This window comes from Cimex lectularius, unplaced genomic scaffold (genome assembly GCF_000648675.2).
Source record: "Cimex lectularius strain Harlan isolate CLEC.00 unplaced genomic scaffold, Clec_2.1 scaffold225, whole genome shotgun sequence".
NCBI lineage: Eukaryota > Metazoa > Arthropoda > Insecta > Hemiptera > Cimicidae > Cimex > Cimex lectularius.
Genome location: NW_019392913.1, coordinates 120397 through 264575, shown reverse-complemented (window position 1 = coordinate 264575; position 144179 = coordinate 120397). Strand labels below are relative to the sequence as shown.

General features: G+C 34.7%; 1 protein-coding gene across 2 annotated transcripts; it reads right to left on the bottom strand.

Moving 5' to 3' along the window:
* Positions 1-25210: 25210 nt before the first annotated feature.
* LOC106665084 (MDS1 and EVI1 complex locus protein EVI1-A) lies at positions 25211-93689 on the bottom strand. Of its 2 annotated transcripts, none has more exons than XM_014391277.2 (8): positions 93390-93689; positions 92900-93060; positions 63764-63889; positions 63078-63177; positions 30834-30921; positions 27954-28148; positions 27015-27147; positions 25211-26929 (listed from the first exon to the last, which is right to left on the bottom strand). In XM_014391277.2, exons 1-8 carry the CDS (start codon positions 93394-93396, stop codon positions 25415-25417), a joined length of 2325 nt encoding a protein of 774 aa, XP_014246763.1. In that variant the 5' UTR covers positions 93397-93689; the 3' UTR covers positions 25211-25414. The 2 variants fall into 2 exon arrangements, with proteins under 2 accessions (XP_014246763.1, XP_024085053.1); XM_024229285.1 differs by having other exon boundaries at positions 25211-26917; positions 93390-93688.
* Between the last annotated feature and the right edge of the window lie 50490 nt (positions 93690-144179).

Genomic DNA, 144179 nt, shown 5'->3' with positions numbered 1-144179 from the left:
TCAATAGATTTGGCTGTGTTTTTTATACTAAATTGCTCATATTGACTAAAAATATCGTCAAGCATCTTGAAGAGTTCAAGAATGCAATTAAACCTCGTAATAATAGAGGAAGTAAAAAAAATGAAACATTTGCCTAAAAGGTGTTCTAAATTAAGATAAGGGACAGAAGGTGAATGAACAAAAATGAGTGCCTATGTCAAACAGAAATCTCTCTCGCTCACTCACTCTGTCTTTCTATTTTTTTCTCTATCTACTTATCTCTCTTGCTCTCTCTCCCTCTCGCTCTCTCTCTCTCTCCCTCCCTCCCTCTCTCGCTCTCTCTCTCTCTCTCTCTCTCAGTCTCTCTCTCTCTTTCTATCTTTCTATCTATCTATCGCTAGTCTCTCGTTTGTACTTCAGGTTGTCAAATTCACAATAGAAACAAAACATACAATATATATATATATACATATACATCACCACAAACATAGAGGTCTGGTCACATTCACTCCCCCAGAGTACTCGATATTCTTCGGCGGGGTTATAAGTAACCCCTTCCTTTCACGCTAATAAATTACATTCATTATAATAAATTAATACAAACACAACACTCGATAGAAACATAGAGGTCTGGTCACATTCACTCCCCCAGAGTACTCGATACTCTCCGGGCGGGGTTATAAGCAACTCCTTCCTTTCACGCTAATAAATCACTTTTACTCTCCACACGTCATACACTCATTCCAGAGTACTTGATATTCTTCGGGGCGGGGTTATAAGCAACCCCTTCTTTTCACGCTAATAAATTACATTCATCATAATAAATTAACACAAACACAACACTCGATAGAAACATAGAGGTCTGGTTACATTCACTCCCCCAGAGTACTCGATATTCCTCGGAGCGGGTTGAACCCTCTCCACTCTCGCTAATAACTGGCTTGGTAAAAAATCCTAAAAAATATAAATAAAAACTGGCAACATTATATTAGAATTTCAAACTCAGATAAAAATACTAGGAGTACTCATTGATAATAAACTATCATGGAAAAAATAAACACTGTTTGTTACCAATAAAGTGTACTCGTTATTATGCGCGTTTAACAAAACAATAAAACATAGTAATAAAAATCTAAGATTAAAACTTGTACAAACTCTAATAGACTCCCAAATCTTAGATACTGTGCTCCTCTTATTTGTGATATACCTGAAGAAAATAAAGATAAGAATCAAATATTTTTAAATTCATGTATAAGATATATATTAAGACTACGTTATGATAGTTCGATTTACGACAAATATAATGTTAAATTTACTAAAGTATGACCAACTAGAAAAAGTATCCATTGAGAATATTGTTTCCAATTCAATTTAAAACACCTAAATCTATCACTATTACTTTTCAGCATCATGTTAAATATGTTACAACCAGCATAATAAGTATAAAACCATTCTCAATACAGTATAAACAATATAAAAATATATTTTCTGATAACAAGTAGATATCTACATAATGATAGACCAGATATAGAAGATAATATAGAAGAAATAACAAAACCTTTTGTAAAACTACTAATAATGAATGATTAATAATTGTACTTATATCTGTCGAGTATTTAAACTATTTATGTTATTTTTCACAAATTTGTAAGTTCTTTTCAGAATTTGATTCTTAATAGATTTATTACAGTTTTTAATAAGGTGATGAAAATTTAATTGTATATATATGTAATCAATAACAATGTTAAAAAGTAAGTTTTGTAATTATATGTTTTTTTTTCTTTATTCAATAGAAATTCTTTTTTTTATTATTGTGGTATTTAATGAAGGAAAAGTGTATACGAAATTAAAAATTAAATTCTTGGTCAAAATGGTTATCTATACTTCCAGGCGTGGCGAGCAAATCTTATGAGAGCTTAATTTTATTCAATTTTAAATGTTAAAAAATTAATTTTAATTGAAAATCCACCCTTTTGTCATGAAGAAAAAATAAGTTTAAGTACATCCAGCGGATATATCATTTCATCATTCAAAAAAGAAAAAAACCATTAATGTAATTTTTTTATTTAGTTATTATTACTGTTCCACATTCAGTTTAACTTTTCTATTTTTATTGTTTTGTTTTATATTATACTTGAAGCGCATGTATGTAAGTTCAAATTGTAAAATGCTTGTTTCTTGTTGAGTCGTTGAGTAAGAAAGGTCAAATTGCCCTAACCTTGCGAGATTTTTAAAAATAGATGGTTTATCAAATCCAATCAAATCCACTCACTTCTGTCTTACTATTTTTTCTCTATTTATCACTCTTCCTCACTCACTCTTTAGTTGGCTTTCTTTCTTTATATTTTATGGTTTCTTTTTCTCTCTCTTTTCTCTCTTTTACGCATTACACGAGATATTTTCATGTATATTGAACAGAAAAAGTAATAAATATGTTTAATAAATATACCGAAGGAAGGATGAATCGACCGTCAGGATATCACCAATAAGTGAGCGATCAGGGATGCGGTCATCAAAACAATTAAGTTTTGTAACTTGTATCATTGTAATTTTATCGATCGTATATGTTGTATACAGTTGTATTACATTTTCTAGTCGTTTCTTGTTAACAATAATGTGATATAATTTCTGAACTCTAATCTTTAATAAATTATCACATTTTCTGGAACAGTTTTGATTCTCTGCCTAATGATAAAAGTTGGAAGGAGGAAAAGGGTGTGTCAAGTCAATTGCCGTCCGAAGAAGGCCTATCCTAAGTGGAGGAAACTACCTTCACAAATCCACAAAATTACCTAGGTCTACCTTACTAGGTAATGACCGTCCTAGGTTTGATTCGTGACCCTGTTGGCCCGAAACCCTTCGAACCTGTCCGATTCGTCTTGGGAAGGCGGGCTCCCGTCCGAAATAGAAAATCCTAACACCTCTAATTTTCTACCACTGATTGCATATTAATTTCTGAATTCAATCAAAGAGTCGTTATTCCAAAATTGTTTTGGCAATAACGACAACAACGTGTTTTCAACCTATACTGAAGGAAACCACTGGAATTTTATGTCAATTAAAAATATAATTTCATTGGCAAGTTTTTAAACGAAGAAAGAATGAAAAATTGCAGGAAACAAATTATAAGTAACGAAGTATACGGCATCTGGGACATGAAGATACAAGCAATTTGGCCATTACTCATTACTGTTCATCCTGCTTTTCCTATCCTCACTGTGTGACACAGACCCAACAATGAAGTCTGAAATACGTTGGACAGTTCAGCACAGCATGAATAGGCAGATCAGGAAAAAGGGTGTCCACAAAAATTGCAGGTTTCACGTCAGACTACATAGAGAAATATCACAATTGAAGTTATATTTTCGGTTATTTATTTATTACTACAGAGTGAATCTATAAGAGGAGCAGTCAAAAAAAGCACATAATAACAAAAGAAACACTTGAGTCATAAAACAATAATAATTCGGTTTTAAAATATTACAGAAGTAAATTGGTGTTTTTCTGTAATGTTAGATGCCAATTGACAGAAACAACTTTCCTGATTGAAGTTAATTAGTTGTCTCTGAATTCTTGAGTGTGGTCAGTCTGTTCTGTAGGTGTAAGTGCCAAGTATCCGGCTTAAATGGAAGTTGCTAGCCCTTTGTTTTTGTTGTGCCTTGGAGGGCAAGGTTTTTTTTATGTTAATCGACATTGAATACGTTTTTCCTCATTTAGTATTGTCCTACTCTTTATACCAATGTTGACATGCTCAATGTATTCTTGAATTTGTTGGATTCGGATAAGAAGACAGAATTGCGATGACATCCTGTGGTAACCATGGTGATGTATAGGAAAGTCAGCAGTAAAAATAGCATACAGGATGAAAGGTATTTGGGCAAGTTTTCTTGGGCCATATGAATAAGGTATAATATAATTAAGGTTTTTAGTTGATATAAAAAAGTCAGTGTCACGAGCGGGATTCGAACCCACGACTTTCGGCTTGATACGCCGCTACTCTACCACTTGAGCTATTGTGACTTCGATCCATTCGGGGACCAACTTCCCATCTCACTGGTCAAGCGGACCACGAAAAACAGTGAATTTAATTCATTAAAATGAAGTATACTGCACTAAAGCTCTCCGTGGCCATTTCATTTGTCGCCGATAATGAAATAGATTACATGACATTTGAAAAATGGCAAAAAGGAGGGAAAAATCAAAAGGTGCGGTTGAGATGGGAAGTTAGTGCCCGAGGGGATCGAAGTCACGATAGCTCAAGTGGTAGAGTAGCCGCGTATTTAGCCGAAGGTCGTGGGTTCGAATCCCGCTCGTGACACTGACTTTTTTATCTCAACTAAACACCTTAATTAATTGAATTGTTCATATTTTTATTGGTGTATTTTTTATGAACTTGCACTGTTTCTACATATTGATTAGCAATTTTTCTTCAAACCAATAGTTCTTTCATTTTCTAAATTTAATTATAAATTCTTTTCAATTAATTAATCTTTAATTAAGGTTTTGGTTGAGATAAAAAGTCAGTAGCACAAGCGGGATTCGAACCCTCGACCTTCGGCTTGATACGCCGCTGCTTTTTTATCCCAACCAAAACCTTAATTAAAGTTTAATTAATTGAAAAGAATTGATTTGGTCAAGCGGATCACGAAACCTAATAAAGTAATTATAACTGTTTATTGGTAAGAATATAATTATTAAATATTTTAAAACGCTTGGTAGTTTTTGTAATTTTGGTATTGAGTGGTTTTCTGTGTGGAACAGATGCAATTAGGTCGAGCAATTTTAAATTATATGCACGGTATAACAATTGCAACCAAATTGGTGTGGTCTTTTTTTTTACTATTAGTTACAGCTGTAATTTGCCAAACTTTCGATTTCCGTTTCACAAAACCCTTCCTGGCTCTTATAATAATTGTTAGAAACAGAGTATTTTTACTTATGGTATTTATTTTAAAATTATTCGGAAATCGTGATAGGCGGGCTGGTGTGACGTAGGTTTCAGAAAAACATTTTCTTTATCGTGCCAATGTTCCGATCTTTACTGAGATCATCTTCAGGGCCTGGGATTTACAAACATTGTTTAAATTTAACAAATACACGTAGAATGTGGAAAAAAGTGAATTTATACAATGCAAAAAAAATATTTTTTATATTCAATCAAAGAATTTCTACTCACTCAAAGTGTTTGTTTTCTGCGTAATTGTGCCAGTGAGCTATAGCTGTTTTATGTTTATATGAATTTAAACAATGTTTGTAAATCCCAGGCACTGAAGATGATCTCAATAAAGATTGAAACGTTGGCACGATAAAGAAAATGTTTCTCTGAAACCTACGTCACACTAGACCGCATCTCACAATTTCCGAATAATCATAGACTAACGTTCATTATTTTACAATTTTGAGCACATCAGGAAATATATAATTAAAAGTATATTCAGCATCGAATTAAATCCGTCGTCGGAGAATGTTGTAAATTGAAAAATTGAACATAAAACGCTGGATATACACGCATTAATTGTAGAGCATAAAAAGACTAGAAATAAATACATAGAAAAGTAATGACTTTTTCGTCCAGATCATTAACTTTTTTATTATTGTGGTATTTAATGAAGGAAAGGTGTATACGAAATTAAAAGTTAAATTCCTGGTCAAAATGGTTATCTATACTTCCAGGCGTGGCGAGAAAATCTTATGAGAGCTTAATTTTATTCAATTTTAAATGTTAAAAAATTAATTTTAATTGACAATCCTCCCTTTTGTCATGAAGAAAAAATAAAATTAAGTTCATGCAGCGGATATATCATTTCATCATTCGAAAAAGAAAAACCATAAGGACATCTATCCTTATTAACAAGTTATAATTTGTGTACTCGGATGGTAATAAATAATCCACAAATTTGATGTTTTAGGCTTGAATTCAATTTCAACTCTTTCATTTAAAATTGTTCCACACTCCTAAGTGATAATAAGTAGGTTGGAGGATCTACGAAGTACTTAGCCTTAAGTACACCCGGACGGATCTGGGCGGCTGGATAAAAAGAAGAAAAGAGCGCACGGCCAATCACATGAAGAATTGAAGGTACTTTCTAAAACGGTGAGAAAGGAATAATATGAAGACATTTAAATAATAAGCAACCGGCATGGATAGCAGCACCGTGGTTATTAGGGGACACGCACGGTCAAGGCAGGGCGTGATCACTCAATCAAGACGATTTTTACTAGGGTGATTTCCTTTTTTTCCCCCCTTCCAGAATGCATTATCCAATTTGGACCCCGACACCTGAGGACTCCGATAACACCCTGGGGTCAGCGGAGTAAAGCGGGAAGCCTACGACTGTATAATTACAATTTCTCTGTACCCTTAGCACATCTATTCTTAAGAAAAAATTTCCAAAGCATTCAACTTAATATTATTAAAAATCTGAAAACATCTTTAGCCATTTATTGGTGTAACGTTAATAAGAAATAAATAAATAACATTTTGAGCAAATAATTTGTCGAATATATATTTTCGTATCCCTATCCTAGCTGTTTTGGTCTATCCGACGAATTTCATATTCTCATCATCTTCATTTACAGGGTATATTTTTTCTTTCACTTTTCCCCTCACGCTTTAAATATTTTTCCTCCGCCGTTCCTAAAAAAAGAAATTTTACTTTTCCATCCTCTAAATTTATTTCAACGGGGCACAATTTGTGGTTTTTGACTAAGCTTCCCTCTTATTTCCTAGGCGATTCCAAAAAAATTGGAGAAGGAAGGGGCTTAATAAAAGAAACATTTTAATTGGAAGGCAAATGTATACTTTACTGATGTTTTCTCCATTCTCTAAAACAAGCAGCAATCTTTCGACAACCACCGGCAATACAAATTTCCTTACACATTTAGCTCATCAGGAGGTCTTCTCTGATGATACAAATGTTACAGAAAAACAAATAAATCTGGCCAAGTAGATATTATTAATCAAGTAAGTTCTAAGGATAGCGACAAGTCGACAGAACGACCTATCTGCATATAAACATTTAACAGCCAAATCATTGAGGTAAAAAGATAAAAGATGTTCATAAATAAATCTTTCAGTTGTTCGCTGTGCTTGAAAAAGATTCTACAATATTTTAAATAATAGTTCACTTTTTTCTATATATTATAAAATAAACAGGGTGTCACGTGAACAGTCGTCAGTACTTCAAGAGGAGATCTAACATGTCAAATTTGGCTAAAAAAACCTCTATTGTAAAAAATCTGATTCTCAATTGTATTCTAGATATTTCATTTTTCTGGTTCTTACAACCATTTACAACATTATACCATAAAGTCTAAAGTATTTCAAATACGTTAAACCTACTGAAAATTTGATCAGACCAAGAAAATAGGATCGAAAACCCAATGATTATTTTATAGTAAAGACAACAAAACACAAAATATTGAAAAATAGTAAAATACCTTAAAAACTATCTCAAACTTACATTTTTTAAATATGTGGCAATATTGCAATTTAACTTAATTTTTAGAAGTGTTTTTTTTCTTATTTGTACCATTTGTTTTTAATTTATATCACTTCATTTCATTATTTTAATGAAAGTTGCAAAATCCTCATATTTTAAACCGGTTTTTAACAGAAAAATGTTCAGCAATTAAACGTTATTAAAATTGGACATCCATACGACATTTAATATCCTTCAAAATTGAAAAAAGTTAACAGATCTTTGCGTCCGGTAAATTTTTTGAACGCATCCCTTCCTCTGATATTATGCTTCCAGCTCGTTCATTGTACAGCATAGACATTTAAGGAAAAACTTTTCTGGCAATGATCCCACCTCCTCAGCATACCATTGTTTGTAAACCCGAAGACGAGGAGTCAGAACCACTTACAATACGTTTTCCAAATTTCAAATAAAAATCTCAAGCCGGGATTCGAACCCATAACCGCCAGTGTGGAAAATCTGGCCCGGACTCCCTCCACTCTGCCACCGCGGTCCTCAAAATCGTTCCCTAAACAAGACATGTAATTTTAAAAAAAAATTGTATTTTGGGCAAACGAATATGACAGATGCCAAAAATATGAGACGTTTTTATTCCAATTATTTTGACCATTGTTTAACAACAAACCCTTGAGCAATTTCGATTTTAAAAAATCATGTTTCATAAATAATAATGTACTTTCAAAACATATTTTAAAAAACGTATAGTCGATTTGAAAATTAAAAAAATGATTGTAATACTAATACTTAAAATATGATTTTTTATTTTAAATAAAAATAGATACCTTACCTTAATAGGCTTTATAATGATTTTTTTTTATATCTTACTTTGTTTACAATAAACGAAGCCATCATTTTGAATATATACGTCATTTTGAACCAGTTATAAGAATTTAAGGAAATTAAATTTTTAAAAATTCAAAATCGAAAAAAACCAGAAAAATATTGAAATACCTCAACTTTCATTAAGCCATGTTTTTCAAAATTCAATTATTCGAAATGATCATTAAACACTAAAACTCAAGCACACAGAAATTCATTAAATTTGGCCAAGGGGTTCTGAAGATAATGGCACCGAAAGGAGGCCAATTTTTCAATTAAGAAAGGTCGAGGTAGTGACCCCCTTAATGTCAAACAGTATACAAATTCAGGGCAGATATATAATCTAAAATCAGCTAACTCGAACATTTCACAGCAATTAGATCCTTTATTTATTATACAAAATGCCTATGTTCAATTCACTTAAAACGCTCTACAACCATTATTGCGCCTATTTAATCTTTTTAAAATTATACGTGAAATCCATTTGTGTTGCAACATTACATTTTCATCCTACAGAAATAAACACTACCGCAATTTTACTAAACACAAAGAACAAGAATGAATTATAAAGAGATAATTAATATTTATTTGCCAAATCCCCTTCACTCGACACATACACACTGAAAGTGAAAATAATAATGAGCAACACATAGAGAGACAGATAGGAATAAAGACTGATATTTTGTTGTGCACAAGTTATCTGTTTGTACATTTTTATTCAGGCAATAGCCTTTAGTTTAGTTTTTACTGTCTATAAAATGCTGATATACAAAATTATTATCCTGGTTCCTGGGTCTAGTGTGACATGGAAAAGATCATACTCGTCGCCATTCACCTCTCAAAGAGTCGAATATACATACGAAACCCACAGCATCAGAAACTAGCGACCTGGATATTGTTCTTACTCCCACACGCCCTCCTAAACCATTCCAAACTATTTTAAACAAACAAACTGCAACTACGCTAAGGAAAATGTCCTGGATATGACTTAATAACTAGAAACATCTTTGTTCGACTCTCCAGAAAAATAGTTTTCCAGACAACCTTTTACAATGCACTCATCAGAACAACGCATTCTTTTGATATACTGATAGATTCCATCCAAATCATTTTTAAAAAAACTATATCCTTATTTCTGCCACCATTTTGGCATCCTCAATACCAATCCACATAAAGCAAGCCCATCGCATTGTAGACATCATCACCACAACCCTTGAGGAGAAGCAGTACGACTCGGATGTCATCCTGGATTTCACCACATTTGACCGGGCATACTTGTTGAGCCTGGTGTGGAAATTTAAAAAAATAAATTTTTCCGCTTATTACCTCATTCGCAAATTTTACCTATCCGATCGACTCTTTATGTACCTCAAGTAGTCTTGACATCTTATATTTTTTCTATGAACACTTGTGTTTCTTAATGAAGTATACTGGCACTCCTCTTTACTTTTTACACTGCTAACCTGGCCAATATTTGTCACGTCCGTATAGCCTAAGATTCCTCTTCCGTAAATCCAATTCACTGGTGTTCTTCAAGGATGTTGTTCTGGAACCACTTGTCTATACCATTCACCCTGCTGATCTTAAGATTTTTTCGACAAATTCTACTTATCTCATGTCACTTTTATACAGTACTGGGTTCTTTCTCTTTCTTTTTCCCAATCCACTTTTGTTTTCCTCCTGGAAGTATATTAGCAGGACTTATCTATACCCTTAACAACCAATATTCTCCTCAAATCCTACTTATCCAACGACACTTATATGTAGTCCAAGGCTCCTCATACTCTTTCGTTAATCCAATCTATTTTGGTGTTTTTCAAAGTCTGCTTCTCTATACCCTCCACACTGCTGGCCTTAACAATATTTTCCTCCAATCCTTCTCATCCGATCGTACTTTCATACAGTCCAAGGTTCTTATATATTTCAAGGTTTCTCTTCCGTTTCCTTTAATCCGATCCAATCTGTTGTTCTTCAAGAAATTTTACTGGCACCATTCTTCCTCACCTTTTGTTAGCTGGTCTTTCCCTTTAATACAATACAAAAACGTTTGCATTCACCGATGACACGACTATTGCCTAGTCTCCCGAAGATTCAAATAAAATCAGCAAAATCTCAAACCATGCTTTATGATTGGAAAAATAAGGTTTACTTTAAACTGTACATAGACAAATAATTAAAATGAAACCTCACACCTCTTCTAAAACAATCATAATGCGTACACAGTACAAAGTGATCATCTGCTGGAGAGTCGTTTGAACTAACGCTACAAAAAAAAATTTATACTACACTTTTTGCACCTACATGACCCTGCGGTCTACTCTATAATTACACTAAATAAAAATCGTATTAAGCCCTTCCAATCAATGATCTCGGTATACTATTGAAATCCCGTTCTATCCATACCCCTCACACCGACCTAGATATCTCTTAGACTTGGCCAAATTCCGGTACCTTAAATTTCATTCCAAATTATCTCTTCACGCTAATATATTAACACATAATCTATCCTTACTCTTCCTACCAACCCCCAAAGACGATTGATATGTTGTGGGTCCGGTAAAGATTGACAAATAAGTGTGGTGATTAGTGACCGTTAATCGATATTTATTTAGAAATCGTGAGATGCGGTCTGGTATGAATTTTCTATATTGTGCCAACGTTTCGATCTTTATTGAGATCATCTTCAGGGCCTGGGATTTACAAACATTGTTTACATATAACATTTACATTTTGGATGTGGAAAAGTGAATTTATACAAAATATATTTTTTATATATTCAATCAAAGTATTTCTACTCACTCAAAGTGTTTGTCTTCTGTGTAATTGTGCCATTCTTGCGTGTCGTGTCGAGATTGCCAGTGAGATTTTGCTATTTTGTGTTTATATACGTTGGATTTTGAAGGGGTCGGGAAGGATGTCGGTATAGAAAAGACATTTTTGTATACGGCGTCGGCTTCTTTGAGGTGAAAAGAGCCGATGAAGGGAAAAAATGTGTTAGTAATGGTTTGGCCAGATTATCCTTTCAGGATTATATAGAAAGGGATAAATAGGAAAAGGAATGCTAAATTGTTGGGAAATTAGAGTACGTGAAAAGTATTTGATGTGTGGAATGTAATGTGATGATATAGGTATGTTATCTGTATTGAAATTGATTAATGATGTTGGTGTAGCTGCGACTGAGTTTACATGTATCTGTTCTGTAATTGATGCTGCGTTTATCTCTGTTGATATAAACCATTTCTAAGAAATACGTTTATGTTTGTTTTGTTCTGTGTGTAATACGTTTGGATTTTTGAAGTCCAAATTGTGTTGGTGTTCAAGATGGTGGGAAGCGAGTGCTGTAGGATTTTGCTTAGGTTTTTTGCAATCATAGATATGTTGCTTTACTCTCTTGTCCAGATATTTGGNGAAGATGATCTCAATAAAGATCGAAACGTTGGCACGATAAAGAAAATGTTTTTCTGAAACCTACATCACACCAGACCGCATCTCACGATTTCTAAATATTGACAAATATTTATCCGACACAGTAAATATCAACGAGTGGCACCTCCTTCTCTTCTGAACGTAAAAGATTGTTCTGTTCTGTATTTAATTTTCTTCTTTCAATGCTTATTTGTTTTGGAACATTCTGTATTATGTACGAAAATTAAAACGTTCTAGTTGTGAAGACTGGTGAGGAAGGATCAATTACCAAGACTCCTCCCCAAACCCTCCCAACCTTGATGATTTATATTTCATTTCGTAGTGTTGTTTTTTTCCATCCTCAGGAATTTTTTATATAATATTTGATATGTGGTTTTTATTAGAACTTTTTAAAAGTATATCAATTAATGCGACATGGAAGATAACTGTACGCAGTGGCACTTTAGGACATTTGCTTCTATCAATATAAAAAAGAGAACCAATGACCCAGAAGGTGTAATAATTTCTCTTTGGTAATAGACAGCGAGTGATAAGAAAAGCTTTGCTTTTTGATAAGTGTCTTCACGTCCTGGGACCACCCGCGGCTTAATGCTCTCATTATCTTAAGAGTCATTTAGTTTGAAAAATTTGATCCGGATTAATGAAACGCCTCCGGCTTTGCTCTGATATTACCAAAACCGTCTTTAGCCTTCATTAGCTAAGCCGTTTTCTCCTTTATGAGCACGCGCCACCTTTTTGGCCGTTATCTTGGCCAAAAAAATTACATAATTTTAATAAATAGAAAATAATACAATTAGGGAATTTTTTTGTTAATCTTTTGCCGTAGGCGAAATTGCCGCAAACGCAAATCCGTCAGACAATGAGTTAAGAATAAGTGCTCGGTCTAATGGGAATGTATTCCTTGGACAGTGGTATGTATGGAAAAATGTTTAGGTGCCATCCCAAATACTAAGGGTAGCATAATTAATCTAGGACGTAGATACTAGGACGACTGACTGAACATTGCATACTCTGGAAGCATATGAATAGACTCGGAGAAGCATAGCAAGCCTGTGCAGATATTGCCAGGAAAAATAATAAACATCAGGTACGAAGGTGTATGCAGGCTGAGATTCCTACTGCAGGAGAAGACTAGCCAAATCCTGAGGATATACACGAGAGCTCTTTCGTAACAAAGCTTTGGCATCTGGCAAAAAAACCTTAAATTTATAGAAGAGTTCTAATCAATGTTGGATATTGCATAACTTGGTATTACGCAGAGTGCAACAAAACCTACAGCGAATAAGAAAACCTAACCTAAGTAAACTCGAAAATAAATCAGTCAAGTTCGTTAATATTTGGTAGAGCAGGAAAGGAAATAAAATTTTGCATGTTTCTTAGGCCTGGAACCGTTTCACCGCTTTAATCCACTAAATGCTTTGACTAATAAATCAATAGAAATTATGAAGGTGGGGTCAGTATATAGAATAACTTTTTGTAAATGATGGTTCAGCCTTAGATAGGTTTAGCTTTATCCTTCAGAATTGCAGGGTTCTCGAATTTGCTTACCCCGGGAAGTACGTTCTGCTTTCTCGATGTTGTTTAAGGTCCATGTTTGAGTTTTTAAAACCGATCTCCTTTTCTTCCCTCTTACTTTTCTTTTTCCCGTTTCCTTTTTTCTCTTTCTGCTTTTCTTTCACAATGTGGTTTCATCATTCGATTATAAATAAAACATAGCTTAAAACATAGTAAACATAATTATTTAGAAATCGTGAGTTGCGGTCTGGTGTGATGTAGGTTTCAGAAAAACATTTTCTTTATCGTGCCAACGTTTCGATCTTTATTGAGATCATCTTCAGGGTCTGGGATTTACAAACATTGTTTACATTTAATAAATACAACCTACATCACACCAGACCGCAACTCACGATTTCTAAATAATTATCGATTAACTGTCACTAATCACCACACATAGTAAACATAGTTAGCTCTGTTAACAGCTCTCTCTCTCACTCTCTCTCTCTCTCTCTCTCTCTCTCTCTCTCTCTCTCTCTCTCTCTTTCTCATTTCTCCTTTTTCACACACTCTCACTCTTTTATGTGAGTCTTCTTGAGATGTGGTCTGGTGTGGCGTAGGTTTTAGAAAAATTCATTTTCTTGTTCTACATCGTGCCAACGTTTCGATCTTTATTGAGATCATCTTCAGAGCTCAAACTGTTTGTTTTCTGCGTAATTGTGCCATTCTTGTCTTGGATGTGCCCCTAATCTCCACACGTGGTAAATCAAATCTATAACAAAATTAAAACCGACGTATTTCCAAACTTATTCTGGGAGGGTTGGCATAAAACATAGAGAATCGTATAAGTTGTGAATATGAGTATATTCGCTAACTAACTTTGTTATTTCCCACCCAGAAAACACAACGAAAAGATAAATTTCAAACATAATAGAACTGCTAATTTTTATTTTCACTTTGTAGTTGTACATTTTAGATAATATCGCGTAGAACTTTTAAACTTGACATTATAACAATAAGTAATGTATAAATTTAGTTATCCGTTTAACGGCTTCTTTCTCGCCTGCCGGGTGGATGTTTGTAAAGATCTTAGATAAATTCAACTTTACGTGAGTGAGATCGCTCCGAATATCGCAGGATAATAACAAAGGAGATAGGCCACGTGCTAATTATACCGAATGCAAACCTGAGGGTATTCGAGCCGTGAAAGTCCTCGGGGGCGAGATTGGAGTTGTTAATTAGACGAATTCGTGTGCTACGGAGTAGATCTCATCTATTATTAATTGTAAAACGGGGTGCCTTACGCAAACAGGAACAATAACAGCTCCAGATCCTGCTCTCCTGACGCTCCGGGGCCATCGTGGCCGAAACGAAACCGGTCGCAATGGCAAACATATTTCAGTTCGGGAAATAAAATAAAAAGTCAGCCAAGCATTAAAAGATAACCGGAGATTGGGTTTGCTATTCAAAATAAAAAATCTTATATTAAAAATATTTGTATATATAAGACATATCTATAAACGTAAAGAATTTCATGATATTTATATAAAAAGAAACATATACCGATAATTTGATGTTTTTGGTTATTGTATGAATAATACAATAATACACTTTTTGGCACAAGCCCCAAATTCAAATGAGCGTGCAACTCCTACCGTCCCAATGACCTCCTTCCCATCCTAAACACATTTCTTTATCCAACTGCAAAACATATTTTCACCCCCGGACTACCTCGATGAATATCAGTTCATCCTCCGCCATACACCAAGCCCATCCATTGCACTGTGAACAACATGCCTACCAGCGAAGGAAATGATACAGTCTGGCCAGGTCCTAGATCTTTTTCAAATATTTCACCGTATATAACACCTCAACCTTCCGAAGAAAAGGTAAGTGGGGTGTACATACAAATGTTCAGTAGAAATGATGAAGGTGGAGTTAGTATGCAAACTGCTAAATACAGAATACGAATATTTTTAATTTATTCTTATTCTATCAATTTTAATTAAATTAACCGATATATTCTTGTTTGTTGAATAAAACAAAATAAAAAATAGAAAATCAAAACCAACAAATCTTAATCCTAATTATGAATAACGGATTTATTTAAGAATAGTAAACCGTGGCCGCAACGGTTTAGGCGTTGACACGGCGCTTATCACTGTAAGGTAAAGGTCCGGGGTTCGAATCTAGCGGCCCTGCATTCGAACCCGACATAAAGGAGGGAAAATTCACAAGGTGGGGTTGAGATTGGAAGTTGATATTCGAGTGGATCGAGGTCACTATAGCTCAAGTGGTAGAGCAGCGGCGTATATAGCCGAAGATCGTTGGTTCGAATCCCGTTCGTGCCATTGACTTTTTTATCTCAACTAAAAACCTTAATTAATTGTAAATAAATAAAATATAAAAGAAATAGTAAACCTGGGGGGGGGGCTTCGGTGGCCTCAACGGTTTAGGCGTTGACACGGCGCTTATCATTGTGAGGTAAAGGTCCTGGGTTCGAATCCAGAGGCCCTGCATTCGATGATCTCTGTTGTTGCGAACTCTCGTTAAAAAAACATGAAGATTACTCCTTTTGTAAACATACATCTTTTCTCCATTTTAATACAGTTTTTAGGTGTATTCTTTTTAACCATGGAATGACATCATCTTGAACCAGAAGTTCGCAATATTATTGTGAGAATACCCAACGACCATCGAGGTCACCCCGTCAAGTGTATATCGCCGAGGCAATTGGCGATTCTCAGAGCTTCGACTCCCGGGTCTTTAGCCCGATTCCGAGACACTGTAATTGCCCATAGGAGGCCTGGTAGTGGATCTCAGCACATAATGACTTTAAGGGAGGAAAGAAATATTGTCATTGCTGGAAGACGGAATCCTTTCCAAAGTGCCCGCAAAAAATTTCTAAATGGAGTACAAGATGTTCTGGCAAGGTCGGTACCAGCACAGACTATTCGTAATCGTTTGTGGGAAGACTTCACATCGTGAGACGACTTTCAGCAACAGCCCGCCTACAGCCACTCAAGAGAATATGGTTCAGCGAGCACCTAGAAGAGAGCACCAATCGGAATGCTGTTTTGTTGACAGATGAGACGCGTTTCTGTCTGTATACTTATAGCAGGCGCCAAAGTCTACCGAGAACAGGGTATGCGTACAATGCCGCCAATTCGTGCTCCCTTTAGTGCAGTTTGGATGAGGCGGTGAAATGATTTGAGCTGGGATTTACACTGGAGGACGAACTGGACTCCATATTGCTAAAGGGAACCTCATCGCAGCCCGTTATGTCCGAGAAATTATCAAGTAATTCGTCCCTCAAACCAAAGATCTCATTGGAAGGGATTTTCGATTTTTGGATGACAATGCCAGAACTCATAGAGGCAGAGTTCATCAATTTTTAAAAACCTGGTAATTTTGCTCTTTCTCCCGTTGTCTCCAAATTTCGAGCCCATAGCTCATCATCAGGTTGAAGGAATTCTACAACCTGATGATGAGCTAAGGGCTCGAAATCCGGATCGTTGCAAAACAACTTATTATGAGTAGGAACTATCTTTTTAAAAAGGAATGAAAGCCAATCCTAGTATATAACGATTACACGATTACCTTAAAAGAAAACACCTTATTCCATCTACCTTCTTCCACCTCTTCCATTAATCCAATCCACTTTCGTGTTCCTCAAAGATTTATCCTGTCACTATTCCTCTTCTCCTTTCTTTGTGAGTCTAACCTTAATAGATAAATCACTGGTATACAAATAATTGATATATCATAATAAATATTAATAGAATCAAATTGAAATAAATTATAATTCGCAAAAATAGTGAATATTACTGGCACTCTCAACACGACACGCAAGAATGGCACACTTACACAGGAAACAAACACTTTGAGTGAGTAGAAATACTTTGATTGAACATAAAAAATATATTTTGCATAGTATAAATTTACTTTTTTCCACATCCTATATATTTGTTAAATTTAAACAATGATTGTAAATCCCAGGCCCTGAAGATGATCTCAATAAAGATCGAAACGTTGGCACGAAAAAGAAAATGTTTTTCTGAAACCTACATCTCATCAGACTGTATCTCACAATTCCTGAATAATCAGTGAATATTACGTTAGATTCTTCAACTTGAACCGCAAAACTTTTTTTATCCCGTGGTAGATTAACCTGCAATTAAAAAATTTTATTATAAAAAATTGTAAATTATTACAAAATATCAATTTAAATGGTAAAATTGCTTCTTTACAAAGATTTCTGCTTCTAAACAAACAGGTTCGTAGGTAATTAATAAAAGAGTAAATATGAACAGATATCCGAATAAATATGACAGTTTGGACAAGAAAATTACTTTTTATAAATCTATTAGTTTAAAAAAATAGTCAAATTGGTAGGGTATTATATCAAATGGGTATTAAAATGCATTACAAAATGTTACGCTTCATGGTGACTTATTTCCCCAATTGGACAACATGCTGGTTAAAACTTAATTCCAGCGTATCCTTCAGTGGATTAACGAAAGCTTGGGCTTCAGGTGCTTTCCGTCAGAATGCGCACGAATCCACTATTGAGCTTTGCGCTTACCTCATATTAAGTTCTTTATTTTATAATAGTATTTTTAATTTAAGATGTTAATATATTCTCAATTTAAAATAAGTAAATTTTTGGTTATTTTCTATATTTATTGAGCAAATTGATACACAAATATACTTAAACCATTCATCCCCCTCATCATCATTCTTGTCGAAAGTTATGGGTCTTTATACTTTTATTTTAATATTAATTTTAATATAAATGTTATTGCTGAAAAATTTGGCATGCAAATTTAAAAAATACTGGATACAGTGAATCTTGTATGGAGATTTCCTTCAGTAATAACCATAATACGCTTAAACCGTTGCATATAAGTTATAATGAGGACTTTTACACATTTTATTAGCTAATAAACGAGAAATATTTTACTTAGTGAAGTTATGATCTTGTAGTTTGGTGATTTACATTGTAAAACTCTTGTTACAGTTATTGTTTGAATTGAATTTAGGAACTGATATTATTTTATAGGCAAAACCTTCTCAATTATTCACAGATTTTTCCAGTGGGGCGGAATTATTAATAATAATCACCAGACGTGACAAGGGGTGAGTTCGTAAACGGTGAATCATTAAAAGCCAACATGCAAACACTGTACCATCATGGAAGAGTGATAAGAATCGGTCATAATGACAGCTCGAAATCGTCACATGCTAACCCGATTGACTTTGCATCTGTCGCGCCCGTGTTTTTATTATAAATACTTGCCAACTAAGAAAAATCAGTATTTTTTCTGATTTCTGAGATATTTGATACAAACGGCAGAAAACTTTCCTCATGAGCAAGTATTATAAAAAATCGGGTTATCCCTCAGTCGTGTGGGTGGCTCGTCGGCAGATTGTTGCTAGTTTACGACCATCAGACATGTAAGGTGTTGAAAAGAAGGGAAAGAGATAGTATCAATGGAACTGACGTACTTCCTGCAAAACCTCTCCTGATAGTTGTCATTATGTCGTTGAAACAATGCGATCCGAATCATTTTTCCTTTTTATCTTTTCACCAAGCTGGTTAGAAATTTTCGAGTAAATCACAAACCAATTCATCAGGTTTCACTGACGTTGTAAAGTGAAAAGTAATTTTGAAAATTGGAATGATAAAAACTAGAGATATCTCCTCTCCTTTCCTTCAGATTAATTTGTTGAAATAATGAAAAGCAGTCAGGTATAAAGTATTTTAGAAAAAAAGCTTTTTCATTTTTTGGCAACGTTTAGACCTTTATTCGGGTCATCTTCAGTGCCTGGGTGAATTACAAAACTTACTTCATTGGAAAAAATAATGTGTGGTGTTAACCGTTAGTTAATGATTATTTGGAGATCGTGACATGCGGTCTGGTGTGACGTAGGTTTTATAAAAACATTTTCTTTATCGTGCCAACGTTTCGAACTTTATTAAGATCAACTTCAGGGCGTGTTTGTTTGTTTTCCGTGTAGATATGTCATTCTTGTGTGTTATCACTAAACTAATTGTAGGACTTACAATTCATAAAATCAAATATAAACAATTATTATTAAACATATATTTAATAATCTTTAAATATTAACCATATTTATATTATCAGAGGCATAATAATTTGGTCAAATGGACCACTATACATAATGCATATTTATATTGTTCTGCAGAATGATGACAGGCCTTAGAAAGCCGGGCATCACGTGGTCATCGGCGTCTAAGTCGACGGGAGGGATTATCTGGGACGTGTGACGTGTGTGGTGAGTAGTGACCGTTAATAGATGATTATTCAGAAATCGTGAGATGCGGTCTAGTGTGATGTAGGTTTCTGAAAAACATTTTCTTTATCCTGCCAACGTTTCGATTTTTATTGAGATCATCTTCAGGGCCTGGGATTTACAAACATTGTTTAAATTTAACAAATACATGTAGGAAAAAAGTGAATTTATACAATGCAAAAAAATATTTTTTATATGCAATCAAATTATTTCTACTTACTCAACGTGTTTGTTTTCTGCAAAAAACCGTAAAACGCAAGTTCTTTTTACGCAGAAAACAAACACTTTGAGTGAGTAGAAATACTTTGATTGCATATAAAAAAATATTTTTTTTTGCGTTGTATAAATTCACTTTTTTCCACATCCTACATATATTTTTAAATGAGGATGATGTCAATAAAGATCGAAACGTTGGCACGATAAAGAAAATCTTCTCTGAAACCTACATCAAACCTGACCGCACCTCACGATTTCTGAATAATAATATAAACTCACTAATTTCGTGGTCCTCTTGACCAATTAATATATTACAATTAATTAAGGTTGTTAGTTGAGATAAAAAAGTCAATGGCACGAGCGGGATTCGAACCCACGATCTTCGGCTAGATACGCCGCTGCTCTACCACTTGAGCTATCGTGACCTCGATCCACTCGGACACCACCTTCCCATCTCAACCCCACCTTTTGAATTTTCCCTCCTTTTTGCCATTTTTTTGCCATAATAATATAAACTTTGAACCAATTATTTCAAACTCATATAAAGTGTGGTGTCCTGTTTGTTTCATGTGAAATTTTGCGAAACATCATTTGAATTTATGTTCTGCTGTGTTTATATTATTGTAACAGGGTGGGGGACGCGGTAAAACTGGGAAATTTTCTTTGATCATAGGCGGTTTTATTTAACTCAAAGGGGAGAAAATCGAGAATGGGGATTTTCTGGATTAGATTCGCGATTCGGAGTTTCTTCAAAGGGCACAGGTACTAACTAATATTGGAAAGTAAGTTAATTATTCTGCACGGTAAGAAAAGAAAGAGAAATATAATTAGTATAATATTATTATATAATTACAATATAATATTACATTAACAGAGACACAACTTTTTCACACGAAAGAAACATGACACCAAACAAAAAGAATAGCATCATATTTTATGTGATATATATATTTGTTTCAAAATGTAAATTATTTACATCTGTAACCTATAATTATGTTTTAACCCGAGTAAAGGTCGAAACGTTGTCAAAAATCTGGCACACATTTCCTTCAGATATTGTTCAATTTAAAAAACTGCAAAAAATTGTTTTACAAATATATTTAAGCGATATTAAACTTATGGAAAAGTGACCGTGAAAAATGCTTCATTGTTAATATTAATATCAATAATTGATTATTAACATTAATGTCCAGGTAATGGATATCGTCTATACTATACGATAAATTTAACAAGACTGGAAAATTTTGAACAAACTTACAGTTTTTGCCTTGTTTTACTCCCAGTTGTATCACAGAAGGTGGGACACTAATTTTGAAAAGTTGAAACGTAAAACATGAGATAACTCTCATTCTGATAATTTCTTATATTTAAACGTTGCAGTGTTAAAATCACATACGAAGTGCATGTACATAAATTTATCAAGGTCGAACTTTACTTGGTTGAAATCGAGGTCCGCTATACCTCGTTATCTTTTGATATTAATTGCGTTTAGGTATTTTACCGGCCAAGGCTTTTCTTTATTTTAAATTGAGGTAAGAAAAAAAGACAAAAGAATTCTAAAAATGTTTCCATTTTTAAACATGCCCCTACTTTACACTATTAATTTGAAAATAAAAATTAAAGATAGATTAGTCAATCATTTCTTACATTTGTGTGGTGATTAGTGACCGTTAATCGATAATTATTCAGAAATCGTGAGATGCGGTCTGGTGTGATGTAGGTTTCAGAAAAACATTGTCCTTATCGTGCCAACGTTTCGATCTTTATTGAGATCTTCTTCAGGGCTCACAGTGTTTGTCTTCTGTGTAATTGTGCCATTCTTGCGTGTCGTGTTGAGAGGGCAAGATGATCTCAATAAAGATCGAAACGTTGGCACGATACGGGAAATGTTTTTCTGAAACCTACATCACACCAAACCGCATCTCACGATTTCTGAATAATTAATTAATTCCTTACATTCTTACATACTCACACTATTGTGTCTACAAATTGACGTATGCTGATCAAAATAATGGAAGTAATAATAAATAACAAAGGTTTCTTACGTGCGTGGTTTCCCAATTTCATTTTTTTTTTTTTTTTTTCTTTTTTTTTGGCAACTACTGAACAAATATACTTAAAACGGAGTACTCGTATTTTGTTGTTTATTGTAAACCTATATGTAATTTTATCGTTACATATCATAGACCATACTTATTTTAAGTTGAACCGAATTGAACAAGATCAGAAATTTATAAGTTTTTAAGTTTAATTCCGATTTTCCTGTGTTTTGGTGAATTTTATTTCAAACCATCATAATTATTGTTGAAAATCATGCATTTCTAATCTTGTTTAATTTGGTTTCATTAAAATAAGTACGTTGTATTTAATGTGTGGTGATTAGTTACCGTTAATCGATAATTATTCGGAAATCGTGAGATGCGTTCTGGTGAGATGTAGGTTTCAGAAAAACATTTTCTTTATCGTGCCAACGTTTCGATCTTTATTGAGCCCTGAAGATGATCTCAATAAAGATCGAAGAGCCCTGAAGATGATCTCAATAAAGATCGAAACGTTGGCACGATAAAGAAAATGTTTTTCTGATATCTACATCACACCAGACCGCACCTCACGATTTCTGAATAATTAGTTGTATTTAATATATATTACATTGTATTTAATATATATTTCCTTATATTTAATATAACGAAAAATACATATAGTTTGAAATAAGCAATAAAATACAAGTACGATTTTTGGATCTGAGTGCATTTATTAGCCTGGGGCAATGTTGCGTGCTAGTCCAGAAAAATATTTTTTCAACGCTTTTTAAATACAGTTGTTTGCATTTGTTGTGCATTTTATAATCAGTCGATTTCTTTTTTTACACAGTATATGCATATGCATAATATGCACGATGGTATAAATACGATAAAGTAGGCCAAAAAATGTTTCTGACCAACAACTATTTCGATTCGTTCCTCTTTCAATGAAGGTTTTTATAGCAAAAAAGAATGGTTTGGGCAAGATCAATTTTTGTCTTTATCCGATGTTCATTGTTTAACTGATAAATTACTAAATCCTTTGGTTTTTATCCAACATCGACGGTATTAAAACCATAGGAATTTTTCTTCTTAGACCCTATTCCAACAACTTTGGCTTTGTGTGTTATTATAACTGAAAAAATTAAGAATGAAATCAACAAAAATTCCCTAAATGTTTTATTTTATGCACGTAGTTTCGATGTTTTTGTACCCTATGAAGTTTTCCGTGGATCTGTAAGTCTTGAAAATTGTTATCACTGTTGTGATTTTCGAGAAAAAAAATCGACGGTATTGTAAGGCGTTAAATTTGATAGAATATATTTTATTTCATTTTTTATCAACTAATTTGTATTTAGGGTTATTTTGGAGTGCAAAAAACGACTACCTTAATACTTGTTAACAAAATATTTGAACTTAATTTGCCATGTCGCAAAGTACACAGAAAATAATTATATAAATTCAAATTTTCTCGCACGCAGAATGATTCTTTTTCTGACTTTGCAAGATAAGTTAAACTTTTTTTCAGCGAATTTTTCACATCCCAAAATACTCCTGAATACAACTTTTTGAGATGTCCAAAAAAATAATTAAATACAGAAAGTTTGTTTCGTCCTGAATGAAATATTTTAAACGTAACGTAATTGTATAACTTTGGCAGACTTATCACTGTGTGGTATGGGGTCGCGGTTCGAATCCAGCGGCCCTGAATTTAAACTCGACATACAAATGGGCTTTTTTTTCAAAAACTCAAAAACAAATGAAATGTTTGGAAAGTTTTTGTTGACTTTATCCTTATTTTTATCAGTTGTAATAGCATAAAATCAAAAGCTTGTTGACAGAAATAATATGATGACATCCAGAGAAGATATGAATTTTTTTGTAAAAGACCGGACATCGTTTATTTTTCTATTGTAAAAATCGTATTTGAGCGTTTTAAATCGTGTTTAGGTACCATCCGAATTGCTTTTTTTAACAAAAACAAAAAATGATTTTTGGAATAATTTACTGATTAGTCTTTTGCTTTTTGAACCTATCTAATTTCATTTAATACAATCATTTATACTATTTTCTTGTCATACTTCGATTGATATATGCACAAAAAAGATAGCAACCCATATTTTAAAAACTTTTATTATTTTTTATCGGCCTATTGGCAAATGCTCGGACACGACTCTGATATTTTTCGACTTAGTATCACCAAGTTTCATTATAATCGGTGATCCCGCGACCATAGCCTACCTTCAGCTAAAGAATTTTCCGTAAATAATTCGAACCTGACTTTTATTTTCACTTTCACGATTAATCTGAACTATTATTATTCAGAAATCGTGAGATGCGGTCTGGTGTGATGTAGGTTTCAGAAAAATATTTTCTTTTCCTGCCAACGATTCGATTTTTATTGAGATCATCTTCAGGGCCTGGAATTTACAAACATTGTTTAAATTTAATAAAAACATGTAGGATGTACAAAAAAGTGAATTTGTACAATGCAAATAAATTTTTTTTATATATTCAATCAAAGTATTTCTACAGTCCTGAAGATGATCTCAATAAAGTTCGAAACGTTGGCACAATAAAGAAAATGTTTTTCTGAAACCTACATCACACCAGACCGCATCTCACAATTTCTGAATTATCGTTGACAAACGGTCCCTAATCACCACACAAATAATTTGAACCTTGGATGAAGAAACAAATACAATTGTTACTGCCAAGTTTTACCTAGTTTAACTAAAATATGTCAACATATTGACATAATTAAGTTTTTTATAGATGGCTTCAAATCTGTTTGGAGACCAACTAAGACCCAACATTATCACGTCTACACTACTTTATAAATGAAGATTTTACCAATTATTTGGGAATTATTGAACGAAATGTTATATATCTCTTTCTGTTAGTTTGCGTTGTCAAAGTTTAGAACACAAGACTATCAGTAATCATGAATCTTTTCTTACAATAATACAATCTTTTCTTGTATCCCAGATAAAAACATATTCCATATCAACTTTGATTTTAATTTTAACAAAGTTTTAAATGTATTGTTAATTTATTTTGTTTTTAATAATAATGTACAATTAGAAAATCTTAATAATAGTAGTTGCAGTTGGAAATACCTGACGGTTAAGTCTTAAAAGTGTTGATTGTGTTAATAAAAATATTTCATTAAAGAGTTACATTATGTAGGATTTCGGTAGAGCAATTACATATCGAATCGATAAAAAATGTGTAAGTGTGATGCGGTCACGCTTTACAAGTGAAACACAAAATAGGTGGGCAAATGAAATAAAATATTTATTTAAAAAATGTTTTTGAATGATAATCAAATACTTTATTTATCGAACCACAATGTAAACATATTAACAATTAATGTACATAAATTGAACGATCCGCCATAATTTACAATATATAATAGAATTTTATTTATTAAATTTTTATATGATTCGTAATAATTTATATAAATAATGTAGCACTAGACATATAATTTACTTTAAATAGTAATGCGATTAATGCGAAAAAAGATGGTAATTAATATAATATATATTTATACATAGGTGATGTGATAGACATGGCAAAATTTATTTACATGTATAAATAAGATATAAAATAAATTATTACTTTGGTATGTTTTGCCAGGGCCGCGGTATCACAAAATGACTAAGATGTGACTTGCACGGGTACGGATTCCGTGTTGTTATTGAGCGGTTGTTCGTCTTTCAAATATGGAGAAATGACCATCGGGATTGGAGATTCTTGATAGGGCGAAAGGCTTGGAGAGCCTTCTTCCGAACTAGTCTCTGTCTCTTCCTTTACTGAAGGTTGAGGATATGGACCGTTGTAGGTCACCTTCCCCATAAAAGATCTGATCTCGTCGAAATAGGTTTCCTCTCTCTCGTTCTCCGCGCTGCTCGGTGAATCGGCGACAGCGACCGTCCCGTCCTCGCCTTCGTGTTTTTTCAGATGACGGTCCAAATTGGTCTGCTGGCCGAAACACCGGTCGCACATGGAGCACTTGAACGGCTTCTCCTTGTTGTGGATGTTCCTCACGTGCCGTTGGAGATTGGAAGAAATGCTGAACGACCTCTCGCAGTATTTACACTTGTACGGCTGCTCGCCGGTATGGGTTCTGAGATGCCTGGTCAAATTTGCCGATCTGGGAAAAACTTTTCCACAAAACTTGCAAGCGTATCTGTCTTTGTTTCTTCCGGTAGGCGGTGTACTGGACAAAACATCTTGGTACGGCTTATTTCCAGGGAATGGCGCTCTGATGTCGTAACGGTTCACCGTGTTCATAAAAGGGAACGGCCTGGCCGGGAACGCCGGGAATCTTTCAGGAAACTGCGGCCGGTAGAGCGCTTCCAGGAAGACCGGGTGGATCGGTCTAGGATAGGCCATCGCCGGTTTCTCCCCCTCGGGAGATTCGGGCCGTAATCTTTTTGGTTTGGGCGATGGCGTGTTGCGAAATGGAGACGGACTGCCCTCCCTCTTCCCGCCTATCCTCAAATCTAAGGGTTGTTCTGGCAAATTGTCTACCTTTGAAGAAAGAGGCGAAGCCGTTCCGTCGGGTGCTGACATTTCTCGAGATTCGTCTGGTTTTGGATAGGATGCTGATGTAGGGGGTCTTGCAGGGCTCGGCCTCTCGTTGGTCACGGCTTCTTCCGCAGTAGGCGGTGAAACCTTGCTCAAGGAGAGGATCGAATTCATGGACGGCGTCACCGGCTCAGACGGTGAAATGGTCGTCCTTGAAGGGGAGGGTGAGTGAGACGAATCTCTCTGTCTAAAACTGTTGTAAGCTTCAGCCGTCAGCCGGAAGTTAAATATGTTCATGTCTTCTTCGGGTTTCGGAGGGAAGAGAAGTGGGTTCGATAACAACCCCGGTGCTGGGGCCGAGGGGTGGAATAATGACGGATAAGGCGGAATCAAAGTAGGCGGATAGAACGGCAAGCCTCCATGCGTCCTCGGGTAAAGCAAGAACGGGTTCGCTCCAGGCTGAGGGATGTGGTTCATCGTCGATGGTGTCGATACTGGTGACGTCGAATCGCAAAATCTCTTGTGCTTCGCCAACGACGTTCCCGTATTGAATGTCTGCCTGCACTTTTCGCACTTAATCTGCAAGCGGCAGTCCGAGTGCATACGCTTGTGGCGGCAGAGGTTGCTGAACTGCGTATACGCCTGTAAAAAAACAGGCTCCGATTAAAACGTCGATCTTTTAATGTGGCTGTAACTGAATTAGAAATATTATCGATAAGAGGCGCACCTTCAAGCAGACTTCACACCGAAAAGGTTTTATGCTCGAATGAATATGCGTGTGTTGTTTCAGGCCCGAACTTGTAGCAAAGGTCTTGCCACACTCCTGACAAGCGTGTGATCTCGCACCGACGTGATGAGACCTAAAAAACGAAAAGTATAAACTGACATTGACTAAAAATAAAAATAAAATTTAAACTTAACAAACAATAACTTAACTTTTTAAATAACATAAGAAATAAACGAATTGTTTCATTTTTTGATAACATGATTATTTGGAGATCGTGAGATGCGTCTGAAGTGACGCAGGTTTTAGAAAAATATAATTTTTTTATCGTGCCAACGTTTCGATCCTCATTGAGATTATCTTCAGCGTCTGGGATTTATGAGCATTGTTTAAATTTTACAAATACATGTAGCATGTGAAAAACATGAAATTATACAATGTTAGAAATTGTGAAAAAAGTTATTACGGATACTTTGATTGAATTTAAAATTTCTAGCATTGTATAACATCATTTTTCTCACATCCTACATGTATTTGTAAAATTTAAACAATATTTATAAATTGCAGTCCCTGAAGATGATCTCAATAAAGATCAAAACGTAGCACGATAAAGAAAATGTTTTTTAAAACCTACGTCACACCAGACGTCATCTCACGATCACCAAATAATCATTGGCTAATGGTCACTAAACAACATATCACCTGAAGTTAGATCAATTTCAAAAATAAATTTTTAGCGAGTGTACCAACAGAACTTAGTATGATTTAAATGACTCTTCGCATAATAAGACAAAACAAGAACAACGTAGATCATGGCCAAACTTAGGATTGTGTTACCAGTACAATAAATTAAAATTGTATTTATTATCCTGACTGAATTCTGAATTGAACTGTCATATGGCAGGATAATTTTTTATGGATTGTAATAAATACAAAACCTACCGTATGTGCCTCTGAAGATTACTAGGATCAGAAAAAACCCGAGTGCAATTTTCGCAAGAGTAGCGCCTAACTTCGCCGTGCCGAGTACCCTGGTGTATCACTAAACAGGGCTTCCAACAGAACGATTTAGTACACTTATCGCACCTGTATTGCCCACTGACGTAGCTATGTCCAGAAACCAAATGGTCGTCTAATCTGAAAATAAAACAAAAAATATTGATTACTAAAAAACCGATAGGTAAAGATCTGACTAGGATAAAAAAAAATGAAAATCTCGAAAAAAGTAAGCCAAGGCCTTAATAATCAAGTACATCAATAACTCGGGGTGTAAAGAAGGCACTCGAAGGGATTTTGTGAAGCGACAACGGGGAGCCGCAATCGAGTTTCTATCAGAAAAGCCCGAAGTACAAAAGGGTAATTGTTCTTGAGTGTTGGGAGCGAGACAGATGCTACTAATGGCCCCACGCCATGAAACCAATATCAATTCTGGGCCGAATCTCGCCTTCTCACTAGAGCCGTTAAAGGAAGTCACAATTACCCGCGGGGGGACGATCGTCTCAAATGATTGATAATGCGATAAAAATGGACAACGACAGACGGTACAAGGCTAGGCACTTAGGGGCGCAGGGGGTGATACCGACATCACCACTTTCGCAAGGCGACTCGGTGATGATGTTATAATGACACCGAGAGGAGTTAAGGGCTATATGCGTTTGTCAACAAGGGCCTAACATTGATACCACATTTAGGGGCAATACACCTTAACTTCCCAACAACTTCGGTTTAGAGTGATCGGTGATAAACTTCTCAATTCCCAATTTAGTGAACCTAAGCAATTGAAAAATATGGAATGAATTATACTTTTCTAATAATAATTTAATAATGCTCAATATGGCTTTTTAAATATATGAGAAAAAAGATTACCGATTAAAAATTTTAGTCATTAACACTCTGGATCAAGGTATGATCTTAAAGAAGAAAGTAAATTCATGTGTTACTACTTTTGGCAGTAACAACTGAATTTGCTTTCTTCTTCAAAACCATACCTTAATCCAGAGTGTAGTGTGGAAAAAGTGGTCGATATTTCTAACACTGAATACAAAAATTTTAGTTTAACCTATTGCTCATTATTACAAATTAATTGAATGTTTCCTGATATTATGGTCATAAATCATTTGCCACAAAATAGACAGCAAAACCTGATGTCCAAATAGGCAATAAATAATAAATTGAAAGTATAATGCTTTAATAAGTAATCCTCAAGCTTGAGACAGCAGAATCGACTTAATAAGTCGGAAAAAGCGATTTAAGAAGTGAAGAATTATTTCCAATTATGCCGAACGCTCCACCTGGGTCCTTGCTTGGATTATTTCGTCGGTTGAACGATTTATTGCCAGGGAAAATAGGAAAACGGGACAAAACCGACAAGTTTCCCGACAGGTTTAGAAAGGCTCAGGAACAGAGTGGGGATCATCGGCGATTTACATCCAAAATAGAACAGTAGGTAGATGAAGGGAATATAAATGAAAATTAGCGCGGCAAGAAACATCAAACGCCAGCCAACAAGGGAACAACCGGTACCTAAATGTACTTAAATCTAAGTGTTTATGATTGAAACAGATCTAAGAAAAAGCGCGTGTAAAATTTGAAAAAATTAACATACCAAATGTACTACTGAAACGTTCGGAAAACAACATGCTAAAGGTAAAACCTTCAATTATAAATGATCTTAGGCTAATCTTTAAAAATTTCCCCGAATTAACAAAAATACATACATCTGCGTAGATGAAAATGTTCATAAGTTCTTAGTGATTTTGTCGGAATACGATTTATTTAAAGAAATTTGTAAAATATATATGAAAATACTGTCTGGTATTTGTCAGGAAAAGTCATCACCGAAAGAAGGCAAAAATCAGCTTTTTTAATTGAATTGGATTTAAAGTTTGTTGGGTCTAAATTATCTACATACGAAATTTACATTACAGTTTACTGAAAATTATGCGAAAGTGTGGTGTAAAACCGTAATATGAAATAGTAATATAACTTTTTTAGAGTAATTTTGTCCAAATCTATCTGTACGTATCAGTATAAAAATGGCAAATACCACAAAATAAAACATAACAAGAGAAATTTACTAGTATAATAGTAAACAATTTACCTAAAACTGGTTAAAAACGGCTACAAATGAATTAATAAATGGAAAGTTCTGTGCCATGCATTTGAAATTGGAAATGCACCTAGAGATTTCAATTTAAAAAGTGGACAAAATTTCCAAAAACAACTGGAAATTTTTGCCCAATTTAATAGCAAATACAGAACCGGGAAAATTGTGTACAAGAAACAAACTAATTTTCAACCGATTTCGATTTAGAAAAATGAGGAAATCTTGTCGAAAAAAAAGTATACTAACAAAATTAGAATAAACAACACCTAGAGTTTATGGTTCAAAATAACAATTAAAAAACCTGCCTAAAGATTTTGCACAACAGATTTTATAAAATGTACCTAAAATTTAATTTAAAATAAGAACAAAAAATTGCAAGAGCTTAACTAGAGAAATTTCTTGAATATAAAGGTAAAATCTATAGCCAGAGAAGGTGGTTTAAATGGTCCGAAACAAATCGAAAAAGAAAATTACAAGAGTTAGAACAATAACAAAAAAGAATCCCAACTGGAGAGCGTGTGCTGCCTAATATCAAAAACTGAACCGAAAAGACCGGTTTCATAAGGAAATCTAAACTGCCAAGGGAAGATGAATGGTTTGTTACCTAAACTCATAGAACTTTTAAAAATCTTAGATGATACTATATATCGATATAAAAAACAAGAAGAATAAGCTAAATAAATATAAAGAAGAAGAGCAGGTAAAACTTTACTTACTGGTCGACGTCAGTGAATGGAGTATCGCACACGGGGCACCTTGCTATGTCTTCGTCTTCTTCCTCGCCGTTGCTCAACTGGTGAGATCCTGCAGGCAAGGAGTGTTGGATGAGAAGTGATGGTATTGACAAAATGGTATATCTCTAGAAGGAGGGGCTTGGATTATCCAACTAAGCTGTGCCGGTGGCTCGGCCTAATCCTCGAACAGCCAACCAGCAACTTAACTTACGGACTGGGGAAAACCAGAGTTTTTGTTTGAAGACTTGAGCGGGGTGAACGTTTTTATTGATATTTTCCATCTTGTTTTATTTGTAAAAACTTGATGCTTTTATTTATATTAATGTTTATGGAAAAAAATTTTTTGTTAATTAATAAGTTGTACTATAATGATTATCATTTCAAGCTGTGACTTGTTCATAAATTTTAATTCTTTTATGACTATTATAATGTTGAGAAAAAAATGATATTCAGTTTAAATATATTAACAATTACAATAGATTAATTTCACCTAGGTAGCATTACTAATTTTCAGATTAATTGGAGGGTTTTGAGGGAAACTTACTTTAAATATAATTATTTCATTAGTTGTCAAATTTTATTATTTTTTCCGATTTTTGTGCAATGAATCTTAATGCTTTATGCTAGTGACTTGCTACCTTCTTTGCTAAAAAACTGGAAAATAATCAAAACTGATAATTAATAAAAAAATAATTCATAAATAAATTCATTTTAACCAATACCTTACATAAAGATTAATTAATTGAAAAAATTATTTGGTCAATCGGACCACGAAATATAACGGATTTAATAAGTAAAACGAAGTATACCTTCGCTAAAGCTCTCCGTAGCCATTTCATTTGTCGCCGAGAATCGAATCCTGATTACACGACATTTCAAAAATGGCAAAAAGGAGGAAAAATTCGAAAGATAAGTTGAGATGGGGAGTTGCTGTCCGAGTGAATCGAAGTCACGATATCTCAAGTGTTAGAGCAGCGGCGTATTTAGCCGAAGGTCGTGGGTTCGAATCTCGCTCGTGACACTAACTTTTTCATTTCAACCAAAACCTTACATAAAGATTAATTAATTGAAGGAAGTTATTTGGTCAATCGGACCACTAAATATAACGTATTTAATAAAAATTATTATAATTAAAGGATGTTACCCTAACGCAAATTCACTGCAGTCGTAATGCAACTAAATAACGCTAAGATGTTTGAATATTGGCAATAAAGGGGAAAATTTGAATAATAGTCGGTTGAGAGAAGAAATTGATGTCTCCTGGACCGAAGACACGATAGCTGAAGTGGTAGAGCACAAGAGTTTGTGGGTTCAAGTCCATCACGTGACACTAATTTTTCTTTGCATAAATACTGGTAAAAATATACATTTTAGTTGGTCCTATTATCCAAAATAATTATAATTAATTTAATATTTTTTATGTAAAGTATGGTAAAGTGGAAAAATTGGTGTCACGAACAGGATTCAAACCCACATCCCGATGTTGTTGACTGAACGTGACACTTACTTTTCAACTCAATCATAACTGCATCAAAAATAATATTCGAAATGTTTCTTCTTGTCTTGTGTATTGATTCACTTCTCCTTTTAAATAATTGTAATTTTTTATTTAATCATATTATTGTTATATTTTTTCATAACATAACATATAAAATAATCAACCTGGCAAATAACTCAATTACAAAATTCAATTTCTTTCTCCTTATAACGCATCCAATAGCTTCTCACCATCATCTAGATGTTCACAATTATTAATATTCAATATCAATAAATTATACAACAATAAAATCTCTTACTCTGGTAGTGAATTAATGTTTAACGCACCAATTTTTTTCCATATAGACAAAAGGTTTTAATAAAAACATGGAGTTTATATTTAATACAGGACCGTTATTTTTACTGTATTACCTGATAATCTTTTAAAAACTACTTCCCCCCAATACAAATTCGACAATGGGCCGGGGAAAACCCAGAACCCTTCGAAACTAATCGCAAAGTTGTTACCTATGTCTTGTCTTCATTCATTCCTGCACCTGTTCTAATTCTATTAATTGTTCAAACATTAAGTAATATATATAAAGTAAAACTTAATATTAACTATTCAGATTTTCTAAAATATGATATGCTAAAAATTGAGGGGTTTACAGTGTTTTCAGTGATTGCGAATCATTTTACGATATACATGCTTAAACCTTAATTCTGCAAGCATAGATAAAGATATTATTTCTGAAGAAACTGTTAGAAATTAATTTTCAATTGTTTTTTTAATGTTCTTCAAATTTATATCCGTATTGGTTTAGTCTTTACCCCAAATTTAACGTTTTTTAAATTTAAATAATCCATATGTATTCGGTCTTATTCAACCAAAGTAATTGTTTAAATCGATTTATAATTTGTATGTAAGGTGTGACTGAGATGAAAAATTAGTGTCGTGAGCGGGTCTCGAACCCGGGGGTGTAGATGTCACGATAGCTCAAGTGGTTAGAGCAGTAACTGGCACCAATTTTTCATCTCAGAAACTCTTTACATAAAATTTATAAATCAATTCATTTAAAAAATGTTTAGCAATTCATAACTTTGCTTGCAAAGTTGGTATGGTATGTCGTATGGACATATACGTGGCAAGGTCGTATGGTGGTTTCTTTAATGTTTATATATTATGTCGAAATAGTTTTTATTGAAGTATCTTATGATATACGTTGCCAGGCCAGTAAATTGTTGCATAAAGGGATTTTATAACCTATACGATTCGAACAAAACATTTTTCTGACTGTAGTAAAAATGATCTTTTCATATTTTAAAAGCCCAAATATTTTTCATGGGAATGATAAATTTGATCAATGTATGTAAATAAATTCATCCAAGATCCCTCTCTTCCTTCTCTCCCTCTCCCTCCCTTTTCATTAATTCTATTGTAGGTTTGGCTAAGTATCCCTCGGGGGGAAAAAATTAATAATGAGTTTTCAGCAAAAACGGGCGCCTCAGGAAATTTTAAAAGATTTTCATACTTCGAAACAGTTGTAAATTTTATAACAAATTGAGATATTTTTCGGGGCATGAATGGCACTTTTCTAAATAGTTTTCTTCCTACAAACAGTTATAATAAATTTTGAGTTATCGAGAGTGAATTTTGAGAATTGATCGTTATTGACCATTCTGACTTGCCTGTCCTCCCTGAGTTCTTACCTAAAAGAAGAATTTTCGGCATTTTGATATATAATAGCTTTCGATAGAAAAATAAGCGGCAACGACCAAATCACGGTTATAATCAACATTGAAAAAAAATATTTACATAAAAATATAACCATTTTTTTTCTTTGCCAAATCAAAATATTAGTGATTATAAATATTTTAATAAAAACCTACTCGCTAACCAATCAATATAAATTACAGCATTTAATTTTAATGTATAAGACATTTTCAAGAACATTTTGTATAACGAAATCCGTTCCAACTTATACAATAACCTGGCATCCCTTTTCTAACAACGGCTGGGGAAAACCCAAGGGTCAACGCTTCAAATAATATAAAAAGCCCTTTCTGGATTAATTAAAAGCTATAGTAGTAAGCAGAAATTTATTTTAACCGATTGGGTATTTTATTTGTTAATTTATATANTATATATATGTATATATAAAATTAATCAGTCAATGAAGTTGGAACTTCTACGCGCTTTAGAAGTATGAATGGTACAAATACACCCTAGTTGTTTGAAATGGGCTGTGAGAAAGCTCTAAAATGCTGTGTTTTTGATTGTTTATTAACATGACAAGTACAGTAAAGTGGAAGATAAAATTTTATTGAAAAATAATGAGAAAAAATCTGTAATGTGAAGTAATTACATGGTCGGAAACAAACTGGAAACAATAGAACCAGACTGTCTAAACGTAGGAACGTACAAAAAATGTAAGTACATGTGTCAAGTATCAGCTTGATACTTGTAAAATGACCACGTGCATGCAAAAGTTAATAAGCCCTAATAAAAATTATAATAAAGTTTGAAGAACAAATTTAGATAACAATCAATTAATATTCAAGAAATAAAACATTTACAAATACTAAATATATATCGATTAACGGTCACTAATCATGGTGTAATTCCTGTCATAAAGGAGCGCTTACCGTCCAACTACCCTTTTGGTTTCGTGGATGATGTGTCAGAACCGATTTAAAATAGGTTTCACATATTATTTTAAAATAAAGGGCTATTGCCAGAATTCCAACGAAAAACTACTACTAAACATGAGTCGGATGCCTAACCTACTAGGTCATGTATAGAAGTGAATACTTTAATTATGATTTTTTATAAATGGGTTGTGAGATTTCGTCAAGTTTTCTGCGGGATGAACCTGAAATTTAGTGCGAACAGTGAACACTCAATGATAGCAGTGGAGAAAAGGAGAAAATGGCAAAATACGCATCTAACGATCAACCAAATGAGGATAGTTACACCAAAATGATCGGTAACGATTAATTTAAAAAATATATATCTAAAGGAAAAGATTCGGAGAGTTAATTGTAATCCAGTTCAGCTAGTTTTTCATGTTTTACAATCATCATTGATCATGATCGGAAATAATTCGTTTCCTTTCAATTTTTTCGATTCATAAGACTTAAATCTGTAAAATTATTGAAACAATGTGAATAATAAATTATGAAAGGCTATCATCAAGGAAAGGTTATCACGTAGTCACAAAATAAAAATTATAACTTAAAAACACAAAATCAATCTTTAAAAACGAAAAACCTCAGGAAAAACAGAACCAGATTCCAATACAGAAAAATTCGTTTGTGTACAAATATTTATCCACTGGCGAGCAGGGAGGCTATCATGACGCTCTTAATGTTGGAAAAGGGTTGGGGAAAACCCAGAACCTTTCAGATTTCCGACGGCCACAAATCACGTCAATCTCAGTTGACGCTAATCATTTTTGTCCGCTAATCGTAAAAAAATTAAAAATATTGAGTTAAAATTGTACATAATAATACAATAATGTATAAATGAAATTATAATTATTTTGATTTAATTACAGATTGACAAATTTTGAGATGACCATAAAATGTTCGCGAATATTTATTATTATTTATTATTTATTTATTATCGAATATTTTGTAAAATATTATTTATTTAATTTGTTTATTATGTATATTTGATTTAAAATCTTCTACCGCACTTATAAATATTGACAATTGAAAATACAAAGTGCCATGAAAAAGGACATCCTTTCTTAATAATGGCTGGGGAAAACCCAGCGGTCAACCCGAAAAATAAAATAAAAAGTCCTTTCGTAAAAATTTAAAAGCCAAAGAATTAAGTAATCAAATCCCCGTTTTTCAAAAGTTCTCAGTTTATCTCTTTCATATTTCTAAGAAAATTGTAGTTCGTCCCTTCTATCCTCGCTGAGTTGGTCAGTCCGAAGAGTCATTTTCAGTTGAGTGACATTGAAGATGGGAAAATGATTCGGCTAACAGACCAATCCAACTACAGATCCCCCGCATACCATAGAAAGAAATCTTAAAATTCGTTAAAAAAGATATATACGTTTTTCTTATTTGGTTTAAATTCTCGTCAACTGTTACTCAGTATTTGTAAAAATATTTATCACAATAATTTTGTAATATTAAAATGTGTTTGATAAATTTGTTTGTTAAGAAGATTTAAAAAAATAAATAAACGGGTATACTAATTTTCGCCGAAATCGGACTACCTTTCTCTAAATCATGATAATAATCTTTATTTTGATATAGTTCATTAATTAATTTTCATTTAACCACATTTATTTGTTATGTTAGAAGGAGGATGTGCAATGTCTTTAGGTAATAATTCAAATTTGTAAATATGTTGTTTTTTATAAATATGTATAAAAGAAGTTATGAAATTTCTTCTTGAAATTTGAGGTTTGTGAGGTGTTAAACTTGTTTTTTGACTGTTTCTGTTTATTTTGGTTTGCCTATCCTTGCTCGTTTGTTTGTCATGCGTGTGACGGAACCTTCAGTGGTAACTACTGAATACAATGGCGGAATATGTTCATACTCCTCCATTTTTAATTCCTGCAAATTCTCTGGCATCACTGGGTGACATGGCCACTCCAAAAAATGTTGAATACTGAAGCCTAGTAATCACTAACAATCCTAGCTGTGTAGTTCATTGTCATGCATAAAAATGAAACCGTCGCCAACTAGTGGCAATCAAGGGACAACTTCTTCAATGTATCGCGCAGATGCTAGGGAAGATCAAGTTTGTTCGACTTTTCATTGAAATGCCTGCCAAAATCACAACACCACCACCTACAGAGGTTCTACGGTGTGAAAATGTCGCAGGGATATATCGTCAGTATATCGATATACCATTGCTGTTCTTCTTTCGCCGTGAGAAGCCCAACAAAATCTTAACTCATCCGAAAACAAGATTTTAGTTCAATCTTACTCAGACCAATTGATGTGATATCTATCGAGACTTAGCCGAGCTGTTCTGTGTCTTGTCAGAAGTGAACCAGTGGCAAGCACGTAATCCAGGTTCTGAAAGTCTGCACTTTACAGTGCGTAAACTGCGACTAACATTGCTAACACTTTGAAGTCGTTGCTTGATCTCAACATCGGTAGAATGTCGTTTACGTAGTACATTCAAAACAATAAAACGATCATGTCTTTGAGATGTGACACGATGGCGATCTGACCGATGTCTTTATGGACCTCCAGTATCTTCGAATTGATGGAAGACCCTTCGCACAGTTGTTCCCGGAATGTTAAACAACCTGGAAATATACGCTTGCCTTCTTCTATGATTGGCTATTCTATGCCTAATTTGTATGGCTTAAAACCATCACCCAAATAAAATTAAAACTTAAAATTTCTACACCTTAAAAAATCTAACGACCGGAACGTTAGAACGGTAGTTGTACATTAAGCTCTCCTGTGTGACATGAATTACATTACCCTAACCCAAAAATAACGAGTACTGTATACTTAAAAATGCTACTAGAAAATAACTAGACGTCCGTCAAAACTTCGTAAATCCTAGCCGAGGAATGTACCCAAACTTTACATACACTATCATTGCTTTTAATAAACAATAAAACGAAATTAAATGATATCAAATTACGATAATGTGTTTGGTGGTCAACTTTCTAAAAGGGCCAGCTCATAATATTTAACATCTAATTATCAGCTTGGTCAGTAATGGAATATATTCTTGTCAAAACGATATTTGAGATTTTAAATTGTTAAATTGGTTATCACATGAGAAGGCGAAATTTAACGCATGTAACAGACCAACCCAGTCAGGGTAGATAGACCAAAATGACCAATAACGACAAAAGTACAGGTAAATTGTTTAATAATAATTTTATGTTCCTATCTCATGAAATAGACGCCAACGGTCAATTTACCCGAATGAAAGTCCTTTTTCGTTTCATCTTGGGACTTTCAAGGCGAGGGCCTACAAAATTGAGCAGATTTGGCCCTAATTAGGTATTATGGGTCGGTCTGTCACAGACCAAATAATGGGAAAACCAAAAATCCAGATTGATCTCTAGTAGTGCTAAAAGCAACGAAATAATCCATTACATGTAATCCTATTTTACTTCTGAATCATAATTAGGGAAATTCATTATAAATCTTGGACGAATGGAGTTGAGGTTTTCACGTGATTTCCACGTTACTTGTAAGATTCCCAGAAAAGTTACAACTTCAAAATTAAAGTAAGTAAACAAAAAACAAATACAATAAAGAAACCGAGTATAGGAGAATACAGAAAACATTTCTAACATCATAATTAAGCACGAATAAAAGAAAAGTTTGAAAAATAAAGTATTGCTATTTAAAGCTTACTATTTTTTAAGCACTTTAATTTGCTATCTAGTTATAGCCAGCCATTTCAATTTTAATGGAAAATACATGTGTGTATATTAATATAAAAATATGTGTTTGTGATTGTTAGACGAACAAAAATCTCAAAAAAAAATCTCATTTGTTTTGTACATTTTTGTAAAATTCATTTCGCTACAGTCTGTACTCTTCACAAGAACATTGTCATTGTTTTGTTGGGATTTTTTTTATGTTTTTCAGCAACTTGGTCGATGCTTATAACGGTGGTCCGCCTGTTTTTCCATTGATAACGTGCATCATATTCTGATAATACATTTTCATTTCCGTTGATAATTTGGGCTAAAGCTTGAAAGCCAAAAAACTTAGTTCAAATTGTACAACTTTATAATTCACATTGTGACAATTTAAAATAAATTGACTTAAGATGAATTATTCAATTGTATAATTTTTGTAATGATCATTGTCTGTAAGACGCGTTTCAGCTTTTCGCTAATTTACCGTTACTTATATCCCTGACAATCAATGGCGAATGCCAAAACGCGTCGGAAAAGACAGGATTATCGGATCAAAATGATCGGTAACGACCAAATTTCAGGTTCATCACCTGTAGAAACCGAATAAATCTCACAATCTGTGTTACTATTTATGCTGTGAGATTACCTCTTGGGGTTTACGGGATGATGAACGTTTGATCATTTGAGATCAGTTTGATCCTTACTATCGGTACTAAATTACATGTCCACAACACGGAACTATAGTCAAAAGTATGACTTTTACTTTTCAATTGTTTTAATTTTACCACGTATCAGACAAAAATATTATTGATGTATACTTTTGGATATATAGTGACACACATCGATAAAAACGAACCAGAATGACCGTTGACATCAAAATCAACTAACTTTTACATTTTAATAGGAAAATTGACTATACAATATTATATATTCAATAAATAAGATAATGTTTATTTAATCTACCAAATGAATATTTTTTAGAGAGAATTTTTTTAGTGAATGTTATTTGCTATATTGACCAATTACTAAGTAATAACTAAATAAATAAATATTTTCTGACTCAACCAAATAAATCGTTTTTTGTGTTACTCAAAACAAAAATTTCGTTTGGTCAAGTAACTTGTGAAATTTAGAGTTAGATGATGCACAACATAATTCTATATGCTGCGAGGTTTTCTAGTAAATGTTATTTTTTTGTAAAGACTTTGGAGTAAATTTTTTTTTCAAAATCACTGATATCGTTTGTTGTGCTTTTTGTCTAGTGTATTAATCTTTAAAATTTGAAATATTTAAAAGACGTCTAAACGATGGAAAATACAATCTTAAGCACTATAAAAGTTTCTGAATAAATTCTATGATTTTTAGCTGAAATAATAATGACTATGATGTAAACTAAAAAAATCGTTTTTTATGTTTGTCAAAAATTAACACACTTTTGAATTGTAAAACAGTTAAAGTAAAGTTTTGATTTACCGTTTATGGGCTGTCACGTTGCTTCTGTATTATTCATGGCTTATTTTTAAAAAAATTTAAATTAAAATATAAGTAAAAAATATCTTATGCTGTACTTTTATTACAAAATTTTGAAGAACTCTCGTTGTAAATATTACTTGACGGTCTTGATAATAATGACTTTTATGTAAACATTTATAGCTATGACTTCTGATGTTAACGAAACTTTTTTTTAATCGTGTAGTGTGTAAAATTTGCATAAATTTGTGATTTACTTATAAACGTGTCTTACCTAGAGACAACAGGTGAGTTCGATGCTCGGCTGAAGACTGTCCATCCCCGTGGGATGCCCTCAGCCGGGCCCCTCCACCCACTCTTCAGGCCGTTTCAGCCAATGGGGTCTCTCTTTGAGCAACCCCCGAAACTGGCAGATTTCCGCCTTGGAGCGTAACGCGTACCGTACGAACAGGTGATAGACTGAATCATACCGACGTAACGTACCGAGCTTCCAATTTGCATCTCTCCCAATTAAGAAAAACGGTTTAAAAATAATTCCTACAAACTTGTGTCATGTCTTGGTGGCTTTTTTTTTTTTGATGATGGCATGACTATCACATTCTTTCGAACTGTTATTCGTTGAAAGAAGAATTCAGGCGGGATACAAAACGAACACGGCATCGTGCACGTACACAAACAAATAACTGGACGAGCATCATAAAATCATAACTTATTCGTAGAATTGTTGAAACTGTATTGTTATTGAAATTTGGCCGTACCTATCACCTTGGTCCAGCCTATTCTCGCTGAGTAGGTCTGGCAGACGAGTCATTTCTCGATATTCAGTGTGACTTGAACCTTTCGGGCCACACACCGATCATAGGACCAGTTCTAAGGATGGCGAAATGCCGGCAGACCAAGATGATCTGTAAAGATCCATCTGTAGGTTCATCATCCCGCAGACCACATGGGTAAAACTCACAATTTAAAGAAATCGCTAAGTAAGATTTTCTTATTTGGTTCAAAATGTATAAAGAACGCAAAATAGAAAAATTCTTGTCAAATATTCAACACTATTGCTATTGTATTTTTTTTATATCTCAAATATATCTGTTTTAAATGTAAGAAAAATAGATGGGTTTGCGATTGTCTTGTTCTACATGATAATCAATAATCTTTATTTTGTTCTGGTTCATTTAATTAATTTTCAATAAAGCTGATTAACTTAATTATTTCAAAGAAGAATGTACAATGCCTTATGCAATAATTCTTTAATTCATTTTCAAACATTATCATTTTTTTCTAAAACGAGGTTTTACTTGAGGTTTGTGGTCTGTAGAGTGAAAACCCTGCAATTTGATTGTTTCTGAACGTTTAGGTTTCCCTATACTCGCTAGAATATTGTTGTCTTGTAGTTACCACCTAAGATGGCGAAATTCCGAAACTCGTTTGTCTAACCAATCTTCCAAGAATGAGACCAAATGATTAGAAAAGCCCAATATCAAAAAAAGAGTACTTTGTATTATACAAACGCGTATAGCCATTGCGCTATCTTCAGTGTTACTTGACTTCAGAAATATCCATAGACACAACATTGAAGATGACGAAATAACAAAACGCTTCTGACAAGGCCAACACAGCGAGGATAGGTAGACCAAAATGATCGGTACCGAAAAAATGTCAGGTTCATCACTCCTTAAGCAACATGAAGAAATTTCGCTATCTATTGTTATTAATATGGGATTACTTCTTGGGGTTTACTGAATGATGAACGTTTGATCAGATCCGTTTGATCCTGATTGTCGGTACCAACTAATGTACAGGTCCACAACATGGAGGTATCTCTGAATGTATGACTTTTACTTTTCGATTTTTTAATGTGACTACTTATACTAGAATAATATTGATACCAATGCGACAGTAGACGGACCTAAAAAATCGACCAACTTTTGCATATTTTAGTAGGAATATTTATAATAACAAATATTTTTGTTTGGTCTTACAGTTTTTGCCGGCCCAAATCTTTCGGCTTTTCGCATATTTTAGTGTGTGGTTTATTTATGCCCTATCTTACACCACTGATTTGTCAGAACCATAAAAACATATGCCCGTCGATAGACTGTACTCAAATTCTGCATCGCCTGTATCTGCAGTGTTGACGTCTTTACAGAATTGGCAGCAAGCATGGTGGATTCTTGCAATGTGAGCTGTTCGCGAGGGACCACTTTTATAATTCAAAGTTCACATACAAAATTTGGATTTTTTGGGGATGAGGATTTCCATTACTCATGCCTCATGTGTTGATAGTAATCATCTAGATGCTCGACGGATCCAGCAACCGAGTAAACGCAACGAGTAACACACCCAAGCGGCACCACCCGCCGCAGCAGGAGGAGAGAGATGCACCTTTTAGCCAGACATGTTTCTTACTCTTGGCAGTCTCCCCACTTGAGGGCGAGGATAACAACGAACATCGAAATACCAGTTGAAACCACACCGGGCGCACCGCGATACCCGCTACCGCACCCACAATCATAAAACCCGCCGCGAAGATCCACTCTTTTTCAAACCTCAATTTCTGCATCTCTGAAATGCTCAAACAGTAACATGATTAATAGGCCTAGCAATTCCCGGCAAAAAGTAAACTCTATCTAACCAGTCCTTCCTTCTATCTTCATATTCAGGACATTCCATCAACCCTTGTACCAGATCTTCCTTACAGACACAAGTGGCACAGTTTGGGGACATACAGTGTGAAGTACAGTCGAATAAATGTTTTTAGAGGCCCTGCGCCCTTGAAACCACGGCGTCATCGATTGGACATAAAGCAGTACAAGCTCTATTAATAGGTGTAAACATATCATTGACTTCGTAGTCGAAATTATTGAAGCCCCATTGTTATTATTGATGTGCTATTTTTAGATGATTAATCTCTTGAAAATATTAAAATTTAAGATTACATAAAAATATGTGGTAGCTAATTGATAGCCGAACCCGAGTTTCGGCACCGGTTTGTGCAGTGTTAATGTCACTACAAAATTAACGGCACCGCATTAAGTTTAGACGAAATCGTTTCACATCGGACGATTTACACATTCTATACAAAGTCGCTTCATTAATTACTTATTTTACGAAATTATCTAATTCTTAACATATCAGCCTACTCATGTTTTATATGTTGTGAGCGCGTGTTATTTGTGCCTGCGCGAGAAAGACGCATAGGCATTTAATTTGAAAAATACTTACTAAATAAATTTTATTTTACATTTTCATAGTTATTTAAATTAATATAGCGCAATTTGTAGTATTTCTGGCTTTTTCTCGTAGAAATCGTCTTCACACAACACGAATCTTAGGGGGGTTAAGTATACTTTTTTCAAGTATAATTGTCTAGATTATTCAGCTTATTATACGAACATGTCAATTATAAAAAAATACCCAATAACCTACGCTACACCTTTAATCGAAAATCAAAAATCACATTAATCTCGCTCTTAGTGTTCAGGGATGCGTGTTCAACTTCAAGAGTTGAAGAAAAACTCAAGCGTCTGGAAAATGTGAAGATTGGGATCCCATATCTGGGCCTTGTTAATATGTAGGACTTTTAAGAAGTTTAAAACTTCAACATTTAATAAAGCACCCTTTGTCCCTTCGGTCTAATTGAAAATATGAGGAAACTAATGGGCGGTTTTAGAAATGACACAATTGCTGCGTTATGGGTTTCACGGTGGTTGGCTTCTTGAAGGAAGTCGCACGATATGAACCAGGGGAAAAATTAATGGCGTTGAGCTCAGTACAGCACCGACAGCTGTAAAAGAAAGCGTGCAGATGACGCCTCCGGTTGACTGGCAGCATAGCTTCCCACGTCGGAAGGTGCACTACCGTGCAGTGCTTGGGAACGTACGATGTCGACCGTTGGCCCTTCCAATTTCGAAAAGGTGTAAGCGGCGAAATTGCGCCGGTTTGTTCCAATTTGTTTTCCTTTCGGAAACGGGGTCAGGCCGTGTCTACAATGAAATACATTATTCACTCCTTCCCACGGTGCGACATATCCTTTAAAACAAGTGATCTTTGTATTTTGACCGATCAATAATTCATAGGCAGAGTGTAATTTGAATAGTCTGAACGATCTGACGTTTTCTTCTCGCTTGATTCTTGTCTTCAAATTCAGTAGGAAAGCTCCCATATTCTTGAATGGAAGAAAAATCCTTGAATCTTAGTGTAATTACCAGGGTCCAATATTATTTTATCATCTTTTCCCAATCGATATTTTTCAACAGTAACGCCGTTTATTTATGTATAATTCATTATCATCTTCCCTTTAATAATATACAATCATATGCAAAATTTTGCATTGAATTCAATTTTTGCTGCTTTATGCTGTTTTATTTTCAGAAAGGGAAAAATGCTTGTCAGGCACGAATACAATCAATGCGTATTGGGCGAAGATTCTATTTATGGTCAAATGTACCAGATGGTTTGTAATTTATATTTTCAATTATAAATAATCCATTCATTATGATGCTTTACAAAGAAACGGCTTTAAGCGACACTCGGTCTGCTGATAGTAGTAAAGTTTTGGTCGAAATTTCCACGGATTGAAATAAAAGAAAATCGGACTGCGTTGGTTAATGTCTGGAAATAGATGTCCTCTATGACAATGCAAGGTCTCGTATTTCACTGACGCAGCGAAAATTGTTCCACTTGGCTCTGTACGTGTGATCTCACCCGCATTTATGGTTTATCGGTTCGAAAAAATTATTTTTTGGTTAATTGAAAATTGTGAAATCTACACCACAAAATTGATCAAAAAGGTTTTATAGATGAATGCAGAATGAAAAAGCCTAAAGACGATAAAAAAAGGCCAGAATTTATTATTTTCTTTGCTTTAAGTTTTTGATTGGTTTTCTGATCAACCCAATGCAATGAGAATATTGGATGAAATCAATTAGAGTTCGTGGTCCGATTGACCAATTAACTTTTTTCAATTAATTAATCTTTATGTAAGGTTATCAATCTTTATATATTGGTTGAGATAAAAAAGTCAGTGTCACGAACGGGATTCGAACCCACGACCTTCGGCTAAATACGCCGCTGCTATACCACTTGAGTTATCGTGACCTCGATCCACTCGGACACTAACCTTCCCACCTCAACCTCACCTTTTGAATTTTCCCTCCTTTTTGCCATTTTTCAAAAGGCTGACTTTTTTATCTCAACCAATTCCTTACATAAAGATTAATTACTTGGTTGAAATGTTTTAATTTAAATTTTGAACTTTTATCATTCTGGGTCTATGATGTGGATAGAGAAAGTGATATAATGTGAGAGAGAGAAAGATAGATAAAAAAGAGAAAAGGAGGGAGAGAGAGAGAGAGACAGTAAGAGGAGGATAAAAATAGAGAGAAAGAAAGAGGTGTAGAGAGCGGTAGAGAAAGAGATAGAATAGAAACAGAGAAGGTAAGAGGAGAGAGTGAGAGAGAAAGAGAAAGAGAAAGAGAGAGAGAGAGAGAGAGAGAGAGAGAGTGAGAGAGAGAGAGAGAGAGAGGGAGGAAGAGAAACTAGTTCATTATAGCATTTAGTAAAACAATTTAAATAATTATTGATTTGATGATGATGCGTAAGAAAAATACATTATTCTTTATGACCAAAAGTTGATTTCCTCATATAATCTGATGTTCAATTTTTACACTACTGCAGACACATTGTAAAAATAAATTTATCGAGTAAAGTATAGAAACATTCAAATATTTTTTGTTTTTGAACAGTTTGGTTTACCTAAAAAGTACCAGTTTGTTCTGCAACTAGTTTTCTCTAGCTACAGTGTTGGTATAAAGAACAGAAAAAAAGCGCAATTCCGAGATGATCGGATATTAAAGGCTAAAAAAGGAGCTTTCCTACATTTCTCCCAAATATACCGAAACACTCCATTTTTATTTAAAGCCGGGAGTTTGAAAAATGACGTTCCACTCTGACAAATAACGGCGCGTGTTGAAAAGGCGATCGTCGGATGAGCGCAAGTTGACGTCAGCGAGTGTCAGTAGACAAAACAAAATACAACACAAGTCATGTCCTTCATCTCGACGAAACATTTTCGGTTTCGTTAATATGCAAATGGTGGTGATATTCTCCGTTCCCATACGTTGCCGTTAAATGTCCGAGTCAGGGTCCTGAGACGGTTGTAACACCTGTGGCACGGGCGAGCGGCCACAAGCGAAGTCAGGTGCCATATGAAACCGCCAACAGGTGATTTGGCCGTCCATTTGGACCAATCCTACCGTGGTACCTGTTGATACTAGAATCGTTAATATATTAAAAACTGCATCTAGCTTCTGGGAGGATAATTTCCTATCGAAAGTTTTGTCCTTAGAACCATTTGCAGAGCCTCGACGTCCAAAATGTGGAGAATAAATGTGTAAATTCAACGAAGATCAAAACATGAACTTCACACTCAGAAAAAAACGGAGAACAAAGTAGAGAAAGAGACCACCTGTTTACATTAACCGGATTTCACTACCCCTCTGTCGAACACGTACGTTACTTGCGATTCCACCTGAACAAACGACTTAATTGGAATCCGCATACAAGACTAAAACGAAACGAATTAAACAGACGCTACAATGTATACTTGTGGGCACATATCCTACGTGGATTTATGGTATAGAACTCTGGGGGTCAACCAAGCTTTCCAACTCCCGACGCATCCAATATTCTAAACAAACGTCCAAGAAAAATTGTTAACCCTCCGAATTATGTATCAAACCTCACCCTTTACCGAGACCTTAATATTCACTTTTTTCCAGAAGTAGCGAAACCCAATTACAAAACATTCCATCAATCCCTATTCATCCATCTCAATGCCTTGGTCCGTCTGCTCAGTTCCACTAACGTCCCAGATAATTATTCAGAAATCGTGAGATGCGGTCTGCTGTGATGTAGGTTTCAGAAAAACATTTTCTTTATCGTTCCAACGTTTCGATCTTTATTGAGATCATCTTCTCATGTGAAATTTTGCCATTCTTGCGTGTCGTGTTGAGAGTGCCCACACGACACGCAAGAATGGCACAATTACTCAGAAGACAAACAGTTTGAGCTCTGAAGATGATCTCAATAAAGATCGAAACGTTGGCACGATAAAGAAAATATTTTTCTGAAACCTACATCACACCTGACCGCATCTCACGATTTCTGAATAATTATCGACTAACGGTCACTACTCACCACACATGTCCCAGATAATCCTCCCCGTGGACTTAGACGTCGATAGCCACGTGATGCCCTGAGTAGTGATGAAGCAAATGGGAAAAGTGGCCATTATTGGATGAGTTCTCCTCATATGTTTTTCATGTCAGTTTTGTTATTACAGCATTTCTACCGTTGTAATTGATTTACAGATATAACTAACAATAGAAAAAAAATTAAAAACAAATTCATATATTATGTAACTCTTGGATGTCTTTTTCTTGTCAAATGATGGGGATTTACTTGTACTATACTTTGGATTAAAAGTTTGGTAGTACTTTAGAAGGTGATATATGTATTGTAATGAAATGCGTTTTGTTTGGCAAGTTTTGAAGTTACTCTCTCTTTTAAAACACCATTTTTTACTATTCAATAAATATTCAAAAATTTCCAAAACTCTGCTCTGCCTTTCAAAAATTCTTAATTCAACATAAGTGAGCACCTCAATGAGTGACCTCAATGACTCAAAGTTGCGTTAGTATGGTTTGGCAGATGCTTTTTTAAAATTGTTGAAATTGGTCATACAGCTTGGTTTACAACTTTATGAAAAGTATTTAATTGGGGGGGGGGAGTAAAAGTAAATTTACAAATATGACAAAATTACTGTTGTAATAAATCATTATTATTATGTTCTTTAGAAAATATCACCAATGACGATCAAAACATACCAGCCAGTTCGAAACAATAGGGATGAACAGCACCATTAAAAGCATGGCACCCCAAACTACATATTCTTCGATCTGTGGGCGTTTCAAAAAGGACAAAAAATGAACATACTTGAAAACCAGTACCAATATTATACTTTTGACTCTATAAAACTCTAAAAACAGACAAAATAACAATTCACATACATCATTTACTAAACACTATACAACTTAAAAAGAAAAAGGGCCGACAATTACAAAGACCGTAAGGAACAATAAAAAAAACCTAGATTTAACTCACTAAAGGCACACACACACACNTTGTTCACTTTCTCATTCACATGCCGACATTACGCCATCTTCAGTAAGGAACTGTTCTTGATTCGGTATAACTATAAAATCTAACAAAAATTTTTGGATTGATTTCTCTGTTCGATCTGCGGTTCATCACCATCTTGGCCTGCCTATTTCGAAGGTTCCGTCAATCTGGTGCGTTTCATCTTCTCGCTATCATCAATCAAACTTTAGCCAAAAGCGGCGAGGCTCGACAGACCAAATTAAGCGAAAATGACCAAACGAGATTCAGAAAATAATTATTTGTGAGATAAATATGTAATTTAGTCTTCTGACATCCTATTCTCCTTAACATCGCTGATTTGATATATCAGACGCGTTTTGAATTGCTGAGTGATAGCTCTGTCAATAACTTAAGATTGTTTATCTAATTTACGTCAACCGACAAAAAATTAGAGACACAATATAAGCAGAACGTATTTACACTGCTGCGTGGGCTGTGAGCTTCTTAGTACTAAGTCACCATTGAATTGCATTTTTAGATTTTTGTATATTTCTAGGTTTAGAAGTGTGTTCATATGTTACCTTTTTTGTACTAATAGCAGTTTTAATATGGTTTTTTGTCTCTCTCCCTCTCTCTCTCTTTTTTTTCTCTCTCTCTTCCTTTCTCTATCTCTGTTTCTCTTTCTCTCTATTCCTCTTTTTCTATGTTCCTTATGTTTTCTTTTTTTATTTTAAGCATGTCTGTATTCTAGTGTTTTTCTGTGCGGAGAGTTGTTAAGTTTGATTTTATATCGTCTTTCAAAAATTATGAAAGAATTGTTCTTCCTATATGTACTTAATTTTCTCGTCAGTCTGTACGGTGTATTCACAGTTTATGTTATACATACCATTTTTTCTAGCGGGTTAATCTTATTGATATTCTCCAACTGTGGGATTTTTTATGTCTCTACGTCCCTTTCCCTGTGAATGGGAACATTTGAACTATTAAATTTGACATGTTGTTTCGTTGTTGTTAAACGTAGGTCTTTTGTTTATTAGTTTGTTAATTGTGTGTATGTTCTGAGAAGTGTTTGTGACAGTATGCTATGGTTTATGTTATTTATAAATATGACAAAATTTTGTTGTAATAAATCATTATTATTATGTTCTTTAGAAAATATCACCAATGACGATCAAAACATACCAGCCAGTTCGAAACAATAGGGATGAACAGCACCATTAAAAGCATGGCACCCCAAACTACATATTCTTCGATCTGTGGGCGTTTCAAAAAGGACAAAAAATGAACATACTTGAAAACCAGTACCAATATTATACTTTTGACTCTATAAAACTCTAAAAACAGACAAAATAACAATTCACATACATCATTTACTAAACACTATACAACTTAAAAAGAAAAAGGGCCGACAATTACAAAGACCGTAAGGAACAATAAAAAAAACCTAGATTTAACTCACTAAAGGCACACACACACACGCACACGCACGCACGCACGCACACACACACACACACACACACACACACACACACACACACACACACACACACACACACACACACACACACACACACACACCCACCTCACCACTAACGGCCTTTTAGCAAAGACTTGCTCCACAAAAATCGCACAGACCTAACACTAAAGATGGCGAAAAACGCGTCTGACAGATCAACAGAGAGGGTAGGTGCGCCGGAATCCATAACAATTATAAATGAAAATCGACCAAAAGTGAATTTAACCAGTGGAAATGACGATCTGAGATAAATCTGAACTTATTTCTTGAAAACTATGTTTTCTTCTGCCAAGATCGAAATAGTAAAACTATCAATTTTATCTATGTTATGCTAGAATAGAACTCCCAAAAAATAGTGTTCAATTATTTTAAAATTTTTTGATTCTGTCAACTAGAAGAACTGGACCACCGTCACTCGCGTCCCACCGCTCATGACCTTGTAAAACAGACTCCTCTTCACAAAAATCACGCTGATCGAAGCATTTAGGATAGACAGATCAGAAAAGATACGACATCCCCAAACTATATTATTCACTCTCTAGACCGCAAGAAGAAATCAATATTCAATGACGAGCAACTCGACCTTCCATATTCAAAGCACCTGAGCATCCATTTAATGAGGAATAAGTCCGAATCACTGTGGATTTTGTAGAGACAGGTTACCAATCAAAACGTCCACCCCCTATGATTTCCGTTATGATTTTCCATAATTCAACCCCCCACGAGACCGTTTGACTTCCGGCCGGCGGGTCAAGCGATCGGCCGCAGGTGTGAGGCGGAGAGGGCGCAGATGTCGCGGTGAACGCGTCACGGAGGGCGGCTCCTGTAGATGGAGGGTGAAATTACCTAATTGACGCACTGATACCCGCCCTTCGATATTGTTTGTTTACGCTTCGAAGGAAAATCTAATTTCATTAAGAAAGTTCACGACCCTAAGCATCAAAACGTTTGCCTCAGTACAGAAGGCGTTTACTTCAAGTTTCAAGTTCAAGTCAAGTAATCAGTTGTACACGAGGGTTAGGCAGAGCAGACCACATGTGGTTACATTCGAATCTTACAATATCACCGGATCTAAAGGTTATTTTAGGGACCATTTTGCGCAAGTTCTTTTAAAAGGACGTTGTGTATCTTCTTGTACTACCAGCACCATTTCTTATACAGATGGCATATATATTATATATATTATGCAGGGTGGGCGACCAAGACCCTAAAAGGTCCAGGACTTGGTCGTCTCACGTGTCTTGCATAAACCTCTTGGACTTGTTCACAAACCCCAAGATTTTGGACCATTTTATCTCGGGGAGTGATTTGGTGATGACCTCTCCTTCAAAGATTTCAAATCTAGACCTAGCATACCTATCACACTCTGCGAGGTAGTGCTTTGCCGTATCTTCTTTTATTTCGCAGAAGCGGCAAAAGGGATCTGGTAGGATACCATTACGAAGAGGTGTCTTCTCAGAGGGCAGATACAGATGGCATACTACATAGTGTGGTTTTGTACGGAGTGAATGATATAGACATATTTAAAGAGCTGTTGATAGAAAAGCCACAATCGGATCCTCAGTTATACAGCAAAGTAACGTAATTTATCATTTTATATATTATGAAAAACTGAAAAAATGGTAATTAGAGCTTAAGAAAAAAGGTTCGCACGGTCAAGCCAATGCGTAAAGGGGTGAGGCGTGATTCCATATAATCCCCCTCTCGGCCGTTTGTAACGACAGTAAAAAACACGAATCAATCGTAGCGGGTGTGCAGTCTCACCACCTGACAACCGACTCATTAGAGAAAGTCACAATTTTATGAGTGAAATCAGTGACAGGCACGCGGCCGGAAGGGCTTCCGGTCACCTGCCCTCTCCTCCCTGACCCCACACATCAACATCGGGCAAACAATATCTATAGATACATGATTGATCGAACCGACCCGCGAGAGAGGGAGCGTCGGCGATTGATGAGTCGACCATTTATCACGCGCCTTGTAAAATGGATCAGCGCGTGAGTTTTATTGTCAACCCTTTTCAAAACCTGGAGTGTAACCAGGGAAGCACAATTTTTTTTAAATCTATCTGCATTCCTTGAGCAATATAGGTCCAAGATAATCACCTTGGAGTCCAGACGATGCTCATTTCAAATCTATGTGTTAGGTGTAATTACATATTTCGGTTATGTATAATTATTCAGAAAGCGTGAGATGCGATCTGGTGTGATGTATGTTTCAGAAAAACATTTTCTTTGTCGTGCCAACGTTTCGATCTTTATTGAGATCATCTTCAGGGCTCAAAGTGTTTGTCTTCTGTGTAATTGTGCCATTCTTGCGTGTCGTGTTGAGAGTTATGTATAATACGTTGCCTAACTTCTGTCAACTTGGGAACGTTTTTCTCAATTTTTTTTTTAATATCAACTAGGATAATTTAGCAATACACTTGGCATATGGGTGTGAATTACCATAACATGAAGTAGCTCGGAGTTTTAATTTCCAAACGCCTTCTTTCTCAAATGTCCAATGCTTGAGATAGAATTTTATCATTTTTCTGTTGTACTTCCACTGAATTTACCCCTCTTCCGTCAATGTTATTTTTAAGAATGTAACAAAATTCGAAAAATAAAAATTTTAACAAAACAAAAGCCGTTTCGTTTATTTTCTAAAGCATTTTAGTTTTACTTGTACGGAATTGCACGATATCCGTGGACACATATTTAACACGTAGGGTATTATAATTTTTTCAAACTTTGTTTTTACGAAATATAAATAGTCTTGCGGGCTATTTTCATGAACTATTCCACAACCTCAAAGCATCCTATCGGAAATAAATAATTATCTTAAAATTTGACAAAAACAGACACATTATTGTATAAGGTTTTGTTTATTCCACATGTACGAAATTTAAATTGAACTCTGTGATCACATATAAACAGCAGAATCTTGAGCCAAAAGAAAACAAAAATGGCAGGGACAACTGCACCGGAATGGCAAGACGAAAAATATAATACAGATACAAAGCATCTAGAAATACGTACAGCAACGTACAAAGAACCTGCAACAAGACGGACAAGCTTGAAACTACTACACGACATAAAACTATGCTGAAAAGTGAACCTACTTAAAAACTCAGAACTAAAGAAAACATAACACAATCATCACTGAAAAACTCATAAATACACAACGACTATTCAAATACATGATTTACTAAACATTATACCAATTCCAAATAAAAATGAGCGAAACTATAAAAACGAAATTTAATCCACCAAAGGCACCCACAAACAGAGGGAACATCCACACATTAACACCCCCGATATGGCCTTAGAAAAGAGACATGGCTTCAGAACACAGAAGCAGATTAAACACTAAAAACATGAATCTGACGGACCAACACATCGAGGATGGGCACTCCAGGATCGGTAACGACCAAATTCTGTGGAGGAGAAAGCTAAGCTGTGAATATTTTAAATTTACAAAAAAAAGTCTTTGCGCTTAATATTGCAATACCAGCTACAGAGAACATTGTAAGCCAGTGTTTTGAATATTTAACGAAATGACCATATTTGATTTGTTTGTTTACACTAACATCAAATATTTAAGAAAAAAATTTAAAAGTTACAAAAGGGTCTGTGGTGTGACCTCAGTGAATACTAATAGCCAACTAAAGGAAGTCGTTCCCTATAGACAATAAGTAAAAACATTTAATTGTAACCGTTTTCTTCACCATAAGAACTTTCAATATTCAATTTTCAACCAAAACCTTACATAAAAAGATTAATTAAGTGAAAGAAGTAATTTGGTCAATAGACCACTAAATATAATGAATTTTCAATATGTTGCCACTCGCAGTAAGAGAAATGTCCATAAGTTCATAAATGTCATAATAGAAAAAATATACAAATGTCTTTTATAGTGTCAAAGGATATCTAAGCCTTACATTTTGGCAAACCTAACATTGTAACCTTAACGGAGATGATATACTATGTACATATGTATATCTCATGGTGAATAAAATATAATTCTAATTCTAATTACTAATGAAAACAAAACGAAAGTATATTTGCCCTGTAGGGGTGACAGTTGGAGAGACAGATGAGATCAAGATATATTTGAACTGATGTTGTTTTATTTAATGTTGTTATTTTTATTCACGAAATTTGATATAAACAGGAGATAAAAGGAAAATTTGAGGTAAAAACTTCACGGATGGGATTCGAACCCACCGTCTTTGAAGGAGGTTAGAGCGCCAGAGTACAACTACTCGCCCGTGACATTGACCTTTTTATCTCAAATTTCGTGTACAAAATTAATATTGAAAAAAAATGAAAATAAATTAAACCAATAAAAATACTAGCTATTAATCATTTCCTTAAATTGCGTCTTGTATTTATTATAATTATCAATTTTATCTATGTGAATATTTTGGGGAAAACTTCAGAAAAATAGTGTTTAAAATTTTTAAAAATTTTGATTCTACAAATTGGAAGAACTGGAATCTTAGTCGCGTTAGGAAGCATGCTAAATTGTGAGAAATTGATAAAAATTTAAATTAAATGGTGATAAAATTAAGGACGAAATTGATATTTGAGTTCGGCTGTTTTCTTTGATTTGGGATTTTTGGGGTTATCATAGAAATTTCATTTTATTTCACGTATTGGACGGACGCACCCCCCCCCTTTGTTCTTTATCACCCGTTAAAAAAATCACAATGGCTCGCTCCAACACATAAAATATTGGTAATCTCAGCGTGTGCAGACCGCAGGACGGTAGCGTCGTGTTTAACATATGATTCTATTAAAAAAGACATTATCCCCGGTGACGATTTCCAGCGGGACAAAGGGTTATTATACAAAGGGTTGCCCTCCTGTTATGATATACTTTATTAGATCCGTAGCTAATCTGTCATGTGTTACATCTGCCCTCGTATGGGAACAGTCAACACGCCCTCCATTGTGCTGCGAACCCTCAATAACTTATTATCGCGCATTACCGAATCGGTTTCCGAGGCGGAGATTTTCTTAAAAATCGATAACTGAGTTGTAAAAAAATAAAAAGAAAGAGGAGTGAAAGAAACGTTCGGAAAAAGGCGACGGAGGTCGTTTGTCGCTGAACAAGCAATAAATAAATCTAATCTGTGCTTGTCCAGGCCGAGAATTGAATTTATCCCTATGTCTTACCCTACTGTCACGGACAGCTATAAACAATTGTCGGAAATGAAAGCCAAACGTAAACAAGTAGACGCAATATCTTCTCCTTCTATGATCTGCGGGATCGGGAACGGACCAAATGCGCTTTGAACGGCGCAGCGAACAGGCAAACCCGCGGATCAGCCTCAAGGAAAAGTAACCAATTTAAAGAACTGTTATAGTGCGTTTATATAATTTAGCTGAACTTTTTCTTTAAGAAAATTAAACGTGTCATTTAATTTATTTTTAAATTGTGGTTAACGAAAAACATTTTCAAACTGAATGAGCTGGAGGCATTTATTTTCTCCGGTGTAGCGGGATTCTGCTTAAATATTCATTTTATCCAAAATCAGCGTATTACAACCTATGAAAAGTTAGGGATGGTTAGGGATAGATCCATCCTAATTTTGTGGAACTCCATAATAAGTTGATTGAAAAGAAATAAATTGTCTTTGTTCACAATAGGCGTTTATTTCGTCAGACGCGTTTTGGTCTAATATAGACCATTTTGTGTGACTTTTTAATTGTTTGTTACATAGTTGTAAGTTTAAAATTGGATATCTAGGCGAGTCTGTCAAGGCTACTCGCCACGTACATAGATGTCCAGACAACTGTTAAACTTACAACTATGTAACAAACCGTTAAACCACTTTATTTTTAAAAAGCCACTGAAGATGATCTATTTTAGACCGAAACGCGTCTGACGAAATAAACGGCTGTAGTGAAAAAGACAATTTATTTCTTACCGAACAACTCAGTCTATGTTAACAATATTCTGATTTTTGTCAATATAAGTAAGAAAATCAAGGTTAAAATCAACAAAAGCATCTCCAACTTTATTTTATTTCTTCGGTTTTTAGATTTTTAATTTATTAATTGAAAAAGAGTTTTCATAGAGTCTAAATTTTGGATAATTTTTCCTATCCAATCGTTATAATCATTTTTGCGATTTTCGCAAAAATGGGGGCATTTTGGAAAGGAATAATTAGAAAAAAACTTTCCAATTTTGTTTTTCTCAAAAATTTGTATCCAGAAGTTTTTGTGGTGTGAAATAAAAATGTCCACTTTGATTCTTTCCATAAAAAACCTACCTATTTACATTACAAATTATGATTTCAATAAATATGATTACCATTCTATGGCTACATGTAAAATGTAATTTTATCGTTGTTAACACAGGCTAAAAGAAGAATTATTTAGCTTTACAATGATTGTAATAACATTGAATTTGGACTAAATGCTGATGAATTATTAATTTTCAAGTGGAACGCCGGACATTGGGTGAAAAAATTTATGCCGTCTAATCCAGCCCAAAAATATCAGTTTATTTATTCTTATAAGAACGTAAGAGTTTTAAGGGATGCTTAAATCGAATCGATCTCCCACAAAAAAGAAAAAACCACTGTTGGTCGAATTTAGTGGCACCGTCCCTTGGCTTTTTTAGCTTTTTATATAACATAATATACTTTTTGTATAACATAATGTAATCTTATTTCATGCCTCTTGCATGTTATTTTCCCGCCTTACTAAAATAACAGATCGATTGTTATATAATAAATGCCAATTGAAAAATTGCAAAATGGAGGAAAAATTCAAAAGGTGGGGTTGAGATGGGAAGTTAGTGTCCGAGTGGATCGAGGTCACGATAGCTCAAGTAGTAGAGCAGCGGCGTATCAAGCCGAAAATCGTGGGTTCGAATCCCGCCCGTGACACTGACTTTTTATCTCAACTAAAAACCTTAATAAATTGAAAGTTAGATAATAACTTTGAAATCCGTACACAACAAAGACAGAAAACCAAATTTAAAAAGGTTGCTTAAATTTGTAAAAAATGATTTCATCTAGCACCAAAAAATCATTAAACTTGGTCCTTGGCGGATTACTAACATCACCTACTGGGCTTTCGTTACAATTGTGTGAAACACCGTAATAAAGTGCAAATATAATTAATTTTTCTTAATATATTTGACTAAAACAGCATCTCCACGAAGCAACCTAATAACATTTAAAAGGTAATGTATATAAACAATGAGGTTTATGGGCAGACAAACGGCCGAAAGCATTTTCCCCCTTCTGCGCATTTTCCTTCTTTTCAGGCCTTTCACGCGTATTTTAAAACGTAATAAAAATAGAAAAAATTATATTGACTTTAGAAAGATGCAATCATAATATTGGGTAATACATTTATTAATTTATTAAGTAATTGAATACTCGGTTATTACATTAATACTAAACCCACATATAGTACGTAGTGGCACATGTTTTTCATAATAAAAACTGTTTATCATAACATCAAGTATCGGCAATGTTAAAGTTTCCACATGCTTTAAAAATTGTCGAGAAAGCCATTCACACATAATTACAATCTTGTCGGAATCTAACTACTTGACTGGAAAGCACACAACTTTGCAACTCTATTAATAGAGAACTGCAGTCGTTCCTGATAATAATTGAACATAAAAAAATTACTGCAATGAGTTTGGAAGACTTTTAAACTCAACTTTTTTTCATCGTTATCTCGGTTATTATAAAAAAAATCATAGTGTTTCCCAAATTGTTTTTCTAGTAAAAAAAAAGAAGGATATTTTCAAGATAGAATGTCAGAGTAAAAGCTTAGGGGTGATCTAGCTGCAAAGCGGAAAATAAATAATAGTCATTCTTCACCAGATTCCCTAATGGATGTTGGGCAATAATAATAATAAAATCATACCGTGCAGGTCGTTCTCTCTCCTCAGACTACCACTATTACGCTATCTTTCTCCAAATCGGAAAGCAGCAGCCTTCCATTACAACAGTTGGGACATTGTTTGCAAATTTATGTTTGTTCTTGACGGAGGAAATTAATTAGAATTTCTCCTTTTGTCGGATTATCGACCCGGGATCGTTTTCGAAACATTATCTAGTTTGCTAATTTTAGCATTAATTAGTACTTCTCGTCATATTTGCAATTAAGCATTGTTCGACGTGGACGGCCTCGAAAGTCAAAAAGACATTTGACACATCTCTTCTGAGTGGAATAAAATTTCTAGATTCGATTTCAATCCCCAAAGGGGCAAGTTATTTCTCACAGGCTTATGAATTATTTTGAAGTATGTCGCAATTTTTGGATAAATCCCATTTCTGTTGTTTTCTTTTAGGCGTATTACACACAATTTTTTGCCTCATTCTATTTTACGATGAATGATTATTTGGAGATCCTGAGATGCGGTCTGGTGTGACGTAGGTTTTTAGAAAAACAATTTCTTTATCGTGTCAACGTTTCGATCTTTATTGAGATCATCTTCAGGGCCTGAGATATATAAACATTGTTTAAATTAATTTAATTTTAGATTCAATCAAAGTATTTGTACTCACTCAGAGTGTTTGTTTTCTGTGTAGATGTTTATAAATCCCAGGCCCTGAAGATGATCTCAATAAAGATCGAAACGTTGACACGATAAAGAAATTGTTTTTGTAAAAACCTACGTCACGCCAGACCGCATCTCACGATCTCCAAATAATCATTGACTAACGGTCATTAAAAACCACATATTTATGACGAATATCAATTTTTTAACGTACACGGAAGAGCAGAAACGCATCATGATTTTTTTATTGCAGCGTGACAGCGAATTATTTTTTTTTTAAATTCAGATTTCATAAACATATGCTGCTTTGCATTGGTTTCCATCCCATATATGTGCTTAGGGATTGCATACGTTTTTTATCTTTTAAGTATATTATCGATCAAAAATTTAAATACTCTTATCTATGTATATGAAGAATAATAGCGTAATCAAAGCCCATTCACCATGCACGCTTTGGTGTTGCGGAGTCAAACGTATTTTCCGCTAGGCTAATTCCCCTGAATGCATCTGCGGTGGGCGTGATGAAGACATCATCGGGGAGACGTCACAATGCGCATTGTGATCGGGTCTAAATGGTTTTTTTACCCCAACCCCAGCCCCCCGCCGGAGGCCAGCTTGTTTTGCACCCTGTTTATTGTTATTTACCCCTTTTGTAAATGATTCCTTCCTTGCGCGCCGGACATTTATCAAGTTATAAACGTCACCCCCTCGGCTGTCACAGATTTGACTATATCAACTCTTCCACCCCTCTGGGCGATCGTCCATTAAGCCGGCGGGGGCGGGGTTTAATTAAAACTTAAAACTTGGTTTTATGACCTGCACCTATTGAGACAAATCACTGTTTCACCTTAGTTATCTCAGCGTATTTACAAAAGAATACTCGCGAATTTCAAAAATATATTTTAAAACTTGTCGCTAAAAGGTAAATATACATCTATTTTCGAAAGGTTATTTAGTACAAACGTCGAAAAATAATAAATAAACAGATCAACTTTGACACTCAAAACATTTAAAATTGTTAGAAGCACATGTGGACAATGTCTCATAATAATTCATTGATCATTATTCACTAACTATTTTAATAACTCTTTATAAAGACTATAAAAACAATGATTCAACAGATGCAAATTGTTTAATGGCCAGCTTTAAAAGTTTGAATTTAGTGTGTTTAGGGCCTTAGCTGTATTTTCTCGATGTATTTTTTATTTAAAAAATAATAATATTAAAGTTGCTTTAATAGTTGAAATATTTAGACTTACTCATGAAGAATAAAAACATGGTCTAACTCACGCAACAAAACCAAATGTTTAATTTGTTGCAAACTTTGTGTGTTTGAATTTAGTGTGTTTTAGAGGCTTACTTGCATTTTGGAAGAAGTCTTTTAAAGTAAAAATAGACAACAAGTCACCTTAATAATTAATATACGAGGATTTGCTCGTGAAAAATAATAGTCGATGGTTTAACTCAAGTAAATGAAGTAAGTATTTATTTTTTGTGAACTTTGAATATTTGATAATTATAATATGTTAATTGTTCACGCGTGATGAGTGAAGGCTGATAGTCTAGCTCAGGGGTCAGCAACCTTTTTCGGACGGCGGGCCATTTTCAAAATAAAATTTTTTATGCGGGCCGCACATCCAAAGGTAACTTAAATAATGCTTTTATATCATATACGAGTATAAATATTATTATGGGAAGTGGGGATTAAACTTGCGCAGTAAAATAGGTTTCCCACTTTGCTTCTGTTAGCGCGCATTTTTGTCACTGGCCACATTTCGGCACGCTCACGCTCTAAGATTGTTGATTTTTCCTAAAATTATATTGGGCTTTGGCGGGCCGCGCAAAAAGTTGCAAAGGGCCGCAGGTTGCCGACCCGTGGCCTAGCTCAAGCAATAAACCAATTTTTTTCCGAACTTCGTATGATTCAATTTAGTCTGTTTTTAGAGACTTACACTGCCAATTAAAAAACCACCACCTCGTTTTCTATAAGAAGAAATGACAAAATTTGGAAATCATATTTTCTCAGCCTTTTAAGTCACCGACTTGCTCTAGGTCTCAAATTTTAGAAAATTTTACGCTGAACAAGATATGTCTTTTTGAAATGTTTTCCTAGTTTCAGTCATTCATCAGTAAATTCAAAAATTTTTGCACTTTTTTGGAAACTGAGCTGTGGCACCAGCAAATCGTCCTGAAACGGAGCCCTATATCAATCGGTAGGAAATTTTAATCAACTTTCAATTAGTCACTTTCCACTTTGCCCGATTTTTCAACCGTTGAAGAATTAATTATTCGCAATTTTTAGGCAAAACGTGGTTTTTGAAAAAAAGCCGATCACTCTCTCTCCCGATTTTCAAGATTAAATAAACTTTGAACCGCCGTGTTTTCGCAAATTTTACGCTCTACAGCTTTTGTTCCGAGGATTTTTTCAAAAAAGTGAACAGGGAAGCGACAATTCGTACTTTTTCTTACCTTAATCTTTGACATTTGACAGTGGAATGCTTCTGCTGTCGATTACCAGTTGTCTACCTCATTACGGAAATTTAACTTTTCCTTTACATTTCACAGATTTTGTGGCGGTTTGGCTTCCAATAGAGTATTGGAGCAATAACCATCTCTAACCACTGGAACAACAGGTTCATATATGGTAGAATTTTCGATTTCCTGAGGTCTGAGGCCACAGACAATTTGAATTTTTCGTAAAAAGTGCCAATATTAACATGTCCCAGGAATTTTGAATTTTTGATGAATATCTGAAGCTAACATTTAAAAAAGACAAGTAAAAGTCTCTAAAAAATTAAACTTAGCGTTAAGTCTGTAACTTAATAGGCTGAGAAAATAAGAATTTCAATTTTTTTTTTAATTTTTGTAATAGGCAGTGTAGTCTCTAAAACATACTAAAATTGAAGTTCGCAAAAACATCTTTTGATCGCGTATATTTTTGAAGACGAAATCCTTGAAATCCTTTCCAATTGAAAAAAAAAAAAATTAAAATAAAATAATAAAGATATGTAGACTTACTCGTGATGAATATGGCGGAGGATATAACTCAGTAACAGAACCAAGTTTTGTTTTATATTAATTTTTTTGCGAACTATGAATATTTAAATTTAGTATATTTTACATCCTTAGCTGAATTACTGCAGTAAGCTGCTTTTTGGCAGAACTATCCTTTCTCTAACTATCTATTTTCGCAGTTCTTGGTATCGGACGATTTTCGGCTTTTGGTTGGTTTAATTCTAACTTTCGTCTACAAATCCACTACTGAAGATGGCAGAAAGTCTAAGTCTGTCAGGACAAAATTCCGAGAATAGTCAAAATTATCGTCCTATATACTTGTTATAAAGATGTAATAAATGTATTAATTCACTTCAAAATACATATCGTTTGAAGTTAATTGGAATGTTGTTAAATAACATGAGTGCGCATGATTTAGAAATTATTATGATCAAAGACGCGAAATGTTTTCAGAAGCGTACAAGCAGCATTAACTTGAATTCCGTGCGACTAAGGATTTTAAGGGTTAGAGTGAGTAAAGGTGAGCTTAACGATCCACCGACGGCTCGGAATGGTCTAAATAAGAAGTTCAAGAAATTTAAATACAAAAGCTAGAAATTAAAAAAATAATCACGTTTAAAGATAAAGCAAGGGCGCGGATGTCGGTTATGGCGGGGACGTGCCGAGAGGGTGGCGAACATCTTTACGAGAACTTTACGAGGAGCCCTTCTAATTGTGGACATTCTGCATGACACCCGGGGACATTCATAATTAAAGCCCCGGCGTTCCAGGGCCCTGCTTTATAATTGTAATGGCTCCGATATTAATTCGAACCGGGCCCAGGGATTTTACGGCCCCCGGGGCCGGGGTGTTAATTAAGGGTAAAAATCGATCCGGCGGAGAAAGACTCGTAAATGGAGAGGCGGTAAAGTTTACGATTTTACAAATTCCAATAAATTTGAGATGGATACTATTTTACCGTTCGCCGTTGTTAAGAGCAGAACGTTCCTCTTTCGAGCAAGTACACAATTTCACTTAATAGCAATTGCTTCCTTATTAAGCTCAACTAAAGCTTTTCTTCGGATTTCGCGAGTGTAATGTACTGATTTTATGACACACGTGTTCGTCAAACGCTTTAAATACGTTATAAAGTCGAACTTTACCTGTTGCTCCTTCTATAAAGTACAAAAATTGAGATTGAAATAAATAGATACAAATAGAATACCTATCCAAAATTCATCAAAGGAAAACATAGATAGTAAGATTTCTTTTGGGGGCTGTGGAATGATGAAAGTTGTAGAGTAATTAGATCGTTTAATATTATTTTGGTTTTTCACTATCATCGGGCAAGTGTGATATCAATAACGAGAAATCACACAGCACTGAAGATGACGCGAATCAGAAAGAAATCTGTCGAGGCATTTCTGCGAAGGCAAACCAAAATGATCAGAAAAGAGTAAATTAAATAATTTAAGTAATCTGGACGGCAAATGTTCCAGAAATAATCTCACGTAATTTAAAAAAAAAGTTTTAAAAATGTCTTTAAAAAAAGATGTTAACAATATTTAAATGGTAAGTGCTTCGTACACCGTTTTTACCGCAAGAACAGGCGGACCAAAATCAAGTTTGTTGATATTTTTAAATTCATAATTAATTTATTTTTTAGAACACGGAAATGGAATTAAAAGTTAATTGTACGAAAATAGAACAATGTTATTCACTTACCAGTTCTCGGTTCCTCTTTTGTCTCTGGCCGCAGTGGCTCTTTGGGTCCGAGGATGATCTCTTCACCAGCTTTGATTTCTATGAGAATTTCGTAATAGACCTGGAAAAGACAAAAGAAATGAGTTATAAATTTTTCTCGCCCTCCAAACATCTACTCCCCAAACTTTACGACTTCACCAAATCGAGCAAATCAAATCAAAATAATAAACAAAATAGCAGGCAAGTCTAAAAATAATTAAGATAAAATAAAATAAAAGTACTTACAGAGGTAAAAAACACATAGTTACACACAATTGTGAATAAAATATGTACAACAAGAAAAATAAACAAAATCTTTACGAATTGCTAGAAAAGGGACAAATGAAAGGATCGCGTGGTTCGTTTTCTGAAAAAATGAGACCGGATGGAAAAAGGAACGCTGTAATTTGTCCAAATTTGTAGGTCAATCCTTTAAAATAAGCTAATTTTCGACACGTGATTCTTAAGTGTTTATAACCAAAAATATATAGAATTTTACGCGGTGGAATAAAAAGGCTGGGAGAATCGTCGGTCTTCTTCCATTTTTCTACGTCCCCTGCAGCAGGCCGGTGTCCATTTTGCCTTCCACAGAACACAGGTTTAGTAGTAAAACCGCATCTAATAATCTTGAACCTTGGCTGTGACAGATGAATGTCGAATTTACATACCTGACCAGCGACGAGCAAAGCCCTTGCGTTCGTCTCCTCGGGCTTATTTGTGCTTCGGATGTATTTGAGCCAATTTGAAAACTCGAGGGTGCCGTCGAGAAAACCCCTGTTCTCAGCTACTCTGACCTGAAACGTAAAGAATGACCAAATTCTTACACAAATAATAATGTTCAATTGAGAAAATACAAAAAAAAGTCTTGCAATAAAATGGTTTATGCTTTAAAAGTCTAGTGCGTTGATATAAAATTGAACATAAAATTGTGTATAATTAGTTAAATCCTGTTGAAGTGAAATCCTGCTGTATGTTTTGGAATGCTAATAAAAACTGTATATACTGAAATGCATGGATTAGTATGTTTTCAATGACCTGCTTAAAACTTTATTTTACACGTTAAGTCCCTCATTAAATGCTAATGTTGCAAGCAGTGTTTCAAGCGACATGAATAAAGACGAATAAGTAGATTATTAAAATTTCCCATTTTTTATGATCTGTTAAATTATTCTCACCATTTATTGTTGTATGACAAGTCAGCCATTCAATTAGAACCTTAACATTTAAGGCTACGTATAGCTGCCGTTTTGGTCTACTATTTTCCCCGATCAGACAAATAATTCACTGTAATAATAGTTTTATTGTGCCTTAACCAGCTGGAGGTACATCGATAAGCAAAAGTCAACTAAACTTTTGTATCAATGTATACATTTCTGTTCTAAAGGCCAGAATATGCATCAAAGATCGATGTTTAGGCTTCCCATCATGCTTGAATCCATTTGGTGAAATGTGAGAGTGAAACGTAAACTCAAGACAGCCTGTAGAGTGAAGAACTAAAAAACCTTGTAAATGCAGGACAAATGACTAATTCCTAGGCCAAGTTGAATTTTATTTTTATCTTGACAGGTTTACGATTCAAAACGCCTTTGGAGGCGGTCGATACTGGAATCACTGTTTCTTCACGAAGCCCGCCATTGATCCAAAGACCCGAAAGGGCGTCCTCGGCCCACTCCAGATTAATGATTTAGGTGTTGCTCCTGAATAATTGATCGTCCCGGGTTAAACAAGGGGGCGTGGATTGGGGTTGGTGTAAAGGAACAGGAAATGGAGACAGTGGTTAAGATAGATGCGTGGCGAGGGCCGACCCTTTGATTCATTATTGTCAGTATCCTTGAAAGGATATCGCCCTTTGATTCTCCGGGGTGGTGATCAATTACCGGCACTTAAGGCGCCCTACTCGATCTCCCGACGATCCCGGATTGATGTTGGAGCATTAGCTTCTAATGGACTCCGACTAATTACCCAAGGAGGACTTCAAAAAATAACCGTTGGCGTTCATGCGTCATTTCGCGACACGCGCCTTTTTCAAAAGTGGTCGGAAGTGATTTTCACCGGAAGGGGAAATCACTTCCGAACGAAAAGAAACACGGCAAGGAACCGTGCCTCCTCGAAGGCTGACCGGAAGGAGAATTCGACCGTGCCCACAGCTTCATTGATCGTCGGAACGTAATTGTCCTGTAATAAGCTTCCGGCCAATACCAAACCCCTAACCGATCCAGAGGGTTGTAAACGTATTTTTTTCAACGTTCTTGTCAGGATGAACAACTATAATTATTTGTAAAACCTTTGGCAGATTTCAACTTAAGATCTGCACGCTAATGAACCACATAATTGATATGATTTTAAACCATTTAAGATTATTTTTGACTGGCTCAATAGGTCTAACCAATTTCTTTACTATTATCTCTCTTCTGATCTTGGTTCAACAGTCTTCCTAGTTTGTACATCTCCAAACATTCTGGTATACCCATCTTCATGTTTGAGAAATTAATTGGGCTGTGCATAGATAGATAGATGATAGTCAGGGTGTGTATTATGCTGCGCCCTTTACGAGCTATTGTATCCCTCGTTCTGTGCTTAAAGCACACCGGTATGTCCTACTTCATCAAGAAATTTGATTGATAGGCTCGGTTACAGTGGTTGAATCTCTTCTACGGTTGCTTTGTATGCCTCAGAATACTTCCACCTGCAAGTGTAGCAACAGTTTGTTAGTAGGTGTGTCAGGTTCTTGCAACTAGGACAAGAAAAACCACAAGCATCCTACACCAAGGGACCACTGGCAAAACTGTGGAGGCTGATTAATAAAGGAACACAATAGATCTTTTTAGGTCGAGGTGCAGTAGGCCTTGTGGCCGCCTCTCTTATCCCTATCGCTAGTAGGTGTGTGGTGTCCCCTGCTTCTTTGCAGAATCTGCACGTGCCATGTAGGGTTAGAATCTTTAGATGTCTTGTTAAGAATGCTGTTAAGATTCGCAGTTTTTTCCTGTTTCCTTTAATACATTCTGTTATCTCTTTCCTTCTAAAGTTTGTTAGGGGGTTCTTGGATTGTTTATAATTGACCTGTAGCTTGAATATGAAATGTTTCAGTGTTAAGTAGGATGGATATCACTACAAATTAGTGATTATTAGAAGATCGTGAGATGCGGTCTGAATCTATGAATAATCAATCATTAACTAACGGTCACTAAACACACTACAAATTAGATTGAGTTAAAATAATTTGATTTGTACATAGCGGGATATGAGAATAGAAAGACCAGCTATAACTAAACGCCTGAACTACAGGCAGACCTCAAGGTGAAATCTAATATTCAGTTTCTATTAGGATTTCAGTGTAGAAAATATTTTCTTCTAAAAGCTACCAAATGGCGATTTGAATGGATCGTTGTTTGCAAATCAACATATATGTGTTCTTTAAATTGGATATCTAACACTCATATCTGAAGTTAGGTCGTTTTCGACCGACTTGGTCTGACTTCCTCGGTTATTTGGTCTATCAGACGAGATTAGTAATTCTACAATCTTTACTGGAAATTTGATCGGGGACAACCCAACTTCAACTATGTGTAGATAGATGATGTAGGTAATATGAATTGATAGTAGGTTTGATTAATAAAATTGAAGACATTAAACTGAATCAGTTATCAAATTTGTTGTGTAATATTTATATCTTCATAATTCATTACTCAATTCGGATTAATCGATGAACATCATCCTCCTAAACTCTTGGTAAGTGAAAGCAAAGACTATTTAGTAGGTTGTAAATAAAACAAACAAATATGCTACCCAGAAGAAATGTCAAATTGGCGCCGAAATTGCGTAATTGAGGTTAAAAAGGGGAAGTACTGGGCAAAGACCGCAAGCACGAGCGCGATAGGGTGTAACTCATTATCCGGCGGAAATGGCACACTCGACTGCAAGCCGCTCTAATACGGCGCTTCCCCTTGTTGTTTTACGCGTCATTTACAAATAGTCCGAGGAGTTATTAAATGGGACGCGTGCTTCTGCGGTCGTCCTTTGACGCGAAAAAAGAGGGATGCTGAAAGCTGCGTGAGCCGATCCGTGGCTAATGCAACCCCGGCTACAAGGGACGGCAATCTAACGGCCGCCTCCCTGGCATTCATCAAAAAGGGCTTCTTGTCATTAAGAGGCCTTGTTCCCCGAGGGAGAAAGAGTTGTCCAAAATGCCTACGCTGTAAAAAAAATATTGCTGCTAAGACAGCTTATCACCCGGGATGTTGACACGGCGCGGACGGTCTTATTGGTAAACACAGCGCGGCGATCGCCTCACTTAGTCAACCCTTTCTTGATGAGTAATTATTAAACCGATTTTTTGGTCAAGTAGCCAGATCATATTCTTTCAATTCAGTTCAATTTATTACCAATAACGCATGTATATGTTAACGCAGCACTTTCTCACAGCCAACTCCTTTAATTGCACCGAATACTGGATGTTGTATACGCCCAGGTAATGTTTATGTCACAGCATTCAGGTATTTCAACTTAGAAAAAAAGCATTGTATTATTTTGAAGAGAAAGAGATTCAACTTTTCAGAAACCTTATCTTCTTTTGCATCTTCATTTTTAACCCCCACCCCAATCGAATGCTCTCTAAAAAGATTTATGAACGAACACAGTAAATTAAACTGCGGATATTTCTTAAATAAATTTATTCAAGATGAGAATAATATATATGTAATAGTAAATAACAAACCAAATCTAAAAAATATGTCACCTATCTCATCTTATTGTTAGTCTAGATTCTAAGGTTAAGAAATAGATAAATGTACAGGAATCTTGTATACGCTGTGCTCGTTGTGCTCTCACTCTCACTCTCTCTCTCTCTCTCTCTCTCTCTCTCTCTCCCTCTCCACTTTTTCTCATTTCCTTTCTTTCTCCCGGTTACTCTTTCCCAGTTTCTCACTTCCCCATTCTCAATATCATACTCCACCTTCTCTTTTTTGTTTATTATAGCTCCTATTTTCTTCTTTTCTCTCTCCCTTACTCTCGCCCTCTTTTGCTCTCACTCTCACACACTCTCTCTCTCCTCTCTCTCTCTCTCCCTCTCCACTTTTTCTCATTTCCTTTCTTTCTCCCGGTTACTCTTTCCCAGTTTCTCACTTCCCCATTCTCAATATCATACTCCACCTTCTCTTTTTTGTTTATTATCGCTCCTATATTCTTCTTTTCTCTCTCCCTTACTCTCGCCCTCTTTTGCTCTCACTCTCACCCACTCTCTCTCTCCTCTCTCTCTCTCTCTCCCTCTCTCTCAATTCATAGAATTAAACGTACTACAACTCTTTCTTAATTACCAGCATAAAGACGTTTAATAATTTTCCAAATATTATTTCCTCTGCGAGCAATTTTCGCACTTTCAAAGTAAAATATCTAAAACATCTGATGGAAAATGATCAAAAACATCATAAAATCATGGAAACATAAATTAATTATGTTGTGTACATATTACATTATGTGTTTTTATGTTCTCTAAACAACCATAATATTAGAACAAAAATTAAAAACTAATTAGATAATTAATGTAATATCATGACTATCGAAAATTCTTGTTAAAGTTTTATTGTTCATGTTTTCTTTTTTTACTTAAATAAATACATTATCATCTTATAAATTTATTAACCAAAAAAGTTTTGTAACGTGAAATTTTTAATAAAATATATGTAATTTTTTTTCTTATATTGTATTTGTACAATAAATTGTAAAGAACAAAAGAGTGTGGATAAATTGTATGTGTAATGTATAATGTGCAACATAACCCATGTAAAGTGGATGAAAGGATTACGAGGCCTAACTTTACGTGGTTTAATCAAACAATCAATCAATCTCTCATTCTCACTCTCCACCCTCTCACTCTTTTTCTATCTCTTTATCTAGCTATCTGTCTATCTAAAACAATGTTTAAAGTTTCATCATTAGTTCTGACTCTTTATCAATATTAGGGCATTTTTTCTTTCGTTATTTGAACTATTCGTCAAAATCAGCGTTCAGTCAAGAGGATAGAAAAGATAAGAGTACTGCAAACAACCCAAAAATAAATAAATAAATAAATAAATAAAATCCCCTACTGTCTTTCTTTTTTTATCTAATTGTCTGTGACTATCTCTTGCGGCTTATGGGTACTATACATTTGCCATTTTTCAAATTAATCTTAATTATAGAATAATAAAAAAAGCCTTTTTAAGTATTCAAATACATATTTCCTATTCAATATTCGGTCCAATATATTTAAATAGGTTTATATTTATTTACGTATGTATATATTTATGTATTATATATTTATGTATTTTTTAATATGTACCTAGTAGTATGTATCATTTCACATTTTATAATTTGAGTCAATATTGTGTCATCAACTAGTTATGCATATAATTTTTATTCATAGTTGTTTAATAGAAGTTTTAATTTTTTTAAAATTTACTGAGGGTCATTTTCATTTTGTTGAGGTGGAACGTTTAGAACGGAAAGGGTAGTAGAGGGTGAGAATGGGTCCGCCGTCTAGCGCGGCGCACCTGAACCATTCTCGCTCAGGTGTTTGCCCAGGTAGAAACGAGGTAGCGCTTGTGAGTCGAAAGTAATGATTCACAACCAAAAACGCGTTTCCACGCAAATCGGGATGAAATTAATTGGCCGCTGGAATGAATGGAGGGCCCATCTCATTCAAGATATCTGTGAATGAGCTGGGAGGATGTGAATAGGATCGGGGATTATCCCTTGGGGGACAGGTTTTTTTTTCCCTCGGATCGGCCCCGTTGTCAGTTTCCAGGTGCTGAACCTAATTGTTGTCGAAAGCAGGGCAATAGGCGAACCGATACGTTACTGCTGGCGAACTGAAAAAGATCTGGAATGTTGAAGAAAACGAAGGACGATAGGGAACGTCACATCTCAATTTCTAGAATTAGCTGATTGATGAAAATCACAACGAAAATTGTGGAACATCGAAAAAATTTGAATACGTTTATTTTATTACATAATTATATATAAGCAGTATTACAAATTTAGGTGCTGAATCATGAATAGTAGATTTTTAAAATGACAAATTTTTTCGGTAACTGTCTTGTATTAAACCATTTGTTTTTGGTTATCTCTAGGTGATTCATTACAATACTAGTTCCGTTGCTTTGATTTACTTTATTTTGATGGCCTTTGAAAAGTGTACTGCATTGTGCTATTTCACCATCTACAGTGTTTTTTGCATACACTGAAGATGGTGACGTTCTTAAACACGTCTGACAGACCAACCCAGAGATGAAAGCCAGACCAAAGTGATCGGTAACGACCAAATTTCAGGTTCATAACCCCACAGGTAATACGGATAAATGTCACGTTTTTTTCCGTTGTGCATATCTCATCTGAACCTCTGACAGCGGGTTTTTTTATAATCAGTTTTTCCCCGCAAACGCAGTAACAGGCAAAACAATATAAAATGATTACATTGTTAAGGTTGTAGAACGTTATAAAGCCCAGTGTCTTTCGCACTTCTAACACAAATAAAAAAAAAGAGACAGGTTGCAATCTGTATATGTAAATATTTAGTCAAATATACTAGTTTTCCGTTTTTCATTTCAGTTTTCCTGATCTTCCAAACATGCATCCACTTCCCCAAAATTGCCTTTTTTTTACGGAGTCTTATTAGTTTACAAACTAATTATAGATTTTTCCAGATTTAAATACGGCAACACTGACCAAATTAATTGTTTTAATATTTTTATCCGATTTTAAAATAAATGAGAGCAGTGATATTCTGTAGCTTCTGTAAGGATTTTGAAGTTTCCTTGATCTAGAATCGAGGGTTTTTCATTTTTATTTCCTTCGCGTTTTCAATCATGCGTCATTTTTATTATGTTCGGCTTATTTTGAAGGTTTATGAAATTTTTAAAAAATAATCTTTGTTATATTTTTTTATAGAAATCTTTGTACCTTCATGTATGCAATGTGTTATTTATTGGTACGAATGTATTTATTTACGTGAATGGCAGGGTTATCTTTAATTACCCTCTTCGGTAGAATGATGTTGTGTAGTGTTGTGTGTGATTTATTAGCGTGATTGACAGTGTTTATCCCCAATTACTCCGTTGAATATCAAGTAGTCTGGGGTAATGTAATTTGTTAATATAAATGAAGGACTTATCCCTAATTATACAGAATCTAATTTATTAGCGTGAATGGAGAGATACCCCCCTCTGGGGTAGAGTGAATGCTAACGAGATAATCATGTTTTTGTGTCTCTAAGCAATTTTGTTTGTTATTTGTGTTATTTTATTGAGGCTCTGAGATCAGAGAGACTAGTAGTAGGATAAACAAGTGATGGTTGTACCATAAAATATCGTAACCGAGCTGGAGAACAATAAAATATGTTGGAAAGTTTAAAACACCAGACAGATAAGAAAATGATGCAAAGCTAAAGAGGAGAGAAAGATCTGGTGAGTATGCGGCTCTAAAACTAAAAAAATAAATAAACAAATAAAATAAAATCTTTTTGAGGATAATCATGTGGGATTTTATTTTTTATCCTCCTTTGTTTCAACTTTAATGTAAGCACAGGATGACTTTTGTTTTGTATCGTTCCACTCCACCAATGTTCATATTTACCATAATAAATTATTAATGATAATTTTAGTTAACTGATAAAGGAGAATATTCCTCGATTTGATCATTTTTATTATTTTTTAATTTGCCTTATCCGTTGATTATATTGTTTAACATAAATATATAAATGAAAGGATGATATCAATTTATAACTAAAAAATATTAAAACGTTTGTTTCTAGTCTGAATAAATACCACACTGGCTCTTTTTTAAAATAAATTGTTATAAAATATTAATGACTGACGACCACTTTTTTAACCATTGTAAGTAGTGAAGAAACAATGATAACCATGTTGATATAAAAATGTAAAAAATATTTGTTCTGTGTACAGGCGTTAACTCACCTGAGGAAGGATTAAAATAAATCCGAAACGTTGTGGATAAAAACTGGTTGTGGTTTTTTGGGATGACCTATTATCCCACCTTCAAGAAGGAAGAATTATAAGATTAACTAAAACTTAAATACCAAACTCAGTTATATTCTCACTGAAGATGGTGCTAATCCGAAACGCGTTTAAGTGTCATGGAATCCACGAGTGAAGACGGACCCAGTGCAAGTTCATTATGTGATGTATTTGTTATGTATGAGATACATTTCACAATAATTTATTTATTGTTGTTTAATCTATATATCGTCAATATGTTAAAGTTTTAAAAAAATAACATAAAAAAATATTGCATGGCAACAAAACAAAAGATGGATAAACGTCGCCAAGGTTATAGATCTTTTGTTCTATATATTTCTTAGTTAAATATGTTTTTCCAAAGCTTAGTTGTCCTAATTAATTATTAAAGATTTTATTTGGTATTTTTTTTAGTTTATGATATAAAATATACCTAACTGCTTAACTGATAAAAATTAAAAGATTTATAAAACATTTAAACACTATAGGACAACAAAAATTATAGTAGTAATAGTTAAGGTAAAAACCAGTCTGTATTAGAAAATGTGTTAAATACAAGCAGAATGTGTTAACTATTTATAATCAGTTTGTTGCATTTTTTTGAGTTATGTTAAAAAATGTGGACTTCGTACATGACGGAAATTATTTTGATCTAAGTAGGATAATGCAATAATTCCGTATAAAAATTACGAAAAAATGCTAAAGAAGAGATTAGTGACCGTTAATCGATAATTATTCAGATATCGTGAGATGCGGTCTGGTGTGATGTAGGTTTCAGAAAAACATTTTCTTTATCGTTCCAACGTTTCCATCTTTATTGAGATCATCTTCAGTGCTCAAAGTGTTTGTCTTCTGTGTAATCGTGCCATTCTTGCGTGTCGTGTTGAGAGTGCTAAAGAAAATAAGGTGCAAAATTGGTGAAGTTAGTTTCCAAAACTTATTTTATTTTAAATCTTTGTTCGAGTAATGAAATTCCGACTGAAAAGTTACTTTTAATGAAAGAAGGACATACTAATTGTTATAACATTCTTTGACTGTTGAATTCGACAGGTAAAGCCGGATAATTTAACAGGTATCGAATGGTATCAATTCGCGGACGATTACCGGTTTCATTTAAACCATTGGGGTGCATATATTGCGCCCTTTGCCCTCCGTTCTCATCGTGATCAGCGCATTGTCGGTGAGGGGGCACAGATCGTAAAATGCTAATTGGTCGCATCCGAATAAATTCCAGGGCGCATCTCTTTTCTGGGAGGCGTGTCAGATTTCATTACGGATCGACGCACAAAATCAACACGATATAAATAATTTATCCAGGGCGGTGTCTCATGACAAGGAGGACAATGCTGGATATCTGTTATTCTCTTGGGAATCGTAACAATCGAAAACGGCGACGTTTTTGCCGTCCGTTGGTTTTATTTTTAGATCTCTGTTGGCATCGGACGTCGTCTTCATTTCCTGGTTTTCAAGTCAGTACGCAATCTTAAGGGTCAGTGAACGCATTTTAACACAACTTTTGTTTTCTTCTAATAAATATATAAAAGGAATTGTTTACAGATAAGGGAAAAGGGGTCGAAATAGAACGAATGTCTGTTAACAAGTCTTGTACGAGTAGTTGCCCCAATATTGGACTATTTTGGTGTCTGGCCATAAAGACAACACGCGGACTTGTATGCGTCATATATTTTATAGGGTAAATCGTTGGAAGTTGACCCCGGTTGCCATTCATCAAATGTTAGAAGGAAATACCGGGCCAATAATGGACAAGGCAGGCGGATCAATATCGGGTTTATTGCTCGATTGAAAGTTTGATCAGAAGGATCGCTCAACCGCCCAACTGCGGAACGGTACGTTCCGCCAATCAGATATCTTGGGTTGGGGTGAGAACAAATTCGCCTGAGTCTTTTGCCTTTAAATCTCGGAAAGGCCGAAATGGCCGGAGAGGCAACGGCGACAAAAGATATGATTTTAGGTGACTCCTTTTCATTCGGACTGACGGACGTGCATCTGCATCCCTTTTAAATATGGCCCGGTTTCGAAAAATAGGGAACAAAGGCTGGGATATACTCGGAGAGACAGGTGACAACTGGTTACGCTCGAATGGGCCGCAACTGTGTCCAGTAATCCCGGATCCGGCGGGGGGCCGCTAAGAGGAACGGAGGATTTGCCACAAATTGGCATTTCGAGAATCCTACACACGTACGATTACACCATCTGGTCAAAAGGACTCACCGCTTATTCACAACGTTTCAACAAATAACAACGAACAGTCTGCAAGTGTATTTTACATCGGTCTTACCAACTAAACTGCCCATAAAAAACCGACCACCAGGTTTTTTGCACGAAAAAATCGCCAACTTTGGAAATGCATATTTTCTTAGAATTTTACGTCACAGACTCGCTAGGTTTCATTTTTTTAGAAAATTTTACGCTCAACAAGTTTTTGAAATGTTTCCTAGCTTCAGTCATTCATCAGGAATTCAAAAATTCGGGAACATTTTAATTTTTGCACTTTTTACAAAAATTTCAAATTGAGCTGTGGAGCAGGAAAATCGCGCCCTATTGCAATCGATAGGAAATGTTAATAAGCTTTCAATACTGATTTTCAAAAAACCATAAATTTTGAACAGCCAGGTTTTCGCATATTTTTTGCTCTCTACATCTTTCGTTACGAGGATTTTTTTCAAAAAGTGAACAGGAAAGAGACAATTCTTACTTTTTCTTACTTTGATTTTTGAGGTGCGGAATGCTTTTGCTTTTGATTACCAATTGTTTCTCACGGAAATTCGACTTTTCCTTCCCATTGCCTAGGTGTTGTGGTTCGAATTGAAACAATAGATCATATAATGAAAAATCGGTTAGAGAGTGATCGGTTTTTTCCATGAGCACGGACAAAACGAATGCCCAAAACTGTTTAGATAGTGAGCAAAATGGAAGGTGACCAATTTAGCTTAATAAAATTTCCTATCGATTGCCATATAGATGTTTTTACGTAGGGAATCCAGGACGTTTTCCTGCCCCATAGCTCAATTTGTTGTTTTCGTACAAAGTGCAAAAATTAACATGTTCCTAAAGTTTTGAATTTACCGATCAATGTCTGAAGCCAGGAAACCATTTAAAAAAAGCCATCTTGCTAAGCGTAAAATTCCCTAAAAAATGAGACATGGCGCAGGTGTGTGACTTAAAAGTCTGAGAAAAAATGCATTTCTAAAGTTGGCCATTTTTTCCTGCAAAAACCAGGTGGTCGGGTTTTTTGATGGCCAGTGTTGATGTGAAACCAGTTATTGGATAGGAATTAAACCTATCTTGAAACAACAAAAATGAAGAATCTTACAAAAAGTTATTAATTCAATAGCATTAACAACAATAATGTATTCACTAAAAGTACTTTCTTATAATTTGGCTATTTGTTTATCATGAATATTTAAAAGGATGTATGTTTTTACTGTTATTACGTTGAAGAATCTATAATTAAATTGGACTGGTTAATACATATTATACAATGACAGGAAATTTTGAGATTTATTTTGGTAAACCTTTCCTTATGTTGCAATTGCATTCTTAAGAAAATAACCCTTCTATATACTCTTCATTAATTAATTTAGCGATATAAGGCGATAATATTTTTTTGGAGATGTTTGTCATAACAACCCGACTACTTAGCGAAACGGGCGTTAAAAGTTGGTGGAATATTTAAATTGGTGAGATGGTGAGAAAATGGAGGAAGGGCGACATTTCCATTGTATACGGCTTTACCTGATAATCTAATTTTGAGCCCAGGTGGCGAAGGATGATTCGCATCAACACCTTGGGTCATCTCTGTCGATAGTGACAGATGGCATTTCAGGAAAGGGGCCGGTGTAAAAAGTGTTTTTACACGTTTGCTGAATTTTTCCTTGGTTTTCCTTCGAAATCCCAAGCAGCTGGTAATGAGATTACCTTGCTCGGAGGACACCGCAGGTAACCGAAGGGTTGGCGATCTTGTGTTGCCCCAGATGCAAAAAGCCCCTGAAAACGAAAGTGTTTAGAAATCGGGTCGATTTCTGCACGAAGATTGAGACGTGTCTGGAACTGTTTGACCCCTTGACAGTTGAGAGCTTCCGAAGAGAGGAGGGTAGAGTTTGCTTGCACCTCACCCCTCGAAAGCGTGAAAACACCCGCAAAAAACGAGCACAATCTTAAAACCGTCAATGGGAACAAACGGCGCGATCTCCTATTTTTTCTGCCATTCCTTCTTTGGGAAGCTTTTGTCTGTCAGCTTTTGAAATGTTAGACACGAAGAGACTATAGCCGATGAGAGCTTAAGAACGATTATCACCTTAAAAGGGCGATTTCAACCCTTCGGAAACTACAATACAATCCCCTGGCCATCTCATGTTCCGTCGGATGATCGATAAACGCCGTTTTCGACAAACTCGTCGCTCCGGCAAAACAGTTCTATCCTCGACCAGTTTTGGCGGTTGGCGAGCAGGACAATTCAGGTCTACCGTCCAGTTTTTTTAAGCTTTGTTATAAAAAGAAATTATAATGTCTGAGAGACAAACAGGAGAATTCATTTCCCTTTGTCCTTCCGACTTGTAGACCCGGTGAGATATTCATGGGCGTGATGGACTCTCACAGAGTGACGAGCGAAGACAAGGAGTCCTTTTGTCACCCGGAGGGTCGGCATTCGGCCGTGACGTCCGCCCCGGCCCAGATTTCGGCGTGGGAGTCCGTTGAATCCGTTGAAACCGAATGATTGATGCCAGGATTGTTTTGTCGGCGATCGTAATTGCTTGTAACGGCTGATCAACTGGGCCGGGCACAATGGTCGCCGAGATCGAGTCTTCCATTGTCTTAGCGCCCTCCATTGTTCCGGGCCATTAGGCCCACCCTCTCGCTCCCTCTAAAGATACGGAGAACATATTGCTCCTTCCAGTTACTTAGATAATCCCCGGCCGTGTTTTTCCGACGTGCCATATAATATCCTGCTTTACGATCTGCCCCTGCGTATGATGCTTTTCTGTTTTTTATCCGAATTATAAATCTTATCGCGAGACCGGCTCGGTGATATAAGACGAGTGACGAGCGCCGGGTCGACCCCCTATTAACTGTTAATAACTCCCGGGGCGTCGAGGGTCGGAAAATTAATTTGCTCTTCATGCACCCGCGTGTTGTTTACAACTTCATAGGGGGTCGGATCCTCATCCCTCGCCCTTCCAAGGATTTAATTACACGTTTAGAATGGAGAAAGCCGAACAGACAATTACTTTCTTCTGGTCAGGACGTGTGAAAATGTAACTTACAAATTATTCATGAATAAAGAACCAAATTTTGCAATAAGTGCACGATGAACATGTGTTCTAAGTTACTGTTTACCCAATCCAAGCAGAGTAATAAATAGATAAGTAATAAGCTCGGCTATTAACTTATTAAGTTAAAACAAAATGAGATTTTCACACTTGATTAAGATGGTTACTCCTTCGAAAAGTAACATTTTTACTTCATACAACGCTTTCCTTACTTTGAAACCATTTTAAAACTTTTTCTATATATTCGTTGAAGTATTTGTTGATGCGGAATGTAGTAAAATAGTTCTTTTTTGTTTTTGTTTCCTTTCCATGATTTGTTATAAAGGATTATTTAAATGAAACTTCTTTTTTTGGCAACTAGCTTCGATTTATTAAATCTTCATCAGGGTTACGATGATGATTTAATAAATCGAAACTAGTAGCCAAAAAAAATCATTTAAAATTTAACCGCAACGGTTTAGGAGTTGACAAGGTGCTCATCTCTGTAAGGTAAAGGTCCGGGGTTTGAATCCAGCGGCCCTGCATTTGAACCCGACATACTTACAAATGTTTTTTTTTTTTTTCAAAAAAACCGGCACCCTGAGGGTTTATATGACCTCTGCTGTTGCAAACCCTCGTAAAAATAAATAAATATAAATCAAAAGAATTTTTTTTAAAATATTGCTACTTAATTTATTATCCAAGTCACCATCTAAGACAAGGTATTTTAGAAAGCGGTAATCTATTATCTCTCTCAAAACAATTATTTGTATTTAAATTTAAAATAATAAGCAACGGAGTTATTCAATCATCAATGAATTTGCTATCATTGACGTCAAGTTGAGGAAACATAAGTATCAACATCTTTAAGATTGCATTGTGCTCATCATTTTCTATGTTTCAACATAATGCAATACAAGAAATTTTCAAATATATTTATTAATTACGAGAAATAAATAGGCCTGGTATTTCATTGGTAATGGGAAATTGACGTTAAAAGTTTAATAACAACAAAAATCTACATTTTAAATTGGTCTTGATTTTCTCGCTTTAGAATTTTTATACTAAATAAGCTAACTCGTACACGGAACATCATGCGGGAAAAAATACAGTAATCAAGTATATCGATGGAAAAAAACAAGTGGTAATTCATCGAATCCTTTCCACGCAAAGCCCTAAAGTTTCAAAATGCCTACCTTTACAGGGGAAGTTCACCCTCTTAACCCCTGAAATTACACAGCTTGTTAACAAGGGAAAAAAGCCGGCAATAACAGCTCTAGAGTCCCCTCTCGGCCGAGCGACCGTCGTCGTCGCGCCGCCCTGGGGAAGACAACAGGACTGATAGTGTCAGTTATGATTAACGGCTCGGTGATGGGCCCTCAGAGGAGGCAATTACACAATTGTGATAAATTGAGGGCTGCTGCGTCACATGGCATGATCATTCAGCACGCTTTCCCACCCCCGCCCAACCCTTACAGCTCTTTATTAAGCCACCCCTTTCCTACGATTAGCGCCAAAACAAGAAAACGCAATTTACAGCCTCGTCCCCGAGACTCCGGCTAATATTATACTGTTAAATTTATTTTTCTAATTTTCTCTCCTTTACCGAAGAGTAGAGATCTTTTCGATTGTCGTAATGGCCGATATTTAACTGAGAATCATTGTTCTGCTGTTCTGATTCATTGTGTACATAATAACACTGACAATCTAATCTTGAAAATCATATCTATATGTATTAAATACTAAAGTTCTTTAGAAACCTCATCATCAAGAAAAAAACTTCCAAAAGATCTATTACTCTTCTGTAGTACCGACGTTAAAATCTCTTAAAAACAGACATTCATTTTTCGACTGAACACTTAAATTTAAGTTTTTTTTCTCATGGATTTTTATTTTTTATGACAAACCATGAAAGACAGTTTTTGATCTTAAACCAACTGTTTCAAATCACTGTTTCATTCTGGTTTACAAGCCGATAGTAAAGAAAACCCGCTAATCTAAATCAACCATTGACCAACCTACAAGCGGGAATGGACGGACCGAAGATTATAAATTTTTTTCGTTTGTTTTCTTATAATATTTTCATTCTTTTACAATATTAATTACAATAATAATTGTAGACAACAAGTTAAATTTTGATTAAACTATTTAAAATGATGAGATTTCACGTAAACTTTTTGTTATTATTTGAACATATTCACCCCCCCCCCAAAAAAAAACCCTGTTTTTTCAGTCAATTTTTGTTTATTTTATTTTAATTGTTTACAAATTTTACTTTAAAATAAAAACCTTAAATACCCTACTTTAAATAAAATTTTAAACGCTCTACCAGCGAGACTTGCCAGACTAGGAATTGCTTTTTCTCGTTACATTCCTTTGAGTTTTTTATTTAGTAAAATCGTTTCATCAAAATAATTACAAAACAAATTTGAAATGTCATTGTAAAGTAAATAAACAATGCTTTCCTGGCAACGTATAATACCCAAAGTTATGGAAGACAAAAGTTGTGGAGGGCAAGACTGAATAGTATACAGTGTACATTTACATTGAAAAAACACCCCACTTTAGAACAATAATTCGGATCTATTAATTTCTACTCAGGTACATATACTTAGGACTATATCTAGACAGCAGATCGGCGTACAATCTCCACAATACTTAAGAGCTCAGAAGAAGACATGGACAACTACGAAAATTATTAGCGCAGAAATCTGTTTTGACCATCAAAACTCAACTTACTATACAAGAGCGACCGCTTTGCATATAAGGAGTGAAATAGTGAAGTTACCAAAGCCAACTACTATTTAGAGTATCCAATCTTTTAACTCACTAGCCATACCGTCCCGAAGATTCTTTTTGTTAAGCAGCTGTTCCGATCCCGCTTCCAAAAGTTCCACACCATGCTCTTGATCCATCATAATCCTACTGCCCAAGTTCTCTGAACTCTTTCCACCCCGATAAACGCCACGTCGCCTAAAACGGCACTTTGTTTCCTGGTGCAGTGCTTTGAGCAAGCAAAAACCATATTTGTACAGGCTGCAAATAAATGATTTCAAACCAAGCTCGTGATTCTATTCATTGGTTATTATCTATGATTCCCTTAGGTTACTTATGTGTTTCGTTAGAAAGCTAACAAATGAATTAGTTTTTTAACTATTTCTTTGAACTATAATTGTGAAATTTGGTTAAGAAAGTATTATTAATTATATCATTTTTCAACTAATTACCATAGGATGATCATAAAAAGGGAGTGAAAAACAAAAATGAATTACTATTTATTACGACCTGCTTATATCAGAGGATAGACTTCAATTTTATGCTTGAGTCTCATGTGAAATAGTTTCGAACAAGCGTTGGGTCCTTTCGGTTCTAAAAGTCATAATATTTAAAAATCCTCTCTTAAATGTGAAGAAATATCTTGTTTCTGGGGAAAAACAAGAGAAGAACAGAAGACAGAAATAGATGGTGATGATATTGTGTGGGCAGATGTTTTACGTACGTTCCAATTGAGCACTCGGAGGTCTTAATTTAAACCGCATTTCGCAACGTCCAGGTCGCCCGGGGGATTTGCCCCGATTGATTTTTAAAAAACCAATTTTCCCCGATCAAAGTCTCGGTGAAAATAATTAAAACTCCGGCCCGAGGGAGAACAGACAACGGAAATTAAGTGGCCCGATTGAACAATTTGCCCCACGAAACGTTAATCGAACACTCGACTAATTAAAATGAAACGGTGCGTGGCGATCCAGGCTGATCGTGCCATCCTCCTTATATCGAGCGTCGAGCAACCTGAACCACTTATGTACTCGCACCCTGCCTTTTTACAAATTTTTTGGCGGGATAAGGCAAAAATGAGACCGGCCATTGGCAAAAGAAAATGAATCGATGCTTAGGAAATTTATTTCGAATCACAAAGGTTTCAGTCACAAAGTTCATATATCAAACTTTACAAAACACGCAAGTCAAAACATTTTTTTGTGAAGCCCCACTCAGGAATCGAGGCTCAAGGCGCGCAAGGAGGAAGAGACGAAACAGAACTGAAAATTATCGACAAAACAGGTTTAAAATTTACAATTTTAAGTAAGCTCATTCTAGCCAGTCTCACATGTACGCTTAATGTCACCAGGCTGCTGGTTGTGCAGAACAAGTGTCTCAGGCATGCGACAAAGCACTGGAAGACATTAGAGATGTTATCATTAAATTTTTTAAACATTGGGAAGCTTTTACCAGTACAATCTGTATTGCGTGGATGATAGCTGGGATTTTTAATATAAAATTTTTCCCTTTAGAGAAAAACAATTTCTTGTAATTAATAATAATTTAGTTATAATTTAACGGAGGTAAATATTCCTAGACCGAACATCACTAAACAACTCTATTTAATGTATATATTTCTAAATAAAAATTTTTCTTCTTCTTGAAGAAGATCTTATTTCATATGAATGCCATGGCTGTAGTTTGAAAAAGCTTTTTGTTTATTCCCTTCGTTGTTATTAAATCCAATATACATTATATTACCCAATAGGAGAAAGAAAAAGTTATATTTTTCTTCAGAGTTTAGAGTTGCACAGTAAAGTTTTACATTCGTGGCTAGAAAATTTTGATTAAATAATATCGAATTTTTTTGATAATTTAATTTTTCAGAAAACGGAAACGGTGTTATAATTAACGTTGAAGTCGTGCTTTCCAGGATTGCCATTCGGCTTGGATAGAAATAACAAATAAGCCGTTTTTTCCTTCGACCCCTCGGATCTCTTCCACCCTGTGAATGGCCTGGACCGAGGGGAGTCTTGACACCTCTCACAATGGAAAGCCGCAGTTACTTCCACTAAGAGCCAGTGTCGCCTTTTTTTGCCCTTTCCCCTTGCCACTATTGTTGATTACCATCCTTGAAAATTGATAAATAAATAAACATGAGCCATAAAAGACACACGTGGGCCAATTTTTATCGCAGGGCCAATTGTGGAGCCCCTATTTGTAATTTAAGAGGACTGCTAGTTTTCAGTTTATCCGAGCTATACCTGAGCTTCTGGGGAATTTGGATGACATTAAAAGTCTCAACTACTTTTAAATTATAGATAAAAAACCTGGAAAAAAGAAAACACGGATTTAAATAGAAACAACAGTTATTCTGTCGACAAACTGATAACTGAAATTAAGTCGTCCTTATAAACCCTTTAAACATTGATTTTCGCTTATCTTGGACCACTTATTCCCGCTTTTTCAGCTATGTGCACCATGAAAAATGGTTAAATGCTGACCAGGATGATCGGAGAAAGGAAACCTCCAGATAAATTTCGTAGACATCAACAAAAAACAATTTATCTTACAATTGTTTATATATTTTTATTATCTATCTTATTGTAGTACCGTACACATTTATTAGTCAATTGCTGAGACGTTTTAATAATTTTTTGTTGAACGTATAAAAGATATCCCAAAGTAGACTGACCAAAGTCTGAAGTTTATCTGTCTCACGATGATTCTCCAAGATTTTGTGTGAAAATGAAGAAATACCAAAACTCGTCTGTGAGCCCAAATCGTGATAAGACGACAAGGACTGTCAAAGACGAAACAGAATGGCCCCTGAAGAAGAAAGAAGAAAACACCAAAAACTTTATAAAAAATTGTGTAAATATTTGTGTTTATTTTCTTGTTGTCCCATTTGATATCATTTGATCATTTGATATAACATCATAACCGGTTTTTCACAAGGTTGGACTTTCACACATACACAATTCATTATTGTTAGTTTGAAATCGTGTAATTTATGTTTATAAAATCAATGTTTTGATAGTCTCTGTTTTGAGCTAAACCCAATATATGTTTTCATTTTAAATTCGCTTCAAATACATAAGGAGAGAAATAGGTGAACTGTGGAAAAACTGGATCTTTTGGGCATTTAAATGGAAGGCATTAGCTCGTAAACATAATGATTCCAACGCTATCCTTGAACCTAATTTTGATTTTTGTGACGCTCGTGCACTTAAAACCAACCTCCATTCTTTAATTAAATCGGTTAGAAAATCCCTAAGAGAAGATTTTGTGGCAAGACCTATGATGCCCCAACATTGCACACTATATAGGAAACTAAATCCAAATGTGCAAGCTTGACTGAAAAAAAGCAAAATTTAGATCCTCCATTCATCAGATGGTTGGTGAAGTTAAAGGGGAGTTGCTTAACATGAACAACAAACCGTACCAAGCTTCTGAATTAGAAGAATGCCGTCTTTGTAACTTGAAAGCAAGGGTGGACATTTTTCATTTTACAGCGGTTTGCCCTATTCTTTCTGAAGATTTTTCTTCGGTGCAGTGTATTCACAACTAAAGAGTTTTTAAGTTTGTCGGATGGATCCAATTGGGCAGTCAGGATTTAACCACGAAAACCAGTGAAGTTATTATTATTATTTGAGTTTGTTCTTATCTGTATACTTATTTCCATTCTTATTTTTAATCTTGTTTATCCTTACTTCTTCTATTTTTATTGTGTTTATTGCATTTAAATAATTCATGATATTAGTTTCTATTTATTTTATTTCCTGAAAATCTGTATTTTCGTTAACCGTTTACAATAATTTATAATCAGAGAGGTTTACATTATTTCGCAGTGTATAAAATTATTTATTTATTTTATTTACATATCTAATTTTATTCTATTATTGTTATTTTCATCACAATTAATTAAGGTTTTTAGTTGAGATAAAAAGTCAATGGCACGAGCGGGATTCGAACCCACGATATTCCGCTAGATATGCCGCTGCTCTACCACTTGAGCTATCGTGACCTCGATCCACTCGGACACTAACTTCCCATCTCAACTCCACCTTTTGAATTTTCCCTCGTTTTGGTCATTTTTTATCTCAACTAAAAAACCTTAATTAATTGTAATATATTAATTGGTCAAGCGGACCACGAAATTAGTGAATTTAATTATTTTCATCGTTATTAATTTTACTACTATGTTGTCACCACCTTCCGGCAGACGGAGCATACTTGCCGTGTGGCATATTTTTTATTGAGTGGATTTATGTTCACATTATTACAATATTGCTTACACAATTTTTAAGGCCGTTTTAACGGCTAAGGTCATTTCAAGCCCTAACATTTAAACCTTCTATCTTAGTACATTTTATTAGGTTTCGTGGTCCGCTTGACCAAATAAATTCTTTTCAATTAATTAAGTTTTGGTTGACATAAAAATCTTCTATCTTAGGTTAGCTCTATCCCGGCTGAGTGCTATAAAGCTCTGACTCCAAACATTCACTCGTAAACTAATCTGTCATATTGCTATCCAAAGCTTTAATTATCATTTTAAAATACTTAATTTGGAAGGTTCAAAAACAGCAAGGATCCGGGACCAAAATGATCAGAAACGTGTGGCAGGTTCAACATCTGCAGACCTCAAGAATACAGTTTGAGAGGGCACTCTCAACACGACACGCAAGAATGGCACAATTACACAAAAGACAAACACTTTGAGCCCTGAAGATGATCTCAATAAAGATCGAAAAGTTGGCACGATAAAGAAAATGTTTTTCTGAAACCTACATCACACCAGACCGCATCTCACGATTTCGGAATAATAATTTTTAAATATTAATCCATTTATGTTTATTGGTCTAAGTGACCATATTAATTATTCTTTTTATATAAGGTCTTGGTTCAGATGAAAAAGTTAAGGTCACGAGCGGGATTCGAACCCACGATCTTCGGCCGAATACTCATACACTCGGACACTAACTCTCCATCTCAACCTATAAACTCGAATTTTCCTTCTTTTTGCCATTTTTCAAAGGTTGTGTAATCGGGGGACTTATGAAGGGGGGAGCTGTTAGTGAAGTGTTTACTTCTTTACTTATTATTTATTAATTAATCCATATAAGCCGAAGGTCGTGGGTTCGAATCCCGCTCGTGACACTAACTTTTTCATCTCAGCCAGAACTTACATAAAAAGAATAATTAATTGAAATAATTTTTAAATATTTGTCATACGGGTAATCTGTATTCTAGTTACGACTTTTGTCCTTCTGGCTTTTCTTTGTTACATGCGTAATTTTGTGAAGTCAGAAGTTAATACCGTTTGTGATGTTGTTCTACTGACTGCTTAAGCATATGTTTCGGTATTTCGTTATCAGCCCTAATTGGTGAGTGATTTTAACAGAGGGGCGGCATTATTTGTGTAAGGATCCGGTTTTGTGTTTGATGAGTGGGCGGGTGTCCTCCCGGCGCGATTTAAAGCATATTTTCCGATTGTGCTATCCCGCAATGTTTGCCGGGCAACAATGGTTTGCCCCGGGGCAATATTTGCCCGGCGACCCCCGCAGCCGCCACCGCTGCCCTCGCCGGTGAATTATTCAGAATTAATTTGGCCCGGCTCGCCCTTTCGCTTTGTCCTGTGTTTGCGCCGCCCCTGGCTACATCTAACTACATTACCGCCAACAACGGCTCTATTTGCTCATCTTGGATCTGTTTGAACGGCTCTTCGTCCCCATTATGCTCACCGGCCCGCCTAAATCTAACTAACACCAAACCCAGACCGACTTTTGGTACTGCCTACCCACCAAATCGTCTTAAAACCACAATGATCACAATTTTGGCATTAATTTACTCCCATATATTTGGCGACATACTGACAAAACTTTAGACAAAGCGGACAAAAAAAAATCCTTAAGGCACAGGTAATAAAAAATTTTCTGCACTGGCATATTATTTTTCCCTATTCAATTTGGCGAAGCTCAAAATAGGAAAATGGAAAATTTTGGAATTCAGTATGTTTTATGTAACAATATAAAAACTTTTTATTATTAGATTTTATATTTATAGTTCTTTTTCTGTTCCAACAGTACATTTATTATATTATGTATGTGGCATTGAGAAAGCTATTGGCAGCCACTCTGGATTAATAAAATTATATTAATCATTTAAAAGGTCTCTTATCCACCTTCTTTTCAGACGTTTACGTGGTAATTGTGGGGAATGGAGTAATCGTATTTGTGTGTTAGTGTGATTTTGTAATTTACTATGAAAACGTCTTCAATATGTTACTTTGGACGAAAAAACTGTTGCCATGTGAAGATATCTGTTATTGTTTAGGTAAAAGGGGCAGAAACAATTTGTCTTGAAATTTTGGATTCCAAATTTTTTAATCTTTGAATATTGGACTATTTGGCCGATCCATAAGCTTGGCACCCGTACATCCAAATAGGTATGAGTAGAAATGTGTATGTAGAAAGTTTTGATTTTAATGGTAATTTTGATTGTCGGTTGAGTAGGCAATAAAGCATTTTAAATCGTTTTTTGACTGTCTGTTTTTTTATTCGTGTGTGTGTGAATTGCAATTTAGTCTAGTCCAAGTTAACTTTATCGGATTGAGTAACTTATGTTCATTGTATAAGTATATGCTAAGACAAGTCTTATGACGGAGTATAAAGGTGATATGTTGTGACTTAGAGGGGTTAAACTTTATTTTCCAAAGATTGCGCTTTTCAGTTGTTGATATATGGTTTTGTAACATATGTAAAGCTTGTGTAGAAGGTGTACCTTATAACATTAGGTAAAATGTAAATATTAGTACAAAATCGTTTGTAGTTATATTTTTATTCTTTTTATTTATTAATGGGGTTGAGATGGGGAGTTGATGTCCGAGTGGATCGAGGTCACGATAGCTCAGGTGGTAGAGCAGCGGCGTATCTAGCCGAAGGTCGTGGGTTCNGATGTCAGAGTGGATCGAGGTCACGATAGCTCAAGTGGTAGAGCAGCGGCGTATCTAGCCGAAGATCGTGGGTTCGAATCCCGCTCGTGCCATTGGCTTTTTATCTCAACTAAAAACCTTAATTAATTTTTATTTATTCTTGACGTCTGTGGGGTGATAAACTTGTAGGTCCTTCCAAAAACTTCCAGGTCTGCTTACCCTCGTTGCTTTGGTTTTTCAGGAGCGTTTCACCATATCACATCTGGTTTTTAATGATTCTTACGAACAAGACGAGATTATAAAAGTTATCGGCAGGTTAAACCTTACAATTGTAAATCCCCCAGAGAACCTATTCGTCAGAAATAGTCTGATCACATATTAAAGATCGCGCTCAACTCGTTCAAATCCTACCAATCTCAGTCCTCCCAAAACATCTTTTTTTAAATTATTTTCAGAGAATCCATCATTCAAAACAAATAACACGATTTTTTGTTTTTGTTTGTCTTTCCACGATTTGGATAAGCTTTGGCAGTTGGGACGTCTATATCGTGGCCAAAACAACCAAAAGCGAACAAGAACTCTTTGCAATATTCCACATAATCAAATACTTCAAAGAATATATAAAAACTCCCTAAAAATATAAAAAATGCCAAATTACCATCTGTTTTCTAAAAGCTTCCGTTTAATACAGCTTCAAAAAGTATCGCTAATTTTTTATTGTTGATAATTGTCTGCATAAATATTTTTCCTCTTTGTTTATTTTTTAGTTTACATTTCTTCTCTATTCATTAATATAAGACATTACTAAAGTTCCATTTATTTTCCTTTATCAAACTTTTTATTACGTAACAGTTGCTTTTATTTATTTTTAAACATATATATTTTTTATATTATTTATCAGTAATAAATTGAAATTGCACGCTATATAGTAATTACGTTTGTTTTTTCCTATACTATTTATTAGTTTTCCTTTACGATTGATACTTAAATCTAATTTTCTTGAAAATTTCATATACATTTCTAAATGAAAAACTTGTAACAAATATGGTTAAAATTAAATTATGGATTTTGCTCTTGAAACATAATTTCTCATTTTCACAGCATAATTAATTTATTTCATCTTTTCTTTCTCAAATTGTGAGATAGAGTCTTGATATCTGTAAAGCGATTAACCAGAATTTTTGTCCTTTTCGAATATTTCGTCTAAATGCCTTCACTTTTTTTGGCCCTACAGATTATGGCAGATAAAAAAAAATCAAATTAATTAGTACTGGATTAATGTTTTGTAAAAGGTTATTTAAATTTTAAAAAGTTTAGGAATATTAAGTGCCCATTAAATACTGGCAAATTAACGATTTATCATTTTTATTAATAGAAGCTAATTTAGAACCTCAAGAAAAAACAGAGTTCAATCCTACTTACATTACATTTTAAACTCCATGCAATATATTTTTAAAAATCACAAATTGAATTGTAATTAACATAGAAATACTTTGATTGAATATAAAAAATTTATTTTGCATTGTATAAATTCACTTTTCCACATCCTAAATGTATTTGTTAAATCTCAGGCCCTGAAGCTGATCTCAATAAAGATCGAAACGTTGGCACGATAAAGAAAATGTTTTTCTGAAACCTACATCACACCAGACCGCATCTCACTATTTCTGAATAATTAGTAATAAACATAATTTTTTATCGTTTGGGAAGATTTCTAATACTGAATATGTGAGCTAATTTTGTATTACTTAAATAATTACTTAATATTGATTAATTGAGCATAACGAATTATCATTATCCATTTGAGTTATTGGTAATATATTATCGTACAGTTTTAACCCCTCCAAAAGAGACATAAAGACTTTTTCTAAACCCTCACCGGTTTGATTATGGAGTTGTATTGTATATTCTTGGAAAACCTAGACTATAATGTATTTCATTATTTACTTTGATCGTGACAGGTGGGAAAATTTAAAGGTAGAGATTTTTTTACTAATTGATATATTTGTGGATTGAGATGTCAAACAACATACAGTTGTGAATATTTTCCCAACTTTCCTTTCCATTTAGAAAATTGCTTTATCTGCGTTCGTGTGCAATTTTATTGCAGAATTTTGAGGCGTTGTTTTGCCTACACAACAATATAATCACTGTACTATGAAATAAATATCAGTCGCGTTATTAGTGTAAAACTCTAGTAAGTAATTCTTTTTCGTAAAAAATGAAACTGTTTCCATGTAAAATATTAGACTGTAGTTGGCTCATTGTTTCTTCAACGGGAGTATTTTTAAATCAGGGTCAGAAAGCGGAATATATAGATGTCTGTGATGTCTCCACGACTCCATCCTAAAATGGATTTTTAAATTGTATAACTCCAAGAACCCAGCTGTTTCAAAGAGTCAATAAAATTTAGTTGTTTTGTCATAAAATAACTTAGGCTGGTGTGGAAAGAAAATAAAAATTTGCATGAAGTCGGGACCATCTATCAATGACGAATGTCTTGCCCATTGTAATTAAATACATAAACGCTTTAACAACTTTGACATTATTCTGAAAACTTTGAACACCATAATCTTGTCAAAGTTGTCATTTCTTAGTGAAATTTTTCAAAAGTGTGTTAATGAGCAGTAGATTAATTTTTAAAAAAATTTAAAAAGCTATAGTTAAAAATAGTTTGAATCATATTTTGAAATAATATATTTTAAATTTTTGATAAAAATTTACAATTCAAGAAAAGTTATTTTTTTAACTCGGACGGTTTGTTTATGATCATTGATACGCGTTTAAAACATGTATTCCATCCTTACAAAGCTTTAAAATATGCTAAATCGCTCTCCTTTTTTTTGAATTGAATATTTCATTAATCTCTCCGAGATAAGAATGTATATATCTGAAGAGAGAAAAAACCCGGCCTGGGCACGCACGAATGAGTGCTGTTACAGCAGAAACCATTTCCAATTTTAAGCAGTGTTCAAATTTCAAATGGTTCGACGTTTTTGGATTAAAAAAAAAACAATTCGCCGATTTCGGATGATAGCTTAAAATTCTATGGTTCTTACTGTGGTAAAATTATACAGTTAAATTTAACTTAAATTTGCTTCATAATATATACTTCAGTAGTGTGTCATCCAATGAAAAAAGAAAATGACAAACTTGTTTAAGAAAAAAAAGTGTCAAATAAACTGGACCAAGTTCATACGTAGCATCTAAAGCACAAATCCGCCACTGTTAACAAAACTCGATATCTCGCCGAATGATATGAGTGAGGCCTATTCGGAGAACTGCTGGATTAGCGTATTCCAAATTGAAGATAAAAAAATATATGTCCTTGCATGAAAATACCAAAAATATTTTAAAGGAAGTACTTTGTTCTTAATGTAAAAACTATGTAATTCTTTATAAATGGCATTCATTTCGACACATTAATCTCTGGAGATAGGCACAACGTTTATCTTTAGTTATCAACATGCAAAAAACTAATTTATTCTAAATAATTAGGCTAAAAAATGATTTTCAATAATATCAGGTCTGAAAAATGTTAATTAATAAATGTTAATAGCCTGTATGACTACAATTTGTGGAGGGTTAGTTGTGACGACACTTACTACAATAGCAAAAAATCTACCCCTAACATATGATCCATCTTTTGTTAGCTAACTAAGCGGGTGCACTACGAAAACATACAAATTAAACATTACGAATAAGATAGGTTATGTTCAGGAGTTTAAACAGTTTCAAAGTTTAAATCGTTTAGTTATTAAAAACTAAGATAAGAATTTTTTATGAACACGAACAGTGATAATAAAGTAAAATAGTGTTTTTTATACATTGACGGGAATATGGTATTAAAAAATAATTTTTTGAATATGCCAAATAATTTTTCTTGGAATATTATTATTATTTTTAATGTGTGGTGATTAGTGACCGTTAATCGACAATTATTCAGAAATCGTGAGATGTGGCCTGGTGTGATGTAGGTTTCAGAAAAACATTTTCTTTATCGTGCCAATGTTTCGATCTTTATTGAGATCATCTTCAGGGCCTGGGATTTACAAACATTGTTTACATTTAACGAATTCATTTACGATGTGGAAAAGTGAATTTATACAATGCAATACTTTGATTGAATATAAAAAATATATTTTGCATTGTATAAATTCACTTTTCTACATCCTAAATGTATTTGTTAAATGTAAACAATGTTTGTAAATCCCAGGCTCTGAAGATGATCCCAATAAAGATCGAAACATTGGCACGATAAAGAAAATGTTTTTCTGAAACCTACATCACACCAGATCGCATCTCACGATTTCCGAATAATTATTATTTTTAATTTAAAATATCCATTTTTATTGTACGAAATTGTTATTTGTCAAGATATTATAGAACACAACTGACTAGAAATGCGACAAAAGAGTTCATCATATAATCGTTATCAACTAATTTTATACTGACTGAAAAATATGATCATTAATATAATTAAATATTGTGTTAGAGGTTTCTTAGTTCATATTATTGAGTGAAATGTAAAGTTTTGTGATGGGATCTTGATTTTTAAAAGCTAGTATGATAAAAAAATTTCTATGAATTTATAAACCCTAAAATACTTTCGAGTATAGGTATCAAAATATGATTTTCGTTTAGTGACATTTATTGTTCTTGGAAAGATTTTTTGTATGAAATCTAACGATTTGTGAAAAATAAATCTACAAAAGTCTTATTAAAGTCAACTAATCTTACACTGACTGAAAAATATCATCATCATAAAAAATAAATATTGTTTGAGAGGTTTCATTGTTCGTATTACTGCGTGTAATGTGAAGTTTTTATGATGGGGGTCTAGAATTTTAAAAGCTGTTATGATAAGAGATTTCTACAAGTTTTACAAACGCTAAAATTCTTTTGAGTGTAGGTATCAAAATATGATTTTCGTTTAGTGACATTTGTTGTTCTTGGAAAGATTTTTTGTATGAAATCTCATGATATTATTTGAGAAAACGATATCTACTTGTCTTATTATAGTCAATTAATCTTATACTGACTGAAAAATATCATCATATTAAAACATCCTCACAAATAAATATTGTTTGAGAGGTTTCGTTGTTCATATTATTGTGTATAATGTAAAAGCTTTAGAGGAGGGTGTCTTTACACTATGATTTTCTCAAAACTGTTATGATAAGAATTGTAACCAAAAGTCTTTTGTAGTTATGGTATGAAAATATGATTTTCATTTAGTGACACTTATTATTTTTGGAATGATATTTTGTATGAAATCTTATGGTTTTTGAGGAAAAATATAAAATAGACGAAAGTCTTTTAAATCTATCAACTGATTGTAGTAGTAGGTTTTTATTGTTCAAATTATTGTGTGTAAACTTTGTGCTGGGGTTCTTTATTTTTTTGTTTAAAATAAATAAGATTGTCATTTAATTATATATAATTTTTCATGGAATGGTTTTTTTAAAGTAATTTTAAGATTATTGAGCAAAATATAGAAAAGTCACAAAAGACTTTTATATCTTTATCAAAGGAGTGATTTGAGAGTTTTTAGTGTTTAGAGTATTGTGTTTAATGCCCATTTATGTCAAAATGCCCGGCACAAAAGGTAGTTTGTGTCTTTCATATCCACCCCCTTACGTACGTTAACAGAAATAACTTTGATGATAAGAGAAAGCATCAAAGGAAAAAACCGATCCGGGCAAACGGCGACCGGGCACGTTCGCAGAACTGCTGAAATCGTCTTTCTTTATTGCGACGATTAAGGGTGTGCGTGACGATCAGGCCGGCGGTTAAATCTCGGCTCAATCGGGGGTTAAAAGCTTTTGATCTTACCTCCCAAGCGAATCTGGGGTCGAGCGGCTTCGGGACCCAATTGCCGGTGAACGGGCCGTACTTGGTGCCCGGCTGGATTCCTTCCCTGGCCCAGACTCCTGCCGTGCCTCTCAGCTCCAATTCCGTCGGGAGTCGGGTCGCCTCCCCTTCCTCAGAACTCCCTGGACAAAGATTCATAACATTACTCGCCCGTTCGACCGATTCAGAGGATACGCGGTTGCACATTTTCGGAGTTCGATGGTTATCGTGCCTGTTTTGTCGCGGTGGAAACCTGGATGTCACGAAAGGGATCGGGGGAGGATGGGATGGTCGATAAGGGGTTCGAGACCCGTGGGAAAACTCGCGAATTATCAATTCGAAGGACCAGAGGATATCCTGAGCGATAGAGTGTGACGACCCTCGGAGAGGATCACCGACCTTATCAATCACCTATCACCGCATCCACGTTCCTCCGGCAAACGCCAACTCAGCGATATAGAAAAAAAAATACCTCTCATGTTATCGATGCTGTAATCCAATATCGCACAGAATTCACTTTGATATCAATAACTTGAGATAAGAAATTCGGACGAGCACTTAACTCCAGGGAGACTCGGATGGGAGTGTGCTCGAGATGAGCGGATGAGCCGACAGGGCTGAGCATTGGTGGGGGTTGTCCTGGGGGTGAAAAGGCGTGGTTTTGCTGGGATCGGAGGCGGAGCAACCCCCTCCACGGGTCACCCCCTGTCGACTGCCCGGGTGGTAATGATCTCCCGATTAGCCCTTCACGGTTCTTCTTCCTTCCTTCCACCTGACACCAGGGCGGGCGCATCAGCCGATCTTCGGACAAGTCCCTAACATTTTTTTACGTCATTATTTTTCAATTATAAACTTAAACATTATATTTTTTAGTGGTCATAATTGACCTATTTAATTATATCAATTAATTACACTTTTTATCCAGTCAGTCTTGGTTGGTCGGAACGTCGTGGGTTCGAATACCGCTCGTGACACTAACTTTTACATCTTAACTAAAACTTTAGATAAAAAGTATAATTAATTAAATTAAAAATTATATACTTAATTTTTCTTTAATTTCCACATTTCATCATTAATTTACTATTTATTACTTAACTTGACGAACAAATTAATATGCGTTGAAGTCTTAAAATTAACTTAACAACAATGTCCTGTTTAATTTCGTTAATGTAGTTTTACTTTATCGGATTGATTTTTTTTTTTCTCGATCAATTGGATGTCCCATGACCCACCGCTGAAGATATCCAAAAACCAGAACAGAGAAGATAGGTAAAAATGACAGGAAGGGACTAATCTATATTCATCACCTCGGAAACTTCAAAAACAATCTTATAATTTATAATTGATGAGACATCAAGTTGGTCTAAACTAAATTCAAGCCAGAAGTTAAGTGTTTAATCTGGCTTTAATTTTACAATCAAGGTTTTATGGCCGATTTCTTGTAGATATCTCAAGTAGATTTTATGAGTATTAAAGCGAAAATGTTGGAGACTATGCGTTTGTATTCAACTTTTTGTTTGTTATAACAAATGGTAAGTAGGTTGCTTCCATCTATAGTAATCACAGGCACTTCGGACCTCTCATAAGTTCAACTTAAACTTAAACAGTTGCTTTACGGATCCATATTAGTTTATTACAAAAACCAGTATATTTAGTGGTCTATTGACCAAGTTACTTGTTTCAATTATTTAATCTTTTTAGGTAAGATTTCGGTTGAAATGAAAAATTTAGTGTCACGACTGGGAGTCGAACCCACGACTTTCTTTATTACTTTCATCTTACCCGACCTTTTGATGTTTTTGATATCTCGTGAGCCACAAACCTACCACGGAGATGTGGAAGAGCAGTATTGCTGAACTAACTTTATTAAAGTAGTTTTATTTTAACAGGTCATTTTTCTCTTTGTTTTGATCATTCAGGTGTCCCGAGTCCAAGAAACATCAATGAAAATGTCCAAAAACCAAAACAGAGAAGATAGATAAAAAAGACAGGAAGGGACTAATCTATAAATTCATCACTTCGGAAACTTCGAAAACAATCTCATAATTTATAATTGATCAGACGTCAAGTCTGACTAAACTAAATTCAGGCCTGGAGTTAAGTGTTTAATCTGGCTTTAATTTCACAATTACAGGACCGAAACATTAGTGATAAATTAATATATAAAGTTGAGGTTCTATGGCTGATTTCATATTGTCATCTCAAGTAGATATGTGTAATCAAACGGAAATTTTGGAGACTATGCGCTTGTATATTCAACTTTTTATCTGTTATTTCAAGTGGTTAGTAGTTTGCTTCAATCTGTAAGAAGCACGGTCTCTCCTGACCTCTCATAAGTCCAACTTAAACGGTTTATTTACAGATCCATATTTCTTTATTACAAAGTGGACAATTTACTCAAGAATAGTGTCTGGTCTAACTTAATAATCAATATAGTTTCATATCATTTGATCATTTTAGTCTTTTAGGGATCATTGTGACCCACGACTGAAGACGTCCAAAAGTCAAAATAGTCTGACCTATACAGAGAAGGTAGACAGGCAAAAGTGGAGCTTTTGCATTCTATAAATCCATCACCTTGGGAACCTCAAGAAACAATTGTACGAATATTGATATTAATTTTTATTAATTACATTACAATTAATATTAATTACACGTGAAGTTCGTCCAATTTAAATTCATAGCCAGATGTTAAGTGTTTAATCTGGTTATGAATTTATTATCATAATTAAACAGTCACAGGACCGAAACATTAAACAAAAAATGAGGAAGAGGTTTATGTCTGATTTCAAGCCACCATCTTAATTAAATGAAACTATTAGTAATAAAGAAAACATGTTGGCGACAACACTTTTGTATTGTAAACTTAAAACATTTTTCTTTATTACTGTAATATTTAGTATTTAACTTAGCGAACAAATATTGATTAAGGCCTGAAAATTTGGTCAAGAGTAGTGTCTGGCCTAATTAATAATTAATATATGATCTTTTGGTATTCAGATGTCTTGTGAGCCACAAACCTAACAAGATGTCAAAAAGCAGTATTACAGAACTAACTTTATTAACCTAGTTTTATTTTAACAGGTCGTTTTTTGGCTTTGTTTTGATCATTCCTGTGTCCCGAGCCCAAGAAACACCAATGAAAATGTCAAAAAATGAAAACGAAGCAGACAAAAATGACAGGAAGGGACTAATCTATAGATTCATCACATTGGAAACACGACTAAATTCAGGCGAGATGATAAGTGAACTGGCTTTTATGAAAGAGAAGTTACAGGACAGTAACACGTACTGATAAATTAATATACAAGAATTAATTAAGGTTTTTAGTTGAGATAAAAAAGTCAATGGCACGAGCGGGATTCGAACCCACGATCTTCGGCTAGATATGCCGCTGCTCTACCACTTGAGCAATCGTGACCTCGATCCCCTCGGACACCAACTTCCCATCTCAACCCCACCTTTTGAATTTTCCCTCCTTTTTGCCATTTTTATCTCAACTAAAAACCTTAATTAATTGTAATATATTAATTGGTCAAGCGGACGACGAAATTAGGGAATTAATATACAAGATTGAGAAGGTTTTACGCAGCTATTTCTCAATCCGAAAAAAATCGCTTTCAATCAGTCCACATTCTACAACTTACGAAAAATTAGTTTAAACAATTCACTACCCGCAAGTGAACATAAAAAATTTCTCTTGCTTGTACGAAAAATAATTAATTTTTGATATGATTTTAAGTTTTTTGTTACGAACGATTCTCATGCCCTTAAAACACAGCATTACTTGTTTGTATACAGATTTCTTTCATTGACCTAAAATTATTTGGTAAGAGTGGGCCAAAACGCAATCGCAGTGTCTGAAATCAAGTAGTTTTGCCCACACGCTGCTTCTCAGTCAGGGCTTGTTTGTTAAGAAAAGCAGTTTAAAAGCATGCTCACGGATACATTTTTGGCAAAACAGCGTATCGATTCATAACAATTGGTTAAACTGTCCATATCACCAGAATTGTTTATGTTGCCCTTTGTTGTAAAACGTCCACGCCAAAATTTTCTATGCTGAATGTGATTGCGACGCGATGATGAAAAAAAAATTAATGTTTGACGCTTTGTACATGTACGAAACATGATTCACAAACTGTTGACATAAGCTTTTTCCGTTTGTATAGTTTACATTTTTTATTTGTCATATTTGTACTATCAATTTAAACAAATAATATCTTAAGTAAGCCGATGTATTTATTTTGTACTTTTGAAATTAGCTGTACGTTTAAATTGAATTTAAAGAATTTGAATATAATTAGTATTTTTTAAAAATATGACGGATTTTACATTAAACATTACTTTAAATAAAAATCAAACTGCTTTTTTGGACCGCTAGAATAGTGAGATAATACACATATAAAATTGTTTACTTTTAAAAAGTCAGATAAAAAGAATGATCATCGTAACCCTTGTTGATAAATGTATCCAGGTATAATTGTCATCTGTTTTCCATGACAATAAAGTCGAGAAGCTAACCGGCGCGTTTTTTCCACCGAGCGTCAACTTACCCCAACCCCATTTGGGAATAAGACATACAACCGGAGAAACCGGAGAAGGAAGATTCGGGATGTAACTGACACTAATTTGAAATTGAATTCGGTTTAATTTGCGAAAGGTAGAGATGGTGGCGAAGGGAAGTGATTTACATATTCAAACGACGACTTCCGTGTGACTGCCGGGGTACGAGGGAGGACCCTTCCTTTTCTCCACCTCTGCCTTGACCCCATCAGAATCGTCGGATTTGCATCTTTGATTGGACGGTGAAGGGTCGTCAACGTCAAAAACGGCTTGTCCCAGAAGGACAATGCTCTTTATTTTCTTATTATTCAAAACCAGAATGACACGGGGATGTCAAACCGACTGTTTACCGCTTCCGAATGAAGTACACGGTTCAAGTTTTCTTGTACTGCGAATCTTCGTGTCTTATCAAAAAGAAAAAAAAGAAAAGAACTATAGATAGAAATACAGGTCTTACAACCTAGAGTGAGAGTGCGAATGAGAATCAGAGTGAGAGGTGAGAGAAAACGAGAGAAAGAGAAAGAGATGAAAAATATATAGATAAATAAATTGAATGAATTAATAAGGTTTTATTTAACAATTTTAGAGAGAGAGCGAGAGAGAGAGAGAGAGAGAGAGAGAGAGAGAGAGAGAGAGAGAGAGAGAGAGATGGATAGATTTATAGATGGATAAAATCAATGAGTATCGTTTTAATTAAAAAATCTTGATAGTGAAAAAAGAATAAACAAATTTAAAAATATAATTTAATAACGCTTGGAAAATGTAATATAACATTTTTTCCCCACTGAAATGTTTAGTGAACAATTTGTGACAATCATTGTTATAAGTTTAAAAACTATTTGAGACCTAAATTTCAAAATACAATCGGAAGCATGAGGGTGAATGGGATGGAAATATAGTGATAGAGATTTAAATATATAGATAGAAAGATGGATAATGTTAGAGAGAGAGTAAGAGAATAAGAAAGAGCAAGAGAGAGATAGTGAAANAGAGAGAGAGAGAGAGAGAGAGAGAGAGAGAGAGAGAGAGAGAGAGAGAGAGATATGAGAGTGAGACTATGAGAGAGACTGAAAAAATAATGAAATGATAGATGCCGAGAGGATAGAGTAAAACATAAACAGAAAAAGAAAGAGGAAAAGATATAATGAGATACATCTATAGAAAATGAGATAGAGTGAACGGGAGAGTAGTTTGTGTATAGAACGAGAGAGAGATAAGAAATAAAATTGGTTTGACCATTTGATGAATCTTTAAATCTTTATATATATTAGGTTTATGAAAATGATGCTTCTCGTCTAGAATTGAAAAGACATTAATACTAAAGTATGGAGAAAGAAAAAAATCCGTTTCTTGTTTTAAGTTAATATATCGAGATCATTTTTAAAGTCCGCATGCGTCTTTTTGTATGCAACAGGTTTCTCATGATGCGACAACACCCTTTTGCACTGAACACTTGACCGCGCTTTAAAATAACGGAAATATACCCGTGAGCTTTTTTCATCTTTTTCTTCGGAGTCGTGCTTGTTAGGAACCGCCAATTGAATCGTGCCCAGCTTGAGTTTTGACGCCGGGTAGCTTCACTTATTATCCCGTCCCGGAGAACACAGCCTCTGAAAAGAACGCATGCTGCGCCTCGGCAGCGGGAACTCCGACGTGCCGATTCTTCCGATCCGAAAGGGAGACAGTCTCCCGGAGTTCCGCCTTAGAACGTTATGACAGTTGATTCGGAAAAAAGAAATCGAACTACTATTTAAAGTCACTAGCTCTGTTATAATCAATAGGATAACAATTTAGAAACCTTCAGCTTTTCACTGCTTTACAATTAAATTATATTTTAACGAGGCGATAAAAATTAAAAGTAACAACTTGTGTAAACCTCGGTTGGACGATCAGATACAAAGATAGATAAATAGATAGATAGATAGATAGATAATTAGAGAGAGAGGAAAGAGAGAAATAAAGGGGGACAGAGATAGTTAAAGTAGAGAAGAGATTGAAACTGAAAGCGATTGAGATAGTTATTGTAGAAAGATTGAGAGAGAGAGAGAGAGAGAGAGAGAGAGAGAGAGAGAGAGAGAGAGAGAGAGAGAAAGAGAGAGAGAGTGTATGTTTAACATGTTCATCTTCTTGACATATTGCACTACTACTGAACAAAAATTATTTCTAATATTTAAAATTATTAACGTCAAGTTAAAATTTACTTCATAAGCTCCGTTCTTGGGACCAATTCCACTTTTGTAGGGCTTGGAGGGTTCGTTGACAAGTTTTGACCTACTTTCCTGATTTCGGCGTGTCTCTCTAAGCCTTATTGCCAATATTCATTGAAGTTCAATTGAAACTTGTCCGATAGAGAAGCTTGAAAGTTATTTCTTAGGCTAAAGAGCCTGTTTTACAAATACAACCCAAGAAATCTATGTTAAAAAAACTATATCGGCCTTCACTTTTTTGTTTATTTAGCCGAAAAATTTATGAATTGGCTATTTTTCTATCCTAATTTCTTGATAATGAAAAAACTCAATAATAAAACGAAGAGAATTTTATTTTGCATTGATGAACTGTGTGAAATTATTAAATTAATTATTATTGTTATTATTATTATTANTACAATTATTATTATTATTATTATGTTATTATTGTTAATTATTATTGTAAATTATTATATATATATCAATCATTAAGAATATTAATCCATATAATTTTAGTTGGTTCTATTTAACCAAACTAATGGTTTAAATTGATTTATAATTTTTATGTAAAGTGTGGTTGAGATGAAAAATTAGTGTCACAAGTGGGACTCGAACCTATGAGTTGGTGTCCCAGTGGGCCGAGGTCACGATAGCTCAAATAGTTAGAGCAGCAGCATATTGAGTCGAAGATCGTGGGTTCGAGTCCCGCTCGTGACACTAATTTTTCGTCTTAACCACACTCTACAAAAAAACTATAAATCAATTTAAACCATTCAAGCCACGAAACAACTTTTTAGCATTTATTCAATGCAAAACGAGAACACAAAAAATTGAAATACATATAAGATGTATATATGTGTGTATATATATATATATATTTGCAATATAGATTCATAATAGTTGGTTACGCCCAGTCTCGGTGAAGATGAATAGGTTAGAATAGACATTTATAGCGCTCCGTCCCGCCATTATCAGGATTGGATCTCCAGCCGGGTGTGTAAATCCGGTTTCAATTGACTGGCCGAAACAGTAAAAGCCATCTTATCTCTGGCAGAAGGAAGGGACAATGCTGATCGGCCATTTAAGGTAGATTGGATCTAGGTTTTTTTTAAACTGGACGACTCCAGTTCCATTCAAATGCTAAACCCGGAATCGGCCCCGGGACAGCGGAGGCTATCCCTCCCGCCGATCAAATGAGCCCCTTTTGAATCACTGCGTTGAATCTATTTTTCCTCCCGTTTGACATTTCCATTCTGCTTGGGTGGATTGATCCTAAAAGCCCAATGTAACACGGCTGGAACAGAATGGGACGTAGTAGCTGGTAAATTAATTAATCCGGCAATGGATCGCCCAACAGAGATTCCGACTTACTGATTAACTATATCAACATTTTTTCTACTTTTCCAAGGTGTTTTAATTCTTGACATTGTGTAGTTCAAACAAATTTTAGATTTAAGTGCAGGGTTACATTAAAAATGACAATCATAGTATTCCTTAATTTATGAGTTTTATTGTACGAAATTGATAAATTGGTTTTTAGCTTTTAAAATATAGATAGATAAGAGAAAGTGATAAAAAAAGAAAGAAGGAGTACATAGATAGGATTGATAGACAGTGATATTAGATAAATGATAGATAGCGCGAGAGATAGTTAGATAGAGATAGATAGAGAGAGAGAGAGAGAGAGAGAGAGAGAGAGAGAGAGAGAGAGAGAGAGAGAGAGTGCAGAGAAAGAAAAGTATAATGCGGCTTTGTATAGGTAGAGAAAGAAAGGTGAAACGGGGTGAAAAAAGCAGAGATAGAGTAAGAGAAAGAGAAAGGATAAAGTGAGGAGAAAAAATTGATTTCTATAGAAATATATAAATGAAGTGGTAGAGATAGGTAGATATATAAATAGATAGAGAGAGAACGAGAGAGTGAGAGAGAGAGAGAGAGAGAGAATGATCGGGATAAATGAAGAGAGAGAAAGAGAGTGCGAAGAAAATAAATAGACGAATAGGAAAAGTGTTAGAAAAAGAGAAGGTATAGGTATATAAATAAGGAGAGCAAAAAGAAGAAAAGAAACAGAGGGAGTGGGAGAGAGAGAGAGAGAGAGAGAGAGAGAGAGAGAGAGAGTGAGTGAGAGAGAGGGAGGGAGAGAGAGAGAGCGTGTGTATGAGAGAGAGAGAGTGAGAGAGAGATTGAGCGGGATAGATTGAAAAAACGACGAACTATCATCCACAAGTAGGGTAATGAATACTGAATACTACAAAATTTTATTATTTTCTCGCCCGAAACATGAATCCATTCCATAAAAATATAAGACAAACAAAATCCCCTTATACTTTGTTTTTATGGATTAAACTATAAATATTCACAAGGTACAAAACGTATATAAAGTAGGACTCACTGAGGATTTCTGGCCCGACAGACACAATCATCTACATACCAAAAACATTAACATTATTTATTAATTCTTCGTTATAAAATAAAACAGTAACATGTATATCGTGAATAATAAAACCAAGGATGAATTGCACAAGGTACAATGTAATCAAATGATATATTTGAAATATTGATATGAGTTTTTGTTACATTTCTGATGTTGATTTATTTAATAACTTCTGGTTTTGGCGAATAGGAAACTGTTTTATTAGAACTAGATTAGCAGACAAAAATCAAAATTGTTTAATCGTTAGTGCTATTCTACCAACCAAGTTAGTTATACGATTGTATTTTAAGTCTTAAATACAGACCCTTTAGAAAAAGGTGGTTGTCTGTGTTTCAATTGATGCTGGCTTGACCAGTATGAGTTCCCAAAGTACTGCTGTGACAGTAAAGGAGCGGAAATGACGTTAAGTTTGTTTTTCGTGTTTTGTAAATGTGAGCGTGGTGTCGTCCAGCAATGTTTCGAAACAGCTCGCTAAGCACGTTCCTTCACGGACGGCATGGCAGTCCAAAAAGCCTAGGTGTGTCAGTCGATCCCGTCTTCCGAGAAGAAGGCCCGAAAATAAAAAGTCGACGCTCCGTTGTAAGAGGTGCGTTGACGATTTTAACTTTCGGACAAAAATAAGAAGTGAAATGACACTGCGAAAAGGCAACTTGGCGAGCTTGATAAACCAACGTTCCTCCTAGAGTCAAATCGCAATAACCGCAATTAAACTTAAAATAAGATATATTATATATATCTAAGATCTAAGATTCTATATATAAATAAGAATATCTTAGATATGTAATACATCTGTGTTGAATTAATGATAGTGTCCATTAACTACTAAAAAACCACATTAACTAGTACAGTTAGCAAAAAGGGAAAACCAGACCAATTTTCAAAAAGTAAGGTTGAAAAGATCAACCAATTTAAAATCCGATTGCACCATTGGTTTTAGCGTAAAAAATCCTTTATCGTATTTGAAATGTTGAAGTTGAACTAGGCCTGAGATACCCTGTACAATTTTTCTCGAAAAAAAGGTAAAAATTTGAAACTAGACTAAAAATATTTAAGACGTATTTTTTGATATATTTTTTTATAGCGTCATTGTTTCAAGAGTATTCAGCCGGGCTATCTAAAAAGGACACCCGGTTTAATAAATACAGTGAGAGAGTGAGTGAGTGAGTGAGTGTGTGTGTGTGTGTGTGTGTGTGTGTGTGTGTGTGTGTGTGTGTGAGAGAGAGAGAGAGAGAGAGAGAGAGAGAGAGAGAGAGAGAGAGAGGGAGAGAGAGAGAAAGTTAAAGGAAAAGAGAGAAAGAAGAGGTAGCAAGAGAGTGATCAAATATATTATGATAATTTATAAAAAAAAATGCGACAGACAGAATTAGACAGTGAGTGAGAAAGAGAGCGATAGATAGAAATAGTGAAAAAAGATTGAAATAAATAAATAATAAAATATGTAGAAATTAGTGACCGTTAATCGATAGTTATTCAGATATCGTGAGATGCGGTCGGGTGTGATGTAGGTTTCAGAAAACATTCTCTTTATCGTGCCAACGTTTCGATCTTTTATTGAGATCATCTTCAGGGCTCAAAGTGTTTGTCTTCTGTGTAATTGTGCCATCTTTGCGTATCGTGTTGAGACTGCCCACTCTCAGGTTTTTAGGTTTTTCTGAAACCCACATCACACGCGACCGCATCTCACGATATCTGATCAATAATAAAATAGTGAGACTATTCACGAGAGAAAGAGAAATTGGAGAGACTGTTAGATTTACAGACTGATATTGGAACTAAAACTACTAAAATATAGAACCCATAAGTAATGAGTGTAGTTGTATCTTTAACTATTGAAGTACTCCTACTTCATGGTAGAAAAATCAAGACCTTTGGCATATTCAAATATGTAGTAAATTATTACAACAATTGACCACTGTTTGTTGCACAAGACAATGTAGGGTGACTTCATTGAACTGATTTTAGCCTGGTGAAATATTTTCATCTGGGAACCCTAATTAAGTATTTAGGAGATGAAGTTTTGCCTCAAAAAATAGTAAATTAAATGACTTCGCACCATAAAATTGAGCCAAAATTGACCAATGTCAGCACTATCAGTTTTGAGAAGTCAGATTTCTTCTCTGGCTATTTAAATGACTCAAAAAATTTACTTTTCGTTTATACCTTCAACCTTCTTTAACCTTCTATGGATTATGAAATGAAAAAGTAATAATACAATCTTTGCACACAGATTAAACTAGAATGACACATCTCTGCCTTACCGAAAACGGTTTTATTACCATTTTGGTTGTAATTTTATTGAACTAAAACCTAAATTAAAATTATAAGAAATGCCATATATTTACGTTTTGAATTTGAAGAAATTTTGATGAAGGATTAAGGAAAATGCTGTTCCTTGTTCAAACCGCCAGTAATAGACATAATCACTAAGTAAAAATAATAAAACTATACAAATTCCCTTAATTTTCATGTTGTACCTGTGGTGCATCCCGTCTGATAAAACCTGTTTGTAAAGGACTTCCTCCTCTCCGACAGAGAATGAAGATTCGACAAAAACTTATATGATTTGTGTCAACATTTGTGGAAAGGTTTATTGCCCAGATGAGTGAGGTCGGCCCGTTTGTTCTCGTCCAATATCAACCTGTAGCCTCTTCCAAGGGGATTTGCTCGCCGGCCGAGGGCGGAAAGGCACAGAAACTGATTTTTCTATCAGTTTACATTGAACCGGTGACGACGAGCTGTTAAGAGGTTGTAAAACAGTGCTTCTTCTTCTGACAAAAAATGTTTACGTTACGAGTGTTTTTATCTTTCCAAATGCAGCGTAATAAACCCTTGGGATTGAATATGACAATAAAAATTTAGTGCATTATTGATCAACTAGTAAAATTGATATAAAAACAATTCCATCGTAACTTTACGGTCAGCATATTCTTGATTATTTTCAACTCCTTGAAAACTATCAACAAGTTGAATGCCATAAACTAAATAAATTAAAATGCAAATAAAAAATATAAATAATGGTTTGATAGTAATTCAGTTGTAGCTTCAGATTCAGAAATAGCTATACTTTGCTAAGCATTAACTAAACACAATTCGATCTTTGTTATTGAGCACGGTTACTTTTTACCTTCTAAACTGGCCTAAAAAAATCACAATAGAAATTTGGTATAATATGAAAGACCATAATTACTAAACTCATTTTACCCTACAAATTTACTTTAATTAACTCCATACAGGAAACAAAACAATGATTGGGATGGTTAATTTTCATAATAAAAATGTATATAGATCAAACAACCTGCGCCTTCCAATGGTTAATTTTTATAATTATAATTAAAAAGAACATAAAACTCTAAACAAGCCAAAAAAACAACTCGATAAAAGTGTGTATCATTTATGTCACCTTAATTACAGAACTCATTTGACTATAGAAATTTGCTTCTCCATGCAGGAAGAAAAAAAAATTGATTAACTTTTAGAATTAGAATTTCTATTGATGAAAATCTTCCACCTGCTAAAAAGACAAAGCTAACAATAAAATTTATGCATTATGAGGGAGACTAAAATTATTGAACTCATTTTACTATAGAAATTTACTTCTCCATGCAGGAAGCGAAAATGTAAAATTGGGAATGGTTAATTTTTATAATTACAATTATATAGATCATAAAACCTCTACCAACCAAACAGGTCTTAAAATAACTCAATAAAATTTATGAATCGTAATAGAGACTATAATTACAGAACTCATTTTACTGTAGAAATTTACTTCTCCATGCAGGAAGCGAAAAAGTAAAATTGGGAATGGTTAATTTTTATTACATTTATATATATCATAAAACCTCTACCAACCAAACAGGCATAAAAATAACTCAATAAAATTGAGTATTGTTTATGACACCTTCATTACAAAACTCATTTTACTATAGAAATTTGCTTCTCCAAGCAGGAAGAAAAAAAAATTATTGTTTAATTTTTAGAATTTATGTTGATGAAAATCCTCCCAAAAAGACATAAAGCTAACAGGATAAAATTTATGCATTATGAGGGAGACCAAAATTACAGAACTCATTATCTAAAGAATTTACTTCTCCACGCAGGAAGCAAAACATTATTAGTTAATTTTTATAAATTTATGTTGATCAAAAAACCTCTACATTCTAAACAGACATGAAGCTAACACAATAAAATTTATGCATTGAGAGGGAGACCACAATTACATAACCCATTTTACTAGAGAAATTTACTTCTCTATGCAGAAAAGAAAATTGGAAGTGATTAATTTTTATAATTGCAATTTATATAGATCATATTAAGCTCCACCTTCTAAACAGTCCTAAAACTAAAACAATAGTTTAAAGAGAGAGACGATAATCACTAATCGTTTGCTATACAAATTTACTTTAATTATCTCCATGCAGAAACGTAAAAAAATGATTGGGAATGATTGGTAAATTTTTATGATTTATATAGATCTAACAAACCTCTACCTTCTAAACAGACATAAAACTAACCCAATAACCTTTATGTATAATGGAGGCGTCATTTTACATTACAAATTTATTTTAATTAACTCCTTGCAGGAAGCCAAAAAAATCTATTGGAATTGTTACGTATTATGATTACAATTTATGTACAATGTACATCTAAAAACTTCCACCTTTTAAACAGACCTAAAAAAACATTAAAATTTATGTATAATGAGAAATCATGAATACAAAACTCATTTTACAATTCAAATTTGATTCAATTAACTCCAATATTAAGGAAAATAGCTTTTTCAACCAGAATGATGGATCATTTAAATGGTGGAAATGGTTGTCTGATTTTCAGAAGATTTGAAAAATAAATAAGCATCAGTTAATTTTGTAAGTTGGTTCTCTACGAAGTTTGGATCATTTGGTTAGTCATGAAATGTTTTGCTTACAAACTCTGATTTAGTAAGATTAGGTCTTCAAAGGATTCTTTTGTGATAAATTATAATTTTTTATAGCAAAGTGAACATTCGGCAAAGCTTTTTGCTTGGTTAACGGTAAAACGAGATTCTAAAATTGATTTTTTTTTGTGGAAAAATTTTTAAAACAATTTATCTCTTTTTATAAAAACAAACTAGAGCTGCGTTGGCGGATTTGCAGCTTGAAGCCAAGGTGGGCGAGGAATCGATCTGGCTGGGATATCTCCCTTTCCTCCCCTACCCTGATTGATATCCCGAAGGGTAAAAACATCCTTCTCTCCCTTGCTGAGTCCCTGCCCGTTCCCTTTCGCCGACCGAATCCTTTAAGAAGAGGCCACAATATAAATCCCCCTTTCCAAGGCGATCCCAATAATTCCTTAAGAGCATCGATTTATAACTGTTTCTTTCCACTGGATAGTACGCTGGAGAGAAGTTGGAAATAATCAAGTAAATATTTGCGGTGAAGATAAATGCAAAACGGTTCTATTTTGGCTGATGAGTTTAACGATTTAAAATAATTAACAAATTAACGTTGATTGTCAACGAATCGAATTGATGAGCACATGGTACATACATTGTTTAACACGAATTTTAAAAAAATTGTTTAAAAAACATAACTCTTGTAGAAATGTGTTGTGTTTAGTGACCGTTAATTAATTATTATTCCGAGATCGTGAGGTGCGGTCTGGTGGGACATAGGTTTTAGAAAAACATTTTCTTCCCGTGCCAATGTTTCGATCTGTATTGAGATCATCTTCAGAGCTCGACGTGTTTGTATTCTGTGTAGGTGTGTCATTATTGGGTGTCGTGTTGAGAGTGCCTATGTTTAAAATGTTTCTTTTGAAATTTATTTTGGCCTTATGTATGTCGTTGATATTGGTGTTTGGTTGTGTTAATGTGGCATTTGTAGTTAAAGTTGTTTTTTATGTGAGAAGGAAATACCTTGTGTTTTCTGCATTTCAACAAAAAGTTTTCTGTTTTATACCGATGGAAACTTCCTGAGGCAGTGACTGGCACTCTCACAAGACACCCAATCTACAACGCATCTACACAGAAAACAAACCGCCGAAGCCCCGAAGATGATCTCAATAAAGATCGAAACGTTGGCACGATGAAGGAAATGTTTTTTTAAAACGTACGTCACACGAGACCGCATCTCACGTTCTCCAAATAACCATTAACTCTTGTATTTTCGGATTAGAATAGACATGAAGCTGCAGAATCTTTGACAAAAGGAAACTAAGAGGGTAAAGGCTTACAAATTGGGAAGAACGGCAGTTACGGACGAACCGTATATTCTCCCTATTTAGGGGGGTTTGAGGTGTCAAAGGTCGCGGGTTAGCTTCATCAAACGGTGCTTGAGCCCGTATGTTGAGATGTTTATCTTCACGCAGTTAAGCCCTGATTTATGGGAATTCTCCAAAGAGGGGTCTCCGGGAGATAAATTTTTCAAGGTTTCATACCCCAATCGAATTGCAAAAAAATCGGACGGACTTTTTCCGTCTTTGCACGAAAACCCCGTACCTTTTGGAATATTGCAAACCGTCCCTTTCGACTGTTGTTTAAATCGAATCCCAGGTGAGAGGGAACGTGGCAAAGAAGTGGGCGGTGTCTGCGTCGACAAAGAGCAGGAAGGAGATGGCAGGCAGATGCTCACCGGGCGTACGCCGAGACGTCCTCCACCGACGATTGTCTTCGGAGATCACCGAAGGGGTGCCTTCTTCAAAAACCTGTTTCTGCATATTTCACAGCCCTGGATAAGACAGAGCCGGGCGTGTTCTGATGGAACAAAAGGATCTGGAACAGCTGGGCTCCCTAACGCTCGATAACGCGAGCAACAAGTATTACGAAGGTCACTATTCATTTAATGCATTACCATAAAATCGATATGTTAAAATTAAAATAAATCTTTAACAGATTGAAAGTTAAGATGTAGTATTTGGTAGTACTAGTATATGGTAGTATTAGTACCTTAGATGTAATATTTTAAATTTTAACACTCAACTTGCAGAATTTTTAAAATAATTTTATTAATGTTTCTCATGTTATTTCTTACGCTAGAACGTTTTATGTTATAAAATAAGTCATTGAATAGTTAAAATTGAACAATTTGCTAAAACCGTCAGGGTATGTGGCTAACCTAATTTTCACAAAAAAGACATTGTTACAGAGATCCTCAGTATTATAACTCAATTTCGAAATTTGGTTTCATTTTAGTCGAAGTCGTTGGTGACATTTATACACTAACGGAACAACGGAAAAAATATGCTGGGTTAAGGGGACACGTGGGCATTAAAAGTCCCCGCCTGGTGACTCGAATCACCATAGCCGAAATCATAAATTTTTTTTAAAGAAGCGTGACAAAATAAATCGGCTGCAATAGGATGTAATATCGTTGCCTTTTTCCCAGAGTTCCAAAAACATAATTTCTAGGGTGAAGGTAAGATCTTTTGACCAACGATCCCACGCTTAAGAACCTCCATGGTATACACGAATCCTAGATATGATAAATGGTGGAGTGAGTGTGGTGTTCAATCCTTTCTAAAAAGATAGTTCCTACTCACAGTAAGTTGTTTTTGAACGATCCGGATTTTAAACCCTTTAGTTCATCATCAGGATGAAGGACTTCTACAACCTGATGATGAGCTAAAGGGCTCGAAATCCAGATCGTTGCAAAACAACTTACTGTGAGTAGGAAATATATTTACCAAAAGATTACACGGATCCTTGTATAAAAGCGGACTGAGACTGAACAGAGAAAAATGTGTCGTAGGAGAGAATCTTAAGCATGTGTTATTCTATTAGAAAAACAAATCCCAAAGAAAACGTTTTATTAGAGCCGTTCGGGATTGCTCAAACCTCAAAATCTTTCAATCGCAGTTGCTACGGCCATCTTTGAAGCACATGATAGTTTATACGAATTTTCTTAGGACTGCAACATAAACATTTAAATGGTGGATCATTGCTGATTTCTGTCTTGTCTATCAACATATTTTTATTAACTCTATCTTTGACATATAACGCCACAAGTGATTAAAATGTTCTAAATCAATAATACACTCATATTTTTCATATTTTCAAGACGACAACGAAATTTAATTTTGGAGGGACTCAAAAGGCCTCGATATACTGTTAAGACCCCACCTCTACAACTTCGCTAAGATTACGTACAACCTAAACCGGTTGGGAATTGGTAGGCCGGCAAGGCGTACTCTCTTCATTCACGCCAATAAATACATTCACACATAGTAAAAATCACCCGTTTACTATCCTGGTTAACCTAATTGATTTCATAGCTCACATAGACCGTGTTCATACAAAACTAATCACCCACACAAATAAATACATTCACACAATATGGTAGTCATCAGTGTTTTGATATTTCTCCAGTCAGTACCAGTCCTGTCACACTGAAAATATGTAAAAAACTAAATAGCCTAGACTACTTTCTGAGAGAGACAGTACTCGATATTCCATCACAAACAACCAAATACACTCCAATATTCACGCTAATAAATACACTCTCTCAATGTAAGGGTGTTATTTGAACTTGTTTTTGTAACTTCGTGGTATTCAGTACTTATTTGGAAGCGTAATGCATGTTGGCATCAAATTTATATTTATATTTTAGTATTTAATCCTAACTGCACTGTCGCATTACTTATCTAACTGTCAACAAAACCAATTATTTTGTGATTTATTTAGATAATGTTAAATTGTTTGTTATTTATCTATTATCTAATGGTAATAGATGTGTAATGTAAGTGAAATCAAAACAGAAAAACCTTCAAAATAATCTGTTTGGCCGAAAATCTCAGATAAAGTCATTAATAAACAAAAATAAAGAATTTAGAAAAAACTTAAACAGGGTCGTGAAGTGATCGATACGGCCAAACGCGTCTGACAGACCTAAACTGTGATGATAGACTCACCATGATGACTGGAGATGACAAAAATCACATTTGCGTGCAAATTTAATATGTTTGCATGTACTGAAAGATGATGACAGCACAAAACTATTTCTCATTCTTGCTAAGATGGTTGTGTATTTCAATAAGAAGAAAGAACAGGACCACATGGACAGTCTTAAGGGCTAATCAGCCATGTTAATTCATTTTCGTGAGATAATCGGGGAAAAGGCAATCAGCCGAGTACCAGGTCGTCCAAGGCCCGTTGCACCCCGATTCTATCACAACAACCAGTTGAAATGGCCCGTTGATTAACGAGATTCCCTCCGGCACCACCCACTTCCTCGGATTGCATCGACCCCCGCCGTTCGTAGTTCGGGGATTGCGGAGCAGCTGTGGTGCAACCAGTGATTAGGAGGCGGTTGCAAGGGACGTTTCAATTCGTCACGCCCACTGTTTGCCGGCAAAGAAACGAAACCGTTGAGACGGCACGTGACAGTCCCCTGTATAAAATCGTTCAAGGAGTTCCCAAAGAAAGATAAAAAGTTTCCGATATGCGGGTCTAAATGGCACTAGAGAAAAATTACCGATGATATACTGACATAAGGCACGTGTGAACATTATAAGTACATTTTGCCTTTCGTGCAATACAAAAATCATCAATCTGCAGGTCATGCAGAAATTCAGAGGCTTGCGACACATGTGAAAAACATGGTTCCGATATTGAAATACTTACGTCAGAGGTCAAGGTTTTTAATATTCTGCGATCACAGTTCCGACACAAACTGATAAGCAATTATAGGGTGATTACAGATTTTGTGCCTTTTCATTTTTAAACATATTTATGATTAACAATAACTCATTCCTCGAACTATAAGCCATCTTGTTGTATGACTTGAAGACACCTGTGCCAAAAATTTCGATTCCATTATGATGTCATGAAGAGGATGCGACACCTTCAAATGTGTTTTTTCCAGCGTGGAGTCGCAAGTATTTCGTCTTTTATAACTGTAAATACTTTAAACTGTCATCTATATTGTGGATTTCTGCTAATGGATTTCATGGAAGATTTTTTGTATTAAGTAAAGAATTCTCAGCAGAATGGTATCAAGGGCTGTATAGCTCAAGAACAGTTTTCCAAGCATCATCAGTTTTCCTAGCTATTACGAGGCAGTTGAGTATGAGGTTAGTTCTCCTCACATGTTTACCTTGCTTTTTTCATTATTGTAATTATTTAGATGTAAAAAATCAATTTAAAAAAATCAGAATAAGGAAAATTTGTGCAGTCTATTCCTTAGGATTAAGGAAAGAAATTTTTTCTAAATGCCCAATTATAGTTTCAGGGTGTTTTTCTTCCGACGGAGTGTGTCCTCTAGAAGTTGTTTCAGGCAAAATTAACTATTGATCTTCTCTGTTGAACACTGCTGAACACATCTGTCTTTTCGGAGCAGAATTGTCGGCAAAACAGGACATTTCAGCTGGATAATTCCCAGGGCATCATATTTTTTCTGCTGGTCATTTGAAGATTTCGGCAGTTTATCTGAAGTTTTTGGCAACTAACTGGGTCTTTCATTTGTCATTATATTTTTTGTCATTTATTGTTTGTCCTTATTTTTGTAAAAACGGGAAGTGTTTTATTAGATAATATTTTTATTTGAATGTACTTTCGAATATTTGATACTATCAAAATTCTACAATTTACTATCTAAAATTCGCCTTGTCTTTGTGTTTGTAACCATTTTTTTCGTTGTGTATATATATANATTATATATAATATATTTATTCCAATAATCTTGTATTCAAAAAGACTTATAAGTAAAAAAATTAAACCATCCGTAAACTAATATTTGTATACATTACTAAATTATCCATCTTTTTATTTTCTGTCCTTAAAAAGTTAAGCTAAAAATTTTTATTTCTAGACATGATAAAGAATAAACAGATGTAAATCGCATTGCTATAAATCCACTACGATTTGCCCACGTTTATTTGCTAATTGAAGCATACAACTAGGTCCGAGGGTCCACGTTAATCGTTAGATGGGGACATACATAAAACAAACGCCCAGCGAAACAAAAACCGGTTTTTGCCGTGGTACATGCTGCAATATGCGTATGCATTATGAGCAATGTTTTCTTTGCGTGAATTGTAACCACTAGCGTTTCAGAACTGGTGAACCGTAAAATACAAACTCAGCCGTCTATGTTTTACTAGTTACAGGCCATTCAAAACAAGATGTTAATTTGACATTTCTATGTGACTGTATTTTGACTGAATAATTGAACTCTTCCTGACTATTTCGTAGCTAACTATCAAATTTATTGAAATTAAAGCTTATGCGTCTAAATATATGTAGATGTTCCATATTAAAAAATATTTACTTGGTGTTCGAGCGGATCGAAGTCATAATAGCTCAAGTGGTAGAGCAGCGGCGTATTTAGCCGATGGTCGTGGGTTCGAATCCCGCTCGTGACACTGACTTTTTTTATCTCAACCAATGTCTTTCATAAGGAATAATTAATTGAAAATATTTAATTGGTCAACCGCACTACGAACTGTAATGGATTTATTAATATTGGTCATAAAAATTTAAACATTGATGGAGAAAAACTTATTTTGGTTTTCCAATAATAATTTAAAAATATGAGACAGGTAACGAAGCATGCTTCAACTTTATATTGGTTGGCCCAAAATTAATGCAGGTTTTGAAAATTTGTTTCATTTTCGCAGGTGTTTATGATGTAATTAATGCTAAATCCTCAAATCTAATTAATGAATATAATAAATATTTTTAACTGTTATCTTTTATACAAAACATTTCAGTTTATATTGATTGTATAAGAGTGGGAAATTAAATAAGTCCGAACTAGATTTTCGTCAAATTTATTTGTACGAATTTAAAATTGGGCGAAGTATGGCCCAAACCGCGGAAAACACCAATACAAGTTGGGGGAGAGAAGCATTAGCGAAAGCACGGTGAAGCGATGGTTTCAGAGAATCCGATCTCAAAGACAGGGATGGCTATGTACGACTTCCAACTCAAAATTGATTGAAGAAAATTCATGAGGACAACACGGAAAATTGCGGAAGAGCAGTGCTGACCACTCAACCGTTCTTCGCCATCTGGAGCAAATTGGTATCGCAAAGAAGCTCGACAATTGGGTACCGCACGATCTAATCGAAGCCCAAAGTAATCGACGCTTTGAAATTTGCACGTCTCTTCTGTTGCCCCACCAAAACGATCCATTTCCAGAAATGGATTCTGTACGATAACGGTTTCAGTGATTTCATCTTGGAGATTTCGATCTCGAAGACAAGGAAGGTCGCGGTAGGCTTTCCGTTGTGGATGACTCAAAACTGATAGAAGAAAATTCATGCATGACAACATGGGAAATTGAGGAAGAGCTTAGTTTGACCAGAGGAACTAACCGAATCCCAAAGAAATCAACGAAATTGAAATTTGTGCGTCTCTTCTGTTGCCCCACCAAAACGATCCATTTCTCGATCGAACCATCACGTTCGATCGAGAAATGGATTCTGTACGAAACAGGAGGCGTACAGATTAGACAAGGGTGAAGGGCCAAAACATTTCCCGAAACCAAATCTGCACCCAAAAAAAGGTTGTGGTGACTGTTTGGTGATGTTCTGCTGGGGTTGTTCACTATAATTTCCTGAATTAAGGTGAAACTATCAGAGCAGATAAATATTGACAAGAAATTGACAAAATGCACGGGAAACTGCAATTCTTTGTCGAGCATTGGTAAACCGTAAGGGGCCAATTCTTCTGCACGATAAGGCTAAACCACATGCCGCAATGTCAACACTGCGAAAACTTAAGGACTTAGGATATGAAACCTACCAACCCCTCCACATTCACCGACCTCTCATCTATAGACTTCCACTTTTTTAGGCATTTTAATCACTATTGAGGGAAAATTTTTTTAAAGAAGGTGGTGGTGCCGAGTTATTATAGTCGAAATAAAGATTTTTATTAGAAATGAAAAACGGTGGAGTGAGTATGTTGTTCAATCTTTATAAAAAGTAGTTCCTACTCACAGTTAGTTGTTTTCAACGATCCGGATTTTTATAAAATACATATGTAAATATATTTATTTTATATTTATTAAAAATATATATGGATATTATGTAGTATTATATATAAATAATTAAATATATGTTAATATATAAATTAAAGATTGCTATGTCAGCGGAATAAAAGTGCATTTTTTTCGAGGGTTCGCAACAGCGAAGGTCATATAAACCCTCAGGGTGCCGTGTTTTTGATAAGAAAAGCCCATCTGTAACCACGTCGAGGCCGCAAAGCAGGGCCTCTGGATTCGAACCCGGGCCCTTTACCTTACAGTGATGAGCGCCGTCTGAACGCATAAACCGTTGCGTCCATCGACGCCCCCAAAACTGCTTATTATACGTTGGCAAAGATGTATAGATTGTAAGGAAACTATTTACAATTTTCTTTATTTAAAAATTTAAAAAATAGTTTTGACTGCCTTTTCAAACCTGCATTATTTTTTGCATCAGCCCAATAATATCATTCCTGATTATGAGTAACGCATCGGACTATATTAAATTTTTTTGTAACGTACTATTAAAAACAAAAAGCTTGATAGACTGTCTATTAATATCCATATCAAAATTTGGTCAAACCGTTGATAAAAATTATAGGATTATGTCGAGTTTGACGTGTATTCATTATGTATTTTTTCTCACAAGCCTAAAATAAACCTCGTGTGGGTTGATACGGAATAAAAATAAATGACATATTTAAATTCCAATAATTGGTTTTAGGTATTTGAATAAAATATGTCTATTGACAGACATTTTATGAATTTTTCTCAGTTATGGTGGACCACACTGTATTCTTGACATGGGACCTTGACGAGAACCGTCTTTTTTTCGTTTTTTACCCGGTTGATCTACGAACCATGTTGTTTTCAACAACTTCAACCTTCAACGGCCTTTCAGAAGATAAAGGGTGGAAAGGCTATTTTCTGAAAATTAAGAAAGCCCTCCGGGGAAAACAATGGGCCGTTGTCTGTCACCGGCTATCCTCGAGATAGAGAAGGCGGCACTCCTGGCTAACCGCTCACTTCCTGAGCATTGTGCCTTCGAGAGTACTCTCCAGGTCGTTTTAGCCTCCCTCCCGGCCATTAATCCAAGTCGTCTGCCCTTTGGCGTTTCTTCAAAGTGGGCTCGAAGTGGTAGAAAGTTTAAATCTGCAAGTACAAGAATCACAGGATTTGTCTTAAGGGCAAAACTAATCCTCCTACTCGACGCTACTCCTACTAACCCACTCTAACATTGATTTTCTAAATAAAATACCTGTAGGAATAAGAAGAAACAGATGAAAGAATAGAGGTGTAAGAGGAAACGAATGTAAGTACATTAAGAGGTAAGATAGATTAAAAAAAAACATATTTAGAAAGATAGATAAATAAATATAGAGAAATATAAAAAAAGGAGGGAGACACGAAAGTGCAAAAAATGAAATTGATTGAGATAAGGATATTATGCTTATAGATAGACAGATGGATAAAAAATAAAAGAAAATTGGAAAATGATATTGTGTGATTGTGTAATTGATTGATTGATTGATTGATTGATTGAGAGAGAGAGAGAGAGAGAGAGAGAGAGAGAGAGAGAGAGAGAGAGAGAGAGAGAGAGAGAGATTCACTAGACAAAAACAATTGTTTGAACTAGTTCTATTTTTAAACACCCTTCATCATTTCAAACTAATATACTACATTAGTAAATATCCAGACAGACAGACAGAATTGAATTGAACATTTTATTTGTAAAAGGTCGCAAAATTAGGTATCATGGACTTTACATACAAATAAAGTTTACGGAATTCAAAATTCAAAACACGTTTCATACAAATAAATATATTTTTTCCTGTCTTCATATATTTGTAAATATTATTGATGTTGTAAGAGAAAAGTTTTTAGAGGTTTCTTATAAATAAGTTTAGATTTACATGATGTTATGACATTTGGTAAATTATTGTAAAGTTTAATAGATTTAGAAAAGAAAGAATTTTATAAAAACAGTGTGAACGACACAACGTTAAATCAAAGTTTGAGTAAGCAGTTCCGTTTTCTAAATACAGGGAGAAAAAAAAAACAAATATAGAAGGACAAAGGAAGACTGACAAAGAGATAAAGAAAGAGAGAAAGAGAGAGAGAGAGAGAGAGAGAGAGAGAAAGAGAGAGAGGAGGGAGAGAGAGGCAAACAGACAGAGATAGAGAGACACACTCAGAATGAATGAACGCAGTGTTATTAAATGGAAAGAGGCAGAGAAGAGTGAGAAAGTGATATATATATATATATATATATATATATATATATATATATATTTTGTGTGTGTGTGTGTGGGTTTTAGATATAGTAAGAGAGAGGAAGATAAAGAAATGGGCGAGAGAGATAAATATACATGTACATTGATGATTGCGGCGTGACTGAACGAGTGCGAGTGCATGAGTGAGATACAGTGAGTGAAAGAGGGCAAGGAATGAAAGAGAATGTGATAGATAGGTAGATGGAAAAATTTATAGATAGATAAATACGAAAAAATAGCTACATGGACAGTTGGCTAGGTATACGAAAAGACATGGAGCTGTTTGTTATTTTAGGGGAAAAGGAGTAAAATAATTTCAATAATTTTAAGTGTACTCATCGTTTTTTAGAACAAGTCTTCTTTTTCTAGATTTAGATCGAGTTTACAGTTTTATAAACCCAATAAAAAATTGAGAATAAAGAAATCGTCGGTTATCCTAATCGTAGGAAGTGGGATTTCACGCCTATATCAGCTTTTTTCTTTGAGTTTTTGTTCATCGACTGGCAAGTTGTGCTATCTAATATTGAAAAATATTAGAAAAAGAAGAAAACTATTAGAAAGAAGTACAAACCATCAAATTCATAATTTAATATTTTTTGGTAGTTCTTATCGGCATGTTATACAGATTTTCATTTTTGTTCTGTTAATTTATATATATCTCCAATGATTAAGATATTTTGGATGGAGAGTGTTATCATTGACGGTCAAATGAAAACAACGAAACTTATGAACGTCAATCAAAAAGATATTGTGATAGATAGATAGGTAGATGAAAAAATGGATAGATAAATAAATCTATAGATGGATAGAAAGATAAATACCAAAAAAATAGCTACATGGGTACAATTGGCAAGGTATACGAAAAGAGATGGAGCTATTTGGTATTTTACGGGAAAAGAAGTAAAATAATTTAAAAAATTCCAAATGTACTCATCATTTTTTAGAACAGTTCCCCTTTTTCTAGATTTAGATCGCGTATACATATAAATATATATAAACGCGTATATATAAACACAATAAAAAATACAGAAGAAAGAAATCGTCGTTTATCCTAATCGTAGGAAGTGGGATTTCACGCCTGTATCAGATTTTTTCTTTGGGTTTTTGTTCACCGATTGGCAAGCTGTTCTATCTAATATTGAAAATTACGAAAGAAGTAAAAGTACAACAACAAGTAAACAATCGTATTCATTTTTTAATGTTTTTTTTTGCTATTTTTTATCGGTACGTTATACAGAGTTTCATTTGTTTTCTGCCAATTTATTTATATCTCCAATGATTAAGCAATTTGTTGGCATGGAGAGTATCATTGATGGTCAAATGAAAACAAACCTGCAACACACTACGGGACAAAGCGTGCCCTCTTAAGAACGTCAAACTAGAATAAACACGCACTTTAACTCCTGATTGGGTCATTTATCGATTAAGTATTAGCAAAGGATTTTTAAAGGTCCGTTGATCTCGCGGTGGACGGTTATGGCCGGGGGAAGCGCGTTAACGCTCCGTTGGCATATTGACTTAAGAAAACACGGTTCTTAGACGAAAACGGCTTTGTCCCGAGTTTACATGATCGACCATGAATGAGACGTACTCATCAGCGGTCCCCCAGTGTTCACGGATTGTTCTCAGCCGCGCCCCCCATTATGCCCTACGAGACTTCCTGTTCGAGGGGCGGAAGTAGACCCATCTGTCCTTCTGTCTCAGCATTCACTCCGTTCCTGACCGTTAAAGGAGAAGCCCGATCTGGAGTAGGCGTGCAGAAGTCGCTGGGATCCCGTTACCGCGTGAGGGGGGCCCCTTTTGATTTTCTAGCACCGGCACGCGCATCTTTTTTTGCCTGGCTGTAGCTCAAGAAGCTGTGGAAAAAACAAACAGCTTTTTCCTCTAACTGACGACTTAAGCCGGATACGTCAGTCATCCCATCATCGAAAAGAATACATACATTCTTTTAAAATAAATAAATATTGTCAATGCTATCGACTTAAATTGTAGGGTAAAATTTGAAAAAGTATCAATTATAACAACGACATATTAAATGTGAGTAAGCATTTTGAGAATGTGTAAAAGTATTGTTTTAAACTTTAAAATACACACAGAGAGAGAGAGAGAGAGAGAGAGAGAGAGAGAGAGAGAGAGAGAGAGAGAGAGAGAGATAGAAAGAGATAACGGTGAGAGAGAGAGAGAGAGCCTGAGAGAGAGAGAGAGAGAGAGAGAGAGAGAGAGAGAGAGAGAGAGAGAGAGGGAGGGAGGGAGAGGAGAGAGAAAATTACAGATAGGGAGAGTGAGAGAGAAATAAATAGACCAAGAGATGTATAGAAAGGTTGACCGGTCGGCAGAGAGGGAGAGAGAGAGAGAGAGAGAGAGAGAGAGAGAGAGAGAGAGAGGGAGAGAGATGCAGCATACAAAGCAAAAAAAATCGAGATGGCAGAGATTTATAAAATTTAAGTTTACAAGAAGTTAAAAGTGAAATTTACATAAAAGTAAAGAACAGTAGTAAGCGATGAGTACTAAATCTTCATTGACCAACCACTTTTATTGTAAACAAAGTTATTGTCGTACTCATTGTAAAATTTGTGTAATTTTATTTAAATAGTAAATTAACATTATCGTTATATGTGGTATTTACCGACCGTTAATTAATGATGTTTGGAGATCGTATGATGCGGTCTGGTATGAAGTAGGTTTAAAAAAAAAATTCGTTAACGTGCCAACGTTTCGATCTTTATTGAAATCATTTTCAGGGCTCAAAGTATTTGTTTACTGTGTCGTGTTGTTACTCTCAACACGACTCACAGCAATGACATATATCCATAAAACAAACACTTTGAGCTCTGAAGATGATCTCAATAAAGATCGAAACGTTGGCACGATAAAGAAAATGTTTTTCTAAACCTACATCACGCCATACCGCATCTCATGATCTCTAAATAAATATCGTTATTATTATTATACCAACAAAAAAAAATTGTCTTACCTCTTAACTTTTTTGGAAAGGTATCTATTTTTTATTTGTAACACCATTTTTTCTACCACAGATATACAGGATCTGATAATGATTATGAAATTCAAATGTATGGTTTTTCTGCCTATCCATAAAGTACATCGATTTTGTGTGTTTTTTAATGACTTTTATTTAATTGAAATCGATCAAGGGTATCCCGAGATATAAATAACATTATGAAATAAGTGATATCCTGTATTTCTGCTGTAGAAAAAAGTTTAAAACCATATAAATAGATACTTTACCTAAAAATAAAGGGGGAGTACAATTTAACTTTTTTCATTTCTTGCTTCTTTTATAATAAAAGGGCCTGGTCCGTATGAAAAGGAATATTGGGTATAGGATCTATAGGCAAAGGCCATCAGATGATATACGATTTAGAAAATTTGGATATTCCAACCTCAGATATTTTTTTAATTAACATTTCATACCAAAATTTCTTTTTGTGTTTTGTGTTGCTTTGATTGACCTTAGAACTATTAAAGAAACGCGATTTTGAACAAACTCAACCTGAAATTCATCATCTAGTGAACAAGAAGTAATATTTTTGCGAAAAAGCACGAACTAACGAGGTAAAGATGGATAAACGCGAAGTTCCATGAAAACCTGGCGTTTTTTTCCCCAGATCCTGGCTAAATGTTTAAATTTAAATTTTAATACAGCACGGGACGAGTGAAAAAATTCAATGTGCATCGGTGCTAATTGGCGAGATAATTCTCGTCCGTGCATGAGCTATGGCATGCAATTTTCCGAGGGTTGGAAAAGGAAAAAAAATATGAAGCGTGCCTTCCCGCAATTTTTCTTTGATACAGGGTAAATGAGAATTTCATACACGCTCCCGGAGAAATACAAATGACCATTGGCTTTTAGTGAGTCGACCTTTTTTTAACTGACCATTGTAAATTTTGTGTTATAGGATAATAAACTGTTGCAATGACGTTAAAAGTCATAATTTCTAGGAAGCTACATGTTTAGTTCTGCTCACTTTTTAAAGTTTTTAAAGTAAAGAAAAAATTATCGTGCTTTGCAGGTTTGCTGACTAAAAATAATGTCATGCTTCTATAACCTCACTCATTATAATAATTATTTTTTTTACCTTATTGCCTTTTTATGCTACGCCATTTAGTTTGTAATAATCCCACAAGAAATACTAGATCTAATGGTTTATAAACAGCATTTTAATAGATACAGTTAAGAAAATCTATAAAAATATTGGGTTATGTGATATATATAATTAATCAACTAGCAATTTTTAATAGTTTCTCATAAGTAATTGATCATAATTTACAGTTAGAAAATAGGGTAAATTGCTAATTATTTAACTTAAACGTGAAAGTAGTACATATTGTAAGTCAAAGGAGATTTGAAATAAATCATGGAGGCTTGAAATAAATCATAAGTCCAAACATATATTTATTATTGTGTAGTTTTAGAAATATTTTTCATTTCTGATACTAATAATGATGTACTCCATTGTAAAAACTGACACACAGAAATGAGGCGTTATCAACGTTGTATTGATAGTTACATAAAAAATTCCAGGTATTGAGAAAACATCACCTTTAGTTGTAAATATCACAAGCTAGCTTCTGGCATGGAATTGAAACAGAAAGTGAATTTGCTCAGTACTTACTGGCCAGTAGTTTCACATAATTATGGTCTGGAATACTTAACAGACCACACCACTATCACTTGAAGCTACTAGTCTCCCCAGTTCCTCAATACACCTTGCGGTTTAAGGCTGCTACACAGCGTTCAATTTGTCCAGGAAAGAAAACAGCATTATATTTTAGACTATTAGACAATTAAATTATTGGACTTTTAACTAAATGTGATCAGTAATGCATATAAGTATTATCAAATAGCTATAGATTGACAATAAATGTTGATCAGTAATTTCGAAACGTTCAATATGACTATATACACTTTTTGGATGAGGGATGTGTCATTTTTTTTTTTTTTTAATTAAAAAAAAAATGTTTTGCATAAAAATTTTAATTTGACAGTAGTAGTTGTTGGCCACATAGCCGTGTAATAAGAGGTGTGCAGACGAAATCGAGGACAGTTTAAGGGTTCGCTTACTATGTACTGAGAAAATGGAAAAGGTCAGAATGAACATCTAAAAAAATGATTATTTGGAATGATAATCATCAAGTAACAGTCACTGAAACCACACACATCTAAAAGAAAGGTGAAGAATAAAAGAAGAAGAAGAAAAATAGTCTAAATATACTAATTATTGGGTTGTCCGGAAAATAATGCAGGATTTTGGTATTAAACAAAAAAAAAGAAACTAGTTACTTTAAAGCAATGTTCTTTAATCAAAATAATTTCCCNAATGAGTAATCCTGTAAACGTAAACAGAATATTTTATATAGATTTTTTTTAATGAAAACTTAAAATCCTGCATTATTTTCCGGACAACCCGATAGTTAGAGGGAAAATTGATTTCCTCCTAAGAGAGAGGCTTTGTACATTGCAACTATTTATTTACTTATTTAATAAGTGCATAAAATAAATCCGGATTTTTTTGTGTAAAAAAAATATTTTTTTTCCCTATTTTACTGAAAGCGTCATGTGGTTTGTTTAATTGTTTACATTTCCAGGCTCGCTTAATAGGAATTGGTATATTATTTTCTGATTATAGGTAAAAACCAATTGAATGATATATTGATTTTTTTTTTCATTCGTCATACAAGTGTTTAAATATGTGAGAACGTTTTATGCAACATTATCCTTCATGCCATATTTGATTTTTCAGTGGTTATATGATAAAAAATTAGTTTATAACATTCATTTTTTTAGTAAATTTTTGTATAAACATATAAATCTATATTTGGATCTTTTTATTACATTACTGAACAAAATTTAACTAAAATAGTACAGTCCAAGCTATGGACCTCCATAACAGAGAATCTGTTTTGGAAATAACTTCTTTAGTTCCAGCACTGTTTATTTTCATTTCATAGAAAGCTTTTCAACTGCTTTGCAGTCATCCTCAGGCAATTAAATTAAAAAAAANTATATATCATCTTTTTTTAAATTTAATTGACTGAGGATGACTGCAAAGCAGTTGAAAAGCAATCCATGAAATCAAAATAAACAATGCTGGAAATAAAAGACGTTTTCTTCAAACACACTTTCTCTAATATCACTGAACGATAGAAGAATTATATTTTGTGTGCAGAACGGTTAAAAAATATACAATTTAACGTGATAATTTATTTTGTTAAATTAATTAAAAAATAAGTTAAAACAACATATAACATGTTAGTTAAAGTTTCATTAAAAATAATAGTAATGTGTATGAGGCTTTAATAACAAAAACATTACGAAATTATTCATTTGTTCCTTTATTTTTATACAGACATAGCCATAGTCATTTAGACTTTTAGGGAAAGGTGTGCCACACCTAGTTGAAGGGTGCAACTCCTTGATTCGATGCCACTCAACATGAGAATCTGGATAATCGGCAGCGAGTATCTCAGTCCCCTTTCCTAGTTTTGTAGGAAACAGGATTGTTTTATTGTATATGGTACTGATAGTTTTGTGAACCTAACGTGTGTTAATAGTAAATGTATTTATTAGCGTGAATGTATAGCGTGAGAGATTAGATTAGTAATACAATAAATGTAAAGGGTGATAGAAGATAATCGAGTACTGCAGCACTGTGGCTGAGTGAACGATATGTAAATTGTAAAGAATGTATTTAAGAATGAGTGAGGGTTGAATGGGTTTGGATTTAGAAACTGATTGCGTTGGGTGTTGAAATGACCTATTGAGATCACCTGGAGTCCAACCTTGCTGGCTCGACGGATAAGACGATTACATCAGACGTTGGTGACTCTGGAGGCCTACAGGTAATTTATTGTAAGAGCAGCTAAAATTTCCGGAGGATTGAGAGAAATGCTAGGCTCAACTCTACACAAGTGTTTATTTATGTACACATAAATTTGGGCTTATATAAATCAGTTATCATTTAGGCCGTCTGAGAGTTTGAATGTAGTACGGCTGACAAAAGTTATGAAAAACATTATTTTGAGAGCAGGACGGGTAGAATTTCAATGTTATGAATGCAAGGACTTTAATAATGAGGGATCTTTTTCCATCTTCATGAATTAAATATTAGAAGAGGATAAATAGTATAATACTGGAAATTCGACCCGACCATGCCCCCTTTCCTCGAACATAAAGTTTAATATACTAATGACTTTTTGAGACATTTAAATAACGGTTAAACTGTTTGTCAGCAGACAACCAAAATATACACTCTTAAGATTTAGCCAAAACAAAAGAAACGTTTAATATTTTTCCACGATCGTTTTATGTTATGATCGACGTGAAGTCTTGATTTTCACGGCTTCTCGGCCCTTGAATTTATACGTTTTCAATAAAGTCACGAACGTTCTTTACGCGACAATCGAAACCCCCTGCGGACCAGAAGGGTGACTCTTGGATTCCAATAGGATGATTGCGGACAATAAACAAGCCCATTTATAACAGAAAATAAGGGGAACCCAACCCTTCTTTCCTTATATCAGTAAAACCCTAGGTATTTTCCTATTCTTTACGAAATCGCAGACGAGGATAATAGGAATACCATTCGGATGGTTTTCTCACGATGAGGCGTGACTGCAATCTACCTTTTTCTTATTCTTTACTAAAACCGAACATTTTTTTTTCTCAGCCCCTTAGAAAATTAGGTTTATTAAAGGAAGCACTTAGAGGTTTACAGAGACCGAAGTTTCTGGCCTCAACGGGGTGGATGGAATTAACATTAAGTAAACACTCCCGGTCGGCCCTTAAACTCCTAATTTGTTCCCTGACCCATTCCGGGGTGAAATGGGCTACTAGCGTAAATATTTTCTCAATCGTTCTTGTTCTCATCTCCATAGCTTTTTAAGAAAATACTTATCAGTAATTATAAAACAAAAATAAGAACAAATTGGTTTATGAACGATTTTAATTTTTTTTAAATAGTTACTATACTAGAAACCTCAGAAGTATTTCAGTATGAATTGATTAATAAAAACAACTTTAATTTGATCGTGTTTAGTAACCAAATCTGTTTCTCCTCGCTGTTTTGGTTTATCAGACGAGTTTTGGCACTCTGCAAGGCCGGGGCTACACGGAGGCGATCGGTGTCGAGGAGGTCGATGTAACGAAGGATGGTCGGTCATTCAGACGGGTAGGCTGATAGACGACCTGTTTGAGATACGGATTTTTAGTCGCTTGGGATGTCGGGTAGCTCGATACTTTGTCTGTATTAAGGCGACTGACGGGACATTGCGCAGCAAGGTGATATTCACACATTTCGTACTGTGTCGAGCAGACCTTTCTGTGCGTCTGTTGTTTTCATACGCCTTCTTTGAAACTTAAAAAAATAGATAGAACTGACATTTTTGATAACGACTAACGAATTTCATTAGTTCAAACATATCCCTGACAACAGTGTCCACGATTATGCGGATAAAGATAAATGTGGGTGAACTCACATTACTCTACTTTTATCTGTTTTTCGTCTAATTAAATGCCCAAGAGCTTCTAACTCGTCCATTATAAAAATTATGACAAAATCAAACATCTAAGTCTTTAAACCGCTTGGGAAAGAGGTGACTCCATCTAGTAGTCAGGAGAGTCGCCTGGATAATTTGTATATCTCATACCGGTATCACATTTCCTCCATGTGAACCGGGCCTTAGTGTTGCTCATCGTTGACAAATGTCAAAGCATCATATTATGTCAATAATCTCATTATCCACAAAGATTTCAACATTCCTTTTGTCAACGAACTGATCCGGTTCAGATTCCAAACCTTCCACACCAACCTTTGGAACCATCCTAACCACACTGTTCGAGCTCTCTTGCTCATTCCCATCCTGACAACCCGTCACGTCGCCTCAACCGTCGGTCGCCTCGGGACCTTTTTGACACCCAATCATACACATTGAGTGCCAGCAATGGCTGGGTCCTCAAAGAAAGTGTCCTACCGGTGCAGTGCTGGCATTAGTGCTAGTGTTGTGCTGTGTGAAAACGCACAGATTAATCAGATTGTGTTTAACGTGAAAATATGAAAACAGAAGAAAGAAACAAGAAACCCAGGACCGACAATGGGATTGGGCCGAAACGAGTCTGTGCACTCCAAAACTGTGGACAGACCAAAATCATAGAAAGTCACAGACCGCAAAGAACGTTTTGTCAAAGTATAAATTTATGTATTTGCTAATTTTTTATAAGCAAGTAAAGAAATCAACTGATTAATGCTACTAAAATGTATGACTTTACGTCACAAAAATTGAAAGCTCAGAGAAAAAAAGCGATGATGTAGTGATATAAAAATATACAGACAAAAATTATCAAATTATAGCTGTTGTTATTTTATATTATTTGTTGATATACTTATATTATAAAATGTGTTGTAAAATTTCTATAAAATCAGATATTGACCTTAGTGGTATGGTTACAGTAATATATTAATATTTCTTTATTAGATCAATATTACTTTATTTATAATTATGTTATAGTTGGTAATTGTATGATAATTGATTGTGATGGTAAGCAGAAACGCGTCTGGTCAGGGTTGACAGCGAGATGAAGCGAACAGTGACTTCGGCTACTTATAAATGCTTACACAAGTTTTAATTATTTAATTAATTAGTAACGTAGCAATATGTTTTTTATTAATGCTTTTTATTTCTACGAATATAACAATGATTATTAGCAAAGGATAGTACAGGCATGGATCATAATCAATCTGCCGGAGATCGTTGTTAAGAGGAAAAGAAAAAAAATAACAATAAAGAAATAATAATAAAGAGATAAAAATTAAAGCGAGGTTATAACATTATTCCCTATATGGTAGCGCACACTCGAAACAGGTTAAACATAATAGTAAAACTTTATTATTTACTTAAAACTACTCAAAAAATGTTGCTACCCAAACATTAGGCAGTATACAAAGACTAGCAAACCTATATATCACAGGGGCAATGAGAACAACCCCTACAAACGCATTAGAAACTTTGCTAAACCTACATCGACTGGAAATATTTATACAAGGAGTGGCTAGAAAAAGCTCACATAGACCCCAGAAACAATTAAATTGGAAAGGAACTAAACAATTCGGGCATACAACCATAATCAACAAAATAAGACACTCATTATTAGAAATGGGGAATTAGATGATCCCGGAAACATTCTTAATAACTTCCTATAAAGTCTCAACGGACTACAAAGGAGAGGAAGAACACAGGATAGAATCAGATACAATGATATGGTACACAGATAGCTCTAAAACAAACGAAGGAACCGGATCGGGCGTTTTCTGTACAAGCCCAAAACATGAACAATCAAACTCATTAGGGTAGTACACTTCGATCTTTCAAGCGGAAATACTAATAGGAGAAGTGGATAAACTCTTGCGGTGCTAGACATATTAAACTTATGATGAAACAACCCTCACCAAGACTGGCAAAAGCACTGCTGCAATTGTAGAGGGCCAAACTGAGAGGAGTGATAGGACTACTAACCGGTCACTGGCATCTGAGAAAATATCTACACAACATGGGTATATACAGCGATGATCCCATTTGCAGATTATGTAATGAGGAGGAGGAAACAGCCGCCCATATCACCTTGGAATGCGAAGCAACAGCTCAATGGAGATTTAACCTAGCGTACGGAAAAAACTTAGGGAATCACATTGCAGCAGCAACAGTCAATGACCTGATACTTCTAAGAAGAAGGATTGAGTCTATTGACTGAACTAAGGAACTAGGAAGGTACAATAAGCCAGAAGGCTGCAGTGCCTGGGGAGTACAAACCCCGCTTCCCAGTATCCTTTTCTACTGGAATTGGAGGGTCAAAAATTGAATTCCATAATTAGGTCTAATCTATATTTCCAGGCGTGGCGGAGGTACTGGGTGAGCTACCGTGGATCTGAGCCATCCAACAGATTTAACAGTGTTTCTAGAGAGGGTAAAAGATCCCAAGTGAAACAACCTGATCTCGCCCAATATTGTACATTCGGCCTTAAAATGCAGTGTTGTTTCCACAGATTGAGAATTGGAAAGGACACATAACGCCTCCTTGTCCCTCAACCAAAGTGCAGAGTTCAAGTTAAGAGCCTCGCAACGGGGTTTTAATAGCCATCTTGTTTGATAGACTAAGGGTCTTTGTTCTCTTTGTTCGTACAATAAAAATGATAATTTGTCCTATTTAATTATCTTCGTAGTTGTTTATAAAGCGTTCAGCTCACGAAGATCAGTGTTAAGTGGACCGGATATGAGCCAGTTATGATAAGACTGCTTATAAGATTCATATACTTTTTTAATAAATAAACATTTTATGAAATTATGAGTTTTCTTCTGAAGTTCTGAGGGGGTAAAGAACCTGTTGTTTAGTCATTTTGAAAGGATAGGCTGCCTAACCTCATACTTTTGGTCAGACACGATTTGGCTAGAAGACCGATTCTAGAATGGCCAAAATAATCAAAAAATAAAATTTTATGAAAATTCTTCACATTATAGACTTATGATTTGACGGGTTTTTAGCAATTTTTTCATTGGGTATTTTAATGGTGAAATATGACAATAGTGAAAGATAGTAGAATTGTTGCGTATCAATAGATAATAGCCTGAAACAGTTTGAAATTTTAGCCATTTTAAAACGTTTTACAATACTTGTCTGATATTTGAAATATTCTGATAACCGTATAGACCACCCAAAACATACACGGACCCAAGTTTCTTTTCAACAGGTCCCCGTTTCCCAGAGTGTCAAATCCGTTCTCAATCGGTTGATGTCTTAATCCAAGGTTTGGTCAACCTTGCAATAAAAGTCGTAACCGGTGATTTAGACCGTGGAATGAAACCGCCCGGTGGGAATGAAATTCGAGACATGGGCGTGGACCGGGAGTTCACAGGGGTTCCGCAGCTTTGAATGGGCCGAGTATTTTGACAATAAAAGCTCGAGCGACCCGAAGTCATTGTGAGCCGATCGGACCGTTTTCCGAGTTTCCGAACAACTTCAATAGTTGCGAATACAAGTACGGCTGACCTCCTAGATTCCAATGTGAAAATAACCACACATCTTTTTTATACAACTTTTGACCCATTCCCATTGTTTGAAATGTAAAAGAATTTATTAATAACTTATATGGTTTGTTATACTGTCATTGTATTAATTATTACAATTAGTAAAAATTTTGTAAAAAATTTGTTTTAGGGCCAAAGCAATAATTTTGTCATGGTGGAAAAATGGAAAAGGTTGTAGGACAAGGATAACACTTAAGCATAATTCTATTTTTAATTTTGATAAATAATTTCGTTTTACAGACCATTTTGGAGACTAGTTTCAGCTTTTCGCTATCTATCTCATTTCTCTCTCTCTCTCTCTCTCTCTCTCTCTCTATGTATCTATCTATCTATCTATCTATCTATCTATCTATCTATCTATCTATCTATCTGTCTCTCTTTCTCTCTCACTCTCTATCTCTTCTCTTTCTCACTTTCCCTTTGTCTTTCTATATCTATCTATCTAGCCATTTATATATCTTTTATCCTCTCTCATTTTTCTACGACGTTTTCTTTACCTATTTTTCTATCTCTGCCGTCTTTTTGTCCTTCTTATCCTCATCATTATTTGTCGCTTTCCCTCTCTTTCTCTATCTCTCTGCATCTATTTTCCTTCTATCTATGTAATATATCTTTCTGTTTATCTCTTCTCTTTTTCTATCATATTTTCTTTATCTATTTTTGTTTATCTACCGTATTTTTCTCACTCTCATTCGCTCCCTCTCTGTCCCTTTCTCACTCCCTTATCTATCCCCTGTCTTTATCTACCTCACTTTCTTTCTTTATTTATCTTCTCTCTACCGTCTATCTGTAGTATCTTTTTTCTCACTCTCACTTTCTCTCTCTCAATCTCTCCCTCTTCTCTTTCTAACTCTCTCTCTCTCTCTCTCTCTTTCTCTCTTTCAATCTATCTATCTATCACTTTATCTATCCCATTTATCTATATCACTCCCACATTTTGAAATGAAAGCTAGTTTCCATGTCCTTATCTGTGATCACTTAATCTTTCGGCGTTCTTTTGTTAATCCAAAGGTTTAACAGAATTGTCCGTTTGAAGCAGACGGCTTTCCACCCTCCGAAAAGGACTTGCAAATCGTTTTCAACGGGCTTGTAGGAGTTTTTCTTGTGGGAGCTGCATCGGCCCGTCGCCACACCCACCTAATGACATTCATTACAGCAGGGGTCTTGTCAGTCACACAGTCAAAATTCCCCAGGTGCGAACCCCGACCCCATCTTACTCTCAGCTCTTGTTATCAGCCGTAATTACACCTTCTGCAGATTATTGGGAAAGAGCCAGGAGAAACGACTTTTTCCCACTGGCACGTCGGAATAAAAAATTCCTGAACCAACATTCAACTTATTAAGGGGGAGGGCGGTTGTAAGTCTCATTGTGTTTAGTAAAACTAATTGCCTCTTTTTGGTTATTAATGACATTGTATGTATTAAAATATGTTTTGTGTTCTTTTTGATTGTCACAGTAATTTCTTGGATATTAACATTACAAAAAATATAAGAATAAAATTATATCAGTGTTTTTTCCTTTTCTATAAAATATTAAGATTACAAGGAATTTTGAACATGATAAAAATAAAAATCTTAGGCGGATTGTTGATACGAATCCAATTAAATCCGTTGAAAAAGCTTTTTTTTATTTTAGCCGTCTACCATACCGCCATACCACAGGGAAACCCCATACCGGCGGACTACGACCATGAAATCTATTAAATAATTAATGAATCAGGGAAATTTAAATTTACTTTAACGTCTTCTCCTAGCCTTACCTTGGTGGAAGGTGTAACCAGGGGAAGAAAAGATTTTTTTTAAAATTATCTATTCAAAAAGGGTGTTCCAATTGCTGTTTACTTCTTTACACTTTGGCCCAATGATAGTTACATATGATAAATTTTACAAGTTAGTTGAATACTCATAAACAGCCCGAAATTAACTACCTATTTAAGTATATACATATATTGAGTCTATTGAGTCTAGGAAGACGAATAAATAATAAATAAACGAATAATAAATAAAATAAATGAGTTAGATGAATATTATATATAAGGAAAGCGATAAATATACGAAAAGTAATCAATAAATAACTAACAAAGAGCGAGTATGCAATATTTACAATACAAAAATAAGTAAATAATTTGAAATTTTCTTTATCGCAAACTTGTTTAAGTCTGGAGGCAAATTATTTCTAAGGGGCGTTTTGAGCGGTTTTCTATGCCTGGTATAAAGAGGTCAGGTAGGCCTGTTATACAATGCGACAGTCTGTGTTTTGCGTTAACATCGGTCGCACAGTTTGTGCACAGTGGATTGTCGATTTTGTGGAATCGATAAAGATAAAAATTAATTATCCTCCTTATTTATTATCCTCATGTAAAAATGTCTTTCTATCCCGACTTCCTTCCCGACCTCTTCAAAATCCATCGTGTATATATACATAAAAGAGCAATATCTCACTGGCACTCTCCACGACACACAAGAATGATAATTCTACTTGATTGAATATAAAATTTTCTCGCATTGCAAACTTCATTATATTTTTAATCTTAAATTTTCTAGCATTGTATAAATTCATTTTTTTATCTATAAATTTTCTAGCATTGTATAAATTCATTTTTTATCTAAAATTTTCTAGCATTGTATAAATTGATTTTTTATCTAAAATTTTCTAGCATTGTATAAATTGATTTTTTATCTAAAATTTTCTAGCATTGTATAAATTCCTTTTCTTTATCTAAAATTTTCTAGCATTGTATAAATTCATGTTTTTATCTAAAATTTTTTCTCGTATTCTATAAATTCCTTATTTTTTTAATCTTAAATTTTCTAGAATTGTATAAATTCGTGTTTTTAATCCAAAATGTTTTTCTAGCATTGTATAAATTCATTTTTTTAATCCAAACTTTTTTTCTAGCATTGTATAAATTCATTTGCTTTTAATCTAAAATTTTCTAGCAATATATAAATTCATTTTTTTAATCCAAAATTTTTTTCTAGCATTGTATAAATTAATTTTTTTAATCTAAAATTTTCTAGCATTGTATAAATTCATTTGTTTTTAATCTAAAATTTTCTAGCATTGTATAAATTCATTTGTTTTTAATCTAAAATTTTCTAGCATTGTATAAATTCATTTTTTGAATCCAAAATTTTTTTCTAGCATTGTATAAATTCATGTTTCTTCCACATCCTACATGTATTTGTAAAATTTAAACAATGTTTTTTTTGTAAATCCCAGGCCCTGAAGATGATCTCAATAAAGATCGAAACGTTGACACGATAAAGAAAATGTTTTTCTAAAAAATGCGTCACACCAGTCCGCATCTCAGTATCTCCAAAGTTTCCATGTCCAGTCATTATCTGGCTAATCCAGCAATTGGGTTGAAACCATGTCGAGCTTTTCCGGAACTAATACTGGGGAAAAATCGTGGGTTACGCTACCCTGGATACTATTGTCCCAACTTGTTTGCCATGTATTCTCTATCCAATTGTCAATGAAACGCAGCCGTTGTTTTCTTGGCTAACGGCGAAGACTGCGTACGTCCGTTGAAACAGCTTCATCAAATATATTCTGAATTTTTGGGTCTGGTAAAGATTTGAGAATGAAAAAATATGGGTTTTTCCTTTCGAGAAAAAAATGTTTTGTAAATATACTAATTTAGTTTCACCAAACTAGAGAGGAAAAAGCAAATTTCTTCGACCGCTATTCGCTAACAAGCAAATCAGGAAAATTGTGTTTTAGAGATTAATAAAGGTTGAAACAACTCAAAGAGGGCTGTTCGCCCTTTAATCGTTGAACGTACCACCCCGGACCGAATTGTACGTAACAAACGAAACGGAAAATCAGAGATCAATGAGATAATTGAACGGAAAAATGGTGAGTGTTCAAAGATCCTCTAATGAGCGAGCACTCCGACAAGTGCCCCTGCGACCCTGGCTGCACGCGCTAATGGCCCATCCTTGACTCAAAAGAGCAATTAGGGGATAACGGATGTTTTCCACTGTTATATACCCTAAACCCCCTCAATAATATAATTGCCAATACTTTCATGAAGAGCCTAAGCAAAATTGTGCTATAACTCTCAATTGGTAAACTATTCGTACTGCAAAAGGGAAAAGTAAAATAACATTGTTTGTTACAATTATAAAAATATCGTTTTGTTATGTAATTTTCAAAGAAATATTATTAACTTTTCTCATTGTTATTATTTTAATGCCCGGAAAAAAATTTCAATTTTTTTAGTAAACTACATTGGTCATCGCCCGCTCTCTTTTCCTTAGCTTTTCAATTCTTTTCTTATCGTTTTCGCGTTTTAAACCTTAACTTCTTTTACTGATTTTCGTCCCAAGTTATGATATTCATGATGTTTTTATAAGTTTTCTTTAACCTACTGCTAGCCTCTCCGTATCTCAGGGCCTCAGCAATTGCGGATAAAATAACACAAATAACTCACAAAGTTACACAGAAACATAAAAACATAATAGTCTGGTTAGTAGTGTTCACACTATCCCAGAGTACTCGATATTCCTCGGGGCCTAAATCCTTCATTCACGCTAATAAATTACATTCACACATTCATTCTCGCTACCCCAGACTACTTGATATTCCTCGAGGGAATTGGGGATAAGTCCCTACATTCACACAAATAAATATATTCGTTCGAATAAATGACAAATATCACAAATGAAGGTACAAAGACCTACATACAATTTGAAATATTACTCTGGGATATGGAATCGGCGATCTATAATTTTCAATTGTACGACGTTTTGGTACGCGGTGTCATTTTCAAGTAAATGCTACATTTCTGTAAAATACATTAAATTTGTTATCTTATAATTATATTAAAATTATTTTTGTATTTTAGATAAATAATAGGAATTATTGTATGTATTGAGTAATTTAACCAAAGAATTAAAATATTTCCCAGAAATAAACCTTACATGAAAATGGCACAGGATGCAAAACGTAGAATATTTCAAATTGTCTTTAACCACCTTCACAAACAGGCCTAAGAATAATAAAAAGTTAACCATCCTTAAAAAAAGAACAACAATAAAAACCAATAAAATGAGCAAATTTTATTTTTAAAAAATTACGAAATAAGAATATATAAAAAAAAATAACATCACTTTGTACTAATGCGAGTATGATTCGTAATACATACCTAAAAGCAACTAAGCAAAAGGAATGTGAATTACATATTTATTTACCAATAATTGCATTTTTAAAGTATGTATATCGTAATTTTATTATGGGGTCGCCGTAGCAGAATGGTTAGGGCTTCCAACCAATTTGGTTTGCCACTCTTACAGTTCGAATCCTAGCGTAACCTAAGTATTTTTTAATCAGAATAATGTGAAAAAAGATGTATGGAAATTGTAAAATGGTTTGACGCTTAGACCGCAACAACCAATATGTATTTCGCAGGTTAAGCTCTTTTGTGTTTATATACAACTTTTTTTTATTGTTTTAAAAACCTGATGAGCATTTCGATTGATAATTTTGACGTTCATCTTGTGCATGAAGAAAAATCCAAAAATCCACTAACAATACAAACATCAATTTTATTTACAGACGAATGGAGCAAACTTTGGAGGATAAAAATTAATGAGAATAAATACACCCTCCGAAGCAAAATCTCTCACACAATATCCCTGAACGTCGTTACTACCCCTAAAACCGACTGCTGTTTTATATTTATACACGTTCAACCTGGAACCGATACACACAAAGAATAATAAAATAACTAAACAGACTGTTCGTACTACTCTATAAACTGGACGCAAATCATTCGGCAAAATATAAACTGGCACTACAAGAGTGATTTGGTCATATGGACTGGAGCTATGGGACACCGCTAAACCTATAAGATACAACGAATTCAGTCTTGCATGCAGTCCTCATCTCAGTCAACGCTCCCTAAGTTTCAATTGCCACTATCCAAAACGACCTCAAAATACCGTTTGAAATAGATCTATTTACTTTAACCCATTAGCCCAATCCATGTCCAGCATCACAAACCCAAATATCTCGTCAGTCCGGGACCTTTTCGCTAATAATTAACCACGTGAGTAAAGTTGGGAGAGCAACAAATTTTATTAACTCCTCAACACATTGTGTCAATGTTATTGAAAATGTATGATGTTTAGTGACCGTTAGTTAATGATTATTTGGAGATCGTGAGATGCTGTCTGGTGTGACGTAGGTTTCAGAAAACATTTTCTTTATCGTGCCACGGTTTCTTGCATCGGCTATCAATCATTGAACACTTTTTTGTTGAAATGCAGACAACACAAGATGATCTCAATAAAGATCGAAACGTTGGCACAATAAATTAAATGTTTTTCTAAAACCTACGTCACACCAGACCGCATCTCACGATCTCCATATAGTTATTGAAAATATTTATCATAAAATTACACAATATATTATACTATATTGGTAATATTTTTATAAATATTATCCTTAAGAAATGTGTTGATAATAATTCCTAGTCTAAACAGACACAATTGACTGTGGATGTTTAACAAATTTTGGATAGTTCCTCACAGAAGATGCCGCAAAGCCGAAACCCGTTTTGAGTAACGTCAGAAACCGGCGAGTGTAAACGGACCCAGTGTCGGTTTAATATAAAAATAGATACAGAATAGTTTTCTTGTACACCAAGGGCCACACATGTTTTCATTGTGTGCAAAAATCTATCGAAGAATTGAAAGAAACTATTACTTTGAACCTTATGCGATTGGAATTAGTGAAAAATCGGTATGCTTTGTAAGGATTTAAAAAAAAAATTTCCCTTTATATTTTATCAATGTTTCACAGAGCAATTAAGATAGATGAATCAAGCTCATTGATAAGATTAAGCAGAATGGCGAGAGAGATATTAATACTACTACATATTATATCCGCGAGAGTAAAGGCTGAGGAGTGGATGGAGCTATCCTTATGCTACAAACATATTTTAGCAATATTTTTATACCCTGGTGTTCTCACCTAAATACCCTCTCTCTCATGTCAATGTCAACAAGTTTTTGAAATTGAGTAATCGTGGGTGTCCAGAATAGGCAAAAGAAAAGAAAGAAAAGACGCAGAAGCGAATCAGACAGATACAATTGGACTCACCCTACGAAGACGGATCGTGACAGGAAAGCAGAGTGTCTTTAAGCGATACCAGATAAGGTCCTATCTGACTTTGGAAAAGAGTAGGGAGCATTTTGGCGAAATGTCTCCCACGCTTGTGATAGGGACATCTTCCTAGGATCTGAGGAAACAGGGGGAGATATCTAATAGAGCGATTAAGATCCCTTTGAAGAATAGACGCTCCTTGGATTTGAACGGGACGATTTTTCCCCTCCGCCTTGTCATTTTATGTAGGAAGTTGTTGCCGCCCCTTCTGAAATGGCAAGCGGCTTGGACGAAAACTCGGTAACGGCCGCGTAAACCAAATGAAGTTTTGAGGTGCGGACACACGCGGGCGGGGGTCCTTGTTGATGTGGTAATTTTCGACCTGGCCAAACCCTCCCCCGGCCCAGAGACCCTCCGTCACCTGAACGACACTTTCACGGAAATTGCGTTGGGGAAGTGATTAAAAGGTTAATTTCACCTCGGCGCGATCCGACAAACAATATTACTTTGGCCCAGGGAACCATCGCCCCTGTCACTTTTTCCATTTGTTACCTCTAGTTTTCGAATTAAGCAGACTTAGGGGCGGGAAACTGATACAACACCGCCATTCTAACAGATTCGGCTACTTTTACCAGAAAAATTACAAAAATCACCCAACTTCGGTCCATGACTGAATTTTCTAACAAAAAAAGTGTGAACAAACGCACAAAATATAAACATTTTGATAACATGATTATTTGGAGATCGTGAGATGCGGTCTGGTGTGACGTAGGTTTTAGAGAAAAAAAACATGTTCTTTATCGTGCCAACGTTTCGATCTTTATTGAGATCATCTTCCAGGCCTGGGATTTTCTAGTATTGTACAAATTCATTGTATTAATTTAATTTTTTTTTTAATTTTAATCTAAAATTTCTAGCGTTGTATAAATTCATTTTTTGACATCCTACATGTATTTGTAAAAGTTAAACTATGTTTATTAATCCCAGGCTCTGAAGATGATGTCAATAAAGATCGAAACGTCGTCACACTAGTCCGCATCTCACGATCTCAAAATAATCATAAATATTAGTTTCCATATCCAGTCATTATCTGGCTAATCCAGCAATTGGGTTGAAACCATGTCGAGCTTTTCCGGAACTAATACTGGGGAAAAATCGTGGGTTACGCTACCCTGGATACTATTGTCCCAACTTGTTTGCCATGTATCCTCTATCCAATGGTCAATGAAACGCAGGCGTTGTTTTTTTTTTTTGGAACCGTAACTCCCAATCTCCGAATAATTTTGACTACATTCCCACCAGATGGATTTTTATGTCTGTTCATTACCAAAGGAATAAATAAATCATTAATAGAAGGTTTTTCTGTTTGGCTTGTTCTCATTAATCTATGAGATAGCTATAAAATCTCCTGAAAAATATATCTTTGGCCTAAATCTGAATGTCTAATGCACAATACACGGATTACATGTTACAATGATGATACAATATTATAACGAAAAAAGCTTGCTAAATGGAAATAGGTTTTGCCTTATGTCCCACTATTGATACAATAATAGTTTAAGTTGTTCATTTGCTTTGGAAATATGTTGCAAATCGCCCAGTAAACATTTCTGTAGTACGTTAAAAGGTAAGTAATTATTAATAAACCAGTTTTGATATGTAAAACATTTCCGAGTTTTTCATTGTGTGAAGGGAAAGGTGGATATCGATTTTTGCATGGAGAAATTCCGTAGTCCTGGTCAGTGTTAATTTGGTGACCAACGGGGTCGTGCCGAAGACATGTCCCTCCGTGTAATTGGGGTTGCTTTGACTCTCACCCCCAGCCGTTGAAATTACCTTTGGAACTTGTTCAATTTCGGATCTGGCGAATTGCAACTGCTAATTGACACCTCAGCCGGCTCGGCTCGCATGTTGTCGCCGTTGAAAATATGTCGACCGGATTCCATTCATTATTCATTTCCCCAAATTGAATTAAACGCGCCTGGCCACTTCCGAGTCGAAAAAAATTAAATCCACGCCAAGCGTTAATTATTTCTTTGTAAAGATCGAAAACGCGACGAGGTGGCCTGCGTGAGTGAAAATCTATTGTCCTCTTCCTGTAATTCTTTAGTTTTAAACCGTTGTGAGGATATTATGTTTTTAAATTTTTTTATATAGTACATTATTGTAAGAAAATAACATTTTCGTTCTGCTTTATTGACAATAAGTGTGGCGCTTATGTTAAGTCCCTAATTTGGTAGGGACATGATATGGGATTTTGTCCGGTGACAGACCCACCTTATTTACACACTAAAAGAGCATGTACAGATTAATTTACAAGTAATAAGTATAATGGAGAAACGAATATTTAAAGTTTAACAAAAATAGGGACAAAGCATAAAGTTTGAAATTACATTGTTTACAGTTTTTAAATTTTATGCAATAGTCCTAGTCACCAAGTATTTTCTTTTTCAGATGTCGCTGGTTTCGGGGGTGGTGGATGAGCAGCAATTTCTCGTAGCAAAGGGTTTGGGTAAACCGTTGTGAGAATAAATAGAAAAAAACACATGTCCGGTGATCTCACGCGGAATTTGCTTCTGGAGTGCTTGACTCGTAAAAACAGTCGCCCGGTAATGATGATCTCATGCAACCTAATTACAATAAATATTTGCGAGACTTCCTCTCGAGGTCTGCTTGCTGATGAACCTGTAGTTTGCCAATTTCCAATCATTTTGGACGTTCAGTTCAGTGGTTGATCCTACCGTTACTGAAAATGCTGAGAAACCGAAAAACTTGCAACAAACCAAAACTGAGAGAATTATGAATAACAAAATAATTGGAAACTACTAAAGAACAAGTCTCTTACTAACGATAAATGAAAATTACTTGTGCTTAATTATCCTGAATTTATATAACCATGGAAAACCATTATGTTCATAAATTCTCGTGGAATTACGATTTAAAAATTTAAAAATTTTTCGAAATAGATCGAAGTAGATATCTGTATGCTTACAAACCACCATGTCATTAAAATTAATCCTCAACTGAGTGACTTTTACCTCTCTTGACTGCTCTGCGTCGTTGAGTCCGTCTGTTTTTCCCTTTTTGTCTATTTTCTTTTCTGGTAGATAAGTCCTTCCTCCATGTACATTCGTACAAAGCAAAGTCTATCATTTAGTATATATTTAAATATCATACATCTTTGCTCATTGTTTTTAGCGCTTCGTTTAGTGTTTTAATTTGTGTGTTAGTTGTTTATTTCGGAATTCAGTTTCTCGGGTGATAAACCTCTCTATCCCTCTCTCTCTCTCTTTCTCTCTCTCTAATCTCTCTCTCTCATTTCTCCTTTTTCACACATTCTCACTCTTTTATGTGGGTCTTCTGGACATCCTGTTTGTATGTCCGACTGTCTCTTTCTCTCTCTCTCTCTCTAATCTCTCTTTCTCTCTCTCATTTCTCCTTTTTCACACATTCTCACTCTTTTATGTGAGTCTTCTGGACTTCCTGTTGGTATGTCCGACTGTCTCTTTCTCTCTCTCTTTCTCTTCATTTGTATTTCCGACTACTACTTGCCCTCTCGTTCTGTGACCGTCTATGTTTTTTCCCTTCCTTAAAATTCTTTCATGTCTGCGCCTCTTTTCATCTGTTCGCTATCTTTCTTTCTGTTCCTCTTTTTCACACTTGTACTCATTTTAGTTTTAACAGTCTGCTTACATTCTTGTATATCTCTCTAGCTTTTTAGTCTGTTTGCGTAATATAACTTTAGTTATTTTTCTCTGTATATATTTTTTCTTCATATCTTTCTATCTATGTCTATTTCTATCTTTCTGCTTATCTTCATTCGCTCCCTCTATCTAGTTCAGACTATGTCTCCATCCTAGTTTTGTGGAACTCCACAGAAAATGATGGGTTGGAAAGAGAAAGCATTTTCCACACTAGACATTTATTGTATATTAATGTACATTAAGTCAGGCGCGTTTCGGTCTTATATAGACCATCTTCAGTGAATTTTTTAATGTAAAATGGTTTGACGGATTTTTACATTCTTATAAATTCAGAAGTGGATGTCTGGATGACTGTTCATTGACTTAGCGAGTAGTGGACGAGCCTTCTTGTCAGATTACTGGCCATGTTCTTATCCAAAAAAAAGTCACTGAAGATGGTCTATATTAGACCGAAACATGTCTGACATAATAACCTATTGTGGAAAAGGCAATTTATTTCCTATGTTATGTCTGTTTATCGCTGTTTCTCTCATTGTCTCTCTCTTATACACTCATTCTTTCTCATTAACATAGTACAGTAATAAAATATAAGGTATCACAAAAAATTGTGAAAACTACTGATGAGTTTACGACTAAATTTAACTATCCATGTATATTTCGTTATCCAGGCATTAAAAGTATTAGAAACACGAATAATTTGATACAGAATTCTCTTGCATGTTCTAGCATAACTGTGAAACTGTGGTTCGTTGGAGAAATAGAATTTTTTGAATTGGATTCCACGTTTTTTTTTAGAATTCTTGGTGCTTTGAATACAACTTTTTGTAGATGTACAAATTATTTATCTGGTTTTCTAAGAAAGTGACTAGGAGTTAATCCCCCTACTACGTTGGCCTATTGTGATACAGTGTCGCCTATTAGCAAATTTTAAAGCATGGTCGGGGGTTGTTACAAAAAATATCTCGTTATTTTACCCTGATGTGAAAATATGAATAAAAAATCCTCATTTTACTCTCTAACGAGGTGTTTTCACCGACACAACGACCGTCCAGAAACTAGTTTTCTGAAAGATTTCTGTGAGAAAAGGAAGTCCGGCGAGAACTGGTTCACCCCCTGAACGGCAGATAAGACAAAGGGGATGCCGATCGTCGCCGGGGACGTCCGGGGTGTCCCCATTGTGTCAACCTCGGTATGCAAATGGCGCAATTAGCCTTCCCTTGTGGCGGCCCTGTTTTGACAGGGTTTTTGACGGAAAGACAAGATCCTGACGTGTTCACACCGAAAAGGAAATATTAATATAATAAACAACCATCCCAACCGTCAAGAGTACTCCAAACAAACGGATCTTCTCAAGAAAAACCCCTCTTGCAACATCACGACAAATCCTGACATGTTTTATCCAGAGGGATTGAAAGTTATTTGCATAAAGCCTTCTTCGTTATTTATCATTTAATAATTTGTACGCCTGAGAATTCGTGAAAATCGGGGAAATTATTGCCTATATGCAGGGTGTCCTCGTAGTTAGCAATTGCATTCCACACGAGAAAAATACTGAAGACAAGGCAGGAAAAGTCTCAAAATAACAAATATAAAACTTTTAAAAGTAAATATTTAATTCGCTTATCTTGTTCCCTCCGCAATTTTAATAAAGCCAGAAACAATCCGTGTTGTGTTGGCTTTTGTTTTAATTGTAGGCCAAATTGATTTCTGAGTCCTACTTGAATTTTATGTCAATTTAATTAATTACACAATAATATATGTGAAGAACCGTAAAACTGAATTACAATTTTTGGGTTATTCTAGTTATTGACGGTGTTTAAAACGAATTTTTTTTGGCTTTGGATCATGACAGAATGCTCTATTTTTTAAATTCAAGTCGGGCTCAATTGAGAAATCAATTTGTTTTCTGAGATGGCATTGGTTTTGTCGATATGCAAGCCAACCTTATAAAATGTGACAATGGCTTTTATATCTCAACCAAAACCTTAATTAATTGAAGAAGAAAAAGGAAAAAATGATAGTGTCCTTTATCTATAAAAGATACCCACAGGTACATACTTGTAAAATATTAGGGATCATTATTGATAGTCAATTATCATGGTGCCAGCACGTGAAGTATAGTTTAAGTAGGTTGTCTTCCCTTTGTTTTCTAATGTTAAAAATTCGGGATATTCGGCGGATTGTATACTTTGCAATTTTCCAAGGAGTGATGAGCTATGGGTAGCTAGCATGGGGATCAGTATACATGTAAAACATGTTCTCATTATTCAAAAAAGATGTTTAAGAATAATTTTCTACTTTAAAAGAAAAGAGTCCTGTAGATTAGTCTTTTTAAACATAAAATTATGACTGTAATAAACCTGGCACTCTCAACTCGACACGCAAGAATGGCACAATTACACTGAAGACAAACACTTTGAGTGAGTAGAAATACTTCGATCGAATAAAAAATATATATATTTTGCATTGTATAAATTCACTTTTTCCACATTCTACATGTATTTGTTAAATGTAAACAATGTTTGTAAATCCCAGGCCCTGAAGATGATCTCAATAAAGATCGAAACGTCGTCACACTAGTCCGNAATAAATCCCAGGCCCTGAAGATGATCTCAATAAAGATCGAAACGTTGGCACGATAAAGAAAATGTTTTTCTGAAACCTACATCACACCAGACCGCGTGAAAAGAATCTTACGCTTTCGTAATAAAAACCTGTAGATTTATTCCAGGTTATTTTTTATTAAGAAAAACATTGTAAAGTATATATATGTATATATAAACAATGTACATGATCATAATCCTAGAACGAAAAATAAGTTGATTTATCTATTCTGTACAAAGATTAAATATTAGTCATAGTTTTGAATTTGTGGGAGTCAAGCTATTTAATAAACTACCTGTACATATAACAACATTTCCTGCAAAGGTATTTCAAAAAAGAGTTTGCAAATGGCAGCTAAACAACCCATTTTACACTTTGAAGGAATGTTTTAACGCAAAGGTTGAAACAATGTAAAATAATAAAATGTAGATACTTAAAAATATAAAATATGACGTATTCAAACAAAATGTAGATCTTGTTCACGAATAAAAATATTCTTGTTCATAGGTATTCATATTCATACATCGATCTAGTTTCTACCATTTCATCCACCAACAGATTGTAAGAAATAATTTATTTTTCTATCATTGTAACGTCTTGGAAAAGCATTTGTACCATTTTCACGCCTACAGATGAATGCATTCTAAACGATTGGTCCAATAATATATTTTTATTGTAAAATTTTCTTTTGAAATATTTGAATATGTAATTATTATACACACACGTGCACATTTTGGCAAATCTTTTATCTGTTAAATCTGAGCATTTCTAAAAACGCCTTATTTTATTTATTTTGTTTTATTCCTTAGAGCTCAAACAGTACATGGGCAAACAGTCCAAAGCAGCCAAAAACAAATTATATATAAATATAAATAACCAATAAATATAAAAGAAAAAGTTAAAACACACTAGAGATCTAGGAGCACAAAACTGAAATTTGCATTCGCTGATGAACGAGCTGAGGCCATTGTGACATTTCAAAGGCGAGCAATTGTGTACCATGTACTGTCAAGTCCGTAGGAGGTCCGGTGAAAATCCATAAGGGATGGGCGACCCTTAATCGGAACATAGAGGGGTACTTCCATCGAGTTGTTGAGCACCTTCCAACCGAAGGATAGGAAGCTAATTTTCCTTTAAAGCTTGAGTCCAACATGAAGTTTGTACGGAGGGAAGGGTAGCCATCATCCAATTCATGACCAGTACTCTTGGAAGAAATAAATTCAAGAGCTCGGTTCTGAACCTTTCTCAGATTGTTGGATCTCAGACCTCGATGCGCCTATACATTCTCTTGACATTGCAAATGTGATCGAACTAAGGATTAAAATAAGACCTTTAAAACGAACGGATTAA

Bases quoted from the DNA above. Each gene is read 5' to 3' on its own strand.
- LOC106665084 (XM_014391277.2), bottom strand. The intron at 63,890-92,899 runs GTAAGATCAAAA...TTTACGTTTCAG, and splicing joins ACCCCAGATTCGCTTGGGAG to GTCAGAGTAGCTGAGAACAG. The intron at 26,930-27,014 runs GTGCGCCTCTTA...GTTTTTTTACAG, and splicing joins GGTGTGAAGTCTGCTTGAAG to GCGTATACGCAGTTCAGCAA.